General features: G+C 39.9%; 4 protein-coding genes and 1 long non-coding RNA gene across 6 annotated transcripts; 1 reads left to right on the top strand and 4 right to left on the bottom strand.

Annotated features, from left to right (window-relative positions):
* Positions 1 to 31,928: 31,928 nt before the first annotated feature.
* Positions 31,929 to 77,813, bottom strand: bcor (BCL6 corepressor). 2 transcript variants are annotated; one of them, XM_081385173.1, is made up of 14 exons: positions 77,009 to 77,813; positions 64,594 to 64,674; positions 60,446 to 63,457; positions 59,159 to 59,215; positions 58,566 to 58,761; positions 56,400 to 56,687; positions 54,948 to 55,337; positions 50,889 to 51,190; positions 47,891 to 48,169; positions 39,941 to 40,107; positions 38,985 to 39,130; positions 36,367 to 36,444; positions 35,322 to 35,472; positions 31,929 to 33,286 (listed from the first exon to the last, which is right to left on the bottom strand). In XM_081385173.1, exons 2-14 carry the CDS (start codon positions 64,594 to 64,596, stop codon positions 32,992 to 32,994), a joined length of 5,364 nt encoding a protein of 1,787 aa, XP_081241299.1. In that variant the 5' UTR covers positions 64,597 to 64,674; positions 77,009 to 77,813; the 3' UTR covers positions 31,929 to 32,991. The 2 variants fall into 2 exon arrangements, with proteins under 2 accessions (XP_081241299.1, XP_081241300.1); XM_081385174.1 differs by lacking the exon at positions 59,159 to 59,215.
* A 5,497-nt stretch (positions 77,814 to 83,310) lies between these two features.
* atp6ap2 (ATPase H+ transporting accessory protein 2) lies at positions 83,311 to 92,288 on the top strand. The gene is made up of 9 exons (XM_081385320.1): positions 83,311 to 83,467; positions 84,072 to 84,202; positions 84,286 to 84,414; positions 88,065 to 88,160; positions 88,785 to 88,922; positions 89,315 to 89,368; positions 89,545 to 89,694; positions 91,009 to 91,128; positions 91,523 to 92,288. The coding sequence occupies exons 1-9, from the start codon at positions 83,416 to 83,418 to the stop codon at positions 91,715 to 91,717; spliced, it is 1,065 nt and encodes a 354-aa protein (XP_081241446.1). The 5' UTR covers positions 83,311 to 83,415; the 3' UTR covers positions 91,718 to 92,288.
* Positions 92,284 to 95,027, bottom strand: LOC308702467 (uncharacterized protein). Its single transcript, XM_081385321.1, has 5 exons — positions 94,988 to 95,027; positions 94,559 to 94,888; positions 94,240 to 94,362; positions 93,967 to 94,061; positions 92,284 to 93,583 (listed from the first exon to the last, which is right to left on the bottom strand). Exons 1-5 carry the CDS (start codon positions 95,013 to 95,015, stop codon positions 93,455 to 93,457), a joined length of 705 nt encoding a protein of 234 aa, XP_081241447.1. The 5' UTR covers positions 95,016 to 95,027; the 3' UTR covers positions 92,284 to 93,454.
* Positions 95,028 to 111,766: 16,739 nt separating this feature from the next.
* LOC308701790 lies at positions 111,767 to 112,921 on the bottom strand. Its single transcript, XR_014031510.1, has 5 exons — positions 112,865 to 112,921; positions 112,551 to 112,673; positions 112,337 to 112,392; positions 112,137 to 112,214; positions 111,767 to 112,045 (listed from the first exon to the last, which is right to left on the bottom strand). It is a non-coding gene; the product is annotated as an uncharacterized lncRNA (long non-coding RNA).
* A 1,946-nt stretch (positions 112,922 to 114,867) lies between these two features.
* LOC308702153 (uncharacterized protein) lies at positions 114,868 to 119,305 on the bottom strand. The gene is made up of 8 exons (XM_081384820.1): positions 119,247 to 119,305; positions 118,821 to 119,150; positions 118,540 to 118,659; positions 118,194 to 118,405; positions 116,649 to 116,665; positions 115,514 to 115,881; positions 115,206 to 115,328; positions 114,868 to 115,043 (listed from the first exon to the last, which is right to left on the bottom strand). Exons 1-8 carry the CDS (start codon positions 119,272 to 119,274, stop codon positions 114,874 to 114,876), a joined length of 1,368 nt encoding a protein of 455 aa, XP_081240946.1. The 5' UTR covers positions 119,275 to 119,305; the 3' UTR covers positions 114,868 to 114,873.
* Positions 119,306 to 144,179: the final 24,874 nt, after the last annotated feature.

Here is a 144,179-nt window from a genome sequence, read left to right as displayed (position 1 = left end):
TTGGTCCGACGGCAACGTCGTGTCCCTGGCCAAAAATAGTCGCGGTAGGACGGCCTAAATCGGTAAATATATGTAACACAGGACAGATGGTCAAAGACGTCCAGTCCGTTCAACTTTCATTTTGGAACTATTTTTCAACCACGAAGGAACGTGTCGGAGGGACGTCTTTTTAATGGTCATTAAACGTCCAAATGTTTGCTGGGTATTGTCTGTTACTCTAGTCGAGTAAGAGCACCTAACAACCGATTTGGTGACCTCCAGTGATTTAATTGCTGTCAGTGTGTGAACACACTTTAACTAGAGCCTTTTGTTTGTCGCATTTCTTGCTTGCCGTGTAGGACGCGTTGTGAGAGTGCAAGCAAAAATTTTACCCAGCTGTGGCGCTGCTGTTGTTGGTGGGGTGGCGTCGACTTGTCGACACTATAGCACATTTAAAAAAAAGCAACGCTCAGCTATCAATCTCGGCACGCAGACCCTTGAAAACCAGAGCGGCAGTGGGGAATATCAGAACCACCGCCAACTCTCCAGAGGAATGTCTTTGAGAGAGCGAGAGAGAATCGCTCCTTCTATCTATCTTTATCAGTCTCGATCTCTCCGCAGCTGCTCTGAGACAGGGGCCCTCTAACTCATGAAGTCCCTGTCAGTCATCTCTCCCTGTCTCGCGTTTTTTCCAACAGAGGTCTGTCTTTAGCAGGTGGTAGTTTGCGAGCCAGCGGGTGGATCTCCCCCCCGGTTGGCGGCAAAGGTCAGAGAAAGGTGACAAAGACGAATGGAGGAGAGTGAACGTGTGCATGAGAGAGAGATCAAATGGCAATGTGTGCGTGCAAGTGTGTGGAACTTAACAGTGAACATAAAGGATGAAAGGGTGCAGTGGCATATCACTGTAAATAAAATATTGTGGTTCAGATAACATAATATTTTGAGTTTCTGTTGATTAAACCAGTCTCCTCCATTGTATTAACTCAATTTTTTAATTTCAATGAACTCAACCAGATTATTTACTTTTTTAAGTTAAACCAACTATATATTTTTTACAATGTAGGATTGATTTGAACATAGTTCAATGCGCATATTATGATTCACCTGCGACTCAGATTTTTACCGTAGGAGGCAACAAAAATTGTGGATATAAAAATGGGTACTTTTAAGCCAAAAATTACTTCAAAAGTGGAACGCAATATGCGTTGCTGCTTGAATGTAAAAAGTTATTGTTAGTTTAACTTAAAGTAAGTTGTGAATTAATTAATTCAATGAATTATTCGTTGAACAGACCCATTAAAACATACAGATTCATTCAGGAACAAAACAAGAGACATTATAAGCGAGTCATTGAATTATTAACTCAATTGTTTTGTTCAAAAACACTTTCATTACCATCTTTATGAGTTGAATCATTGAATCATTTACTCAAACAATTATGGGGGGGGGGGGGATAAGGAAATAAATTATTCTTGATTTGGCTTTGCTTGGAAATATTTTTTAGCAAAATCACTGCCAATATTAGTGTAAACTGCCTAGTATGGTCTGTTTTCACTTTCAGGTCAAAGGTCACAATGGAACAACAGTTCGATAACAAAAATCCTGCTGAACAAGTTTAAATTAGTAAACTGTTGATATATTTGTAGCGTCTGGTTTAAATGGTGCAGACACTCTATCGCTATATTGAGTGCTGAGGCTTGTTATCCACCAAAGCAACAGCGCTTGCGTAGAGTATGTGACCTATAACCTCTTGACCCCGAGCAAGGCCAACATCCCGCTAAAACACACGGCACTGCTGAAACTTGGTGAGCGCTAAACTACCGCTCTATCTTTCCGCATCTCTCTCTTTCTCTCCCGTGGGTTCATTCATTTTTCATTAGCTGCGCTAACGCAGGCAAAACACTGTCTGTCTCTGGCTGCTCTGACACACACACACACACACACTTTCCCCTCCCTCTCAATCTCACTTGCTTGCTTTGTCTCTCTAGCTTGCTTCCTTGCAATCTGTAGCAAGCACGCACACACATACACACACACACGCACTCAGACACGCTCCCTTTCCCTCTCTCGCAATCTCAGCCTCACACACGTCTCCCCGGCGCTCGTTTTCTCTTCCTCCCTCCTGCTCGCAATCTTTTTCACACACACACACACACACACACACACACACTCACATACTCCCTCCCTTTCCGCGCTCGTTGACACTCGGCTCTCTCTCCAATGCCATGCCGAGGGGAAACGCTTTCTTCTCCTCTAATTGAAGCTGTTCCGTTGCCATGACGCCGCCCAGAGAGAGAGACACGCGGAGGACTGCTGATTGTTCAGCGGCAGGGCTGTTTTTCTCTTGCACACACACACATAAGCACGCGGGCGCGGGGATGTTTTTTCCGCGCTATGATTGCGAGTGTGTGTGTACATGTCGGGGGAAAGAGCCGTGGTGTTAAAATATTACCCCTGGTCATCACGGGCTTTAATGCCACAGGAAAAAAACGGCACTGCCTGGTTGCATGTGACGTGATCAGGCTGCATGATTTTCTAGAGGCTTGACATCTAGAACAGGCCGTGTCTGCTTCTGAGGCTGAAACTAGATTTTTCTGCCTTTCTTTCATTAATATATGTAAAGTTCTAGATTTTTCTGCTTTAAAACAAACTGAGTTCTAGTTTATGGATTTTCTGAAGTTCTGGATCCTTCATCTGTTCTGATTCAACCCATCTCAAATTCTAACTTTCTTGCCTTTTTGCAGCAATGCATCTCAAGTTCTAGATTTTTCTGCCTTTGTATATCAACACATTTGTTGAAGGCCAAAAGATCCAGCGTGGGAAATATCAACTTCTGACAGATTGTTATGCACTCTTTCATCAACATATCTCAGGTTTTAGATCTTTCTCCTCATTATTTAGCTTTGCTCCATCACATCTCAAGTTCAAGTTCATTTTAATCAGATCTTTAGACCTGGATCATTAGGCCTTTCTGCTTCAGTAAATCTCAAATCAAAGATTTTGTGGCACTTAAATACATATCGCATTCTAGTTTTCTCCAATTTTCTATCTCAACTCCTCTGCAAGAACATTTCATCTGCTTGGACTTTTCTGCCATTCTGAATCCATACATCTTAAGATCCAGATTTTTCAGCCTTTCTGCTTCTATACAAAAAAATATATATATAATAATAATAATACTGTATCAACATCTCAAGTTTCTAGATTTCTCACCCTTTCTGCTTCAATGTATATTATGCTCTTCTGGATAAACACATTTCATGTTCAATCTAGACCATTCTGAATTAACCCTCCTCAAGCTGAGAACTAGATTAGTAGAACAAACTTATCATCAGTGTTTGTGCTTGGGTAGTCTGCATTTGTTTGGAAATGAATCTCTGTTTGCATTTAGACATAATTATTACCCCATATATCTCTTGCCTTGCAAACACCTGACACGTAGCACAGTTGCACCAACCAAAAAAACTACCAGTTTATTCAACATCATTGCAGCTTTCCCTTGACCCGTCTATCTGTCTGCCTTCTGTCTTGTTGTCTTGCTGCCGAGCGCTTGACTGCATTTCTAATCTGATCTGTTTGGCAGCGGCGGAGGGTTTGGCTTTCACTCTGCTAACTCTTGAGGTCGAGTTCGGCCTCACAGCACACACACACGGCAGCCTGTTTGTAATGAATGCTGCTCGCCGAGCGTAAATTTGTCTCTCCCTGCCTGGCGATCATTCTTTATTCCTGCCGTCTCAAGAGGGAGACTGTAATCAGGACCGCGTGTGTTTAAAAGCGGTGCAAGGGAAAAAAAAGATATTCCTGATTTCAAATGCAGTTTGAGTGGGCATACGGGTGCAAAATGCTCCACCATCATCTGCACTCTCTCTCTTTCTCTCTCATGCACGCAGATATACAAGCATGCAGGCGAGAACCAGAGGAAGCGCTATTGATCTGTTGTTTTCCACGAGTCATAGGGTTTTGTGATTGGGCCATTTAGTGGTTGAGCAGCCGCCAGTGTGTCTGACCAGACACTCATGGAGAAACATCACCTCCCCTCCAACGTGACGGACTCCTGTGCATCTACACCGCTCGTCTGCTTAATGGAGGAGATCAGACTCGGGTCATCATTTGGATGTGCTCGCTCGACTTCGACGCAAAGCTGCCGGACCTGTCCAGGGTGAAATGAATTCGAAAATGACTGTTATTTTGGAAATTACACATCACACACGCTCAGAGGTTAAAGGTGAAGTGCATAATTTCTGCACCAGTAGAAGCACCACAAATTGCAAAAAATAGTTTTCAGTCAACTGTTTTCCCAAACACTTCAACCATCCCACCCCAGTCTGCCATTATTCAGAATATCATTGGTGGTCCCACCCACAATTAACCTAACGTTAAGCCCCTCCCCTCGACCACAGATGAGCCAATGGCAGTTGAGTACCAGTTGCACGGGACCGGAATTCGGACATCTTTAGGTTTCAGTGACTTGAGAAACATTGGAAGATCTTAAGCTCTCATCAGTTTGATGGTGTTTATGCTACAAAATTACTACTTGTAACACTGATTCCAGGTATCCTGAGAGGATGCGCATGGGTATTCATGTTCACCACCACGTTTCAAAAGTGTGATAAGATTTGCGCGAACAGACCAATTATCTGTGCAATATGTCTGAAGCCCGGTTTATTTATAATATCAATGATGTGGGCGCAGTAACCTGGTTCCCTAAGGATTTAACCCCAATCCCAATAAAGACGAAAACGTTCATTTTCTGGTTGTCATACTCTCATTAAGTTACAATTAAAGTTAGTGAGCCCATGCTAACGTACAAACCTAAATAGCTGACTGTTCTCACATCATGAGAACTGGTTAAATGTAAATTCATTTCATTTTACACTGCTGTACATGAACAGTGTTGATCCTGGATGTTGTCATCTGCGATCGTGATGACCGTAAAATGAGGCTTGCACTGTGATCTGTAAACCCTCGCTTCCAAATTAATCTTGTAACCCACCATATTTATTTTAAAATCTTTTATCCATGGCATATTTAAGTCCCACTTGAATGCTCCTCGACGAGAGGTGGTCCTTCCAAAATGTATCAAAAACATTGTGGGACAAGGTTTTGACACTAGCCGCGTTTCCATTACCCTTCAAATTGCGCAAATTGAAATTGCGAATTGAAAATACGCTCAATGGAAATACGTCAATTTCGCAAAAACTCCCATTTATCGTAAAAAAGTTTTTACGCTCGCATGAGGTGGTTTTTCAGGCAATTCGAAAAAGGAATATTTCGCAAAACTGCAATGGAAACAGTTTTTGCACATTTACAGGTCACCTGACTTAGAAGGCGCAGTGTGTTTGGACAGAATACGAGACAGTTCTTGAGAAGAAAGAATGACACAAATACTGGATTCTAAACCTCAAACAAATGCCACAATCAAGAACTCAGAGCAGAAATGAGGGAGAAACACCCAGAAACAACTCATATGTGCCGCTCACAGTATAAGGGTCTTTCCTTGCCATTAATACTTGGATAACACGCCTACGTTTCCTTCCATTAATAATAATAACGTCTAGTGCGGTAGTGTGGTACAATGAGTTTTGGCTAATTTGGTTCACAGGTCTGGTCCATGATGGGTTAGAGTCCCATTCCCTTGTCCTCTCCAGTAGTTTTCTGTCAATAACGTGTTCATAGCCATTGTGCCTCGGTGCTCATTTAAGTTTGGTCTGCAATGAACATGGGCTTGCTCATTTTCTCCTGTAGTTTCTTGTCATTCTCAGATGTTTCTGACAAATGAACTGGAAAAACGCATTGCATTACGCATTGCAAAAAAATGCAGCGTATTGGTATTCCCATAAATGCAGAAACTTTACCGGAAGCTTTGAGCTTATCCTCCTTTTCCCTCCACATTAGTTTCCAGTCATTCTCCAATCTTTCTGTCTGGCATATTGTGACGTAGTCTAGATATTTCACAACTGGCATCTTTACCAGTCACAAGAAGATATAGACTCTAGAAAAACAGCAAAAACGATTTGACCATTATAGAGAAAACAAAACAAAAGTAGAGAGGATGTGGAGGAAATCTAGAAAACGAAGTCAGGCATGAGAGAGGACGTAATGAGATGTGTGGAGGAGGAGGAGGGGAAAGCAGCTCGCTCTGCTGTCCTTGTCAGGACCCGACGGGTTCTCTCAGCGGAGTCGAGGCCAAGAGCATGTCAGGGCAGCGCTGTAAGGGTCTTTTAAATGCCGCTGCCTGTGCCGAGAGAGAAAAGCGAGATACAGAAAGAGAGAAAGACTTAGTGGTAAGGCAAGTCGAGTGCTTCAAGAAAGAGACAACCACAGAGAAAAAAGAGAAATAGAAAGAGAGAATGTTTGTTTGTCGTCTCATTGTAAGGTGTTCCTTTCGGTTTGTGAGATTGTGTTAAAAAAACAAGAGCAGGTCTCCGTCTGAGACGTGTGTGCGCGTGTGTGTGTGTCTTGAACCATGGCAGCCTCTGGCTGTCGTCCGATCTTTTCGATCTCTTTTAGACCAAAGGCTGACTCACCGCAGCCTCTCGCTCTTGTTTTTCTTTCTTTCACTCTTGACTCATACTTGTGTCCCTCTTACCCAGTTAACGTTTGAACTTCTGTGCATCAGATGTTGCCTTTCCCCATGTGACCGTTAACACTAAACGCTACTCAGAAGAATAGTTTTGTCACTGCAGATATGACTGTCATCATTCATTTTTTTGATGTTCTCAGTTACGTTTCGTTTTGCATCAAAGAATCAACTCAGTTTTCTCAATTCCTCAGACGCAAATTAGACAATTGTTAAAATAAAGTAATAATATATAATGCTATAAAATTAAATGCACAGCATAGATCAAAAACATTTTGTCTTGGGAGAATTTAATGTTTAAAGTTTGAGTTTGGTATCTGAGCACAGTTTGAGACATTATCTCATGAAACTCTAGAAGAAATACATTGTGAGATTAACTGGAGATTTTCAGGAGAAAAATGATGACAGTCTCCATCTGATCTCCATTGGTGAAACAGCTGAGATATTAAAGGGATTGCATTTGTTATTTTCTTTCCTATGGGAAACAGTGTCTTCGTGGGGTTGCGTCTCAAGTAGGGAACAGAAATTCACGCCAGGGTTTCCCTTGTGGGAAAATCACGTGTGTGTGTTTTGGGTTTATTTTACAGATTGCTGGAGACGGGATGTTTGTGCAAGCAACCAGAGTTGTTTAGACATTCATTCTCCTTCGGGAAGTCTAATTTCTTGCGTTCTCTAATCATACTTAGTGTCTGGGCGGACAGGAGGAAGTGATGGAGGGAAAGAAACGAAGGGTCGAAGGAAACATTTTTTTTCATCGCATGTTTTCATTGCACACTCTTAGATAAGCCATGTTTATTCGCCTATGTTTGAACACCGTGATGCTGAAATGCATCCTTTGAGTGTTACTGGATTAACTACAGCGTAATTAATTTTTTTTTAGAAGTGACGACAGTCTTTTCTTCCCTATGTAGGGTATATATCTAATTGAAACAGCTTCTTGAACAAGAAAACATGTAGGGTGGGACTTGATTTTGTTCATTGGGAATTGATTGGATGATTGGATCGTTGTGGTTTGCTATTGGTCGATCTCATGTGAGTGACAAGTTGTCCCGCCCTCGCACCAGTATATCTGTCATCAGAGAAGAGACGTCGCTGCAACAGGGAGGCGAAGTTATTTTGATTAAAGATTAGAGGGCACATACATTTAAAAAAAAATTATGTGCACGGAAAAATGATTTAAAAATTGTTAATTTTGATTTCATGGTGACTTTGAAAACTACTGCTGCGAAGCGCGTCTCCTCGACGGGATGGCATGCCAGAAACACACGCACACATTTTACACACACCATCTCCTTCTCTCGCTCTCTCCAGCACGAACACACCCAAACGCCCACATGCTCGCTGCATGTTGCTGCAGTCTGCGGGATTAACTCTTTAAACGCCGAAAGCTGTGCTGCAAAACAACACGTGGTCGCAGTTTTAGACCGATATGGAGAGATGCCTCTGGGGCCTTAAATCAAATGAGACACGGCGAGAGTAGTTTCGCGAGCTGTATTCGGCATTAAACTGTTCCAGCCCTGAAGTCTGGCACACGGAGCGCAGCGCTGGGATAAAGACCTGGTAGCCAGACATGCTGTCTCTCTCTCTCTTTCTCTCTCTCTCTCTCTCTCTCTCTTTCTCTCTCTCTCTCCGCTGCAGTTTGAGGCCAAGCGTGCAGTGTCAACACACAAGAGGTGTGTGGGCTGCTCACCGCAGACGCACAAAACAAACACAACCAGGAAAACTGCCGTTCAAGAACAAACAAATCGACTGACGTGTGACGCTCTTGGGCGGAAGGAGAAAACGTGATTTTTAGACCAGTGGTTCTCAATCCTGGTCCTGGGGACCCACAGCTCTGCACATTTTATATGTCTCCTTTATCTGACACTCCCAGTTCAGTTCATAGAGCTCTTTCCTAACGAGATGATGATCTGAATCAGGTGTGTTAAATGAGGGAGACATACAAACTGTGCAGAGCTGTGGGTCCCCAGGACCAGGATTGAGAACCACTGTTTTAGACACGGGTAAAGAAACAGGTGACATCACAGACTGACATGACAGATGTGAAAATACATACACTTCTGTTCAAAAGATTTTTTTTAAAGAAATTAATACTTTTTTATCCAGGCCTTAAACTGATACAAAATATTTCTATTTCAAATAAATACTTGTCTTTTGAACTTTCTATTCATCGAAGAATTTTCTACAAAAATATTAGGACAACAGTTTTCAACATTGATAACAAGAGAAATATTTTTGAAGACTTAAAGGGATAATTCACCCCAAAATGAACATTTTGTCATCAATTCCTCATATCATGTCGTTCCAAACCTATCAGACCTTCGTTCATCTTCAGAACACAAATTAAGATATTTTTGATGAAATCTGAGAGCTTTCTGACCCCACATAGGCAGTGACGTCATTGCAACTTTCAAGGTCCAGAAAGGTAGTAAAGACATTGTTAAAATAGTCCATGTGACTACAGTGGTTCAACCTTAATGTTATGAAGCGACAAGAATACTTTTTGTGCGCAAAAAACAAACAAAAATAACGAATTTCAACCACTGGAGTCACATGGAATATTTTAATGATGTCTTTACTACCTTTCTGGGCCTTGAAAGTTGCAATGACGTCACTGCCTATGTGGGGTCAGAAAGCTCTCAGATTTCATCAAAAATATCTTAATTTGTGCTCTGAAGATGTACTAAAGTCTTACTGGTTTGGAACGACATGAGAGTGAGTAATTAATGACACAAATTTCATTTTTTGGTGAACTCTCCCTTCAAGTAACGATGCTGAAAATTCAGCTTTAACACCACAGTAAATAAATGGATAATTATTTATTTACATTGATAATTAAACTTAATTGTATACTTACTATAATTGCAACTGGATAAAGTGTGCCTTTTAGCGAGTTTCGTTAATAAAAAAAATATAAGAACGTATAATCATCTTCATTTCCAAACAAAAGGTGGAGTGTTTGCATAGGAAAAAAACAAACATGCAAAAGCAACAAAGAAAAAATCTCACTTTAAATTTAGGTGCAAAGCCAAATTAAAATTTGGTTGGTTTAATTGGTGTTAAAGTGTTTTCTGAACCTGAGTGTGCACCAGTGAACTGCACACGGGTAGCTGTTTCGAACGCAAGGTGATTGGAGGTGAGGATGATTAATTAGTATCTTTCCGCAGTCTTTGTCACTTTTTTTCCCTCGCATCTCCTGTAAAACATCCAGCCAGACTAGTGCAAAGATTTGAAGGTAAATTAAAGTGGGAAACAGCTGCTGTGAATACTCGCAGTGATTCTTGGGTATACGACGAAAAACATGCATGGTCTGACCCAAAAGTGCAGGAAGAGGAAATGAATTCGAGTTAGGACCAAGTGTGAAAACCACCTAAATTCTGTATGCAAGTGTGGTGCAACCGTTTAGTGCATTTGGGGGGTGTAAATTGTTTTGGAGGGATTACTAGCAGCGAGGATGTGGAATCAGATTATGTGGAATGAGCACGGAGAGAGAGAGAGAGACAGGTTCGGAGGGGGCAGCGGTATAATGCACGTCTCTGTCTGTAATCCTCATCATTTGTTCCTCTGTTACTAGAGTCCCCGTCGACTCTTCCCTCTGACGGCCTGAGTGTGTGTGCTGGTTGATCTCACTATGAAACGCTGCTATTGTTCAACTAACAGACTGACGAAAATCACGAGGGGCGGAAGATTGCAGCCGAGAACGAGAAACAACGAGGTTTATTCACAAGTGGCCACATCAGTGCGTGTCCTACAAACTGACCAGGCTTGTCCGCCACAAAAATGCACCGAAGAGACAAAGTTATGATTTCTCACTGTGGTTTGAGGATTGCACCACGTCCTAAACAGGCAAACATTTCTGTCCTCACAGAAAGTGAAATGCGTCGCAATGTTGCGCGTGTGTGGTTTTGTGAGCCTTCGCTTGCAGTGTAATTGTGGTCGCCATGTCGCTATACTGACTGCTAGTAGGAGTTCCTGCTTGACCGCTGTATCTAACTATATCATGCAAGGGATCATGTGATCTCCACTTCACATTTGCAAAAGATAGTTTGCGAAAATTTAATTTTGTCGCATCGCCAAAAATTGTTGTCACTAATGTTGCATGAAATAAATAAAAAAACGACCTTGAGTTGCTTTTCTACTGCTAAATACTGTTAGCGAGTGCATTTACACGTACAATGAAACACTGATAAAAACTGGCTCATTGTGAAAAATCCTAGAAAGCCATGTCAACGCGCAATTTTGAAATTGCCTATTTGTTTTACGGTTTTGAAATCAGAGCAGACACGCACACAAGAAAGAAGAATATACATACAACTCTTTAAATGCAGAGCAAAATAACATAAAAAAAATTATATGTATTTATAAAAAAATATATATACAGTTTTTCTTAACTGCCATAGACTGAATTTTCCATCATTTATGACACCTCACCACCATTGACAGAACTTTCCGGCAATCCATGTTTTCACTGTTATACGGTAAAGGGCGCTATTATGCATCTTCTAAAAGAGTAGGCTACAGAATCTCTAGATCCAAAAAACAAGCGAAGAAACAGAAACAAGTAATAGAAGCATTTACGCATATGTAAGTTAAAGGGGAACATGGCAACTCTAGCCATTTCTTCGCTGATTTTTCCTTTTGTTGTCGCGTGTTTTGTCAACGAGCTCCCCCTACAGCTGTGGGCCACAACACTGTCGTAAAAAAAACTCACTTGCGGCACCCTCCTCCCCCTTTCTACCGCTGCTCATGTGCATTTGTTATTATTGTTATACAACTTTATCATGTGGAGCTATGTCTACCGAGGTGGGTAATACATCATACACAGTATCATATGGCGTGTGTGTTTATGTTGAATTGCCGTAAAGCAGTTTGTGTTTCTCGTTCGTTCTCGCTTCTCACGAGACTTCCTATTTCCAACTTACGTTATGCTGCGTTCCAGGTATAGGTTTTTTAAGCACGTAAATCACGACTTCAAACCACGACTCACGACTTTGTAGCGTTCCAGACCAGTCACGCCAAAGTTCAGGTTTACATCACCTTAAAGGGTTAGTTCACCCAAAAATGAAAATTCTGTCAGTAATTACTCACCCTCATGTTGTTCCAGCCCCGTAAGACTTTCGTTCATCTTCGGAACACTAATTAAGATATTTTTGATGAAATCTGAGAGCTGGATCACTCCTCCCGCAGGCTTATTGACACTATAACTTGCTGGCCCAGAAAATGTATTAAAGACATTTTTAATATAGTCCAAGTGACTCCAGTGGCTCAATCTTAAGTTTATAAAGCGACGAGAATACTTTTTGTGCGCAAAAACAAACAAAAATAACAACTTTATTCCACTTTTCATTTCCTTCTCTCTGGACCTCGAGTTTTTTTTACGTAGTGTAATAGCGTAGCGCGTCTGTGTTTCCGAAGATGAACGAAAGTCTTACGGGGTTGGAACAACATGAGGGTGAGTAATTACTGACAGAATTTTCATTTTTGGGTGAACTAACCCTTTAACATTTCCATGCGACAATACACTTTCACGACATACTTATTGTTTCAGACACATAAAATTGTAATACATAATCGTGTGTATTATTATCATTATTATTATATTATTATTAATTTGACAGCAACGTTATATTGTCCTAAAGTGTATTCTCACCGTGTACCGCCTGCAGAAACACTGCATCCGTAGGGGCTGCCATTGTTGTTTTGTATGGTTTCGCCGGCTATGTGACGTCAGAGCTCGTAACTGGGAGTACATCGATCTAGTACGAGTTCACGGGTGGGAAGTCACGGGTTTGACTGCCGTTCCAGTGCACTTTCATGGGTATAAGGTTGGAAAAACACGGGTTACAGGTTGCCTGGAACGCACCATTAGTCCCCATGTTGCAAGGTTGGTTTTCCGCCGGGGAACGCTGGGGGGTGTGGGGAAAGTCACCATTCTCACCAGAACAGGTTATTTAACCATCCAAATGATTTCTAAACTGATTTATTAAGTTGAAATAGTTGCCAAGTTAATGCGATCATCAAACATTAAACAGCATATAAATCAAAACTGCCTATAACGCTACTGAATAAAATGTTGAACCAGGAAGAGCTATAGGACTGTGAATCTTTGACCCCCAAAGATTCACAGTCTTTGATGGACTCGATCTACTTGGTCTATGTTTTGATTAACATTCTGAATCCACTCTGGATGTTGTTTTTTTGTTGCTGTTGTGGTTTAAAATTAGAGGCTCTGCTCTGTCTTTTGATATATTTTATGTTCAAGTATTCATACAACAAAATATTCTAGGGCCATGAAAGTTGGGCAGGGAAAGAGTTAAAGTTTATTAAATTATTTGCTTCACAAAAAAAACAACGTTATGGTATTTACATGAGCTTGCACGTTGATGCGTTATAGTCATTATCTTCCCAATCATTGGTAGTTGCCACATTGCTGCTCGTTTGCAAAAAGTTCATTTCTGCCCAGCTGTCACATAGCTGACGGTTGTTGTCACTTGCCTCAAAATCACCAACTCTTAGTGAATATCAAATCATGTGAAACCACGCAAATTTGAACAATCTGATTTTGCTTAAAAAGTTTATTATCTTATTAGATTTACTAGAAAAAAAGGTGTCATTATCTTCACAACCATCTCTGCTCATTTGCATAAAGTTCAGTTTTACTCAACTTTGTCACATCGCTAACGGTTGTTGTCATTGAAGAGACTAACTTTCAAGTGCTTTGTCACTGCAACTATTGCCATTTTGTGAGTTTTGTCGTAACCAATAGAAATAGGACATTTATTTGATCATTTGTTTTTTATTTATGCTGCGTAACACTATGTAGTCCCGCCCACTGTGAAATCTGATTGGTTCAGAATCCTGATCCTCATAACTGTACAATAAACATCAAATATATATTCTAATTGCTTGTGATTGTGTCACGCCAGGTAGCATTTTCACATTGTGGACGTCGCTGGAAACCAGTTAAGACGGGTTAGAGGCAGCATGGTTGGCAACCCGTTAAACGCCCCGTTTCCTCTCTGACTGTAGACGCACAGTGAACGCACTATTACGGGCGCGAGGCAGGAAATTACCAGGAGTCGCGGCCTGTCTGCTGGTTCTCAGAGAGGGTGGGCGGAACGACAGGGAGGGAGACTGAGAGAGAGACAGGAAAGTGTGACCTTTCTTCCAAATGTCAGCAGTGTGAGCAACGATTAATGGCTGTTTATGTGCTGGGGACACATGCCAGGATTTTGTGTGTGCGTGCAAGTCGCAGCCGAGCTCAAAAGTGAGGACTTATTCGATCCCTTGATTACTAAAAATGGCTCATCTGTGTGAGTGTGTGAAAGACGGAGAGAACGTGTGTGTGTGTGTGTGTGTGCGTGTGTGTGTGTGTGTGTGTGTGTGTGATAAACAGGCTAGATTGTGCCTGCTGGCGATGTATCAGCCCACACACACACACACACACACACACACACACACACACACACACACACACACACACACACTTTCAGAGCACTACGGCAACAGACTTACAAAGATCTCTGTCTCGATGTTTTCTCTGTTTCTCTGACATACATCACAGTTTCCCCTCTCTGCAGTTCTCTGTAAATGAGTGTGTGTGACTCATTTCACGTTTACACTGGCTCGGCATCTTAAAGAACAGATGTGTATGCGTGTTCACGTGAACAGAATGACTCTTTTCTTAAATATTTGGCCTTCATCATCTTTAGGGGAATTGATATGAACTGATTACCTATGGCATTACAGATAATTAGAGATGCTTTTATATATATACAGTACAGGAGTTGAACGAATCTTGTGTGTGTGTGTGTGTGTGTGTGTGTGTGTCTGTGTGTGTGTGTGTGTGTGTGAGCTTGCAGGCTCAAGCATTTTTGAACTGAAGCTCTCAGGGTAATGACCGTGAGTGTAGAGGCGTCATGTGTAAATGTCATGCGTAAATTAAGAGTGCAATGAAGTGAGTGTGATGAGACCACATACTTAAATGCACGGCTAAGCTCACCTTGACAGTGTGTGAGTGTGTTTGTTGTGTACACTGAGACGTCTATTATGATATAAGTGCGCATATAACATAAAATTTATATGAAATAAAATTAGCATGGGCCATGTTAGAATAGCAACAAAAAAATGCTTTGACGCAGCGGACAGGTTTTTGAATATATAACGAATAAAATTTCAATATGATTGGGAAGAAATTCCCAAATTTTATTTTTATTTAATTTCATTTTGAATATATAGCGGAAATAATACAGCCCAGCAAACACATTTACGTTGTGGCAACGTCTGTAGCACGTTGCATTTCTGTTATGGCAACGTTGCTGTGTACGTGCTCGCAACGTTGTAACAACGTAGAATTGTAAGACGCGACAGGGCTGTAGCAACATTGTTGCGCGACATTCAGCAACTGTGAGACGACGTTCTGACAATATTTTTATATGCTGCTATATCCCCCATTTAGCATTTTGTTAGATAATTATATACTTTTTATTGCGCATTTTAAATGCGCATTTTAAAGCATTGCAGTGTTGAAAACGGCAAATTTTCTATAAAAAATCCCTCAATTCGCAAAAATGTTCTACGCTATAGCTTGAGGTGGTTTTTGACTTGCGAAAAAGAGTTAAAGGGTAACTCTCGCCAAAATGCAACCTATGGTCTTTTTGTTAATCTACCCGAGGCGATCTTTCGTTTAAATGCATAATTAGAATGGAAACGCCACTTTTAAGTTTGACCATATTTTCGTTTTCGGTCAAATTGCCTTTTGAATGGGAGTGCTTGGGGCACTTCCTTCCTGCGCGGTTCCTCACCGAGGAGCGTAAGCATAAAAGGAGGAGCGACGACAGTGAAGGATGAAAGAGGACAGGCCTGGATTTTACGTTTTGTTTATGTTTTATATGTGTGTATGTGCGCGTGCGGCGAGGGGCTACCGTCTTTACTTTCATTTCGTATTTGTTTATTTATTTATTAAAAGTCTTGGAACATTTGCCGGTTCCTGCCTCCTTCTTCCTTCTTCTACATGTTGTGATCTCGGTATTGACACCGGGGGCACTATAACGGACATTTGTGTAGATAAAGTTTTTGAAAATGTTTCTAACTAGCTACCCAAATAATAACAAATCTATCTGGCATGAATTTTAAAGTAACTTTATAGCTGCCTTTCCACCATCTCCAACATTCGCATGTGATTGTCGCATTTCGCCCCCCTAGTGGCAGTCGCACAGAACTTGAAATGTATTTTTATATCCACACAAAACAAACCCATATATGCCTGAATGAAAAACGTGGTTAACTTAGGCATTAACAATGTAATTAATTAAATAAAATAATTAATTTAAAGCATTTAAAGACTAAAATTGAAGTGGAAAAATACTGGTAATTCTCGCCTCATGCTCATAGTTTTGATTAGAATACACCACATCCGGTCGGGCGGACGCATTCAGTATAGTCGGAAAAGTACAAATATTTTACCGCTTTAAAGCTCTAATCGAATCCGAAATTTCCACATACGCATATGGTCGGAACTCCATGCAGCTCCAATAGTACTCTACATGGAAAATTAATGACTTAAGCCTGTTTTATACTTCTGCGTCGAACTCACGCCGTAGCTACGTCGTATTCTGTGTGTAGCGCGCGTACCCTTCGGCGTACCCTGACGTGCACCTCTCCAAAAATGTAACAACGCGTCAACTCTACGCGGACACAAGCGCTGTGATTGGTCTGCTAGAACCCCTCCCTCGGGTTTCACACCCCCCATCTGCAAGTGTAATTGCGCGTCAACGCGGACAACGACGCAGAAGTATAAATGAAAACCAATGCGTTGCCTACAGCGTAGAGGCTTCGGCGTAGGTCCGACGCAGAAGTATAAAACAGGATTTACTGTCTTCAGCTTGTCATTTGTCGGAGATATCGCCCCCTTCAGTACTGCCAGAGTAGCGCAAGCCCTCAACACACTTGGATGAAGTATGTCAGCTGTAACTGACACAAACTCCAGCAGAAGATTTCTGCACAGGCTAGTGTGCTACAGGTTTAAGGGCTTGCTGTCACACACACACACACACACACAAACACTCTCTCTCGTGCAGTCTCTAAGTGGCTGCCAGTCAGACGGCAGCTGTGAGGGCCGCCTGGTTGTCAAGGTGTCTGCTGCCACTGTGGCAACCACTACATCACATAAAAAAACAGCCGCGCATGTGTGTGCGAAACGGCGCAAGGGAACAAGGCAAGGTGAAGCGCCTGTGGCTCGCTCGTCTTTCCTCGTCTAACCTCGCTCTCTCTGGGTTTTTAATATTAGACATTAGAGTCTGAATAGATAATGGGAGTTGACAGCCCACCTCCACTGTCTGTTTGGCTGAACTCCCATCCCCAGCCCTTTAACCTTCTCCTTTCTTGCCTCCATCCTCGTCCAGGAGATCCGATGTCCTTGAGATTATCCCTCCATCTTTCTCCCCGCTCTCATTTGTCCAAAGCTGCTCCGCCGTTGTCACATCCGTGACGGATGACCTTGTGAACGCGTTTCCACCGCCTGCCTGCAGCGTGGTCTCAGTGCTTCATCTATTCTCAGTGAAGGAGAGCAGGCCGTGAGCAGAGCAGGTGCGATTCGGGTCCGTCGTTCAGATGTCTCGGCCAGATGACACGTCGGGTGACGGCGTCCTCTTCTTAACGTCAAGACCTCTACAAAGAGGGAAGATTGTCTGAGTGACTGAAGATTTTTGGGCATTTCTGTATTATATACCCGGTTATTTTTGGATATGCATTATAGTAATACCCTGTTTTTTTGCACATGTGCTATAGTAATCCAGTAGCTCTTTGGAATTCAATTGTACCATGCTACTACCATGTTAATACCAATTTTGGGGAAATGTACCATGGTAAAACCATGTTTTTGGATAATGACCACAGTATTACCGTGTGTTCTGTTTTATAAGCATTAAACCATGATATTTTGAGATATACCATGGTTCTGTATGATTACCGTGTTTGTATACCATGGTATTTACAAAATATTACAGATTTACCTCCAATAAAGCACCATGGTATAAAAAAAAACATGCACTTACTAAAAAGAGCCACTTTTTGTAAAATGTACAATGGTAGTGCTATAGTATTCTTGCAAGTACAGTACTTTTTTGTAATGGATATAATATGATGGTCTTTTGGTAAGGCACTGTGGTAATCCCAGGGGTTTTTTATGTACTGTATAAATACCATGTTTTTTGTCAATTCTACTATGGTATTTACATGGTACACTGATAAATACCATGGTACATGACTTTCAGTACCATGGTAAGTTTGAAAGTGTACATAGCGTTTACATACTAATTTCAATAACAATATAAACTATTTGTTTCTTAAAATTGATCCAAAAATGAATACTCATTTATTCACCCTCATATGGTTTCAACCCATATTACCTACTAGTGCTTCTGTAGGACACAAAAGATGTTTAGCAGAATGTCTGAGCTGCTCAAAAATGGCAAACTAAAACATCATAAAGGTGGTTCATATGACTTGTGCACTATATTCCAAGTCTCATGTAGTCATACGATCGCTTTGCATGAACAGGCCCAAATTTAAGTTGCTATTATGTAATTTGTGCTTGCGCATATTCATGAAGTCAGTGATGTCATCACGTATTTGTGACCGATGTGTTTGAATATATAATAATGTTGCAATGACACCCGAGTGCCATTCCATTAAAATTCCTCAACCCTGAGGCGTTTCAAAAACTTACACAGTTATTGGAAGCTCTAATTGTGTTGAAATAGGTGGAGGTCAGAGGTCGCCGACCTTTAGAGACACGTCTGACGTAGGCCGTCGTGTTTCAAAGCATCGGACCATAATGAGTTCTTCCTCCCTGTCAATCAACAGTGTAACACTAGTACACGGCACGCATCATTACACACACACACACACACACACACACACACACACACACACACACACGGGCTGCTTGTGTGTTTCAGCGTGAGCGTGCAGGGGACGTTTTTCACGCAGTTATAAGGAGCGTCTCTCGTGTGCGGAATAATCGAATCGCGCTGTCATACGGAAAGAATTATTCCCCTCGTATCGCCGTGCGGGCAGTAATTGGATACAATTTAACATTTGCAGCTGCTTGCCTGTCTGTTCCCCCTCACACACACACACACACAGTGTCGTGCGTGGAGCATCGCGCAGGGAAAAGGAGAGGAATATTTTTTCAGCTCTCACGAAGCACGCTCACCGTGACAAACGGATTAACGTGAGCGCTCTGTGTTTGTGTGTGTGAGTGTGGCTGACAGATAGAGAGCTATATAAATTATTACTTCTATAAATGTTGAAAAATGTCTCCAGAATTTTGCTAAATGTGAAAAGCTCATTTTGGGGACATCCTCAAAAGAAAAGAAAAAAAATGGTTTTAATTATATTTTTTATTAATATAATATATATGTATAATAATATGTATTTTAATAAAGTTATAACATTAATCAACTCACACACACACACACACACACATACTGTATATATATATATATATATATATATATATATATATATATATATATATATATATATATATATATATATATATATGGTTTGGGTTTGCAATAGTCTTATCAGGGTTTTCATTGTCACAATAACAATGTAAATATCAGGGGAATTTTAATATAAAATAATTTTTCGCAAATGTAAAATTCCTGGAAAAAAAATGTTGGTACTTTGATATACTATGGTAGCCTACTTTCATATCCCATAAAAATACTGTGGTGGTAAAATCAGGGTATACTAGTAGGCTACATGTCCAAAATACCAGGGTAGTATGGTAGCAGGGTAATACCATCATCATGAGACATAGATAACATTAGCATGATGGATTAGGCTACATTGAATTTCTTTTAAACTTCGTATATTTTCATTTCTTTCTTTGACGTAGTTTGAAATAAATGGTAGGCTACTATGAATTTTAAACCATTCTGAAACATCGTAGGTCTATATCAAAGTTTAAAAAATAGCACATTATCACCATGAATTAAAGACCATTTTTCATATTTTTGGACATTAGCACTTTTGTGCTACTCGATGAGTAGCGATAGATACACAGGTATCTGCAGTGTACGTGCTGTATTCTCACCATGTTTGAAAACATTTGGTCGCCAAAGGCAGCGGCGAGTTAAAGCGCTGAAGAAAGAAGAGAGAGAGAGAGAGCGAGCGTGAGGGGGAAATTGAAAGCAGCAGCTGGCGGTGGGAGTGAGATCAGCCCGGGCAGGAAGCATTAAATCTGAGTCTTTAGGGGTTCTGCAGTCTGTGTGCCGCTCGCGTATATGCGTGTGAGTGGGACGATAAAGGAGCCTCGTAAACCGGCGCTTTAACGACACGTTGCGCTCGTTAAACCCCACAGCAAACCAGAGCGACAAACTGCAATCAGCTCATGTGCGCTCTAGACTAGAATCAAACTAGAACCCGTTCTACAACTCTGTTTTTTTATATAGGTCTATATTTTTTTACTTTAAACCCATGATGGTCTGAGCTACTTTGTTTACCTGTTTTTGAACATGTACCACAGCATAACCATGTTTTGGGGCTGTGAGTGACCACAGTTTCCCTTACAAACATAATGGTATTTACATGGTACTCCAGGGCATGGGATGCCCCGTTAGCGGCTATTTCTATGGGTCGCTGTAGGTAAGCCATATTTGAACGGTCAACAACAACAACAAAAAACACTCGAGAGCAAATTGACTGCATCTACAATCGATAGCCTATAGACGCACGTATGAATATCTGCAATAGACTTCAGCAGATGAAAGACAAGACGAAGTCATTAGCTGACTCTACACTAAGTCACCATAGTAAAAAAAAAAATAATAAAAAAATATCGGCGGGTTTTTATAACCAGAGGCCCAAAACTCATTGATTTTATTTTGTGAGTTACGACAGCATCTGAAATGTTGACCGTTCCAAGATGGCGGACGAGTCGACGATTCTTGTGTAGGCCCATATCTAGCTCCAAGATAGGCTACTTTCTAGGAATACAACAACAAAACAAAAAAATACTACTACTAGCATACTAATACTTTTTGGTATGCGTTATAACCATGGTATTTATACATGTATTTATTACAATAGCTATAAAAACAACTTTTATTTACAAAATGTTTTTGAAAGAAGTCTCTTATGCTTTTCACATGATCCATAAGTGTCAAGATTCTTCAGAAAAACAGTTGTGCTGCTTAATAATTTTGATACATTTTTTCAAGATTCTCAGATGAATAGAAAGTTAAAAGGAACAGCATTTATTTGAAATATAAATAATTCCCTGTAAATGTATAGCCTACTGTCACTTTTGAACAAATGTATTGTGTCCTTTCCATGCGTAATAAAACTTTTTTTTTAAACTGACCTCAAACATTTGAACAGAAGTGTTTGTAAATAGACATATTTTACATATGTTTTTACATTTACTATGGTAATACTATGATATTCTTTAGCTTACTGTGGAGTACCATAGTATAAAAAGTACCATGGGTTTACTATCTGATACTATAACTGTATTTTTTTTTGTAAAAGGTAGACTTTAGAAAAGGTTAGATCTTAGGTCTCATTAGAGGTCAGAAAGACACAAGCGCAGTCAAGTAGACTCTCATTGTTTATGGGTTTTGAGAAACGTGCAGATTTTTAGAGGCGCAGAAGATGCATGTGTGTGTGTGTGTGTGCAATAACACAGAGAGGCCTCTAATGCTGTCACAGGGGAGTTTCCAGAGGGACCGGCCCCTCACAAAATTCATGTCAGTGCTCGAATTTACTGCCAAGCACGCGGTCCGCCCCTCCTCCTCCTCCTCCTCCTCTTCATCCCCCTGAGCGCTTTTCTTCTTCTCTTTGCTCTCGCCGCTCAAGTAGCCTGTAACGCAAACATGCTGTGGGCAAGAGGCGTCAGGGCTTTCGGAACGGTTGGGAAAAGCTCTGGTACCAGTTTTGTGCACACAATGTCAAGGCAATTAACAATTAATGGGCCTCGGTTATGAACCAGGTGTCGCTGGATACAGAACACTGGCTGCCCTGTGAAATATTGTGGTGACAGGTTCTAATGACATGCCATTAACAAACACTTTATCAATCTGAACCCATTAGTACTTGATATACATTCAAATATGAATATCTATGAATCATATTTGTATTGTGATATTTCGGACTATTTTAATAAAACAAATATTGAGCATAATATTGGCTTCTGATTGGTCAATACTGCATTTCAGCAGTGTGAAATTACAATTCATATTGTGTCCGAAATCACATGGATTCAGAGCAAAAACAGCATTATTGCAGAACTTAGGGCCATTTTGCATTTCATTGCGTGGCTTTAAAAAAAAAAAAGAAAGAATCTCTGAACGTTGCATCACGTTTTGCTTTTTTAGCATTTTATGCATGAACACTGCATTTTTGAAATGCTGTGTCAAGGTAAAAAGAGTTTTTTTTTTCTTCGAATGAGTTTCAAGTCTTCTAGTTTGCCCCACTGCATCTTGCATTCTGTGTGCTCTTAGTTTACATGCCAAGAGCATACTTTACGCAATGTATTCAATTGAATGTTTTTAAGAAGTATCAGTTTTAAAGCAGTAAAACTCAAATTCATGCAATATTGTGAATATAATCACAGCTAATGGGTGTTGTTACACTTTTAGGGTTTGTTCACACTTGTAGTTCACTTGGTTCATTTGGCCCGGACCAAAAAAAAAACAAAAACATTTAGCCCTGGCCCGCTTAGCGTTCACATTGGCATTTTTAACACCGAACCTAAAGATACCGAAACTTAAGGCATAGGGATATGTTCACGACCTGATTGGTCTGCTTTTTTTACGTATATTTCGCAACGGAACTTAACGAACATCCAAAACAATGCTGTGTTCTGGGCTAAATGCGTATGTTGTATGTGCGTAACCAACATATGATGTTATTTTGACCAACTGAGAACTTGTGAAGAGCTCATAAAATATGTGTCAAAACAGTGGTAGGAATCCCTCCATCACACACACACACACACACACACAAAGATCTGCTTTGAGGAGACAAGGTTCCGAACTGTGAGGAGTAACATTGCGACTATGATGAGAAAAAACAGGTATGCTTGAGCATTCTGTCCTTTATAGGGTATTATCTAGTGACATCATGTCCTATTTTTAGTTTGTTTACTGTCTTTGGTCCAGAGTCCATTTGGAAATGGACCAAAACCCATCTTTTCAGCGGTCTCGATCCGCTGGCTTGGTGCGCAACGGGGTTCGGGTGGCAGCATTCACACTTATTCAAATAAACAGCCCTAACCGAGCAATCGCACCAGGGTTCCTTTTAATCCAACTAAACATGCCAGGTGTGAACACACCCTCAACAATAAAGGTTTTGCCATACAGAAGAAACATATTTGTTTCCTCAAAGAAGCTTTTAGTGTAAAGTTCTTTAAAAGAACCATTTTTTTCTTAGTGTGAAGAACATTTTAATAATCCAAAGAACCTTTCTTCACTATGAAGAACCCTCAATGGAAAGGTGATATGGATGAAAAATATCCTTTATTTTTATTCATGACGTGCAGCCTATATTCATCATGTCATGTAGAGAAGTTTTTTATTAACGAAAGACATTTTAATGCGTTACCAATATTTTATCTCTTAATTCAAATCAAATCAGACCATGCACATTTGCTGCACATCTGCACACTTGCATGGTTTGAATACACACTTGGTAACCATCCCTCATTGAAAAACCTGAACTCCACATTGAAGCATACACACAGCAGGGAGAAACCTTGTGCTGTTGACTCTGCAGCCGCAGAACGGTGTGTTTGCTCGCTGGGGTAGGGGTGGAGTGATGAATGTGTGTGCGCACAGGGCCTCAGTCAGGCTGTGCTGCTCGGGCAAGACCAAGAAAAATAGTCTCCTGGGAGCAGAGTGAGAGAGAGAAACGCAGGAAAGCAGAAAAATGGTCTATGAATTGAGGGAATCTTTCTAACAGCTGGACCTATAACATCGGCCACGTGTTTTGAAGCTCCGGATGCCCCACAAACGCCCCGGGTTCTGTGTTTTTGAAGCTTCAAACGATAATGCATCAGGTCCGCCTATAATCCTACGTAAACCTCTGGAAAAGCACTGGAGGTCGATGAAACATCTTTCCAGAAATGGCCCTCTAAGGTTGATGATGCGGATAAAGAGTTTGGAACAATGGACCTGGGACTAAAAAGAGTTTAAATGTAAAGAAAAAGTGTTATTTCAAATGTCATTCAGGTTTTAAATCCCTCCTTAGAGTAAGGGAACACCCCGCGGAGAGCTAAACACGATGGAGCTTTCTGGAACCCGGAGGCCCTGACAGGTCAGAGTGTCAGCCTGTGTTCAGCATTTAAACAAAGAGAGCTTTTATTCATCTTTTTCTCGTGGATAGCAGCCCTGAGGCTGTTGGGTTAAAGCTGGGATTAGGGTGTTGGGGATGATAGTGTTCAGAATGTTTAAAAGCACTGCAATGACTATTAAGCTGTCCAGTGCTCTTGAAAATAAAGGTTCTTAAATGGCTCGTTGGAGCACTTGAACGTTTTTACTGTAAAGGCTAAGAGAACTTCTAGACCACCAGATCAAAGATCGGCCTTGCCCCCGTAATGCCATGAGCAATATCCCTCCTGGATCTCAGAATGCACACCGGCAAGTCAGCGCAGTGTGCGCAGCTGGACTCCAAGAAGACAGCCTCAGGGTGGGCCAGGTTGATGGGGCCCGCACAAATCCTGCAGAAATAGCCATTGGATGCGGTGAAGAAGTCAAAAAGTTTCTTCAAGTTTCTTCTTTGACGATGGCAGCGTGAAGGAAAAGATTCTGATGTCATTGTCGCCCCTCTGCATTTTATACTGCCCCCAGTATTTGCATAGTCGTGACAATTGGCCAGTTAATTCACTGGCGTTATCCTATAAGGTTACAGGATTTCTATGAAGGGGAAGAGTTCCCACAGCATAGCTGTGATACGCAATGTCAAAGTGACCACTCTCGAAAGGGTTCCCTTTAGATTTAGAATCTCAGTTGCTGAATAAATTTTGAGTGGTGTTTCTACAGAGTTAGTAGTGGTGGTTGTTATAAGATGTTCTGAATGGTTGCTAGGGCGTTGCTAGGTGGTTTATAGTGTGTTCTGGGTTGTTTTAACGGTCTTGCTAACCTGATTGTTAGGGTGTTTTGGGAGGTTTCTGTGTTGTTGCTAAGTGGTTGTTATGATGTTCTGAATGGTTTATAGGGTGTTGCTAGGTGGTTCCCTGTGTGTTTTGGGTGGTTTTTAGGGTGTTTCTAGGTGGTTGTTAGGGTGTTCTGAATGGTTTATAGGGTGTTGCTATGTGGCTCCTAGTGTGTTTTTGGTGGTTCATTTGGTTTTGTAGGTAGTTGTTAGGTTGTTCTGGGTGGATGTTGCGATTCTGAATGGTTTCTAGGGCATTGCTATGTTCTTCTGGTTGGTTTCCAGGGTGTTGCCAGGTGGTTGTTAGGGTGTTCTGGGATGTTGCTAGGTGATTGTTATGATGTTCTGAATGGGGCATTGAATGTGGTTCTGGTTTTTAACCTTTTCTTTAAAAAAAGGTTGCCCCCGTAATGCCACAAGCAAGGTTGTTGCAAGGTTGTTGTTTGGCTGGTCTAAATAGTTTCTAGGGCATTAGTAGGTGGTTTTGGTGTAAATATGGGTGGTTTCTAGAATGTTGCCAAGTGGATGTTATGATGTTCTGAATGGTTTATGGGGCATTGCTATGTGGTTCTTAATGTGTTTTGGGTGGTTTCTTTTGATAGGTGTATAAAAAAAGGAGTTCTTAGTAGTTTCTAGGGCATTGTATCTAGGGTGGTTTTTATGGTGTTTTGAATAGTTTCTAGGATGTTGCTAGGTGTTTGCTTACTGGTCCAAGTCAAAAGTGTCCACCTCCGAATCTATCTGATATTCTGGTCTCTATAGTGTTCATGAGATTTCTTCACTTATTTTCTCTTTTCTGTCAGGTGAAAGACTGTAAGTCTGAACACTTAACAATGTACAGCACACAAGTCTCACAATTAGTGCTATAATTTAAAATGAATACTCTGGGTTATGGAGGGGAAAAACAAGAAAAGTAAAAGTGATACCACCTTAGCAAACACCACTTAAGATATAATATGTATTCTGTAAAGCTTTATGTTGGATTTTGTGCATGGGCTGTTGATGCAGAGAAGCATGGTTTGAACACAACAACTTTGAGTTCAAAGTTCTCTTTACACTCTAACGTGGCAATACAAGGCGAGCAAGGCCGGAGAGATGAGAGGTTGTTGTGATAGCAAGAGGACGACAGAATACACATCTGCTACCTCTCCCCCTCCTTCTGGCTTGTATTCATCTGAGAGCAGCTGAGATTGCGCCAGTGGCTTCTTCAGGCGGCCCACATGACCGTGTTTATAGACGCGGTCTCAAGGTTGCTGCCCCTGACGCACATTCACACACATACTAATCGTAAACGCGTCTGTGCACACACAGACCGCTCGGGGAGCGAGAATAAAACTGCATGGGCAAAAACAGAAACGAGATTTTCTCTCCCTCGTGGGATGAATGTAAGGACGACACAAATCTTTTTAAACCGACGCGGCCTGGAAAGGTCGGGTAACATTCCAGTGGAGTAATTAGATGGCGTGTGCGTGCGCAAGAGCATGAAATTGGAGCGTGTGCTCAGATTTGTCGATAGCCAAATGTGCTTGGACTGCGGAGTTCAAAAAACATCTGACTGGAATCATTGGTTCAAGTTATTTAAAATAAAGTCTATACAGATTTATAATTTATAGTCTTTCACTTCCTGTAAAATTAGGAAAAAATATTGATGACATCATCCTGCACTACACAGATTTTCGTCCAATCAAGCGCTCTCTTGAATGAGAATGTCCCTCCCCATATTACATATTTATATATAATAAAATAATAACTCATGCTTCATGGCTGTGATGTAGCTTATGTCTACTGTTTATATTGAAAGGAAATAGTCATGAGCCTTTCAATGTGTCCTGCCCAAACTTCCTGTTTCAACAGGAAGTACATCAACACAGGACATAAATCTATGTTAATATCCAAGCGTCCTCCATTTAAGAGGTCATATTAACGCAGTGAATGTCTCTATCCACATGTGTAAGCAAATTGTTGTGAGTGATCTTTAATGACGTACAGGTGGATCTTGCAGAGTGTGCGTGTGTGTTTGTAGCTAGGCCTGATTTATAACTGCTGCTGGAGGCGTCGCAGCGCGCAGAGTTTCCTGCAACCTGAGACTCGAATAGCGTGTGTTCTCCTTCTCTCTGTCTGTCCCTCTCTCTCTCTCTCTCGCTTTGGCCGTGTGCCCGCGTCCTTGTTACAGCTCGCCACTGCTCACGCCTTCAAGCCACGGCTGCTGCCAGCGTCTGACTGCACAGACAGATGGCAAGATCACAGTAACCTACCGGAGAGCGCAACTCCTACACGATCGAAAATTTCATTGACATGCAACTGACCAGCCTGACACTGAACAACAGATGAACCAATGGTGTGAGTTTAGGCCAGGACTGTATTGTTTATCAGTCAATATTTTTGCTATTCGGCTGTTTTTTATAATATAATGGCACAAAAATTACACAATTCATCTATAACACAGGTTTGGTTTCGAGTTTGACAAGTAATGGGATTCGTGAATCCTAAAAGAAAATGGTTCATAAGAGTCGTTTGTTGGTAAATCGGGAATCACTGGTCGCGCAGCGAGTATAATGTAATAGTAAGGTGTATTGTCCATTTATTGTTTTTCTTTTTATCAAACTCTATTCAGACTGAGAGCTAAAACATTTTATTTGACTTTGCGCTGTGGATAACCGCTGGGGGGGAAGTAGGCGTTCAAGAGCCGTTAACAGAAACGAATGCCATGAAAATCATTCGTTTCCAGTATATTTTCTCCAATTCCGATTCCCAGCCCTTCTCGCACTACAAACCACATCCAAAAATGTCAACCGTATCTCATTCTTTCGCGTATTCTCTTATCCTCATACGCGTATCCTTTGTGCATTCCCTAAAAATATCGCCATACACACTCACCAGCCCCCACTTGCTGGCACGCACACACACTCGAGGGCAGCAATATCCTAGCAGAGATCGCGCTGAGCTATTAGAGCGCGCCGCCGAGGCCCCGAGAGACCGGCGCTCTCTGATTTCCTTTCGCAGCGCAGAATAATGCAATCCTTTCAGCCTGCCTCCCTCGCTCGCTCTCTCGCTCGCACGCTCCCTCTCTCTCCCTCTCTCTGAGAGCTGCATGCGGCGCTCTGAAAGGCCCTTCGCAGAATTAATTAGTGTAGAGGTTACCTAATCCGCCAGAGAGCGTTTTTCCTGCCTGCCCTCCAACCAGAAATGTGCGTGTCCACGCCAAACCCCTCTCAGAGATGGGCACAGCATTGACCCTTGGAACACACACACACAAAACCTTCCGACAGCTGCAATAAAGTGGATGCCCAGTCTGCCCCTGGATTTATACACACCCTTCCCGGCTCTCTGCTTGAGGCTGACAGACATCGTTTACATTGCACTGAATATGCCTACTTCTCTACGGTATAGTGTGCAAAAAAGCAAAGTCATAATAATGTGAACACCTATTAAACAACAGGTGAACATACAGATGACTTCATTTGAGATTCTGAAGTGTGCATCCCAGTGGACTCTTTACTATCTTATGAGGCCATGGGAGAGGAGCCATCATGTTCATAAAGTCAAAAAGGTTGAGATCCACTGCACTAGACTCATGCATGGATATATGGCCAAGAAGCAAGTATATGGAGTATGGGTGATTTTGGACACCTAAACAACATTTTTATTGAGTTTGCAATTTTCCGCCAAAACGACTATTGAAAATTTGACAAATTTGCTGAGCACATAACTGCAATTGAGAATATAATAAACATGTCAGCTTGAAGCTAGACTTCAGCAAAAGTGCAAAACAAAAAAAGTGCAATGTACTTCATTTTGATTAGAAATCCACTGGTGTCAAACTTTAGGAGATTTTAGGAAATGTAATAAAAAATGTCTTATATAATTGCTGTCTGAATTGTAAAAAAAATTCTCATGTTTTATAATTAAAACCCGATGGATCGCATGTTATGGTTGCGTCAAAACGTAAGTTCACGCTACGTTTCCACAAGAGGCGCTATAACCGGCAACAGCGTAAACTATACGGTCAGTTTTCTCTTTCAAGTTTACTAGTAGGCCTATCATGGCTGATCAACATTTTGAAGAATCTTGTTGAGCGATATAAATTAAAGTTAAATAGTCTACTAGCTGAGGTTTGTTGTCATAGGAACACACAATTCAAATTCAGACTAAATAAAATAAAATATATTAAAAACCTAATACAATTAAATGTATGCATAATTGCTATTAAACTCATAACAATTTAAACACAATATTTGTGAATAAAATAATTTTATATCAGAAAAGAAGAAATAAGCAAGTATCTCGTCAGTGTTGACGAGTTGTGTGAGTGAGGAGGACGCATCTGTTTCTCTCCGCGCGCTCTGATAGTCGAGTTCCGTCAATGTCACAGCTCTGACTAATAGATAAAGAGCGGATTAACCGTCGTAACACGGAACCCGGGGAAGGGGGAGGGTGTAATTACCAAGCCTAATGTAATTTAATTGTTTTTTAATTAGATGGCCACATTTCTTTCCTGCGGTCCAGGTTCCACAACGCTCGGCCGTATGTGGCTCAGTCCACAGTCCTCAAATGATGTTACACGCAACATTTGAGCTACATTTGACACCCCAGAGAGCTATAGAAATGGTCAATAAGTCACTGACATGTTCAGTCATTTCTATTTTCGGGTTTATTTACAAGCACAACTTTTATCAATTTTTTTTTTTTTTAGTCCAGCGTCACTTTTTTTTTTTTATAATGATCCTAATATTAGATTTTGCTGTTTTTAATACGTAAATATTACTGTTTGTCACTACCCCGTTAAAGTACTGCACATTGCATTGGCTTAGTGTGTTAAATAGCCTATCCAGCTCTTAACCACAACAAATAAACAGGTCCAGTGTAAACATGTTGACCATGTTATTAATCGCTTAATCAGATTGTTTAAAAAATGATCGTGACAACTTAGAAATGCGGAAAGTAAAAATAAAGTCCTCTGTGTGTAATTAACTGGAGTAATTAACACCTCTTCAGTTCAACCAGTTGAACAATCCCATCCGAAAATAGACCGACCATTCCATTACCGTCCTCTGCCTCACAACAATACTTCGTCCAAACAAGAAAAAAAGGGAAAAAAAATCACTAATGTTTTTTGGAAAACATTTTTTTTTTTATCTAGCGAGCTTTTCCATACAATGACAATGACAGTTCATAGTCACCAGTCTTATGAAGTTGATATAAAACCATATTACATTTGTCAAGATTCTTTAAAAAATATTTTGTGGCCCACAGAAGAAACAGCATTTAGGTTTGAGAGCTACACAAGGGAGTAAATGACAGCATTATTCATGTTGGCTAGCAAGGAGAACGAATATTGATCTAATAAGCAACCCAGCATGATTGATTTTTTTTATATTCGTCGATAATTATAACGATATCAGCGGATGGTAACGTTACCCCTGACATTTTAGAATAATCTTAATAATCTCTCAGGTCACCACCAACACACAATTCAAACCAATGGAACAAATTGCGCACATCATGTCCTATGACCATGTATAAACTTATACACTTAGAGCCCCATTCCACATAACATACCTTCCTCAGCTAAGATGATGCTTCATTAATTTGGAATTCATCGAACAATATATTGTCCACACTTATTTTTTCTTCACCTGCTGTCCACAAGCATACTTTATGACGTACTGAAAGCTGATTGGCTTGATTTGGTTTTACGCGGGAAAAGGTAAATTTCATGTAACCGTCTTCAGCCAAGTACCAAATGGCACACTTCAAATGCCCTAGTGGTCTGGTTGACTTGCAATGTCCACCGCTTTCACGTGTTCGGGAAGTCCACAGACCTGGGCTGCATTCCAGTCCAAAATTGTCATGCCCTTCACTTGCTAACTTCCCTTCGTCTCGTTCACTCGGATGTACGTCATTGCGAGTGCCCACTACTGGCGGAAACTGCAATGGGCTGAACTGGAACGTCCTAAGCCCTTGATCACTTGGAATCAGCTGTGGAGTTGATTTATTATTTACATTTTTTTCCCTTTAAGAATTTGTTTAATGCAGCATCCAAATGTTTATAGGTGTGTTTGGGTTGTTTTAAATTTAAAAAAAATTATAATTAATATATCATAGAGTTGTTTGTGTGGTGGTGATTAGACGAGATATGCGGTGACGTCACAATCGTGTTGCATTGTGGGACATATAGGTGCCTGAAGTGTACATTTGAAGCAGACTCGCTCCCTCGGTCAAAATCGAGGGAACGAGGGTCTGTCCATATAAACTTCCCTCGTCCACTTCACGAAGTGGAACGCACTTCAAAATGGCGGCAGGGATTCCCCCGAGGGGAAGTGCTTAGGGAAGTTCGCAAGTGCGTGTCTAAAAGTGGACTGGAACGCAGCACAGTAGAGTGTCATTTTAGGTTTCGGAAGGGTGCTCGCGAGATATGCGCATAGACATACGATCGCGAGGGCTTTTTAGGGTTCAAATGAAGTAATTTGAATATCCATTTTGATTGGTCAGTTTAGTAGGCTACTGAGAGGAGACTTGTGCTGTTATAAAAATGCTTGTGAATATACATGGAGGTTACTTATGTTTTAGCCTAGTCATTTGACTAGTTTGAGCCTCGCTTGTCTCCTCTTCTTTTGGCAAACCATTCCTTTAAAAACAAGCAGGAGATTCAAGTTTACAGGGGTTGATAAAAAAAAAAGAAAAAGTAAAAGTGTGAGAAGTGCATTAAAATTAAGGAACGTTAACCAAGCACATAATGTCTGTATTGCCATCAGACCAACAAAAGCCTCCCTCGCTCCTGCCTGAGGCCTCTAATTTCCGGCGACTCTTCATTTCCTGTTTTGTCCAGCAGCTCAGGATGTGGCCGTCTCTCTCCCAGTTGTAAGGGCTGATCTGATGGCAGAAACGTTGCTATGGAATGTAGGCCTTAATCCCTGATTATAGTGATAAACATGGAGGTTTAATAATCTGTTTGTGCATGAATTAATCGGAGCAGCCCTATAATCTCATGCATAATTCAGTCTAACAACATAAAACTGCATTCCCAACCCATGTTTACTTCTGTAATGTGACATTTTTTCAGAATAAAACTAAATTAACTTAAGTTTTATACATGATTTTTGAAGTAACGCGCACTAATAAATCAAGCACAATAAGACCAGAAAGTAAATATGGCCGATTTTTGTCATATTAACTAAAAATATAAGAAAACCACAAGATGTACACAATCTTTTATTGCCATTTATTTAAAGGAACTTTTTTTGGTAAAATATAAATACAAATGATAGCGTATGTAATTACAAAGTCCGATCACTTCTCCAAAAAAAAACAAAAAAAAACAACAACACTTCAGAAACAAGTTACTGAAATAGTCAACCCATTATTTACAAGTTCAAGCATGTCTCTGCCTACTAAAGCATCCGATTAGTATTTTACATTTACTTTAATATTTTACAAAGAAAAGCCACATTAAAATATCTTAATTTCTACTCATAAATAAGTGACTTAGTCAAAGCAACAGCTTGCGTACAGGGTACGAAACAGCTTTGTAGATTAGAGTTTAACACGGGAGACCAAAAAAATCCCACACTGGTTACTGGTCAACACTATAAAAACGTCTACTCCAGTCAAGAAAAATTGCTGACAAAGTGCGCTAATGAACTCTTGATGAACCGAAGGGGCTTCCGGCCTCTGTAAATCCTCTAACGTTGACATCACGATTAAAACCCCGATCCAAGCAGATTCGGTATTTACAACATCGTAACTCCAATTATAAAATAAAGACCTGACTAAACAAGACAAAAAAGGCAGCGCATATATATATATATTTATTTATATTTATATATATATTTATATCTATATATAATACACACAAATAAAATACAGTGACTGTATATATACTTATATTCCTATTTAGAAAACATCTCTTTTAAACGAAAGAGATCCTTGTTGCGAGAATGGCTTCATATCTCAGAGTTAGCCAGAGATAGTAGTCCAAATCTCAGGTCCGTTCTCTTTCGATTTCTGCAGAATGTACACTATGTACAGGTTTGCATCGTCACCAGGAGAATTAGTTTGCGAGCAGGACGTAAGAGATGTCGAAAAGTTCTGAAACCTTCTCGTAGCCAAACAGAAAGATCAGCTGCACAGGGACCGAATTTCGCCTTCGGCTATCAGTCCAGAAGTTCCTTGAAATGTCAAGAACCGCATCCAAATATCCTTTTCCTCTACTCCTAGTTCTCCATGGCTCTCTAAGGGTCTGTCCGAGAGTCGAGAGCATGTGCAGAGGCTCACGAGCGAAGTCTGGATGCTGGCTCCCAGCGGTCGTCCAGGCATTCCAGCGATGACCCCAGCAGCGCCACCAGCTCAGCGCTGATTTCCACCAGATCCAAGAGTTCCTTGCTGTCTGGCAAGAATCCCTCGAGCTCTTCGGGACAGGAGAACAGCTGACTCAGAGACGCCTGCTTGTAGAATTCCGCCTCGGCTATCGTCACTACCTCGATGTGTGTGAATGTGGCGCGAAACGTTCTGGCAGACATCTTTAGGCGCTTGAGGACGTCTGAAAGCAGCAACCAGTTTCTAGGTCTGAAAAAAGGAATGAGCGAAGGAGATTAATTAGCTGAAAAAAAAAAGCAATAATGGCTAGTTTGCACTACTTCAGAGAATGGATTCAGAGGAAATATTGTTTACACGACAACGATATGCTTTAAAACGAATAACCTTTTCCTATTAGTTTTCCATGTACAGACGACACCATAGTCAAAACGATCCCCATTCACACGGATCAGCGAAAATGAATAAAACGATCCCCATTCACACGGATCAGCGAAAACGAATAAAACGATCCCCATTCACACGGATCAGCGAAAACGAATAAACGCTGTATTCTGCTGTCAAGCCATTAGATGGCGATGAAACACTATAGATTGAACAAGTAATACGCATGTGCATGATGTCATCATCTTCAGAGATTCCATTTTTCGTTGTTTACATGAAGACCGTTTTCAAAACGTTAAGTTTTTAGGCACCCAATACGCCGTTGTCGTGTAAATGAACAGACAAAACGCATACAAAGTTTTATGTTTTTAGTTGAAAACGGTGTCGTCTAAACAGCCCCTAAAAAGAGGAGATTGAGTAATTATCATTTTCGCAGATCCGTGCGAATGGGGATCGTTTTGACAATGGTGTCATCTGTACGTGGAAAATTCAAAGGAAAAACTTATCCATTTTAAGCATATCGCTTTCCTTTAAATGTTCCCTAAATGATGCACAAAGTACGAACTTGCAGTGTCAAGGTTTTCATGCTAGCATTTTAGACTATCAAAAGCATACTAAAAAGAAGATTTTACATAATGTTCAAAGTAGGCGCGAACTTGCAGTGTCGACGTGAGCGCCAAGGCTGAATGTGTTAGAACACATGCACAAAGTTAGAAACACCAAACGGAAGACACAAAAAAGTGCGCGCACATACACCTTGTCAAGCACTCGCCCCAGCGTAGACACGCATTCAGATAATTAGACAAAATTACACAAAGATTCTCAAGGCCTTCGCTCGCCCAGAAACACAATGGGCTACACATACACACACACACACACACACACACACACACAAAGACCATAGACCGTGCCTGTCAGACGCGCACACACATACACAGCGGGGAAAGCAGTAACAGGCAGCGCTCAATCGATGGCACTTGAGGCGGTCTGTGGCTCTTGCGGAGCGCGGAACGCTGAATGGAGTGGGAGAGGGAAAAGAGAGAGAGGGAGAGAGGGCAAGCAAGAGGGGGGAGGAAATGTGAGGAGAGCAGAAAGCCATTAATACTGCATCAGCCAGCCGCACCGAGCGAAAGAGAGCGAGAGGGAGAGCGAGCGAACGAGGGCGAATGAGAATGGGGGAGGGGAAGGCCAGAGACAAGCGCAGACTGAAGATTATACACAACAGTGAGCGCGGCAGCTGAGCCTGGGAGCGAGACAGCGAGCGAGTGAGCGAGCGAGGGAGGAAGGGAGGGGTGGTGAGAGAGAGAGCGGAGCGCAGTAACGGCAGCGCGAGAGCCTGTGTGGGAGGTAATTAGCTGTGTCTGTTTAGCAGCGTGTCACTAGACTGTCTCTCTCTCGTGCGTGCTTTTGCTGTCCTCGCTCTGTTTAAGTGCGACGGGCCTCACGTCTCCACTAACGCTAAACTAATGCCGTCACTGGCTGTCAGTCTCCGTGCTCCGGCAGTAGTGCGCTTTTAAGGGAAAAACCTGTCATCTAGGTCAAAGCTAATTCAACTATTACGCAACCAATAATCGTCTAGTCACGATCAGATTTTGTCAAAACATCTCTATTGATGAATAGCAAGAATCCCAAGACAGCAACAGTGTCGGCCCAGATTAGGCTCAGATGCGGCCCGGATCTGGGCCGACACTATGTTGCTTTCTGGGATGGCTTTGCAAATTCAATAATCATCTAATGCAATGTTTCCCAACCTATTCCTGGAATAAAAATCTCTATGACAGAATTCCACATTTCCAATATTTGGCCATTCTCAGGATTCTCACCTGATCAGTGATGTACACTTTCCCACTATCTACCATTAAAGGAACAAATATCAGTCAAGACAGAAGTTTAAGGCTCTTACCCCTGCGAGAGAGACACCTGGATGTTGTAGCACGGCAACAGCGGTCGATCGGAGAACTCAAATTCGAAAACTTCTCTCTGTTCGTCCTCGTCTTCGCCGGGTCCAGGGGGGTTGGCCAGGATATCGTAACCAGACGAGTCGTCAGCAGCCTCTGCAAGTAAGAGAGACAAGGTGTGAATTATGGAACGACACACACTCTGTGAGTGTTTCCAATGGATTACACTCCCATGATTATCCCTTCAAAATTCCCTTCCCGCCCTCCCTCTCGGATTCACGCCGGGACATGCTTTTGTGGCGTCGCTCTCTGAACGCGCTCTCCTATTTGCACTCTCTTCCATTAAGCAGCACTGCGGGAAGAGCCGTGTGTGAAGCCACTTCACTCATTTGTGCGCGCTAGTGGCACAGCGTACGCCTCGGAGCGAAACAGGCGCCTCTACCTCTTTCTGTTACACTTTGGGTTTTTCCAAGCAGCGCGGAGCTCCCAAAAATAGCCACGCAGCTCCCTTCCACACCTCCCCTTCTCTCCCGGCTTTGTTATTCCAGGAATCCAAGGGAAAATGTGCAGTAGCAGTGGGTTTGTTTTCGGCCAGCTGGAGATGGGCCCGCTCACACACACACACACACACACACACACACACACACACACACACACAGAGCGATCTGCTGATATATGGCAGCCAGGGGAACTCTCGCTACGCAGCTAGAATTCATTTAAAAAAAGAGCAATAAAAAAATGCTGCCATCTATTTTTGCCCCCATGGTGCCGACCCCACCACCCAGCGCATGGGGATTTTTATATAAATTCTTTCAAGCGAACATCAGAGAGGGAGAAGCACACATGGCTGCTGTTTTTTCAATTTTAGATCAATGACTGTCTACAAACATTGATGATTCACACAGAGATTTACCTTCAGGTGTTTACCCGTCTCTGTCTGTCTATCTGTCTATCTGTCTGCATGATCCTTTTCTTTTTTCCATTGTTTCTTGCATCTGTTAGTGTGGGAGTGTGCGAATGTGTGTGTTCGAGTGTGAAAGTGGTACTCACCGCACACTGCGCTGCCGTAAAACTCCCAGTACACACTGGGGTCATCGTCCACTCTGCCCTGCAGGTCGGCAAAGTAATCTAGTGTGAGAAAGAGAGAGCGAGATGAGACCATTAGCGATGTAAACAGGAAGCAGCTAATACAGAAATCTTGGCAGATACTGACAGTTGATTTTTTTCCCCACCACATAATAGACAAAAACCATTATGGTTTCAGATATGCCAAGTAGTATAGATTTAGAATATTAGCGATCTAAAATTCAAGCTAATATTAGCATAAGCGGATGCCAGGGCTTGAGATTAACTTGCTCACCAGCCACTAGTGGTTTTCCAAAGTTACTCGCCACTCAGCATTTTCACTGGCCACAATTTTCACATTGATACCATAGGGAAAAACTGCCATACAGATCATTTTAATATGATATTGGCAATAATATTTGGCATCAGGTATTAGGACACACCTGACACACGGATCCATTATACTGTTACACATGTGTTCTCAACCGTTCACTTAAAATATAACTGACTGTGTTTACTTGAATCCTTGCCAAGATTGGCATTTTGGCATTATTTTGAGTATATTTGACTGTTTAAGCGCAATAAGCAGAGAAAAATAACTCAATTTAGTACTCAGAGGCGGCTTTATGTGATACTGCTTCAGATCTAGAATTCGTGCTAAACAGCCAACAAATAAGATATGAAATGAAAACAAATACAAATGAATGTGATTAAAATTATTTCAAAAAATACTAAATCAAATATCATTAGATAAACTACATTTACCAAACAACTAAACGAATACCCGTAGATAAAAGTACTACTATTCGGCAAATACGATATGATGACTGATAATACAGTGCAAATGCTAAACAGACTGCATTGACCCAGCAACTATATGACCATTTTCTCCTATAGAATGCAGAGACTTTGAGCGTGCAACCACATAACGCTTGCAAAATGTCAGATTCCACTTGGCACGGCTGAGCACAGCCAGCGTTCGCCAGCGCAGCCATTAACAATTCTACCCAGAGAAAGAGCGAGAAAGAGCGGTTGATTACAAGGCTCCCACAGAGGCAAAACAAATTTGGGGAGGGTCTTTAAATCAGTGCTGCAGACAGCAGAACGGGACAAGCCTGCTGATTTACACACATACGCAATATTCTGCCCTGCGCTTCCAGGCCGAGCTCTTTCCTGCCTCACGAACTCATGCATAATCAAACACACACGCAGCCAGTCAGTGTGAACCTCCACCATGTGACTGAGCTGCCCTTTAACTGGCAGCCCTGAAGCTAATCCACACACACAGACTCGTGCGTATTAAGACGGCTTTGGAGGTGAACTTGCGACTGCCGTCAAGAACAAATGGCGGCTGTGTACAAATTGCTTCGCAATGCCCTCTAGTTCAGCTAGAAACTTTCAGACCATTAATCAAGCCATGCCTCAAAAACCCCGACCACTGTCACTGAAAGAGAGAGAGACCGTCACGGTGCAGCTGTGCTCAGACGAGAGGGGTCAGTGTTAACACAAACACAGGAAAGGCCGTCTCGCTAAATGCCACGTCTCCTGCGATGCCATCTTCACATGCACCCGGAGCACAGCTTGTCTCTTTCCATGTGAACGTCTAACCTTGAGCATTAAAACTTTACCTCCGTGCACAACGGGCAACGGAAAGCGCAATGACAAGGTCAACGCTCCACTAACAATAAAATCTGATGGTATAAACAACTCTTAAAAGAATAGTTATTCTCAACTTTAAAATTTAAAGTCACATGTTTAGCCTTCGAAGCATTTAATATGGAATTTAATACGCCATTAGTGAAACCGAACAGAAATTTCTTTGATTGTTCGAGTGGTTTGACATAGGAACAATGTTCCAACCAATGGCAAGTTAGGGGCGGGATTTGTCCGACCAATGGCAGGAGTGTTTGCTATAATGAAAACAAGTTTCATTTCTGTTTGGTTCTGCTAGTAGTGCAGAAATGACACATTTTAGCTTTAAATATAATTTATGCAAGATCAAGTTTTCTAAAACGTTCATTTTTTTAAATCTTGAAAGCATTCACATACCACACTTTCCCCCAAAAGTCGCAGATACACAAATGAAGTCTCCCATCAGGCTTCCAGGTGTTTTCTTAAAACGAAGAATGTACTTTGATTGGATTTAGAAAGCTCTTAAACTTCCAGCAACCACCAGTGGGGAAAACACCACGTCAAGCCAGTTAAAATCAAGGGGTCAGAATGATGTCAAAAGCTTTTTTGTTCTAAAACCATAAAAATGATACTCCATTTTAATCTTAGATGGCTGTATGGATCCAGATTAGGCCCAGATTATGGTTCCAAATATTGTTGCGCGAGACAAGCCCCGTACACCCTTCAAAAGACACGCCACACAAGACCGAATAAAGACACGCACACAGACAAACACACACACACACACACACACACACACACACACACACATAATCTCCTTTCAGGGAAAGCTGATTTGCAGGAGCTAAAGGCTTCTCCTCCGCTCCAGCTGTTGCTTAGTAACCAGATAGCCAAGCGGAGCTGAACCCTCCGCTCCTACAAGAGGGAAATTCTGGGAATAGAGGTGGAAGAGAGGAACAACGCTCTCTTACCAGACAAAAAACACTCCATTATGTCGCTGTGGGTCATCTTTAGCAAACCGCGGCCCGAGTAGGTGGCTAAAGTCGGATCGGCGCCATACGACAGCAACAGTCGGACCACGTCTAGATGATCGTTTTCCACAGCATCATGGAGAGGCCTGTTGGAAGAGAGACCAGATCATTTACTTCACAAACAAACAACAACATTTATAATGCATCATTTATAAAATCTTAATTTAACCTTTGGAATTTGATTGGATCATGAAAAGTAGACTATGACATAACTTATTTTATAAAGTACACCTCTAACTTTTACAATGCAACAAAATTACCTTAACTTAGGAGAAAGCTAATGCAATTTTGACTAAAAAATAAAATAAATAAATAAATAAATAAATAATATATATATATATGTAATATATATATATATTATATATATTTTCCCCCAGATGAATGACATATGTATATATGTGAGTGTGTGTGTGTGTTATAGAAATTCCTCAAATTCAGAAAAATTAATTTTAAATACATATATAAATTAATATATATTATTGATTTGATTGAGAGTTTTTTTTTTTTTTTACACTCCATAATTACCTTAATTTTATCAGCTGGCATTGCCCAATAAAACAGTCATTAAAACCTGTCACTGTCATTCATCTTTCCAACAGGAATTGGAACGCTAAATGAAATTGGATTTTTAAGTGTATAGCGAAGACAGGGATCTCACACGCCTAATCTGCTCTTCTTGCGGTAATTATCCAAGCTAAGATTCTCGGCCTCTTCTGTTGTTGTAAAGCCATTATTACCAAACATATAATTACTGACATTGAGTGTGCGCGCGTCAGCACATGTGCGCATGTGTAATTACCAGCGCCGCAGCGGCACACACATGCTCAGGAAGTCATGGAAACCAGTCCTGCATTGTTTCGACTCATTTATTTAGGTGACATCATGCATGCGTTTACCTGGTGCCGTCCTGTGCGCTGCAGTTGATGTCGGCCCCGTGCTCCAGTAAGTGCTGTACGATGGAGAGCCAGCCACGGGAACAGGCCTCGTGGAGCGCGCAGTAACCCGCATTATCCCGATGATTCACGTCACACACTTTATTCTCCAGACAGTACAAAACCACCTCCTACAGCGCGAGAGAGAGAGACAGAGGACGAGTGGTTACTATGGTGCAGCGAGGATTGAAATTCATTAAACACCATTAAAGAGCGCAGAGAAAGAGAGAGAAACAGGCCGAGAGCAGACAGACAGTTCTTGCCCAGAGCTGATTATTGATGTGTGAGGTATCAGGGGTTTTACAGGCGAATCCTGCCCCAAGCCTGCTGTTCACTTTCTATACGAGACGCCTGAGACGGCACTATGTGTGTGTGTGTGTGTCTGAGTCTACAAGCAGCAGTGCAGGAGCGACTTGAAAGGTGGGGGGAAATGTGAGCGGTGCTTGCCCGTGCAAAACCGTCTGCTGGGATGTTTGTGTTGGCAACAATATTTTCACACCTCTAAGATATTTTGGTGCCTAAAAATGTCTGGGACTCTCGGGGTCCCACCGGAGAGGCCTCTGTACACCAACCCAAGCCAAAAGAACCCAACAACATGCTAAGGGTGTTGATATGCAGTTGCTAAGGTGTTTTGAGTTTTGTTTCGAATGTTGCCATGCAGTTCCTGAGCAGTCGTTAGCATGTTACTATGTGGTTGTTAGGGTGTTCTAGGCTGGCACAATTCAAAAGAACCTAGAATTGTATGATTTGGGATCCAATTGGTTGCTAAACTTAGTAACAGGCTACCATAGCTTTACAGACATTTACGCAATTTATTTCGGCATTACAGCTGATATCAATATGAGCTTCACATTTGTGATTCCCACCATTGGCATATACACTGATTAAAAACATTGTCTGGAAGAAGGCAGAATAACAGAGAGCCCTCATGGAATTAATTGGAGAGTTCTTCCGCAAGCTCGGATTTAAAGGAACTCCCTCATCCATCACTGCGAGCCTCATGCATGGTGGCAACAAAAACAAGCGCGCACACGCACACACACACACATACACAGATGGGCTGGAGAGGGGAGGGCCGGTGTCCGCTCGGCGCTCAGACGAATGAGGGCATTAGGATTCAGGAGGCGTAGCGCTCGCACTTCAACTCTGGCAGCTTCTCAGAGAGCGCATTCAACCCCTCCCTCGACAGAGTCGCACAGTGGTACGACCTGCCCCACGCTGCTGCCAGCAGCTCTGCCTCGCGCTTCCCGCCGGCTCCGTATCCAGGATACGGCATGCCGCCGGCATGACTGAAAAAAAGGCCAAGCCGTTAGCAGGGGCGCCGAGCCGTTAACGAGCCCAAACGGGAAGCTCTCGCTCCAGCGCGGATGTTCGCTTCCATCAGCCTGGAGAGGTGGACCAAAACACATGGAAGGTAAAACACACACACACCAACCACGCTCAATTTCTGAAAGCGAGCCGCGGTTCAAGAGAGAATTTCTCTATTTCCGTTTATGTTTCCATCGCCTCATTCCCTTTCCAGCGAAGTCTTTCTCTCTCTCCCGCCTCAGGGAGTTCCTCAGTGTTTGCAGGCAGGAGAGCTGAGTGTTACATTAAACAGACAATAAAGCTGTGTTACACACAGCCTAGCAAGAAAAAGATTTGTCGTGAGAACTGCTCTTTGCTGTGGCGTTTCCTCCCCCGCTGTCCCCTGCTAAAACGACTCCCAGCTAACAACTGCAATCAGTGCATCACTCAAGACACTTAACCCCTTCACAACAGCAATCCCACAAAACACGACGCCAGGACAGCTCAAGACTGAACCCAACGTGCAACCATTTCACCACAACCTCAAAGCCTAGTCAACCCAACCCACATCATAAAAAAAATAAAAGAGCAAGAACTACAGCTCGCTTTGGGAGAAAGAGAGACGCTCAGACAGGAAAGAGAAGGGGAAGCTTTACAAGGCAGACCTGAACTGAAACCAGTCTGGGTCACTGCTAGGCTCTAGTCAAATTCTGATCCTGGCCGCCCCCCGCTCTTAAAACCAGTCATTCAAGTTCAAACTCAAGTCTAGAATTTCAAGAGAAACTCTGCTCATAAAAACTTTAGAGATAAGGCAATTTACAGAGATTTCCAGAACTCTAAGACAACTGATAATGTGTTCTAGAATTTGCAGGCAGATGAGTTTTAGAATTCTCAAGTAGTTAGTTCTGGGACTCTAAAGCGGTTTAGAATAAAATTCTAAAAGTCTAAATGTAGTTGAAAATGACCTAGAATTCAATGTAGTCTGACAAATTCTTATTGAGAAACATTTCCAGAATGGGCATTTATAAAGAAATTCAGAATTCTTCTAAGACAGCTAACTAAGAGTTCTAAAATTCTCAAGCAGTTTCTCAATATTTCTGGAATTCAGAAATATATTTATAAAGAGTGAGAGAAGTCTAAGACAGCTGATAAAGAGTCCTAGAGTTCAGAGGCAGTTGAGTTGTAGAATTCTGAGGAAGTTCAGAAAGGTCTAGAACTTGAATTCCGATGCATCTAGAATGGGGGTTTATAAAGAGTTCCAAGAATCCTAAAACAACTAATGAAGTGTTCTAAAATTCCCAAGCAGTTCATAAAGAGTCACAGAATTGTAAGACAGCTGATAGAAGTTGGAGACAGTTTATAAAGAGTTTGAAACTCTGAGACAGTTGATAAACTGTTATAGAATTGAGGCAGCTTTGTGTGAATTGTTTTTCAGAGTCTAATGTGTAGCGGCTTCTTAATGATCCTCTGGCTACGCACAGTGCTGACGAATGTTCTAATTTTACACGCAACTCAGGAAAAAACAGCCTTCAGACTGAGCAGGCGTCACATTGCATTGGAAAGTGAGCGGCTAGGGAGAGAGACAGACAAAAAAAAAAGACGACAAGAAAGGGCAGGATATGCAGAGGGGGGAGATGGAGCGTCGAAACTCCCTCAGCGTGGTTTTAAATGAGAGACCCATGGCTGGAATGGGAGTTGTGATAACAGAGGGAAAAGGGTTGAGGTGGCCTCCACAGAAGAAGTACATCATTAACGGATCAGGAATTTCCCTGACAGCCGGCCAGGACGGTACTGAACGTGCGGACGAGTGTGAATGCGTACGTGCGCGAACATGCGATAACGTCTTGCTCTGCCAGACCTTTGACTAAACGTCAGATTGCAAACCACAGTTTGTTTTTACATGCCGTTTAAGGGTGGGTTTACCTGAGATAGATTATACCACAATAACAGGGCACACAACTCTCAAAGACAATTCGTCAAATCCAGTGATTAGTTCTTCCAGAGAAGCGATACTATAAACCCAGCAGGCAGACTGATTTGAAAAATCCCTGTGTGCCCTTAGTCCCGGAAGTTGTATAAAGTCAGCCAATCAGTTTAGCACTCGCCAAATGAAGAAAATGCTTTCCAGTTTTGTGTGAAATATGCATCAGACAGATTTTGTGCGGTCCGGAGGCGTCTGTGGCCGAGACTGCAAGATATAACTGCTGTCGCTCTGAGTTGAAGGTCTGTATCCTGCTATTTGCTCAGGCTTAGCAGACAGTGACAAAACAGGGTGCGACACACACATACGCCTCACTGACCCTATGAATAATACACACACACACATTTTCTGCTGGTTACTAAACTGCAAACATTCTTCACACATGAACACTGACACTTTTAAAGGGATAGTTTACCCAAAAATAATTTAAATTTTGTCATCATTTGCTGACCCTCATATATCACATATCATTACAAACTAGTGGAACACAAAAGTTCATTTCTATTTTTGTCCAGTCAATACGGGTCTAAAACAACATTGACTTTCATTGTATGGGGATTTTTTTTCACATTTAAATAAGTAAATAAATAATGAAAGGACTCGTTTTTTATGTGAGCTGTCCCTTTAAATAAACTAATTTTAGTGATGAAATAATACGCATTACTCAATCAGGAAACCATTCCCTGTTTTTTAATTCTAAAATATGTCAACTTAATCTGATCTAAATTCCATTTTAGATTATTTTAAATGGCAGAGAATGCATGCCACAGGGTTATTTCAGGTCACAGTCTAAATAACCTTAGCACGCGGGCTTGAACGGACACAGCCTGACCAGCGGACACGCTCACGCAATCAACTGTGGAAAACACGCAGGTTTTTCCACTCGCGCTTGGTTGATGTAAGCCAAAATGACTCAATCATACACACGCGCAGAAAACCGCTAGAAAGCGCCCAGGAGTTTCATCAAGCCAAGAATGGTTTGTTTTGAAGGTGCGTGCCCATGAGAAAATGGAAACGAGAGCGCGCGCAAAACTACGTGCCTTTCACATGTTTACTGCTGTTGCGCTGGGACTAAGATGGAGTGCCACGTTTAAGTGTGTGAACTCTCGTTCTCTCGCGCTCTGAGACACACACACACAAACGAGCAGCTGCCGCGGTCTGTGTTGAAAGGTTCGGCCGCGCAGTCATGTCATATTTCCGAGCTCTGGCAGCGCCGCGGAGCTGCTCGTGGCTTAACACACACACACACACACACACACACACAAACAGAGCGCGCTGGCAGCTCAGTGCGCTGCTCGCGGCTTATCTCTCTCACACACAAACACACACACACACACACACACACACACACACACAGCGAGAGAGCGGCTTCCTGTATGAGGCAGGAGAGCAGGAGGGGGAACGGAACGAACGAGGACTAGAAAAACAAGCCGCTGTCGACTGACAGAAAAAACACACACGCGGACGGAAGGTCTGTCCCCACCTGCTATATGGGCCGACGTGAGGGTAGGGGAGGAGGGAAGGGAAGAGAGAGAGAGGGGGGGGGGATATGAGGAATACGGGGTGGGAAAGATTACATTTTATCTCGCTTCCTCTGACACACACACACGCCTCGGCGCCGAGTGCCCTCCGCTGCGCGCTCTGCCGCTCCCCCACCGTATCTGTGGCGCACGCACAGCCCCGCGAGAACAGCCGCCTTTAACCGATGTCACCAGGCGCATTTATAAAGCCATTAGAGCAGAATTAGACCCCGAGCGCCAGCGGGGAAAATCACAAAGCCCTGAGACTCAGCGGTAACGAGAACCCACACTGTCGACAAGCGTACGAGAAAATCCACCGCTAGCGGAACACTGTAGCTCTCTGCAATCTGGGGGGGTGGGGGGTTGTTGTTGTTGTTGTTGTTTTTTTAACCAACGTTTAGCTGGTTAAAAACAAAACAAAAAAATCTAAAAATGGATGTTTTTAAAATAGTTGCGCTATTCGTATTAGTGAAAAAAATAGTTCAGATATTATGAAATGAAATGTTAGTCGGCATGAAATGGAAGCTGCGATAGCTTTTCCGACTAGAATAGATGTATATGACTTGCTTTTGCTGTGATGTCATGATTGACAGTTTTTCCCGCCCTCGCGCCGGTAAACACGTCATCAGAGAAGAGATGTGTTTGCAAGAGGGAGGGGAAGTTATTTTAAATAAAGCTTATGAGTGCACATTAACTAAATAATTAACTAAAAAAGAATGATGTGCACAAACAAATCATTAACAAATAGCCTACTGCAATATGTAAAAATTATTATATTTTGATTTCATGGTGTGTGGTGTAAATTGAACGTACAGACAGTTTTACTGAAAAATTATTTAGCTATACAAAAACAGTTTAGCTATTCGTATACATTTTAGCTATTTGTAAACAATAGATATTAGACTACAATTAGTTTATCTATTAGTAAAGAACATCTATTTAATTAACGTTTAGCTATTCATCAACAGTTTAGCTTTTTATAGGGCCTATATCAGGTTTGGTTTTTCACTAAAATAACAGTTTAGCTATTCGTTAACAGTTTAGCTATTAGCTAGGCTACTAGCAATAGTCAAAGGAAAAATCTAAAATTAGTCTTTAAAATCAACAACAAAACAAAATGCCAATTCTTCATTTTCTGTGAGAACCAACAACCTTTTTTGTGGTCAGAATTGCAGAAAAACCTCCCTCTCTTTCTGCGGGCCGCTAATGGCGGGCGTTGGTTTGGGCGACGAGAGATCGGGAGGTGTGTGGAACGGGCGGCTAATGGCTTAAAACAGCGCGTGTTTAGCACCTCCAGCCGAATGATTAATTAACGTGGAGATTACGGAGAGCACTTGTCAGATCGCTGATTGGACCTTAATGGCAAAGAGCCATTCTGCCTGAGAGCAGAATTACCGACAGAGTCTAGCAACCGCAGCAGAATCAGACAGAGAGAGAGAGAGAGGGCGAGAGCGAGAGAGAGATTGATAGGGCTCTTTCACACATACACACACACACATAACGATAGGTTTCAATCAGCACACAAAGGCCAGTTTTGTCTGAGTCATAAAAGAGGGAGGCAACAACCAAACACAAGTGTAAATAAGCAGCATCGTAACGCAAGCGAGACGTCAGCACTGGCGGAGTGTAATGAAAGAGTGTGTGTGTTGCAGTAAAACTCTTGGCGTGAGAGCTAAAGGGAGGTGAAGAAACGCAAACAAGAGATGTGAGGGGGAGGGGAACTGCAAACGTATGTGTGCGTGTGAGGATGTGTGTGTCAGTGCGCGGCCACTTCAAGCGCGAAAAAAAAATGGAAGGAATGGAACACAACGGAACGTGGCATCCCTAGTTGTGAGAAAACAAACCACAGACACATGTGGATGCGTGTTATAGGCAGAACGAGAGAAAAGATGAAAGCAGCAAATGGGAAAAACAGGAAAAAGACCAAGCGTAAAACTAGCTTGATGATTCCGACGCCACACAAGCGTGTTCTATCTGGAATAGCACCACTGTCTCGGTGATGAAAATGCTCCGTAAAATGCAATAAGAAACTTTCCCTTTCAGTGGAATTCAAGGCACCGCTGCGGAGCGAGAGAGGAAGGGGGGGAGGGCTGGGGAAGGAGAGAAATCATGCGCTCGCAGCAGTAATCGCTCATTTCCTGTTCTCCGTGCCAGTCCTTTCAGACGCACTGCCGGAACTAATCCAGCTCCCCATTAATCTGCACAAATTGGACACGGAACGCCGCGCCATTCCAGAACCCGCGGAACCACCGTATTCCAGAACTGTGGAATACGACTGAATTCCAGAACAGCAGGGAATCTACTAACGGATGAGACTAATGCTTGTTCGGTTGCATTAAAAAAAAATGCTGTTGCAGATATATAAAACTTTACTATATTTAAAGGCAAGAAATCTGAATTTTAATAAAAATTAAAAGTCGCTAGTCTTATTACCCATAATTCATCAGTGTACGTTATTTTAAAGAGTCTTTAATCTTCAATCAAAAATGTATTAATCAAAAAATAAATCAAATGAACCCCCAAAGAATGTTTTTAACTATTTCCTGTACAAAAAAAAAAGCAGTTTCAATTGTAAAAAAAAAAAGTTATTGCCAAAAGTAAAAGCATTTCAAATGCGGTTTCATGTTGTCTTTAAAAGAATTTCAAATGCGGTTTCATGTTGTCTTAAAAAAAATGCTGCAGTGTTACAAAAATATCAAACACTCTAACAACGTTTATTAAACTCAAAAAAGGCCGACTACAAGATCAGAGACGGAGTGCAAAGGGTTAAGGTTCTCCAGTTCGACAGAGAGAAAGAGCAAGGACAAGCGCGAGAAAGCGCGCCTGTGAAAGCACGGGAATGAATGTGAGCGAGAAAGGTTTGAGTGGGAGTGCAAAAGCCGAAAGGAGAACGGGATGAGACAGCGCGTATGTGTGTGTGTGTGTGGAAGCGAGAGGCTGCGTCGCAAGAAGGGAAAAAAAAAAACTGTGTGTGTGCGTACGCCAAGCGATCGCTCTGTGCCTGTCAGGGGCTCTCGCATGTCAGACTCAGTCTCACGCAGAAATAATGAGATGCGAAGAGAGCAGGAGAGGGCAGAGAGAGAGAGAGAGAGAGACAGTCGCACACACGCGCAAATGCACGCTTACCTCATATCCCAGCCGCGCTGCTCGCTGTAGTAGAGTCTCGCCTGCATTCTTGTTGACGATGAGTCGGCGTGCTTCGGGCGGCATGGGCCTGCTGACTGGCGGCTCCGCTGACACTGGAGGTGCGGGGACGACTGGAGGTACCGGTGCATCCGGAACGGCGCATGGAGGGGTCGGGGGTGCCGCGGGCTGGTAAGCAGGAGAAGGGGGGCAAGGTTTGACCGGAGAAGTCTCGTAATCGGAAAGAGATGCTGGCCGCTTCTGGGCGGAACGCTTCACCACCTGAAGGGGGGGAATAAAAATGCGTCACTTTAGCATTTATGATCGCAACACCATCACAAGGCCTCGGATTTCACACACAGGCTTTGAAAGTCACAGTATGTGGCGCCACAAACAGGGTAAGGCGGACGCTCTTTACAAAGACAGAGAGGACAAAAGAGTGACAGAGCTACAATCGCTTGGTGCCAAGAGACAGGCGGGATGGAGCGCTAATTAATCACAGCGACAAGTTCATAGTCGGCACTGCGGCAGTATCAGCGAGAGACTAAAATTTGAAAATCTTTTTAAAATTTTGCTGTGAAAATTGACATTATGTGAAGTAACTTTGGAAGCTTGTTTCCACCACGGAATAAAACAATTTAAAAGATAATTGCAATTTCTCACAATTAAGATTTTTTTCTCACAATTGCAAGATATAAACTTGCAATTCTTTATAACTTGCAATTCTGACTTTTTTTTTTCTCTGCCAATTCTTACTTTAGAACTCGCAATTCTGCTTTTTCTCGCAAGTCTGCTTTTTCTCGCAAGTCTGACATCTTTTCTCAAAATTCTGAGATATAAACTCACAATTCTGACTTTATAACTTGCAATTCTGACTTTTTTTTTCTCTGGCAATTCTTGCTTTAGAACTCGCAATTCTGCTTTTTCTCGCAATTCTGACATTTTTCTCGCAAGTCTGACATCTTTTCTCAAAATTCTGAGATATAAATTCGCAATTCTGACTTTATAACTTGCAATCCTGACTTTTTTCTCACAAGTCTGACTTTTCTCAGAATTGTGATATAAACTCGCAATTCTAACTTTTTTCTCGCAACTGAGATATAAACTCGCAATTGCGAGCTGTAAATTCCAATTCTGAGGGAAAAATACTTTATATATCACAATTGTGTCTTTATAACTCGCAATTCTGAGAAGAAAAGCAAGATGTAAATTTGCAATTGCAAGAAAAAAAGTCAGAATTGTGAGATAAAAAGTTGCAATTACTTTTTTTTTTATGCTCTTGCGGATGGAAACAAGCTTCCATAAGTAATTATTCCCACATAGTTGGATGATTTTTTTAGCAGTAGTGGAAAACTTAGCCCAGCGACAGTGCAGGAAACAGTGTTTCCCACCATAAACCAAGAACAAAAGTATGACTGTCAACAAAGGTTCCTCACTCACACACCCCACATGGTCAGCAAGGTTATTTTTGGCCTTCAGTTAAACGGGGCGAGACTATTTACACAACTACAAATGTCCCATAAACACATTTTTAACAGAACAACGTGCATCTTCTACTGTGAACATTTCTGTTTTCTCTTGCGAGCTGGATGGAAAGCTGCAGACACCGATCCGTCAACGCTCGTGTTCCCCGGCAGGGAAAGTTAAACAGGAAACAACGGAAGACTTTGGCTCTCTCCCACTCCCTTTATCTCTCCCACCTTCCGTGTACGAGTTCTCTATCTGTGGAGCGCAGTAGGGCGGCGGATGAGTGGCCTGTATGTGTGTGTGTGTGTGTAGGCCGCAAGTTCATGCGAGCAGACTGAAGGTCGGGAAAGGGGGGGGGTGATCGGGGCGGGAACTCCACCCACCCCAGAGGAGTTCCAGAGCGCAGCAGCTGTCAGAGTAAACACACACACACAGAGCTCTGCCAGGCCTGTAACAGCCCAGGGAAAATGAGCGTCTCAAAATATGACGACTGACATTTACTTGGTCGTCTGAATGAGAACATATAGATTAGACAGACCAAGATTAACTCAACCCCTAATCCGACCCCTGAAAAAACATTTTTAGAATAAAAAATAAATAAAAATTATATTTATATTTATATATATATATATATATATATATATATATATATATATATATATATATATATATATATATATATATATATATATATATATAGTATAACTATTATGATACATATTTACATAATAAATATTTATATAATAATTATTCTTATTATTATTATTTAGTGCTGCCAAATTGATTAATCGCGAATATAAGCAAATTATCAGACATAAAATATGCGTGGGTTTTTTTTTCCGATTGAGGACATACTGATGTCCCCAATGTCATGATTTGGAAAATGTCTCTCACTTCTCAAACTAAGTAAACCCACACACACACTGTATTGTGTAAACACCTACATAATATTTTCATACAAGTGTGTTTCTCTGCTGTAAACAGTGTGAACTCAAGGTGTGTGTGCGAGTGTGTGTTTTTGTGTTCGGCTGCAGAACACAGGCTACGAGTGTGTGCTCTACATCTGCATGCGAGATCGCAACAGGGAGAACGCAGGCTGTGTTATTTAAAGAATGCACAGCGTGTTCACTGGGGAATAATTTTCCTTGACGGAGAGAGAAAGAGACCAGAATTCCGACCCGGCCTTCACTCCTCCCCTCCCCCTCGGTTGCGTCTCTCCGCTGGGAGTCTGCCTTTCAGCACGAGAGGAGGTCAAAGCAACCGCACTCTAAACACACACGCTATGACCCCCTCCCGCGTCCGTTGTGCCGTCCCAGAGAGCCGCGGTGCTTCCCTAATTGGAATGATTAACATTGTTGTGATTGGAGACACGTTTTTAAATGGTTCCTCGCTGAGCCCGGGGAGAACGCTTGGGTTTCGAGCCAAAGCAAAGAGCATGGTTAACCTCGCACACACAGACAAAGAAAGGACATTCTTGTGCGGATAAACGAGCACCTCGACCTGTTATCACACCGACATGTGCAGCAGCTCTTACCTTGTGTTGGTGGGCGGGGCTGAGTTCAGGACACTCCTCATTGGTCGACTGCAACAGCATCCTGCGCTCCTGTTGGCCGAGGTGCTTGGTCTTGCACTGCCGCTTGCCCTTTGGCTTTTCAGGGTCGCCGTGCCGGCGCAAACGAGAAGGGAAGGTGCTGTCGGGGTCCGGAGAGGGCGAGGAGGATCCCACTGACTTCCGGTGGTCCTTGATTCGCCGTTTGTCAGAAAGGTGAGAAGGAATAGCGGAGGAGAACTTCCTTATGGAATCGCCACAAAATCCGTCAGAGAGAACAGGAATAGCTAGAAAGAAATAGAGAAATGAAAACAGTTAATCGCTCATGCTAAAATCTGAAGTACTGAACTTTTTTGGGCAAATTCTGCACTGATTGAAACGGAAAATCTACATAATTCTGCAAAATGTTAACATTTGGTAAAACGCATAAAATTTGCTGAGAATACTTAAGTACAATGAAAAGGGAAAAAAATAAGCTTAAGGAAAAATAAAATATTTATTGACCATTCAAAGGGTGGGAAAATAGACAATATATGACTATCTATACACACGCATATACATACATTATATATATATATATATATATATATATATATATATATATATATAACAGCGCAAGAGTGTTTAATAATAAAATACATAACTTGAAAAATGCAGAATTTTGTGGACTCAGATTCTATGAAAATATTAGCCAATTTTTCAGCGTAAATTCTGAAATAAATCTCACAACATATACCAAAACAAATATTACTGCACAAATTTGCGCTTTTATAAAATCAGCCTCTACTTGCAAACATATAACAGGAAAGAAACAACACAAAAAAATTGCAAGAACACAAATCTGGGATTTACAATTTCATCAAGGGCAAAACACACACAGATCAAACCGACAGAAGCTTCCTTAAGGTCTTGTTAGGTAAATCAGACTGACAGCGGTAGAAAGAAGGCAGCAGGCTGACCGCCTTACCAGGGACGGACAAAGCACGAAAAGATTTACAAAAATTGATGTATCCTTTCCTTCGTCTGCTTTCTATTTTGCATCACGTGACTAGAGCCCGCGCAAAAGAGCCACTTTTAAGCGATAACATCAACCGTCCGGCAGAGAAGGACAGAAGGGAAAAGAGAAGAAACATGAAAGGAAGAGCAAGATAAGAGAGGGAAATCAAATGAAAAGGGAAGCAACAGCGAACAGAAAAGGAGAAATGACGGACGGACGTAAAAGTGGAAGAATAGAGAGAGAGAGATGCAGCAGCGAGGGAAAGAGACGATGAAAGGGTGAGCACAAGGCCGAGAGAGGGAGAGAAACCGAGCACGCTCCACATCTGTTCCATTATTCATCATATTCCCCGTTCAGTCGCGCGCACACACACACACCGAGAGCCCCACCGCGCAGAGGAAATCTCTCTCACGTATGCAAGCAAGAACGCCAAAGACAGAAGACCACATAGCCAACAAAAACACACACTATCGACTAGCTAAACACCGATATATATCAGGCAAGCAAATTCATTGGATATTTTGCAACTTGATCTGAACTGAACTATAACCCAATTCTTGCCAGGTTCTTACAGCCTTATTAATAGTCATTTTATCTTAAAATAAGTATTTTTTGTTTTGTTTTTTAACATTCATTTCCAAAATTTACATTTGTTTGTTAAATTATAGCTAATTTTGGCTGAAGAGTGTTTTTAAAATAAGAGTTTCATTCACTAAGAATGAAATAATAGAATATATTTTTATGTATTTTTACAATTTTTGTGAATTGAGTAAATATTGTCTAAATTAAGCATTAGAAATTTTGCATACAAGCATAAAAACAGTCTAGATTATGTCTAACTGAAAAACACATAATTTGACCATAACCAATATTCACAAACGTGCAAATTTGCACAAGCAGTACATTTGTAAATCGTATCCTCACCGCAAAGTCAGAGCCACTTCACATCAACGGTCCCCTTAGAAATGCAATGATTTAGTTTGTTGGAGGCGAAACTGGCGGATTTAATAGATTGGGCCGAGACAAAAGCACCTTAGAGAACCTTCAACACGCAGACCACCAACTGTGCAACTGTTCGTATGTGCGTGTGTGTGTGCGTATGCGCATGAGAACCCATTCTCATGGGCAAACTTTTCCAGCCTGCGTAATGTGCTCCTCTCCTTCAACAGGCTAATTAAAGTCCTACCCCAAGAACCCTTGAGACCGGATTCACCGCACCTACCCCACACACACACACATACAAGCACAGAAGTGTGCGTGCTCTGCAACCTAAGTGAATCACTCAATTAGCAAAAGGGGAGCAAAGACCTTAATGCCTTTAAAAATCAACAGAACAAAAGCAGCGTGCTAAAAACGTGCGCGCACACACACACACCCTGGGGCTTACAGCGGAGAGTTGTGCATCACTGGCATGCGTGTCTTGTCCCTCACACCTCGTCATAGACAACACAAATTAGCTTGCATGTGCGTACGAATTCCCTCGGCTGAAGAGCGAGAGTATGTATGTGTGCGGTGGGAGACGGATTTTGACAGGGACATCTGGGGGATATTAGCCTCCCATTAGCACGCAACTGGGCACACACACACAAACGCACACACACGCAGACAATAAGGCATTAACTAGCAAACCATCTCTCAGCTTGAGTAAAACCAAGATACATATGTATAGTACATTTACTCACACACATGCACAGAGTGAGGGATAGAGCAAGATAAAGAGTCTCGTCTTGCTGCTCTCTAATCCTCCTGACAGAACGCCAGCACAATATCCAGCAGCCAAGATACTGACGGGCAGCCTCACACGCACACACACACACGTTGTTATTTGCACAGTTGTGGAATCTCAAGGCTCATTACTCTGCGGCATGCGTTTTTTTGCCGAAGCTTTTATACCAACAAGGACGCAAGCGTCTGAGAGAGTGCGTGTGAGCGTGTGCAAGTGCGGCTTGTCAATCAACAAGAATCATTATTGCTATCCCAAAGCCGCAGACACAGGGCGACGTGCTCCGCTTTCCTCTAATCTGCCTCTCTCTACTGCCGCGCTCTCGTCTTTCACCTCAGTTCTCCCCTCAGCGCTCAGTATCCTCTCTCTTTCACTCCTTTTCCACCCTTTCTCTCTGCTTTCTAACAGCTTTTCCCTCCCTCTCTCTTTGTGTTTCATTCATTCACACTGCTTGTGTCTCCCCGCTCAGTTCTCATCTTCTGGGTCCTTTTCTGACCTGCATAACTAAATGAGACTTAGTCTTTGCTTAGAGCACCATTTACAGATATGCTATTTGAAAGAAACAGGGTGTAGTATGTAGAACATTGTATGTAGCGTGAAAGGATGTAGTTTGTATAGTATATAAAGGTAAAGTATGCGTGGGGTAAAGATTGTAGTATTATGTAGTAAGTAGGGTGTAGCCTATGTCAGGTGCAATGTTTAGGCCGTAAACTACGTTGGATGTGAGAAGGATGTAGGCCAGGGGTGTCAAACTCCAAACAGCCCTGCAGGGTTTAGCTTCAACCTTAATTAAACACATATGGTCAAGCTAATCAAGTCCTTTAAGCTTATTTGAAAATGCAGTTTGGGGCAGGGTTGGAACTAAACTCTGTAGGACTGTGGCCCTCCAGGAATACCATGGGGTGTCTGGTGTAGGCCATTTTATTTAGGGTGTAGGACATAGTATGTGGAGTACAGGGTGTAAAAGGAGTGTAGTTTTTAGGGTGTAGGATGTTGTGTGTAGGGTAGTATGTATTTGTAGGAGGTAGGCTGTAGGTAGGGTGTAAGGTATAGTATGTAAGCCAAGGCATATGAAACCTGCATCAGCATCTCTACCTGAACAGTTGTGACTAAATAGTTAAACGAGGAAAGCGTTTAGTCATGCAAATAAAACAGGATAACAGATGACAAAACCAATTTACACCTCAGTCCCTTGCCATCTTAAGTCCAAGGTCCTGTTGAAACAGTGTCCTCTATTTTCACCGACAGGATTCTCTGTTTTACCCAGAATACTCTGCTCTCCGCTTACAACTATGCATTTAAATGACAGAATGGGAAGATGTACCTGTGTCGGATCCAGTGAACTCCAGCTGTTCCTTAGTCCAACCTCTCTCCACTTCTGCTTTCCTCTTCACCCCCTTGTCTTCAAATCCATTTGCTTTGACCTTTCGATCCACAGCAGGGACACCGTGGGTGACTCTCGGGATCTCTGGGGGGCAAGGGTCAAGCTTATCCCTCCTGGCGGTTTGAAGTGGTGGAAGAGAGGATTTGGATGTGGGAGACAAACCCAGGTTGGGAGCTCCGAATTGCGGCCTGTCATGGTTGAGCTGCCCCTGTCTATCCCACAATTCATGAAGATTATGGAGGTGGCGGGGCTTACTGAGCCGAAGACCCGTCAACTCGATACACACCTTTAGATTCTTCACCTCCTGCTCGGAGGGTTGCGGCCACACGTCTGTGGAGATAGATAGAGGGAATCCGTTAATACCTTGTATTAACATCTGGATAGGATGATCCAATTTTACGTGGTCAGCTGGGACGAATTGCTGTGTCCAACTGGATTTAACATGAATCTCAAATTCAGACAAGGGGTGATTCTGATTTTGAGACTACATATATTAGGTACTAAACTGTGCCCACATTTGTTCAGAAGACACCAGATATTGCATCCCAAGTGTTGTAAATGTTAAAAATTGGACTAGTTTAAAACCCCTTGTTCTGGCACAATAATTGTGTGGTAATATGAATCAGGTGATGTTGCATTTAGGATGCATTAGGCTGTACATTACAAATGCTATGTGCCATATACATCTCTAACCATTAGAAGTTATTAGTCGGATCACAATGTATCTCCAGAATTGGATAATAATGCATCTCCAGAATGCAATGCACCTGGTTTACAGCTGAATTTAGCACTGTCCACTTGTGTTAATGCATAAGATGTTCATGCAAAGTGTAAACAAAGGGTTGCACACTTAAAGCAGGAATCGCTTTCCGATTGTTAATTGAGTCGTTTCCTCCTAGAACACAAACACCCACAAGTTTGATAGCTTTTAAATGAAAGTACGGAGCTGAACAGAGACCCACATGCAGACACATTAGTTTTGCTGACAAAAACATGCTTTCTGGGACACGTTTAAACGATGCGAATTTAAACAAAGATTGTTTTGATGTCTGAAAACGCCCTTTAGACTGAGCACAAAGAAAGAGCAGGGCAGAGAACGTCTGGCAGTTGTGTTTATCTGGACCATGTGATGGCAATAAACACAAATCAAGATGAATTGAAAGGGCCAGCGAAAGGATCAAAGCGGGACTGAGCAGAGGAAAGGGGAAAAGAACAGCTGAACCCTGGAGAGAGAGAGTGAGACGTGTCAGAAAGCGAGACAGGAGATTGGCGATAAGATGAAAGACAGAGCGGACCATCCACTACTTGGCAAAGAAAGAACGGGATGAAAAGATGGAAAACAGGACATATATCGTTAAGGACATTGGAGAGACAGACAGCCGAGACGTCTACCTGAAATCAGCCTCACTCTCTTCGCCGCGATGCCATTATCGTCCTCTCCTCTCGTCCGTCTCTCTCCATCTCTTTCTTCTGCGGTGTGTGTGCAATCAGGGTGGCCTTGGCTCTGTTCCAAACCCAATGCACGTTTCCTGCTCGTCGCCGTGCCAACAGACCCCTCCTCCTCTCCTTTCACATCCCTCACTCTCTTCTCCTCTGCTCGCCGGGACTGCGGGATGTCGGATGGTGGGCCGCACCGCTGGAGCACGGGAACTCTGTTGTTTGCACATGTTGATGTCACACCTGCATAGCCGCAAAAACACAAATGTGTTAGTCACCTGCTTGCAAAGAAAGACCTTTTTCCAAGTTCAAAAGAACCACGACAGGCCAGTAGAGCACAAGGCCACAGATGGTGAGATATAGAGAGGAAAAGACTACAGAAACCTCCCCCTCATCCTGGACAGTTGTGTGTTTGTGCTAACTACACCACACCCATCCCACATGGGGAGCTAGACGGCAAACAGGGACGCGCTTGCTTGCGCTCTCTGCAAGCTTAAATTAGCCCGAAACATCCGTGCCAAGAGCGCAAGCGGCAACCCAGCTCAAGTCTCCTCTCTCTCCCCCTTCCTCTCTCTCCCCTCGCACTCTCCTCCCCCCTCTCCTGCTTTCTCCCGTTCTGTGTGTGGCAGTGAAAAGCGCTCCTTGAGAATGTCTCCCGGCAGCTAAGAGCAGCAGCATAGATCAAAGACAGGCGCTAGGGGCTCACACTCCATACCGCCCGCTCCTCTCTTTCACACACACACACACACACACACACACACACACACACACACACACACACACACTCCCACCGCATATTGAGGCACATGCACGCCCTAAAAAACATGCTCATTATTCATCTAGCCGAAATAAGTCACACAAACCAAATCTATCAACAATTATGCAATAGTGCATAATTGTACATCCAAAAACTTCATTATCACGCTCTCCATGCAGAACAGAGCAACCTTTATACTAGCCTGGGTAAGAATACAGCCCACCCTGCCCCGGGCTCACACAGACACGCACAAAGCATGTGACTAACACCACATGCATCCCATAATTCATGGCAATGTGTGCACCATAGCAACTCTGCACCAAAACAGATCACCATGGTAACATCGTTTGCGTCACCCAGAGAGAGTTAATGTGGCCATTCCCAGAGAGCGAGAGAGAGATGTTGAAGGACAGACTGGGCATAAAAATCAAGAGAGGAACGAAGGACATGAAACATCCAGAAAGGTCACGCAAAGTCAAATAATCAATTTGGTTTCTTAAATCAATTACTTGAACTGTATCAATTGGTGAATAGAATGGTATTCAGCAGATGTGATCAAATTAAAGCTCTGATCAAAACTACAGTAGAAGGTTTTTATGTAGCATTTTCACCCTTGGAGCTTCACAGGGACTGCCAGTCTGCTGAGCGCACTCTGTTTATGTAATCCAGAGCACTGTTAATTGTCTGTGTGGCTGACACACATGCAAGTGTTCACGCACACACACACACACTCTGACCCACATGCACAGGAAACGCCTCGCCTCTGTGAAAGCCACCAGGGAGAGCGAGGTCACATAGCAGCAAAGTGTTGATTTGGAAATCTGATGGCATTAGGCCATTACCAAAGCTCAAGTGGAAAAAACAAGAGCCAAAACAGCATAGAAAGAGGGACAAAGAGAAAGATGTAGAGTCAGAGCATGTGCCTGTTTATTTGTGTGCTTCCTGTTTGAGGGTGGCGGTGGCGGAAGCCATGTTTACCACGTCGTTTCCGCTGGTTTAACGCTGTTGCATGGAGCGCCACAGTGCAGGGACCGTCCCTAGTGACATGGGAAGGAAGTGTAAGGGGGTTGAGGGGGGTTAAGAAAGATGGAGCGCCTTTAAAACTGGGATGGTTAAGGAAGATTTCAGGAGATGGGACAAAAGAAGAGACGACGAGTGAAATGCATGAAAAAAGCAGCCTGCAAGCAAGACAAAAGTTAGAGACAGCGCATACGACAGACGTTACAAGAAAGACGGAAAGTGTGAGACAAAGATAGCCAGCAAAGAGAAAGAAAAAAGGGAGTGCTAGCGAGGGAGACAGTGCGAGAAGGATTGCGCGCGTGTGTGTGTGTGTGTGTGTGTGTGTGTGTGCGCGCATGTCTTACCGTTGTGCTGCTCGGTGTGATCAGAGAGGGCCGAAAGGGCTGCGGAGGGCCTAGAGCTTGGCTGGCTCAGTTCCCAGTCTCCCGCTCCGCACTGGCTCTCTGCCAGCTCCCTCTCTCTTCCCAGTCCGGGCGCTGCAGACGACACACACCCCTCCTTCTCCTTCAGCTCCAGCTCCGAGAAACGCATCATCGCACGCTACACAGACACACACACAGCACAATCGTGAAACCAGATCCAGTGTTACGAGCACCAGCTGTAAAGCCTGTCTCTCATGTGCTCCAGTACAACAAAAATAGAGGGGGAAAAAACAGAATAAGACTTGCATAAAATAAATCTGCAGTGAGAGTAGAACAGGAACTAAAGTGCATTAGAGTCAATTCAGAAAATGCATATCAATAACTTATAACAAAAGCTAAGTGATACAGGTGAAGTCAGGGGATTCATTTTACTCAAATTTGACCATGCAATTTTCAGGACCCCTAAAATAGGAGGAAAGGAAGAAAAAAAGTCTAACTTCACAACCGCCTGTGGGCGCAAAACTAAGTGTTACTCATTTCAACTGATTAGTAGTTTAAAAATAAAATGAACTGACCTCCCAAAACGCAGCTGGTTGACTTAAATTACTGTCCTCTTGTGATAATCCTTCCATCTAAGCAATCAGAATGGGGCTCAATATCTTTTTCAATGATTTGAATTGAATATTTACACAAATTTAACACATCTGCAAACAAACATTAACTTACCATTACACAAAAAATATGGGGGAATTCAGGAAAATATCTGAGAATGATATGGCTTTAAAAGCTGATGTTTAAATCATACAAACTTTAAAAGGATATGTGGAAATGCATAGAAAACACTGGGCTTATTTAAAAAAAAACTTTCCAAAATTGTGTGGGCTATCTGAAATTAGGGCATTGCCTTCCATCAGCCTCTCCCTTACTCTCCCTGGACTGCGCGACTATGTGTGTGTGCGCTAATGACTCTGCCAGTCGGCGAGCGCTCTGCTCGCTGCTGCTGGTAAGAACTCTAATCTTCCCCATCAGGAAAGAATGGGCCGGATTTCACTTAAGCTGGGAGGGCTGCCACCACTGACATGGCTATTGGGGGCCTGGGGGTGTGCATGTTTTTGTGTGCGTGTGTAAAGAGAGGAAAGGAGTGCAAGATGGAAGCCTGTAGGAAAGGGTGTGTGATTATGTTTGGGTATGCCCCACACACACACACACACACTGGTCTCCAGAGCTCACCTGCAGGTTAACAGTTGCCTGCAGCATTATGTGCTAGCAAGGCCATGGCATGCATGCACGCGTACGCACGAACACACACACACATTTGGCAGCTGAGCTTCCGCACGACTGGGCAAAGCAGCCACAGACGGCACTTTGTGTTAACCCTTTCGGCCGCTGACTGAACCGCACACTCAAGCGTGTGTGTTCTTGTATAAACACACAAGTTCTCTCACACTAATTGTAGAACTTCTGCCATTAAAGCCTGTTTGACAAATTCACAGCAGGGGCCCAAAAACTGCTAGAAAGAGAGAGCAGGAGAGGGAGAGTGGGTTACGGAGATCTGTAATTAGCAAGGCGTTCAATATAACCGAGTGTGGAAGTTAGATACAAGTGCTCGTTCAAAGCCGAATCTGAGGTGTATCTGTAAATCTCAGGATGGCTGGGAAACTTTATGCTACTTAAACTACCAGCTACTGGTCTTTGAGGAGTTGACCAGGGAACAGAAAATGTGAGGTGTTCTCAAATTATAACACTCTTACATGACCTGAATGATTCTCAAACAGAAAATGTGACAATGACATGTGACATGCTTCATAATTGCACAAACTTCCCTATTCATTCTAACCAACATACAAAATTGCATAACTGACCTGCAATGCTCGCTGTTCCCGGCTCAATTTGCTGGAGTCTGCATACAGCTCAGTGGTGACGCACTTGAAGCGGTCGCCAACATAGCCTGAGGAGTTGGCTATTCTCTTAGCCAAGCTGGATCTCTTGCTTTTAGACAATCCATGTCCATCCTCCTCCTCCTCATGAGATTCTGTGTCTTCTAGTCCATCCTTGCCCAAGTCCACATATTGTTGATGAGCGTGGTGCCGATCAACTTTGAATTCAGCACCATCACCTCGAGCCCTTTCGCCGGAGGTTCTGGCACAGCGTAGTGTCTGCTCTTCCAACATGTCAGGTAGTGGGCTATGCTCAGAGGAGCTTTCTTCAGTCTGGCTGTGCACAGGAGAGTCAGACTGCTTTTGTGGACGAGGTGGACTACATACCTCTGTCCGTCGCTCTGAATCAGTTGGCCAGGATACGGCAGGCTGGCTGGAGCGCAAGATCTGCATGAGCTCTGGCTCTTTCCCCTCAGAATTACTGCTACTTTCATTTGCCATCCCTGTCCCACTGCCGACTGGCTTAGCTGGCTCTTTGCATTTGACATCGATGGCACTGTATTTGTCTGGCTCTGGACTGCCATCTGTGTCATCTTGGACCAGGTCGATGCAGACAATCTCCTCTTTATTCACTGTGTGAGGCTTGCTCTGAGATTTTGAGCCCAAAATTTCTTGTCTCTCTGACTCCCTCTCAGATTTGTAACTTGGGTCTGTGTCAGTGATGCTCTGGCGCTTATACGGAGCCTCGTCGTGGTGCCAAGGCTTGTCCAGGGGTCTGTGCCTCAGTTCCAGACGCTCAGTGACTTTGTGGTCCAGGGGCAGGTGGGGAGACATTAGTGGATGGACCATCTCTTGTGAGTCGTGGTAGGTCAGATATTCTCCATGACTGGGTGGGATGCCATATGGGATGCCATGCTTGGGTGGCAAACGTGCTGAATACAGACTGTTAGTGCCCAGCATAACTGGATGAGGGTACACTGGCCCTTTTCCTGACAACTGCAAGTGGGAAAGGGAAAGACTCTCGGTTACTGGGTATGAGAGATATCTGCTAGAATATGCTAAGCTGGGAGGAAGATAAGTTTCACCCTGAGGCATGTAAAGGTGGCTTGGAGCATGTCCATTATCTAAATGTGATTGCTGGGGCTTGAAGCCAATTTCAGGGGATTCATTTTTTTTGTGCGTCTTTGAGGGCTTTGTAGCTGTGGGGTGGCTGCCACCATGGTTATTAGTTGGGGTCTTCTCTGGTGGGGTGGGAAGTGATTTTGGCCATTCACCATTAATCTTGGGAGAAGGTGAGACAGATGATGGCCGAGATGCTGTAGTCATGACAATAGGTGCAGAACTTGGGTTTGAGCCATTGTTTTGGTCATCAATTCTGGAACAAGAGGAACTTCTTGACTGTGGCACCACATGTTCAAGATTCTTATTCTTGATTATGCTGGAGCCTTTGTTTTGACTAGCCTCAGAGCTGATTGTCTGGGTAGGACTTGGCACTACCCAGGAAGAAGGTAAAGTGCTAATTATCTCAGGCCTTTCTGGAGTTTTAGAAGTAGTGCTAACAGCCGGAGAAAGAGTTTCTTTTAAAAGCTCCCTGTTTGGGGGAAGTCCATAACGGGCAGTGGGGGAATAGCCAAGCTTGGCTAAGGCCTCTAATTTTTGGGGGTACCCATTGGTAGGTCCTTCGAAATCAATGATTTTGGCAGACAGGTCTAAAGGCTTGTCTGCTGGGTCTTTGGTAATAGGTCCCTGTTGAGGTGGTTTCTCAGAAGAGGTCTTAACAGGTGAGCTGCTGCCCTTTCTTTCATTCCCCATACCTCTGGACTCCATGGTTGCCTCTTTGGCTTTAGGCTTCTGGCTAGTTGGCCGAATTGGAGAGCGAAGCTCTTGGGACATGCTGCTAATGTAGATAGGGTGAGCAACTGACGGTGATGATGACGAGGATGAGGAAGGACTCCTATACAGAGGCTTCTGGAACTCCATAGTGCTATCCACAAGAGGTGGAGGAGGGGGTGGGGGGGCTGCAGGTGGCTGAGTGGGGCGTGGTGTAGGGCGGGGTGGTTGCATTACATGGGAAGGACATGAGTCTACTGAGACTATGGAACTGGCGCTGCTGCTAATACCAACGCTGCTACTGCTGCTAACATTACTACTAGTGCTGCTTGTGTTTTTGCTGGTTGGGGTCCGGATGGACTTACTGTTGCTGGCACTGTTTCCACTGCTGCTGTGTTGCCTATCACTGGGTGACTGATGGTGGGGCTGGGTCTGCTGATGTAATGTCTGCTGCCCAAATGCTGAGGGCTCATGGTGAATCCTTTGACCCATACTTATAGTTTTGTCCTGGTGGTGCATCATAGGTGATAGTGCAGTAGGGGCAACAGTTGCAGTGGGGATCCTGAGAGGAGGAGGAAGGGGTGATGATATAGGTGCAGGGGGATACGGGGGCATGAAAAACAAGCGCTCTGTACCAGCTGCACTGCCTCCTGCACATAGAGACTGGTAGGCCAGATGCTGAGGAAGGTAATGTGGTGGTTGTGAAAGGATTGATGCTTTATACATGTTCAAAGCAGTGTATTTACTAGAGTCTAAGAAAGGGTACATTCCAGCTTCATGGTAAGGACTCATCCAAGGAACCCGCAGATAGCTACCACCATTGAGACTCAGTTCTGGGGGCTTATCTCCTGAAACAACCCGTCTGTCCAACCCTAAAGCGTCTGCTCCAGTCCCAGGCACCATAAGCGACTTCTGAATCCCAGGTGGGGAACTTTTATAGAGTCCAACATAACTGTTTGTGTTCTTTCTGCTGTCGTGAGACACATCTGGTTTGTAGAGCAAGTCGGGGATCCTGTCACCAACATAGCCCTTTTCTGTTGGCAGGGTCCGAATTCCTGGTGGATAAACCATCCCTCCATGAACGCGGAGGCTCTCCCGCATCAAGCTGGTCCGATCGATGCCAAGCGCACTGAGAGGGTTCATTCTGCAGGTTGTACTCGCATCCACCTGTGACAAAAGAACAAAAAGTGGTAAGGGTGGGGGAGAGGGAGAGACAACAAACAAAGTGCAATAAGACTCAAACAACGGACAGACAAGTGAACAAAAGCCCAATCCAGATTAAAAACAGGAATGATCCATCTTTATTTATAGATAACATTCACCTTTCACTAAATCAGATGGCTGATTTATCATGGAAATAAGAGACTGCATGTGGTAAGAGCCAAAAAAATGAATCACAGCACGACAGACATAACATGTGGTCATGTTATACAAAATCAGACTTTCTTTTTAAAATGTCAGAAAAAAAGGCATCTCACTCTCTTATCATAAACTGATTCATATGCATTAATCTCATGTTTTTCCCCACCATTATAAAAAATCTAGGAAATTACAAGGACGTCACAATATATTGCACTTTTCAAGGTCACAACAGCAGAATGCAGAAATCGTTCTAAAATGTCAGCTCCAGTGAGGTTATAGTGTGGGAAAAGCAGCAGCTTTGATGTATGTTTTCTGTGCAGTATGGTAGACAGCACAGATCGGTCTTCCCATCATACCTGAGAGCGACCTGAGAGTTTAAAATATGCCAGTCCTGGTTTGTACATTCTGACAGAAAGCATCTGTCAACAATGGAGAATTCTAATGCGTGAAAACAGGTGATTATGCACTTTACAAGCATGAAAGATTGATATATTTCAATGTGGGAGGGGACAGTTAAAAAAAGTTTGTTTATAATATATATATGTACATTACATACATATATGTACACACACATGTGCCATCTGAAATTTTCTTCTAGAATGATCATTTTTATCAAGCTTGTGTATTTAAGTTCAGTAAATTGGCTTTAATGACAATTAATAGGTAATTTTCATTGCCATTTAAGTGAAATAACTGAACATAAACATACAAGCTGGATAAATATGATCATTCTAGAAGAAAATTTCAGATGGCACTTAGAGGCTTTTGCATCTAAAGTCTTTATATACAGTATATACACACAACATACATTATATAAACGCAAAATTTTATGTTAGATGCAATTAATCGTGATTAATCGATTTGACTGCACAAGTTCCAACACATGACTAACTGAAAGGGTTTACATTCATGTGCACGTATTAAATGTATGAAATGCTTACCATGCTTTGAATGAGGACTCTGTCTTCTCTGTTAGTTCTCAACAGATTCTCTTGTCTTCACCATCCCATAAGGATAATTTTCTGTTGGAGGGAAGAAAAAAAAATGATATAGGCTACATCATACAGCTCAAAAGACTGAAAATTTACCACATTCTATTATTTATTCATATACCGTTTAAGTTCCAGGTAAACACAATGAACTGGAGTGAAAATGAACCTTGATCACTGAGCAGAGAAATTGGCGTACTGGAGAGAGGGAAAATGAGAAAGGACCTCTTCATGTTGAGGCCTTGGCCTGCTTCTCACCTCCACATGCCTTCATCTCGACGAATGGTCACCGGGCTACATGCTTTGTTATCTCAGAGCAAGTGCACTGATAAGGAATCCCTCTGCATTCTGTACTTGTTCCGTGCAACGCAAAGCGGGTAGTGTCTTTACAGCGGAGAAAGCAGCGATAAAAATCAAAATACCCCTCCCCAAATACTGCTGCCCAGCCCCTCAGCTTGGCAAGACATTACAGCGGTGCTTCGTTGAGTAGGCGAGCTGCGCCTCTGTTATTGATGGCTCTACAGACCCCAGATTTCAATAACGCAGACCCAGAGCTTATCTAGAGACATGGCCACAGTCGCTGCTATTGAAGGAGTGAGACAGTTTGCCCTCCGTCATCAATCAAACCAACCTACACACATACACAAACAGATGTGCACGCATCACTTCCGTAGCAACCAAAGTCAAACGCTTCAGTGCTTTTAAACAAAATTAATAAATACAATTACAAAAAGCAGTTGCATTTATGCAAAACTGTAAAGCATGCATTTTTATTCACATTAAGTACATGCACTCAACAGTAAACCTCTTGAATTTACTCATGAAGTTGAATTATTGTTCTAACTATACCAGCATTAAGCAGCCATTAAACTTAATAAACGTAAATTCTGCCCCTGTTCCCGGAGCGTGTGCCTCCCTTCCCCCATCCTCCCCTGCTCTCAAAACCTAATCCGACCCTGCCGTGGGGAGCGCAGCAGAAACCCACTCGCCTTGGCCATTCAGACACGTTCTCTGCGCTCTCATTTTCCGTCCCCTCTGTGACCCGCTCTTTCATTCCGCCAGCGGGGGCGAGGACATTATGCATTTGAGGGGCGCTTCGGTAAGAGGGGTACGCACCCCCCACGGAGGAAAGAAACCTCCGCTCTCATAGACATCAATCACAAGCCAAGCGCGCCGGGCGCTTTGTCTGCAGGTGAGCAAAAACTGAAGCGAGCTATACATAGGCTGTTTTAACTTTGTTTCTAATCACCTTGGCTTATAAACTAAACAAAAAACTACACAAAGGTTAAATTTGCTACGTATTTTACGTTTCTTTTTATATCCCCGCCATTATTAAATATAGCCTACTGTAAACGGCGCTGCGCTCGCGGCCTAAAGAAAACAAAAATGCTGTAATTTTGCAGCGCGTGATGTTCATCTCACTTCAAATCTAATAGACCGTGTAGGTAGGTTGATGCATATGTAGGCTATACGTTGAAAATATATATAGGCTATATATAGCTATACATATAATAAAAAAATTCGCATGCAACTTTTTACATATACACAAATATAAATACTAAATACGCTTATATATATATATAAAAAAGAGCGAATTAATTAAGTGGAAGAACATTTTTGTCTTTGTCAAGAGAGAAAGAACATTTTCTCTTTTGTATTTGCCATTTGGTATAATAATGCAAAAGGAGAACCAAAACAACATTAACGCTTAGTATATTTATATTTGGAAACTAAACTAATTATTTTGAATGCCAAAGACGTCTACCCAACTGTGTGGCACAGAGACAAGGCGCGAAAGCAGTTGCTTCAGGTTGGTGTTGACAGAAGAACACGAGATGATGTTATAAAGTGTGCGGAGCATGAAAGAGAGTGTTAAATGTTTATCTCCTGAGGTGTGAGTTTTTGCAGTAAGGGCTCAAGTGTAGAGAATGGAGGGCCGCTGAGATCTCCACCTGAAGCCCCAGAGGTCCCGCCAGCAGATCTCAAACTGTGGCACATCGCCAAATATCGTCCGCAGCGCAGACACTCCATACAACTCTTAAAGTGGCAGTAAAATGTTTTATAATATCTGTAAGCAGCAGATAAAACAAAGCCGAATGAAGGGGAAATACAACAAGGGTATGCAAAAGCTTTTCAAGACAAACGCATAGGCCTATACTAAAATGTAGCCTATCACATGCATGACTTATGAAAAGAAGGTATAGCCTATTCAACATATGTGACTAAGATATTTTCATTAAAGCGCCATATGTCAAAAAGAACTGCTCTGCGGTGAAAGAACTTATCTTTATTGCCTTCAGCCTAAAGCGTCCAATGTCTAACTTAAAGTGAACGTGTCATGAGCTGCAGGTGAAATAGCCTGTTAAAACATTAGTACATAAATTATTATAGATTAGGCTATCACATTATATATAAGCAAAAGGCATTTTTACACTTTGTTTTACACTTTCATGGTGATTTGTGGGTATTTATGCGTTGATTAGCCTATATTATTTTCCTTTTTAAATGACTAAACCCTTGATACATTTATAAATATTTCCACCACAGCGTCATTGACATTTTTTTTTAAACTGCTTTATCTTGATCATTTAATAGCATATTAAGCAACTTAGTGCATATAAGACTACATAGAAGTGTCCCAAATACACACAATAATATTTTCACGCATGACATAGCCTAATGGGGGAAATAATTGGCTACAGTTTAAATAAAAAAATAAAAAATCCAGGTCTGGGATAAAAAAAAAAAAACAATAAAAAGTAGGCTATAAAAATCATTAGAAAAACAAATAGGCTACTCAAGATAGTATTATTATCATGACCTTCATATCAAAAGAAAATATCAGGCCCTGAGACATATAAATTGTCTAAACCCCCCTTTTTCCTTAATAAATAAATAAATAAAATAGACCTATATATTTTAGTCAAAGGGTTCAGACAACATGCATTATTCGCATCCCACAACACAAGACAACTTTTTGTTTATGCGCTTGTCCATTGTCTAGCTCATTAGAAAATGACGAGTAAAACATTCTGGGCGCGGATATTTAAGACAACATGTACAAAAGTGATTATTTGCCTGCAGACATTCAGCTGCGAGAAGCGATACGAATTGCTCCAAGCCCCACGCGCTGGCAGCGCACACATTCCGCGTGCGGCCCCCGCAGCCATTCTTTCGCTCTCTCTTTCTTTCTCGCTCACCTCCCCGTCTGCCTCGTGCGCTCCGCGCTGCTTTGAAATGGTGGGTTGCGTGCGTGCTCTCTAGAGACTATACAGCGCAATTGTTCTCGCTAACCCTCTCTCTCTGTCTGTCTTTTCCCCTCTTGCTTGCGCATACAAATCGATAAGAATTGGGTTTGAGTCTTTCAGCGCAGGGGTCGCAGGAAGAACCGATGCTTATTCGGAACCGGTTCTGTTGCTGACCGAACACGACAATAAAATAGGCTACTTTCACGATGTTTTTTGCACCAATATTCAGTGGTACAGAAACATCGCTACTGAATTAACAGCGCGAAAAATGTAGTGCACGTGAAGTAGCCTATTCGCGATTGACTGACTCTTGAGTCTTTCACCTGTGCTCCGATTTCCGCACGAATTACTATTGAGTCGGCTCTTTTTAGTGAATCAAAAACACTTATTCAGTCGGATTAGTTGCTAAATTAATCTGAGTAAGTTTGTTCCACTCGAACCAAGAACTGTTAGGTTTGTCCATAAGGCTCGTTAGACTTAAATTAGTATAGGCTAGTTATTTACTGGTTGTTCAAATGACAACATGTAAATAAGAACTGCAATTCTTTTCACCCCAAATATTTCAAAAGTCCCAAAAGAAACGTCCGTGAAGAGTTAAAGGAGGCAGACCTGGTCAATTCCTTACAATTCCCGAGACACAATCAAGGCTGTTTTAGCTCCTGCACAAGATAAGGACCAAATTTAGTATTATTATATTAGCCTACCTCATCCCCGTTTTACTCATTAATAAATAAAACCTAAAATGGCAGTGGCATTTTCAAACCATATCTTTATAGTCAATTATATCAAATACAGTATTTAATCAAGAATTTTAGCTTTTAAGGTGTGAGAAGTGAGAAGTGAGAAATAAGAAACACAGAGCAAAGAAAAAGAAAACAATGTATTCAAGGGTAGGCGTCGCTCCGGGAGCGGGGCTCCTGCTGCGGCACAAAAGCTGCCGAAGCGAAGAGAAGAGCTCTCCTGTTTCAGCGCGGGCCGTCCCGCGGGATCGCTGGGACCAAGAAGAAACTTCAATCAAACCGTGACGTCTCCAGCGGGAGCCAAACTCCGAAATCCTATCCGAGTGCATCCCTCCACCCTCACACGAACTAAGCGCTGGGAATAAAACCCAAACGGTTTGCCAAGACAAAAGCAAACTTTGGCAATAGGCTACGATTTAGTAAAGAAAGGAACTCTATGAGGAGGTCTGCTCACTGATCAAGAGTTAAATAGCCAGTTTAAGATATAGCCCGATTGTTTTTCAAATTGTTTTCCATAACATGTGGAGGAATGGATTCGTTGTGACAGATGTGCAAAGAGGATCCATTGACTGCTCCAGGTTTATTTCTGGAACACAAACTAAAACTCTTAACTAGCAGAAACAGAATGATAGGCTACAGAATTTGTTATAAAATAAGATATTATAAACAGCCGAAATAGATAATACAAATTATAAGCCTGTCCCAAAGTAGCATATTTTAACATTTCTGTTAGGTTATACATTCGATAGGCCTAGGCAATAAACTTTGAGGTCCAGGAACAAACCAAAGTTTGAAGCAAACAGACTATTTAAACAGACTAAAATATTCCGTGTTAAAAAAAAAAAAAAAAAAGAAAAAGAACACTCTAAAAAATGCTGGGTTGTTTTTTTCAACCCAAACGCTGGGTTGAGACTGTTGGGTAAGGATGCTGGGTTGATGTAACCCAATTTGGGTTGAAAAACGTTTTTAATCTGTAACCCAGCGGTGCTGGGTTGGGAACGCGGACGTGAAAGAGAGCACGCACGTCACGCAACAACACGGACGACACCAGTCAGAGAAGCCGCCATTTTCTTAGCGCCTTCAGGTGGAAGCAAAGAAAAGACGTGTATGCAATTTATGGTAAGTAAATATACAAATTTCAATTAGTTATCAATTGGTTTTTATCCAAGAGTATTTTGAGATTTCGTGGGAAGGTGGAAAAGTCAGAAAATAGCTTATATGGAAATATTCGCGGTTTTTGCCTCGTCTTAACTGCCGCTTTTTATTGGTTTTCTTATGTCTTATTTCCAAAAATTCTGTTAATAGAGTCTGTTATCAACATTTATTACATGGCTTGGTTGAATTCCAATGTAGAATACGTCTGTTATTTCTTGATAACAGACCGCTGCGAAGTACCATGAAAAACAGCGTTGCTATGGACGCGGAACGGACTATTTTCTTTAGCGGAAGCAATATAATCGTTTTTAAATCAATAAACTCCTTTTTAAATCAATCTTTTGTCCCGTTCAGCCAGTCGGGGTTGTTATTCGCTATAACAACCACCTCGCTATACATTATCCTTTACATATTCAATATTTCTCTAACGATTTTACTGTATAACGCAGTTTTACGCTCTCAGCTCCTCACGGCCGAATGACAGCCGCGCTGCGCCTCATACGCTCTGCTCAGTGGACTACATTAAAGAAAGTGCGCCACACGACGCTGGCCTTAGGAAGGGAAAAGTTGTAAGTCCATTTTTAAAAGTTAATTGTTAGTTTTTGCTTCTGAATTTGTTAAATTTACTTTATTATATATGCTTTGCTGTATTAGCTACGGGTTTGATTCGGTGAAGTTTAACTTAATTACTTTGCTAACGTTAGCTTGGTCCTCTGTCAGAACATACTTCACAAATTTTCCGCTCTGCTTTCCTTTAACTGTACAATAGTAACAGTAGATATTATTAATTTAATATGAGCATACTATTCACTATACTTACATTTTTACCTTTTTAATTTTTAATTTTTTACTTTACCTCGACCACCATTTTGTCCGTGCCACTCCCGGGATAATTTGGAGATAAGAGCTTTTCTCAAGTTTTCTGTGATAATAAAATGCCTTTTGACTGACATTAATTTTTGTTTTAGAGAATGTAAAGGCAGCAAGCACTGTGATCTTTCTGAAATTACTGGAAAGTGCATCGAAGGACATTGAAAAATAAATGCAAAACAGTAGCCTAATACTTTTTTGTTACTGTTGTAAGTTACTTGTTAAATTATGTTGTTTATTTCATAAATATTTTTTTTGCCAAATGCTGCTTTGACGCAGAAGTGTTAAATCCAGCTAACTGTTCTGTCTCATTTTCCCACTTCTAATTTCAACTCTGTTAAGCCTTGTAAGTTATATTTGATATCATCAACCCTGATTTCACTATTATTAAAGAGCAATGAGACGTTTTACATGTTTTCAGTTCTATAAACCTGACTACAGTTGCCTAGTTCAATAATGTTAATGACTGCCAATTTTGCCTTGCCACTCTGTAATTGGGATGTACATAATTTAGTCATAAAATGTATTTTATCTGTTATTTTATCTTAGATGGACGAATATGTGAAAACTAAACTAAGAGAATGGAATCTTGAAGAGTTAATTCCCACATTTGAAGGTATGTAGTAATATTTCACAAGGTTCATTGTAATCGTAAGCCACTTGCACACTTTAAAACTGAAAAATTTGTGTAGAAATTACAAATTGACTTTTCTGTTGAATTTATCAAATCTGCTGTTAAAACAAGCGTATTTTTAGAAAAGGTTTGAATCTTCACTCAAATTTAACAAATAAAAACATTGGCTCAGTATTTTCTTTTTTGTTTTACAACTTTGTTTGCCATGTTGGCCTTTGTTTTGTATTTTTTAGATATCCCAGGATTTCTTAATTTTGAATCCAGACTCCGCTTCAAAACTCACCGAAAATTGGGTACCTGTGTTTAAGGATAAGATTCTGCAGTTTGCCAGCAGAGAGAAACAATGTCTTGATCTACTTTCCAGTGTAGAATTGATGTCAGCAGGTAATGGGTATTAAGAACACTGTTGCAAATGAATAATTCAGTCTAAAAATTAATTACTATCTCTCATGTCATTCTAAAAAAGGAGAGATTTTCCCTTTTTACAATTACTGTTAGTCAGGACCATTTTCATTTTGTTAACTATTTCGTTGTAACACAATTTAATAAATGAATGTCATACATCCAGATTTATTGCAGTCAAATTTTATTGCAGTTTTATGAAGACTTTTTTTTTAATTTTGAGTGATTTTTGTGAACATTTTTTCATTGTATTCTAAAGAGATGCAGAGTGATGTCGCCTTGCAAGTACTTCCCGTAGTCCTTTCAACATCAGTGTACAAGATTGGAAGGAAAACGTTTAAACCAACTTTCATTGAAACCCGGAAGGCCTTCATAGACATACAGCCGGTAAGTTAACAGCCATTGCTAAAACTACATGATTTAAGTATTTACAATATATTGTATGGACCCTTTTCACAGACTGACACATTTTAACAATTATCAACATCACAAATCTAGTAAAGTTTTTAATTTAATTTTTGAGTGAAAAAATGCAGTGTAGTGTCACCCAAAAATGAAAATTCTGTCATCAATTACAAACCTTCCTGTCGTTCCAAACCTTTAAAACTTTTGTTCATCTTCGGAATGGAATGACGATATTTCTAATGAAATATGAGAGCTTTCTGTCCCACTATTGACAGTCTATGCAATTACCACTTTGATGCTACAAAAAGTTAATAAAAAGATTGTAAAACTAATTCATATGAATCTAATGTATTCCAAATTGTCTGAAGAGACTTGATCGCTTTATATGATAAACAGATTTAATTTAATTTAAGTATTTATTTTTGGGTGAACTAATCCTTTAAGGCCATGACACAACAAGCCGACATAAAAAAAAAAAACTTGTGACATCAAACGTTAACTGTGTTGTTGCCATGAGTCATTTGCATCTGGGCCAAAAAGTTGGAACACTGCAAAGGCTATGGCCAACCCCTGCCAACTGGGGTCCGACTAGTGCTAACATTGGCCGATGGTTGGCTTGGTGTGTCATAGCCTTTACTGTTCCTAAAGGTATTTACATTAGTTTTAAGTTTTTGCATTCTAAATTGATGCCAGTTCTTGTTTTTCCCTCTTCTTTTTTTTTTTTTTTGTCAGATTGGGACCAATATGGCTGAGTACCTGCACTCAAAAGACTCTGAATTTCCACATGTTCTCATGCTTGGAGACAACCAGTGCTTTCAAGCCTTTGCCATTATAAACGGAGAGGCACTCGCGCAAAATACATTGCTTGCTGCAGTAAGGCGTTCTACGTGTTTGACACAGACTACCTGAAACAGTGTTCCACAGTGTGGCAGTTTTTACAGACTGTGGTGTATGGACTTTCTGGGGATGAAACACCAACAATGAGAGTTTTGCGAGCATTCATTTTTGCTGACAAACAGTAGTTTTTGTTATTACTGTCTGTGACCTTGCCTCTTTTATGCTGTTCTTTTTATATTTACTACTATTACTTCTAAACTGTTACTTCTAAATACTTGTACTTTTCTTCTACAGTACAATTACACTACAATTGATTATTACTGTGAGTATTTATCTCACATTATATGTTATGCTCAAGATGTTGATGTAAATGCTTTGAAATGTTTTAAGATTTCAAATTCATATTTTCTTCAAAAGGTTCATTTTTCTGACTCATTTATGCTGACAAACAGGTTATTACTGTCTGCGACCTTGCCTCTTTTATGCTGTTGTTCTTTTATATTTACTATTACTTCTAAATACAAGTACTTTTCTTCTACAGTACAATTACACTACAATTGATTCTTACTGAGTATTTCTCTCACATGATATCTTATGCTCAAGATCTTGATGTAAATGTTGTGAAATGTTTTTAGATTTCACTTCATATTTTCTTCAAGAAGTTATTTCAAGTCTTTCTGATATGGTTTCATGCATTTTCAATTTTCAGGGAAATAAAAAAAATGTATTCACAAATGGACAATTTTACTTGATAAAACAAAAATAAATGTTCATATTTTGATTACTGAATGAGCACTGTGCCAATGTTCGTCCGACTGTTTGTACTGTACTGTATTTTATTTTTCTAAACTTTTAATTATTCTTATTTCTTTTTATTATTTTAATTTCTTCTATGTAAAGCACTTTGAATTGCCATTGTGTATGAAATGTGCTATATAAATAAACTTGCCTTGCCTTACTGAAGTCTGTATTGCTGTAGATGTGTTATTTTAGTCATTTTGATTACTAAAATTTCTAGTTTAAATTTCCAACCCATTTTGGGTTACATTAACCCAGCACTGTAGTAATTTTTAACCCATAATTGGGTTAAATGTTCAACCCAGCATGCTGGGTCAAACATTTAACCCAATTAGTTGGGTTAAAACAACCCAGCGCTGGGTACGTCCCTTTTTGACCCAGCGCTGGGTTGCCAAAATAACCCAAATTGGGTTGTTTTTAACCCAGCATTTTTTAGAGTGAAAGAAAGAAAGAAAACAAGTAAAATGTTAACCGCTGGCCTCTAATGTAATATCATACGATATCCTCGTAACCTCTAATGCAGCCAAACTCTGTAATGTGGATCGTTTTGGTGGTCTGATTTCTGTCAGATTCATGGCCAACATTAATCACTTCAAACAATCCCTGAACTGTGGCACCGGTTTAACTCAGGCCATGACTTGTCGGTCTGAATTCCACCCGCGGGTATGTATAGAGCATTACAATACGGGGCAGACATGTCACACTTTCTCTCTTGCAAATCTGACGCTGACATCGGAATATAGGCTGGTGTGTCAGGACTGAGGCGTGAGCTCACACCGAGCTGACAAACCCGGAGAGCTGGGGGTCTCAGGGGGCGAGCCGGGGGGACTGGACCAAATAAACAGGGGAAAACAACCGATATACGTGCCGCTTCGTGTACAAACGCTGTACATTATTTAATGTCATTTACAAAAACAAATAAAATGTGAATGCATAGCACGTAGCCTAAAAAAAGTGTGGGCCATTTGAGACAAAAAACAGAACGCTATACACGTTTCGATTAGGTTGTATTGGACAGATTAGGACACGAGCAGATTGTTGGGTTTTATATTAAATGTCATCAGTTCCACACTATAAAGTTTGCAATGTGTGATTTGGGAAAAAGTAAAAAGTCTCATTCAATTGACCGTATCAATACACGAATAAAGGTTTCAAATGGAAGCAAAAAGTAACCTATATTGTTCCATATGATGATTTAAAAGCAACAAACAACTTTTCACTGCCTTCTTCAGAAAAATACCTAGGCCTGTATGGCTATGCCTAAAAGAACTCAAAAGTAACAGTCCACATTGATTTGAAGAACTTGACATCAAGCACTCTATTATTCTCCAAAGCAGCAATGGGACAACACAAAAATATACAGCCAAGAGGTTCTTATTAGGAATCCGTAACAAGAGATGTTGAGGAAGAACATTTTAAGAGTTCAGCAATACGTGTCACATTGAGATGCACTTTTATGATTGAGTCACGCTAAAAGGATGCCAAAAAAATCTGTAGTAGCCGTTTAGGCAAGCCTATGAAAATATGGATGGATCAGGGCTTTCTTTCCACCAGGATTTATAGGAATACGTTCTGACATGTTTGATTAATAGCGTCCACAGCGCTTTAATTATGCAGAATAGCACGTCGCAACCATTTAGAAACGAGACTTCTGTGAAAAATTAACCCACGGGTTTGACAAAAAATATTTGTAAAAAAAATAACAGGCCAGGAAAGAGAGGCCTAAGTTTACCTCAGCAAGAGTAACAACAATAGCCAGCAATGTAAAGTCTTCGCTTTAGCGAAACCATGTTTTGCCATTTTGTGTAAACTCCACACAAATAGTACTAATTAGTAATAGCTTAATAGCTTTTAAACTGCACTCATTATGTCAACCTGGATATGGTGTTAGGTGTCTTATTCATTGCACAGTGATAATGGTTAATTGATCAGCCCTTGTGGGATTTAACCCTATAACTTTCGGATGCCATCATTCTTTAACAACTTGGAAAGCCGACAGTGGGGTTTCCTACAAAGAAAGCTTCAAGGCGCGACAATATAGCACTGTTGTTAGAGAAGAATCACAAAACAGCGTGACATTATGGATGAAATATTCCAAGTCGAGAAAAATATCCTAAATATATGGATCTTAAAACGTTCAAACGGCCGCGCCTGCCGAGGACAAAGAGATTAATAAAAATCCAAACGTCTATGACTGATTATACACAGAACTGTCAATGTCTTCACTTAATAGGAACTGGTCAAGTAATTTCCTCCCGTCCCGGACACAACCAGACAGCGAATAACTTTGAGCGCAAGAAGGTCGCGAAGTGTCTCATCAACATTCGTTTCTAACAAAAGACAGACTTAGTGTCTCCACAAAGCGCCTTTACTGAAAAACATTTCGCTTCAATGCCTGGAACAAGATTCCATAGAAAATCTTTAATTCATTTTATAAAATTTCATAGGCTTCTTCTGTCCACAATGTGTCATTTCGGTCCCCTCACAAAGCTCACTGAAAAAAAAAAAGAAAGAAGTGGAGGTGACTTCCAAACGTATTTTTTTGGAGGCCATATCAACTTATCGTTTTCTACAGAATTGCAAGGAACCCCAAAGAACAATTTCTTAAAACTTTCATAAGGTTGGTAACCGTCATATAAAAGGGCGAGGCTCGTGAAATCAATAGCGCTCGCGGTGTGTATCCCGATCGGAAAAAGAAAGTCCACGCGCCATCGCGAGCGCGCACTAGCAAGATTTCTGGCGTCTCATTACTCAATACGAAAAAATGAACACACGTGAATTTCACAGAAACCAACAGTTCCACAAAATCTACGATTTGTTTTCGCTTTGAATAGATGCTCAGTGAAAAAAGGTCATCAACTAAAAAGGAAAGTCCCGTAACGTTGGGTTACAAAAATGGTTCGTTAGCTAGTGAAGAGAGTCCTAACAGAGCATCACACTATTTAGATTTAATTAAAATTAAAAGCAATTTCTTCTCAAACACCAACAAGAAATGTCAACAACATCGCGACACCATGCAGTCAGTCCAGAGACAATGTTTTGAAAACTTGTCAACAAGCACAAGTTTCAAGCAGAAATGTCAAATTATGTCAAAACAGAAGAGTATATGGGGATTCGTGGTTTAAAATAGTTATGTGTATCAAGAACGAACCCTCTTTAGCGTTGCCAAAGGTCCGCACGAAACGGATCGTATACGCATTTGCCTACTGGACAATGTAACGGAACAAACATACGCAGATAAGGCATGGAAAACATAATAAAGCTTAAAATGTTCTTACCTGAATGAAGTGATGCCAGTTGTTCATTGAGTCAAACGGAACGTGTGGGGTTTCCTCTTTAAATTCAAGTTTTCACGATTTTAGTTTTTTAAGATATGCAAAGATTCCCGTTAAAACAAAGAGGATCAGATGTTCCTATTAAAAGCTGCATTACTATGTAGCCTCTATAACTTAGGTCAATCTAGTAACCCTGGTTTTGTCTTTGTTTTCAAAGGAAGTCCTTCTGAAGTTCAAAGTATCTCCGGACTTGCCGAATATGAATATCCACTCCTGGAAAAACTGTTAACACGTATAGGGGATCCATATACATCCATGCAAGGAGCAGTCGAACGTAATTCCTTTGATTTAGAAGAGGATGATCGCTTCGACACGAACCGCGTGAACGCACAGGTGGCGAAAAATCCCCGGGGCTCCGGCTGAACTGAACTCAGTCTGCTATATGACGCCTCGCAGCGCCATGTTGGGCTCGCGAGACAACGAGCGATCGAGAGCCACGCCGAGAGAACGGCAGCAATGTGTTTGCTCTTGTGTGCACGGACCGGTCCTCACACGCACATTTACTGAGTATTGGCCAACAAAACTGCCACACGAATCCCCCTCTCTCTTTAATATAACGGACCGTTCGCGGAAAATGTCCCGTCTCTCTTTGTCCCGGTTCCGATACGCGATATCCCTGGCGCGCTGAACGCTCGCGCAACTGCTGCTTGTGTATGCGTGTCTCTCGGTAAGCGCGTGCAGCGGGGAATGAAAGCTGAGCGCAAGACGCCTGTCTCTCTCTCTCTCTCGCTCTCTCTCTCTCGCTCTCTTACCCAGAAGGCCAGTCGGGGGAACAACCGCAATTACCATAAACCCAGTAGGCTGCGCTCCCTCTGTACGACTCGATGCGCACGTGTAGAATACAGCGAGAGGGGGTGTTTCGCACAGCGCACGGGCTCCGTAAACAAAATTAATCGGCAGTGCCGCTGAGAGGCTTTTGGAAAACCACAAAACGGTATTTTTGGCTTATGTTATATAGAGGGAAGGAGGTGGTAGGATGATGTATGGGGTGTTTTAAATCTTATAGATAGTGGCTAATGGCTATATATAGATAATGATGTAACTTTTTGTAAGCAGAACATTTGTATTTTTCATTAAAATAGATGAAACAACTCAATCGTTAAAATCCCACGTTTTAAACACTTGATGGCGTTAATCACTAGCCCAATTTTTCCGCGTATATTATCTAAAAAAAATGTATACTAAATTAAAATAGTTGTAGTTTTGTTCAACAAGAATATTTGTGGTTGACCCTTTTCTTGTTCAAAAGTAATATATAAATAAATGAATAAAATAAAGATCACTGACCTTGTTGGGCCCTAGAAATATAAAGCTAAAGCCAAACTTCATGTCAAGACATAAAAATAAATGGGTTAATGTTATGGATAAACTTTCTTAAAATATGTTTGTTGAAAGTTGTCACAAAAAAACCTTTAAAATTAGATGTTTGTTTTTAGATGAAAAAGATATAGGCCTATTATCTCAAAAATACATAGGCTACTAAATTAAAATGGTTGCAGTTTTGTTCAACAAGAATATTTGTGGTTGACCTTTTATTGTACAAAAGTAAAAATAATAATACAAATAAATAAATAAATAAAAGATCACTGACCTTGTTGGGCCCTAGAAATATAAAGATAAAGCTGAACGTATATAAGCTACAATGTCTTGGTTTAAATGTCCTTCAAAATTAGATTTTTCAGATGTCAAATTCTCAAGATGTTTTAAGTGCTAATGACGTTTTTGTAAACCTGGGAAAAAATAGGCCTAATTGCTCTGAAGGTTGAAATAATATGAACTATTTATCTTACAGCAGGCCTACATATTGAACAACACGACTTGGCCTATTGAAATGATTAGGCTACAGCTACACATTAAGTTCCCACAACTAAACTTGAATATTCGGACATGTTTAATTTTTAGAACATTTAGAACATTTTTAGAACACTCATTTGTTAGATATTGTGACGTGTATTCCATTTAAATAAAAATTAGTTCAAATAAAATATTGGTAGCCTAAATATAATATGAGTGATGTGTCGTCTGTGCGCGAGAGGCCGAGAAGAGGAGCAGGATAATCGCGCGAGCTGCGTGTGTAACAGGATTGCTCGGGGCTTTGACGGAGGATGTATTTGCCACAGCCTGACGGGCAAACCCTTCCCCCACACAGGCATCATCCCCGGGGGAGAAGACCTGGAGGTCACATCGCTGGGGAACGTGCTTAAAGAGCTCAGGGACGTGCTCAGAGTCCTACATTCACAGGCGAACGGTTCGCGAAGGTATAGTGTAATGTAAACCCAGTATAAGGGTTGCAAGTGTCCCAAAACTGTCCCTCTGAGATTTTTTATTTATTTATGTCTCTTTTGTGATAGAGAGATCAAGAGAGATGATCCAAAAAACTACAGTCTGATGCCACATAAAACCAAATATATATATGTATATATACTAATTATTTTATACAGTATATAACCTAATTATGGCTGCTTTGGTCAAACTATTTGGTATCTTTGTCAAATAAAATTAATAAAAGTCTAATATAATGTGGTATGTTTTGGATATATTTTGAGTAGCATAGCCTATACTTTAGGAAAACTTACAAAATAAAATAAGTTTGCAATCTTATTGATTTGAAACTCTTAGGCAAGTTGTCTGAAATCCAGCCCGATCTCATGAAAGTGCGTATCTATAGCACGAATTTTATTTCTCGTGCCATACGACAAACATAGTTTTCGCGTGCATATGATACGCACTTTATGGCGTGTAATAGCCTACGCACGCACTTCACACCCCTAATCCGACATAAGGGGTTTACAGTACGTATCATATGCACGCAAAAACTACTTTTTGTCGTATAAATGGCACGGGAAATAAAGTGCGTGCTATCGATACGCACTTTCTTGAGATCGTGTTGAAAAATCTGTCGTGTTAACCAGTAGCAAATTAGGCCCAAATTCAATCAAAACAGACACTACTAGGCCTATCTGAAGACTATAAAATGTAGCTACAGTTCTGAAGAGACTGTAAAAGAAAATGATACTGTTATCTACTGATAAGAAACAATGAGACATTGCAACTTATAACAAGATATATAGCTGAAATATGCAAGGGTATGAATGTATGTTATAGATATGCGTTTATCCTGACATACATATTTGAACAACGACCATTATCCTAACACTCCCGAATCTCCTCGAATAAATCCCGAAATAAACAGGCCATTAGCCCTGATTTAACACGGTGAAGGCCTTATAGGATATTAGAATTCTTCAGCTGACACAAACGCTCCCCATTCATTAGAATGTAAATAAATAAGAGGCGAGTGTGGTGGGCTTTTGTATTGTTGTTTAATCTGATCTCGTCAAGGCCGCCCCTACCTTCCCCCCATACAGCCTTCATTTATACATGCATGGGGTCTCTCTCCCCCTCCGTCCCACCCTCTCCAGCTCTCCATTGTGTTCACTGCCCGAGGCGCTGTGCTTCGCGTTTACTCGCAGAATAAAGAGATTGAGGAAGGGGAAGAGACGAGTGTGTGTGTGTGTGTGTGTGTGTGTGTGTGTGTGTGTGTGTGTGTGTGTGTGTGTGTGGGTGAGTGAGTGAGTGTGAGTGGCCATCAGCGCCGGTGTTAATGTCCGCTCATCGAGACACTGTCACTTGCAGGCGTGATCTGTCATTCAAAGCCATCAGACTAGCTGAGAACGAGCCGAGTCTATCTATCCATCCGTCCGTCCGTCCGTCCGTCCGTCCGTAAAGAAATTATACAATAGTACAAATATGACTAGAAAAAATACTTATCATGAAGTGTTGGCATACATAGCTTGGTACAATGTCTTATTAATATACCAAATGAAAGAAAGAAAGAATTAATAAATAAATACATTTCTGCCAATAATGATAATTGCACTAATAATGACAATAATAATAATGATAATAATTAAAACAACAATTAAATTGACTAGAAAAACACTACACTTTAAAAAGTTTTGGCATACTTACAATGTTTTATTGTTAAATAAATAAATAATGATGATGATGTCAATAATAATATTTTAAACCAACAATTAAAAATTACAAAATGACTAGCTAAAAAGTTTTGGCATAGGCCTACTTAACTTGGCACAGTGTTTTATTAGGCTAAATAAATAAATAAATAATGCTAATAATAATATTTAAAACAACAAATAAAAATGATACAAAATGACTAGAAAAGAAACTTTAAACTAAAAACTTTTTTACAAAAATTTGTGGCATACTTAGCTTATTATTATAGCCTACCTATAATACATACATAAATAAATACATTTCTGCTTAATTTTTAAATTATTATAATAATAAATAAATAAATACAAATGTGTGTTCTTTTTAGTATCATATGATTACGAAAAATAGCATTTTGTTTAGATCACAGCTGAGTAAACCTAAAAAAAAAACTTTTATTGAAAATATATTTATGACTTTTTTTAAAAAACATGAATTTATCTAATAACTTGTGCTTCTCTGTAACTATAGCCTAATTAATAATTGACAGGCTCAGATGGATGACACAGAACTCCAGACTTCTGCAACGTTGCCCTATCAGGGTCATTGTGTCGGCAGTGTCCCGTTGGGTGGGCCAATGACTGGGTCAGTCTAATTGTCTGCTATTGAATTACCTAATGGAATGTGAAAATCAGAGGAGGCGTGTCACGGGGTCGCGCTCAGCAGTCAGATCGGCGGCGCGCTCCAGTCCCGCGCTCAGGGCGAGAACGGACCTCAAACAACACTGTATGCGGGACGGAATATACTAAACACACACACACTCCGCGGGCAAGAAAGGGGAACGGGTTGCTTTCGAAACGGTCATGTTAAATGGATTATACTGTGGATGGGTTTGGCAAAGCAAACGATGATTGTAGGCTATGTGTTTTGAGCATGTAGTCGGTTAATTGACGTGTTGCAGTGTAGATGTTAACCTACTCCTCCTTAAACTTTGTAAACAGCAGTTTGCTGGTTCTTTAAAAATTTAGCCTAGGCCTAAGGGTTTATTTATGCATAAAGCTCTTGATAAACTGAATGGAAAATTTGTTTAAAGAAATTTTGTTTAAAATGTTACAAAATGGTGTCCAGTCACACGAACACCTAAAATATACACGTTCTCGAAGTTCTTGATGTTAATTTAAAAAGTTGTGCATCATCTCGGCATATTTTACTGGTTACGTGGTTTTACTAGGCCTACATGAGTCATCTCTCTTTTTCTTTTTTTTTACATTTAATTGCATTATCCAACATTAGCAACGTCTGATTCATTATTATTAGTAGAATCTGATTAGAATCTGAAGTTCATTTAGACATGCATATATTATTTTTTACAGCTTTTTTTAGGCTAGGCCTACTTCACTTTCCACCCAGACTTTATTTTCAATTTATTATTAAATAATTATTTGTCACCTCTTCGAGATGTAGGCTAGGCTACATTTATTTTGAAGTATATCATGACTCATTTAAGGCTTCTCTGCCGAACATATGGTGACGGTCTGATTTGAATGCATGTGTAAGGTAGGTAATCTTAGCTGGTGAATGATCGCTGTTGCGCGGAGATCGACGCGAGCGATGCGAGCGGTGAGTGACGGAGCAAGAGCTCCTCCAAGCGGAGAGCGATGATATTACAACACAAGCAGCAAGGTTGAAGAGGGGGCTTGGAACTGCAAGATCGATTTGTTTGCTTGTTTCAAATAATAAAAGAAAATACAAATATACATACATTTTATGCAAATTAAACATTTCAAAAGATCTAAAAACTGCACGTTTAACGTCGGTATTGTTTTTATTCTGTGCACACTTTTAGAAAGGCTTTGATTTGTAGAAAAGATTCAATCGAATGTGTATTTATCAATAATTGCTCTAATTCCTACAGAATTTCTATACAATATGCTACTATTTAAATAATCAGAAAAATACTGTAAATTATGTTTTAAGTAGCCTGTGTAAGCTGAGACAGGCCTATGTATGTATGTATATAGCTCGTACGTAAGGTTATAGGACGTAAAAGGTTATTAAATCATATTTGTCACGTGTCCTGGTTTGAAGGTCATTCACCTATAGATAGATAGAAACAAAACTAATTTGTACAATACAGAATCATTAATAGCCCTACTTGTCCCTTGCTAAAAGCTAAATTTATGTTAATAATTTGACTTGATACTATTTTAAAAATATATTTAGAAAATGTACATTAGTGAACAAATTAATTAAAGTTTTAAGAGTCACACATTGAAAGATGAAGCGCTGAGGGACCCACCGTGACGTCATGACGCACGACGTCACGCGACACGGCTGGTCGGGGTCATGTGACCGGTGTTACGAGGAAGAGCAGTCCATCAGAAAATCCTCCCGAGATGAATCGATCAATTATGAACACAGTATTTGCGCTTTTAGGACTTTTATCAGGTAAATATGCGATATAATTCTTCTTTGACGTGTACGTGGTTTTATTTGGACGGGTCGGTGTGTTTTTAGCGTTTGTTTAATGAAATAATGGCGGCTGCAGTGAGATGCCATAATCCGCAGTCATATCAATGGATCAAATATCTCTCGTTTATACAATTGAATTCATTTAATATCATTAATTTATGTGAATTTCGTACCATATTGTGATTATATTGCTTTAGGCTGTTAAATAAAAAGGCTTTCAGTGTTAAATGTTGATAGTGAATGAGGAAGCACTAGCAGGTCATGTGACAGTCATGGCTCACTGTACAAATCCTACTTATTGATCAAAACTATATGTTAACGTTAGTTAACGCTAATTGTGTTAGGACACTGAATTTCCGTCTTTTAAATGCCACGGAGACCCAAATATTATTTGGGAAATATTTAGTTTCTGTTGCATTATTTTGCTCCCCCCCCCTTTTACTGTAATACTGTATATTTGTGTATTCATTTAAATCAAGTTTTATTCATTTATTTGAATGGAATTTAAATGTATTAAATGTTGAACCAAGTGTCATTTATTGCAAAGAAACTTATTGTTTTCTGTGTTATTTTCCCTCAGGTGTTTTGGGCGACAGTTTGACGGTTCTGCGCAGCCCGCAGTACGTGACCTTCCGGGATGGACAGTGGCCCATATCAGGAGAAAAGATCCCTGATTTAGTGGCCCTAACCATGGGCTTCTCCGTTCGTGAGGTATCATGTCTTCTTAATTGTGTAATGGCACGTAAGATGTCTTCATGAAAACACTGTGGTGAACTTGTGGTTTTGGTTTGCAGGATCTTGACTGGCCCGGTCTGGCCGCCGGCTCGCTGTTCCAACGCCCGCGTGCAAACGCTCTGATCGTCGTGCGCGGCATGGACAGCCTCGACTTTCCGAAAAACATTTCCTCTTACCCTCTCGAAAATGTGAGTGATGCATTCTCACAAGCTTGAGTTATTTTAATCTCTGCGGTGCGTGTTGTTCTCTCACTTCTTGCTTTTATGTAGGTTGTCAGTTCAACCTCAGTTGAATAAGTTAAATAAAATGACTCCCTTTAGACACAGAAAACGGGGGAAAAAATTGTAAGATTCAGAAAATCAGGATGTTTCAGGATTAAGTAGCAGCGTAGTTTCCCCACAAGACTTCCCTTATTTTCTATCATGAGACTAATGCCACTTATCTGTTTGTCTGTCTATGAATGCTAGGCTAAAGAGATGCGTCTTTAATCTACACTTAAACTGGGAGAGTGAGTCTGAGCCCCGGACATTATCAGGAAGGCTATTCCAGAGTTAAGGAGCCAAATGTGAAAACGCTCTCCCTCCTTTAGTGGACTTAGATATTCTAGGTACTATCAAAAGCCCAGAGTTTTATGACCTTAAAGAGCGTGATGGATTGTAAGGCGCTAGAAGATTAGTTAAATACCCAGGAGCTAAACCGTTTAGGGCCTTATAGGTCAGTAGCAATACTTTGTAATTGATACGGAACTTAATAGGTAACCAGTGTAGAGGTAATAAAATTGGTGTTATATGATCATATTTTCTTGACCTAGTAAGAACTCTAGCAGCGGCATTTTGGACTCATTGTAGCTTGTTTATCGAGGATGAAGAACAACCAGCTCGTAATGCATTACAGTAATCTAGTCTCGAGGTCATGAATGCATGAACTAACTTTTCTGCTTCTTACTGCTTACTTAGCAATGTTTCTGAGGTGGAAGAAGGCTGTTTTTGTAACAAATGAAATATGATTTTCAAAAGACAAGTTGCTGTCTAATATAACAATTTTTTCATTTTCATTTTTTAATATTCAGAAAATCAGGATGTTTCAGGATTAAGTAGCAGCGTAGTTTCCCCACAAGACTTCCCTTATTTTCTATCATGAGACTAATGCCACTTTATCTATCTATCTATCTATCTATCTATCTATCTATCTATCTATCTATCTATCTATCTATCTATCTATCTATCTATCTATCTATCTATCTATCTATCTATCTATCTATCTATCTATCTATCTATGTCTGTCTATCTATCTCTATGTCTATCTATCTATCTATCTATCTATCTATCTATCTATCTATCTATCTATCTGTCTGTCTCTATATCTCTATGTATGTCTGTCTATCTGTCTATCTATCTATCTATCTATATATGTCTGTCTGTCTGTCTATCTATCTATCTATCTATATATGTCTGTCTGTCTGTCTATCTATCTATCTATCTATATATCTATCTATCTATATAAGTCTGTCTATCTATCTATCTATCTCTATCTGTCTATCTATCTATCTATCTATCTATCTATCTATCTATCTATCTATCTATCTATCTATCTGTCTGTCTGTCTGTCTGTCTGTCTGTCTGTCTGTCTGTCTGTCTGTCTGTCTGTCTGTCTGTCTATCTGTCTGTCTGCCTATCTATCTATCTATCTATCTATCTATCTATCTGTCTATCTGTCTGTCTCTATATCTCTATGTATGTCTGTCTATCTATCTATCTGTATATCTATCTCTCTATCTCTCTATCTATCTATCTATCTATCTATATATCTATCTATCTATCTATCTATCTATCTATCTATCTATCTGTCTGTCTCTATATCTATCTCTATCTGTCTCTCTATCTATCTATCTATCTATCTATCTATCTATCTATCTATCTATCTATCTATCTATCTATCTGTCTGTCTGTCTGTCTCTATATCTATCTCTATCTGTCTCTCTATCTATCTATCTATCTATCTATCTATCTATCTATCTATCTATCTATGTCTGTCTATCTCTATCTATCTATCTATCTATCTATCTATCTCTATGTCTATCTATCTATCTATCTATCTATCTATATATGTCTGTCTATCTTTCTATCTCTATCTATCTATCTATCTCTATGTCTATCTATCTATCTATCTATCTATCTATCTATCTATCTATCTATCTATCTGTCTGTCTGTCTGTCTCTATATCTCTATCTATGTCTATCTATCTATCTATCTATCTATCTATCTATCTATCTATCTATCTATGTCTATCTATCTATGTATGTCTATCTATCTATCTATCTATCTATCTATCTATCTATCTATCTATCTATCTATCTATCTATCTATCTGTCTGTCTGTCTCTATATCTCTATCTATATCTATCTGTCTGTCTGTCTGTCTGTCTGTCTGTCTGTCTGTCTGTCTGTCTATCTATCTATCTATCTATGTCTGTCTATCTTTCTATCTCTATGTCTATCTATCTATCTATCTGTCTATCTATCTGTCTATCTATCTATCTGTCTATCTATCTATCTGTCTATCTATCTATCTATCTATCTATCTATCTATCTATCTATCTATCTATCTATCTATCTATCTATCTATCTATGTCTGTCTATCTTTCTATCTCTATGTCTATCTATCTATCTATCTATCTATCTATCTATCTATCTATCTATCTATCTATCTATCTATCTATCTATCTATCTATCTATCTGTCTATCTGTCTGTCTCTATATCTCTATGTCTGTCTGTCTATCTATCTATCTATCTATCTATCTATCTATCTATCTATCTATCTATCTATCTATCTATCTATCTATCTATCTATCTATCTATCTATCTGTCTGTCTCTATATCTATCTCTATCTCTCTGTCTATCTATCTATCTATCTATCTATCTATCTATCTATCTGTCTGTCTCTATATCTATCTCTATCTGTCTGTCTATCTATCTATCTATCTATCTATCTATCTATCTATCTATCTATCTATCTATCTATCTATCTATCTATCTATCTATATATGTCTGTCTATCTATCTCTATCTATCTATCTCTATCTGTCTATCTATCTATCTATCTATCTATCTATCTATCTATCTATCTATCTATCTATCTATCTATCTATCTATCTATCTATCTATCTATCTATGTCTGTCTATCTATCTATCTATCTATCTATCTATCTATCTATCTATCTATCTATCTATCTATCTATCTATCTATCTATCTATCTATCTATCTATCTATCTATCTATCTATCTATCTATCTATCTATCTATCTATCTATCTATCTATCTATCTATCTATCTATCTATCTATCTATCTATCTATCTATCTATCTATATATGTCTGTCTGTCTCTATCTATCTGTCTGTCTGTCTGTCTGTCTGTCTGTCTGTCTGTCTGTCTGTCTGTCTATCTATCTGTCTATCTATGTCTGTCTGTCTATGTCTGTCTATCTGTCTATCTATCTATCTATCTATCTATCTCTATCTGTCTATCTATCTATCTATCTATCTATCTATCTATCTATCTATCTATCTATCTATCTCTATCTATCTATCTATCTATCTATCTATCTATCTATCTATCTATCTATCTATCTATCTCTATCTATCTATCTATCTATCTATCTATCTATCTATCTATCTATCTGTCTATCTGTCTCTGTCAATCAATCAATCATCTGTCTTGTCTTGTCTTTCTTTGTCTGTCTATCTAACCTATCTATCTGTCTTATTCTCTCTCTGTCTATATATCTGTCCATCCATCCATCCATTCTAAATATCTATCTATCTGTCTATCTCGTTCCAGCCGGTTCCATTCACTCTGGACAGTGTGGCGAACACTGTGCACACTTTGTTTGCTGACAGCACCCCTGTGGTCCTGCAGCTCGCCCCCAGTGAGGAGGTATGACCACGCCGAATCTCTGCTTCATTATTAGTCAACACTAACCACACACAGATGACACACACTTCTCTTATTTGCTCTGCAAATAAAGATGCACGTGAGAAATGCTTCACCCATCTGATGTAATGAAATAAGACCTACTATAAAGAACATTTTATTGGACTTCCCAACATGCAACATTTATTTATTTATTGAAAGTATTAACAGATAAAAAAGTACAGTTAATAAATGTTAAATTGTTAAATTATATATTTTTTCTATTTTAAGAAAATAATTTTTATTAATAATTATTGTAATATTGTAAGAAACAAATTGTATACTTTTATCTTATTTCTCTTTTGTCTCTTTTTTAATTGTCTTATTTGCTGGTATGGCACTAAAAAAAAGTGCTAATTATGTTTAATAATTATATTTAAAACAAATGTAAATTATAATTATTATAAGATATTATTTATAATTATTAAATTAAATTAAATTAGTTTTTAAACTGATAGACGAGTCAAAATAATTTTTTCTGTTAATCACCAGAATGTTAGTTGTTGTTAATAGATCATGTATTGAACCCAGATCATTCATTTAATAAGCGTGTAATATCAGTAAATGTCTTGATTTTGTGTGTTTTAGAGGCTGTATATGATGGGAATGGCCAACACGGTTTTTGAGGATCTGCCCGTGACCCTGCAACAGATCCGTGGACGTCTGTCCCAGGACGGATCCGTCCTCACGTCCCTTCCTCTCAGCTCTCTCAGCCGTAATAACGAGGTGAAGATGTGGTCACGTGACCCTCACCATCATAATAGCCCAACCTCCAGCACGGAAACACAAATATACATAATTCAGTGAACCACAAAACTGAGGTTTACTTTGTCCATCAATACCCTGTATATAATAAATGTAACATTTATGTGTGTCTTTTATATGTTTATTTATGTATTATTGTATACAGTATATGCACACTTTATGCAGACATGGACTGGAACAGTTACTGAAGCAGTTTTTCAGCCAAAATAGGAAGTGGCTTCTGCCTAGCTGAAATTATCGACATGTGAAAGTAGTTGTTGCGTATCGAAACATCAGTAGATGGTTGTTGTTGTTTTTTTCCCACCACAAACAAGACGCTGGTCTAAAAATACCTGTTTTTGTGTGTGTTTCAGGCTGATCTTCTGTTCTTGTCTGAGGTTCAGGTGCTATATGACATCTCCACTCTGGTCAGTTTCGCTGATGCACTTTCAATTTTATGGGTTAATTTTTGTTTCTTAGTTTGAATAATTGTTGTTTTGTTTATCTAGCCAACTTTGAATCTGCTTGCTTGTCTCATGTAGCCAGTTTCTTCAGCAACTTTATTGATTCTGTGTTATTGAAGCATCTTTGTTGTTTGCTACAGCTGCAGAAACACAAGCATCTGGCTAAAGACCCGGCTCCTGACCTGTACTCCCTCGAGCTCGCGGGATTGGAGGAGATCGCCCGCCGCTACGGCACAGACTCCCCTCAGTTCACAGACGCTACCAGGATCCTGACGTCTGCTCTGCAGAAGGTACCGAGCTTGTGTCTGTCATCTCAGGTCCTCCATTTCACTGTGCTGCTTTTCTATATAAACGCGCTAGATGGACGTGTTTGGCCAGTGCGCTCGCGTCTCGCATCTCACAGTGTTCTAAAAACGCAGCGCTCAAGTTAAAAGAAGTTAAACTTTTAAATGCATCTCGACACTTTGCGTTTTTCACTGCCTGTGTTGACTGTGTGGTGTGTGTAAATGGTCCCGAATGGGAGAAAAAACTCAAGGTCCATCTATCGCTTGTTTACATAGAGAATAATGGAAAAGCAGCGCAGTGGAATGCAAAAACATGTTCTGTGGAAACGGCTCCATACGGTTTCTCCTGTTTTGTTGTTGCTGGAGTATCCAAGGCATGAGCTCTGAAGGCTCCGCCCTCTTCTGGAAAGTGGGAGGGGGAAACAGCTCATTTGCATTTAAAGATACACACATAAAAACTGTTTTTTTTTCTTCCACCCAAAAAGGGGCATTTTGGCACTTAATGATCTGTGGGGTATTTTGAGCTGACACTTCACATACACATTCTGGGGACACCTGAGACTTATGAAATCTTGTAAATATAGTGATTTACATATGTAAAGTACATTATTTCAATAAATATTACAATTACTATTAATTACAGAATTTATTTCAGAAACTTTATTGCAAGCATGTTTTATTCAACATTTTTAAATGGAAGATGCTGAAAGATGTTAGGATGACATTAAGATTTTTTTGACATGCATTAATTTGTAGTTTATCAGATGTTTTAATGATGCTAATTATATATATATATATATATATATATATATATATATATATACATACTGTATATACTATGTATATGTATATACTATAATATATATACTGTGTATATGTGTGTATGTATATGTATATACTATAATATATATACTGTGTATATGTGTGTATGTGTATATATATATATATATATATATATATATATATATATATATATAAAATGCTATATTTTCTTTACTCAGAATAATATTTTTTCCCCTTTGATTTTAGGCTGAAATATGACGCACTTTTACTGGGTAAAATTGTGTCACATTAAAATGATTTTAATTAACTTATTAATATTTAAGACCGTGATGTAATTACTAAAGAACTACTATGACAAATTAATTTAATTAGATTTAGATATTTGCACATTTATCGAATTTATATCTGTCGTGAACATACAATCATTATTTTTCATTTATTATATTAATTAAATTTCATGATTTGAAAAAAAATCTTTTTAATATAAAGATTTTAGTAGTCTTGTAGTACAATCTGTTTGTTTGTGTATGTCGGAAGTTTGCGGACGACGTCTCCAGTGTCTATGGAAACAACGCGGTTGTTGAAGTCGTCACTGTAAAGACGTTTGAAGCCCCTCTGACCAGGAAGTCACGCTCCATCCTCGAGTCCAAGCAGATCGTAAGTTTCTGTACAAACCCAAACATTCCTACATAGAAAAACAATGATATGAAGTGTACATGAAGTTGTGCTGATGTTGGATGAGGTCCACATTTCCAGCGTTATTTTTATTCGTCAGGGTTCGAGAAGAAAGAGTCGGTTGAGGACCACTGCTGTAAGACGTTTAAAGTTGATTGCGTAGGCAGCACTAGCGTGATTAGCTAGCACTAGCGTGTTTATTCCTTTTAGAAATAGTAGCAATTGTTTTTTAGCTTTAGTGAGCATCACCTTTCAACCCATAACCTGTTTATTTTGTTCCAAAACAAAAAGACAGTTGCGGTACTGTAGAAACCGCCACAGCTGACCTACTTTTGAACGCTGAGCCACATTGAATGCTAGCGTGTGGTTGTTTCAGAGTAACCCAGGAAGCCCCTACAACCTGGCCTACAAGTACAACTTTGAGTACGCTGTTATCTTCAACATCGTCCTGTGGCTGATGATCGTGCTAGCTTTAGCCGTCATCGCTGTTTCCTACAACCTCTGGAACATGGATCCAGGATACGACAGCATCATCTACAGGATGACCAATCAGAAGATCCGAATGGACTGATGAAGTCCGTCAAACCCCATTGCATTTTGTGTTGAGTATTGAAGTGCATTTGAATGTGTGTGTGTGTGTGTGTTTTATTTTTAATGTGTGTGTGCACCACTGAATTGCTTATTGTATAAATGCTTCGTCTTTTCTGACACCATCAAACACACAAATAAAGATTATTTATTGATGCCTGTTGATAGATAGATAGATAGAGAGAAATAAAATTGCTTGTGATGCTTCTTAATCATCGTATCTTGGGGATTTGCATAATGTGAATCTACCGAAGAGGAAAATCTGATGTTAGTATGTAAAAAATTGAAATTTAACTGTATTTATTGTTTGTTGTTCAATTGATTGTGCTCCTGAATACTGGATTTAGTGTAATTATACCATTCCTATGTACATTTGTTTGTTTAATTTGCTATAAATGTCATTTTCATTGAATATAACTATAAAGTGGAAAACTACATATTACGTATGACTGTTTTTTTGTGTATAGATGTTGTTAACACCTATGAAACATTGTGTTATCATACAAAATGTACAAATGTAAGTGTATCTTAAATAAAAACTCCATCCGTCACTTAAAACAAGTTTTAATGTCTTTGAGTCACAAGTTTGCATCACTTTACTGAGCCAAACAAGGTACAGAAAGAGTAAAACACTGAAATTGTACACGTCTGAAACAAGAGAATTGCATTGCAACTATCTTAAAATTCATTTTACTTAAATGCATGCTGACATTTTACTGCTGTTTGTTCAAAAACAGGAAGTGGTCACTTTCACCAGTGTTCTCACATGACATTAACGTGATAAAACTTGCATCAATGTTGTACAAACACCAGCGTCTAGACCTGCATGTGATTTTCTTGCCATCTTCTACTTTGTTTGACATTTTTCATTTTGGCACTTCAGTTTTTCTAATGGTTTTCTGGCCTATTTTGACAGTTTTGGTTTTTGGGGGGGATTTATCAGCTTATCAGGCTATGAGACCAGCTAAATACCAACTTGACCAGACTGGGGGAACAATTACATAATCTTAAACCAACACGGTTTTGTTCAAAACTCACAATAAACCACAGAAAATATACACAATTACAGTCATTTAAAAACTTTGCTTATAGAAAACTTAGTGGTAAACCTAATGTCAAGTTGTCACATGAATTAATACATTAAGTGTCATGAACTAACAAACAATTTTAACTATTTAAAGTTATTTTATATTGTTAGTAGTATTTAATATTTAAATGTACTATTGTTGATGTCAAGTCATACAATTTGAAATGTTAAAAACTGATTTATGCTAGCATTACACTGTAAAAAGCGATCAGTTGACTTAACTTAAAAAAGTAAGGAAACCTGTTGCCTTAAAATTAAGTAAATAAACCATGCGTAGTTGAAAAAATTAAGTTATGTGGAATTGTCAATCGTCAACTTAATAATTTTAAGGCAACGTGTTTTCTCACTTTTTTTAAGTTAAGTCAGCTGATTGCTTTTTACAGTGTACCCAGGATTAATACAAGCATCGTTCATTGTTTTTTTATGTTAACGCATCAAACCTTTTTGTAAACTGAAACCGCATCAGTCAAGATTCATCTGTTAACATGTCTAAGATTACTTGGTAGCACCATCCAACAAAATATGTATTTTATAAATAAGTAAATAATATGATTCAATGCAAACGGTGACGGAAACCCATTGTCCTTTACACACCCTACAAAAAAACCCAAATACCCAAGGTGCCAAACCACCTCAACAACTTTGTAGGTTCAAGTTGTGTTGAACTCTAGGATGTGGCTTTGGCTTCTGGAGAAGCGTGTAAGTGCTGTTGATCTGTTGATTTTGTTCTCTGGAATATGTTGGCAACTCGATTTCAGAATACTAGAGAACAATAAAGATGAGATTAGGCGCTTTCACCTCACATGTGAACACATTTGATTGATTTTGTAAGTTATTTTCGCTAAATGCATGTTTTCCTATTGCTTAAGATGTTTCGCAAATTGTCAAAGTCACTACATAAGTCACCATTTCACAAGAAGTTTCGAAACATCTTCGGCTTCTAGAGAAACACTGGAATAACTCTTGTGGAAATTTTTGACACTGGCAAAGGCAAAGAGCCGAAACGTTTGTTATCTTTATCTCCTGTTTACAATAAAACACTTTTAGAGTGCTGGCCTTTTTTGCATTTTTAGCTGGAAATGTTGGAAAAAATGTCTTCCATGAACTAAAATGTCAAGTGAATCATATAGCAATGTAAGTCTTACCTGTGCGGTGTTAAAGTCCTCGAGCTGCACTGGTTCGACATTCAGGCGATGTTGTCGACTTTTTGTGGGCTTCTTAAGTTTGAGTATCAACAGACCTAAAGCCATTCATTATAAAACAGTACTTGAGTACATTTCATAGAAACTCTTCATAAAGGAATAGACTAAACTTAATTTAAATGATTATAAATAAGTGGGCAGATTCATTTTGAACATGTTATCATGTTTTTTTTATAGTATATATAGTATATAGTAGTTTTTGTACAGAAATCTCACCTATTATTGCGATAATCAGCACAATGTTCAATATGAAGGACGCAAACGTCATAATATTGTTGATCTTAGATGCCTGTTGTGGCTGATTTTCATTTTCTGTTCGATTGTGATCTTTGGCAGATTCTGTTTGAATAGAAAAAATGTTTTAGTTTTGTGTTTTTAATGCCAAATCTGATTAAAAACTTGTGATAGAGTTACATTTAAGCACATACACTTCAGTTATTGCAATAACATAGATGATCATTCATTATGAGATATTTTAGAGTTACAAAATTCATACATTTGATGTAAATTGTAAGTGTGATTTAGAAATACTTACCAGAGATGTAAAGTCTGGTGCCATTGCTGAGCTGTAGAGTTGGGGCTGTTTTTACACAATAATATATTCCTAATTCATCAATAGTAATGTTTCTAATAAATAACCGGCTCAAAGTTAGTGATGAATATTTGTCTTTGAATCTTTCGTCATTGAATTGAGCTGATGTAGAATCTGATGTGAAAGTCCGCATTATCAACACTGGAGAATCTGTCAGTTTCTGGAAAACCCAATACATCTCTTTCACACCAATCTGACAGTCTAAAGTCACGTTTTCCCCTAAATTCACCCGTTTATCTATTAAACTCTCAGTAGTCTGACACACCAGCAGAACTGTGAAGATAAAACACACACAGTAAAACACACAATACCTTCATCCAAAACTATCCAGGGAAGATCACAGTGAAAGTACACTGAGTAACTCAAACTTACAGAAGAGTAAAAGCTGCGCCGTCCTCATTCTGTGGTTGTTGAGCTCATATGCTGTAAGAAAGTTAACTTAACTATGAATCTGAGCGGAAGTGCGACTGCACACAGAAAAAAAACTGAGAGGAAACCACCAGACACCCTTGAAAAGAGGATGTAGAACTTGCACTGACCAAACTGTTTATTGCTACTAAACAGGTCAAAGTCCATGAGATACATGTACAGATTTAGACTAATCAGTTTCAAGTTTCAATTAGTTTTACATTTCATAAATACGTAAGTGCTATATTATCACCTTAACTAAATCTAATTTTGAAGTTTATTTTTCAAACCAAAAATAAGGCCAAACTTGTAATGTGTGAGGGTGTTTAAAGAACACACTCTTCTCTGCTGTAACGTATTCAAGTAAAACGGCTTCTAGAACACACACAAAAATATATATACAAGGCGGGACTTGATATTGTTCATTGGATAGTTATAGTTTGCTATTGGTCGATTTCATGTGAGCGACAGGTTGCCCCGCCCTCGCGCCAGTGAACGCATCATCAGAGAGGAAAAGATGGTTGCGTCCAAAATCACATACTCTCTTGTACTTATTTTGAATATGCACCTACTTTGCCACTCTTAAAAAAAGTATGTTCTATATAGGATTAATGTGTGTAGTATGAATGTAATCCAGACGTACTACATTCTCCATGTTGTCATTATCATGTGGTCTACTTTTTCACCTATAGGCTACTATAGTATAGGGAAGTATGCGATTTCGGATACAGCCGAAATATAGGAGCGAGTGGAAGTTATTTTGATTAAAGATGAAGAGGGAACATGAATTAACGGATAAATCATTTATTATAAATACGCCAATGTTCCATAGTGAAAAATATATATATATATATAAATTGCCAATTTTGATAGCCTATCATGGTGACTTTGATTGTGCTAGCTAGTATTTATACAGCCTCTAAACATGGAAACAAGATAACAAGCTAAATTGTATCTCTTGGACCCTAAAGTGGCTCTGTTGACTGCAGGAATCCTGCAATAGTTGTTGTTATTATATTAGCCTGTTGTTATTATTATTAATTATACATTTTAATTAAGCCATTAATAATAATTACTCAAAGTAAGTGACAAATATTACATGATATCACATCTATCACAACTAAAAGGTCAAATTGAAAATCTAGTATCCTTTTTAGATAGTTTGCAAATTAAGTCAGAGACTCTAGACCAATCAGATGATTCGAATGAAATGATTGATGACGCCATCTCCGATTCCATTTAATTTCTACAACCCATATCAAGCCTTAACAGAGTTTACGAAATAAATTACATTTATTAAATTGTAAATACACACAAAAAGAAGTGTAGGCTAGCTAGCATGTAGCCTATGGGCACTAACGCCCAGGGATCGGCAACCCGACACGGATATGAAGCGATGGTTATTTATGTGATTCAAATCTCACACTTTAATAATATTTATAGCTCCTTACTTACTAAAAAGTAAGTTATGAATGAAGCAATGAATATCCCAAAATGTACGTCGGTATGCAAGTTTGAGGGACTTTGTTTAAATTAAATAGGTCTAACGTTACGTATATTGTCACGTATCAGATAAAGCTATATTTGATCCCAACACACCTTAAAACTTATTTATGTCCATAACTAAATAATAATATACATGTAGTATTGACTAAGCTAAGGTAGGCTATGTTTAACTATTTCAAGGGGTCAAGTCAGGTCCGAATCTTCAAGATTGTGTAACCCTGTAGGCATTTTTGAGGAAAAGTTGTTATACTACATTTTTAGAAAGTTCAATGTCTCCTGAATAAGGATCCACCGTATAACATTGAAATAAGGGTCCCATTTTCTTGTAATTGTTATCGAAACAATAGGTGCATTATTCACAGCCGAAACACTACAGGTGGATAGGGTAAAAAATTTATAAAAAAAAAAATTTATAAAAGAATTTATAAAAAGTTATAGATATCACCATAAAACCTTTCCAGTTTTTCACTTACATAGAGACAGACATTTTTTGTATTACAAGTTTTCTGAAATGTTGTGTTTACATATGCAAATGAGGCATACCAGTATATATATATATATATATATATATATATAATTCCAGGTGCAGGCATACCAGTATGCGGTTCTCCCTTTTGGGCTAGCCCTGTCTCCTCGCGTCTTCACGAAGGTTGTCGAGGCAGCCCTTGTTCCTCTTCGGGAACACGGGGTTCGCATCCTGCACTATCTCGACGACTGGCTGATCCTAGCTCACTCTCGAGACAAGGTTTGCGAACACAGGGACCTAGTGCTCCGGCACCTATCTCGTCTGGGCCTTCGGGTCAACTGGAAGAAGAGCAAACTCTGCCTCGTGCAGAGGATCTCTTTTCTCGGTATGGAAATCGACTCGGTCGCCATGTGCGCGCAGCTTACAAGCGAGCGCGCGCAGTCACTGCTGACTTGCCTTCGTCAGTTGGAGAGCAAGAGTGCGGTTCCACTGAAACTATTTCAGAGGCTCCTGGGGCATATGGCATCTGCAGCCGCAGTAACGCCGCTCAGTTTGCTTCATATGAGACCGCTTCAGCTTTGGCTTCGCGATCGAGTCCCGAGGTGGGCATGGTAACACGGCACGCTCCAAGTCCCAGTGACTTCGACCTGCCGTCAGACCTTCACCCCGTGGACGAACCTCAGTTTTCTAAGGGCTGGAGTGCCCATAGAACGAGTTTCCCGGCATGTTGTTGTATCAACAGATGCCTCCACAATGGGCTGGGGCGCCATGTGCAATGGACATGCTGCCGCGGGCTCCTGGACAGGACCCCAGCGCCTTTGGCATGTCAATTGCCTCGAGTTGCTGGCTGTACGTCTCGCCTTGAACTGCTTCTGTGCGTTGCTCAGGGGTCAGCACGTATTAGTCCGATCAGACAATACCATGACAGTAGCGTACATCAACCGACAAGGTGGTCTGCGCTCCCGCCGTATGTCGCCGTATGTTTGCCTCCCACGACTCATCCCACTGCGACCTCTGACCGAGGGCACGCTCGGCACGGATGCACTGACGCACAGCTGGCCGTGGGGCCTCCGCAAGTATGCGTTTCCCCCAGTGAGCCTATTTGCGCAGACTTTGCGCAAGATCAGGGAGGACGAGGAGCAGGTAATTTTGGTTGCCCCGTATTGGCACAACCGCACCTGGTTCCCAAAACTTGTACTCCTCGTGACAGCACCTCCCTGGCCAATTCCTCTGAGAAAGAACCTGCTTTCTCAGGGATGGGGCACCCTATGGCACCCTCGTCCCGATCTTTGGAACCTCCATGTGTGGTTCCTGGAAGGGACGAAGCAGGTTTGAGTACCCTATCACCAGCGGTGGTGGCTACCATCACTTCCACTAGAGCATCGTCCACGAGACATGCCTATGCGTTGAAGTGGAACCTCTTTATCAACTGGTGTTCTTCTAAACTTCAAGAACCCACGAAAGGCCCGATCAGTGTCGTGCTTTCCTTCCTGCAAAAAGTTGGAGCAAAGTTGGGTTGGAGTGAAGGCTGTCTCCCTCCACCCGGAAAGTGTATGTTGCCGCCATTGCCGCACATCACGACGCAGTTGAGGTTAAGTCCATTGGAAAGCATGACCTGATCATCAGGTTCCTGAGAAGAGCGAGGAGACTGAATCCTCCTCGCCCTCCTCTCGTTCCCTCTTGGGACCTCTCAGTGGTTTTAACTGCCCTGCAGAGTGCTCCCTTTGAGCCTCTGCAATCAGTGGAGCTTAAGTTCCTGTCAATGAAACAGCGCCCCTGGTTGCATTGGCCTCCATCAAGAGGGTAGGGGACCTGCAGGCATTTTCGGATGACGAAGCGTGCCTGGAATTCTGACCGGCTAACTCTCACGTGATCCTGAGACCCCGGCCTGGATATGTGCCCAAGGTTCCCACCACACCCTTTCGAGACCAGGTGGTGAACCTGCAAGCTCTGCCCTCGGAGGAGGCAGACCCAGCCTTGGCACTGCTCTGTCCAGTACGCGCCCTCCGTGGTTACATAGACAGAACTCAGTGTTTCAGGACCTCAGACCAGCTCTTTGTCTGTCATGGTGGGAAGCTGAAGGGAAAGGCTCTCTCCAAGCAAAGGTTGTCTCACTGGATAGTGGACGCCATTGCTTTGGCTTACCAGCAGTAAGGTCGACCGTGCCCCCTTGGTGTGACGGCCCACTCCACCCGGAGTGTGGCATCTTCTTGGGCTCTAGCGTATGGCGCCTCACTAACAGACATCTGTAGAGCTGTAGGCTGGGTGACACCTAACACGTTTGCGAGATTTTACAATCTCTGAGTGGAGCCAGTTTCTTCTCATGTGCTCGCTTCAACTAGCCGGTACTAGATTCTGCTCAGGTGTCTTCGCTTGCTTGCCATTCCTCTCCACGGACGGGATACGTGCGATATTCTCCTCAGGTGAACCTCTCCACAGGCCCTGAGTTCCTCCAGCACTGTTGACGTGAACGCCAGAGTTATGCCACTGGCAGCTTTCGCGCTCCATGTGCATGGTTCCCTCTCTGGGCGACCCCCACATGTGTATTCCACTGTAAGCCTCTCTGAGCATGTGTCTTTCCCTCGGCAAGCCACCTTGCCACCCCTGGGGTTGAAATATTCCACCTGCGGCTGGACACCCCAGTGATACTCCATATGCAGCCCCCTGGGGTCATGTGTATTCCAAGTCCCCCCCTTCGGGTTGGGCATAATTGCATATTTCCACTGAGATATGCTTCCCAGTGTACCTTTGTACCTTGGCATAATTCCCGTTGCCATTAAAAACTGTCCCTTTGATGTTAACGTTGTTTTTTCATTGTTTACATGTTTAAATTTTCTGAGAATGCATAGTGAAAGATTATGTGTATTTTCAGTTAACTTAAGTCAGATGCATTTACATGGTTACTGTGCATTAGACTTAATCTACTCTGTATGTGTCTGCAAAGGTGTGCGCCAAATGGCCCATACAGATGAATGGCCCATTCAGATGTATGGCCCATAGAAACTGATTGGTGTGAATGATTAAAAAGAATTAGCATTGCTCAGAGTGGATTAGCAAGTTAGATCGATCTCCTGTGGGAGGTCCTAACAGTTTTCCTTTGTTTGTAGCCCTTTTGTCTTCATGTATAAAGTTCAGTCACACAGACAGAACTTTGGGTTAAGATTGTTGAAGGGCGACATGATAACATCGCTGCTGAAGGACTGCTACACTACAAACCTTCAATAAATTCTTCTCCCCACAAGAACTCTGGTCAAGCTTACTTATTTTATGTATTGGAGAAATCCAATACATTGGCGAGCCACCCAAACGACTGCTCGGCCAAATACACCAAAATCTAACAATTTGGCGAGAGCCAGCCAGGAGACACTGACAAGAAGAGAACTCACCAACTGCAACAAGGAGTAAACCAAGAACTCACCAGCTGCAACAAGAAGTAAACGGAATAGTTTTCGAGTATCTGAAGTTCAAAAGATTGCATCTGTGGACACAATTTATTTGAATCAACTGGATCCGGTCTCAAATATCCTAATTTGGTGAGTGAAACTTATCAGCTGTCTAAAAGAACATCTTCTGAAAAGAATAATAGTAGACCAGTAAAGATTTGTAGTGTAGTCACACATTCTGTGTATTGTTGAGAATTTTAGGCTTGGTCCTTTTTCATGAGTCTGTAGGAACCTTTTAAATGATTTAGTTAATTCTCTTGAAACTGTAGGAGCTATAGAAATAAGTTGTATAGCTTGGCCCTGTTCTCTTGAGTCTCTAAGAATCATTTAAGAAAGAGGTTTGGTCCATTCTCATGGGATTGTAGGAGCTATTGAAATAAAGTATAAGTTTGGTCCTTTCTCTGGAGTCTGTAGGAATTGTTAAAGAAACAATTTAGTCCGTTCGTCCAGAGATTGCAGAAACTTTAAGCTTGGGCCTTTTTCATGAGTCTGTAGGAACCTTTTAAATGATTTAGTTAATTCTCTTGAAACTGTAGGAGCTATAGAAATAAGTTGTATAGCTTGGCCCTTTTCTCTTGAGTCTCTAAGAATCATTTAAGAAAGAGGTTTGGTCCGTTCTCATGGGATTGTAGGAGCTATTGAAATAAAGTATAAGTTTGGTCCTTTCTCTGGAGTCTGTAGGAATTGTTAAAAAAAACAATTTAATCAGTTCGTCCAGAGATTGTAGAAACTGTAGAAAAAGTTGCGACTGATGTTGCTGCAAGAATTGGATTGGGAATTCTTGACTGGGTGCTAATTCAGTAGCCAATATAAGATTAAAATGTTTTGGGACTGAAGTTGCTGCAAGAATGGGTAATTCTTGACTGGGTGCTAAATCAGTAACCAATATTTTAGTTTTGAATTAAACATTCTAATTGTGTTAGAAACTAGAAGTTTATTTGCCTTCTGATGAAAGATGCAGAAAGATTGAAAGTATATTGTCTAAGGGACAAATTTGAACCAAGTTAATTCAGCCTTCTGAGTTAGGACTCAGAAAGAACTGAACAAGTCTTATCAATCAGGAGTTTTCTTTTCTAGAAATGAAACAAAGAAACAGTCTGAAAGTGAATGTTTTGTCTTGAATGTAGGATTTAAAACTAAGCTGAGTTAGTAAATTAATGATTTGTCTAGGTAACTGAAATGGTCAGTTCTCAGACGGCTGAGAATTTAAATCCGAATAAGCACCTTTAACGGCTCTAACATCTTTTGTTTTGTTTCCACACCTCTGAGGGCACTTCTCCTGTACTTGCCATGGCTGAGTCTGCACTAAAAAATGGTAATGGCCCTGCACTGAGGCCAACAACAGAAAGATATGGAACAGAACCTCCAAATGTTACCATTGATCAGATGATGGACAATCTGAATGCATATTTGGGCAAAAGGCTGGGACTAAAGAAGTGCCATGATGACATGTGCCAGAAGTACGGCATCAAGCACTCAGAGAGTGGACTATGGGCCTTGCCGGACATTAAAAGGGCTTACGGAAAGATGCAGCGCTTAAGGACAAACACCAACAGAGATGGCTTGTCTGTGATTTTGGTAAAACAAATTCTACAGCATCGACAGAAGTATGAGATTGACAAATCACAGCGTGAGTACAATGCAGAGAAAGCAAAGGTTCGAGCACTGGCTGAACAATTGCAGAATGAGAAAAAGGACAAAGAAAGACTCTTAAATGATAAAGAAAAGCTGTTAAAGTTGCTATCCACGCAACTGGGATCAAAAGACGGTTCTGGACGAAAAAATCCCATGAAATCTAGCAGCAAGATAGAGAAAGAGTCACTCTACCCATTTAAAGACCTCAAGAAGATTGAGGATCAACAACGTCATTATCTGCTAGAAGAAAGTGACAGTAGCTCGACTGGGAGCCCTGATGACAGTGATGTTGAATCTGGGACATATGCTCATGTCACCAAGAAAAACAAAAAGGTTAGACTCGCTCCTGTAATTGTCAAGAACAGAAGGACTGAAATTGAAGTTGACAATGAGGAGGAGTATGAGGAGGAAGGCGAAAGACGAACCCGCATTGTAAAAAGAACAATTAAGAAATATGTTCCACATAGAACATACCAACCAGCTTCTCCAGAGAAAGTTGACAAATGGTCAAAAGAATTGCCAGACGTGTACAAGCAACCAAGGAAAGCTTGGCAATTTCTTCAACGCTTACAAAAAATCTACAATTTACATCCAGTAGATGGTGTGATGATTGTTAATGTGACCTTAAGGGACAATGATCAAAAGAGGCTAACTGAAAGTGTTGGAAACAGGGTAGGAGAGTCTCAAGAAAACATTGAGGCTGGATGGGAAGCTCTACGAACATTCTTGTTTGAACTGAAACCAGCAGAGGTTAATTGGGCTAGAATTACCTCATGCATGCAGAAGACTGGAGAAAGTGTTGCAGAGTTTGAAGAACGCTTCACACAAATTTGGTTGGAACATGCTGGTTTAAATGACAGCGAGGATCTTGACAAGAACACTAGCATGCCTCTGAAAACTGCTTTTGTAAATGGACTGAAACCTGAAGTTTCAAAAACCCTCAAAATCCAATATGACGACTGGGACAGTGTTGGAACATCTTTTAATCAGATTGTTGAGTGGTCAGCAAAGATTGAAAGAACACATGAAGTCAAACTCAGAGCATTGCAATCGAAGACAATGTCATACAACAACAGGACAACGTGGAATGTGCATAAAGAAAATGAAGATAATAGACAGTCACAGACTCAAGGAAGATGCAGGTATTGCAATGAAGAAGGACATTGGGTTCGTGATTGCAAGCTGAGTTTAAAACATCAAAGTGATGACAAGGACAACCTGTTGAGGAGGTTTCAGCAGTTGACAGCCAAACAAAAACAGATTCTGCTAAATGCTGTTGAGCCGCAGGGAAACTGAAGAGCCTCTCTCTGCAGCACCAACTAGTGACATCTCATCAGAACATTGATGGAATCCATGTGTATGCAAAAATGACAAATGAAGACACCACCCCAAAGGTAAAAGCATACACAGAAGTCTCAATAACTGAAGCCAAAGATGATATCCTAGTAGAAGGTGCTGTTATACAAGCCGTAAAGGAGAGAGGTGCACATACAGCGGCATTAAGACAACTTCAGCAAGTTGTGCCATGTAAACTGATTGAAAATGAAGCATCCAGAAAACAAATGCAATCAGTAATGGAAGCTAAAACAAAACTGCATAATGACAAGCAATGCAGTAAGGATGACCACAAGGAAATTGGACTATGCCCTTTTGAACATGTCACAGGCCGGCCCATGTCCAATGAAAACCTAACATCTGACAGCCTTGTCCAAACTGATGAAAGACTCAGCCTGGTAGGACACAAGGCCAAGAATCAATTTTCACCATTAGAATCCAGGAAGGAAAGCCTTCATGATCTCATGGTAACTGATGAAGCAGTTAAGGTGCAGAGAAAAGATGAGTGGACCGACGTGAGCCAATGGGATTTGAAACATCTGCCTAGAGATGAGGGATAGACGGCAGTAGTGTTTATCAGAGTCCAGATATGGCGGGACTAGGGTTTTTAGGCCCTAGCTTGTCGCCTGAGGACGAAGATATAAACCTACAGCCACTGATAAACACAGTAGTGTCCTGCCAATTAAATAGGGACAGTTTTTCAGGCAGTTATGTGTTTAACTATGTGTTTAAAATATTTTCCTTGGCAAGATACGTTCCCCTTTTCTCTTTTGTGTGATAGCAGGTGTTCCAGCGTTCCAGAGGATGAGCAAAGACATCCAACGTGTAGACTGCACTGCATTGGCCACTAAGATGAAAACTTCTGAACATTCACAGAACACAACACTATCCGCCACTTCCAAAAGATCACAACTCCAAAATAAAATCTTCCAGAGGACTCAAGCATTCAAGAGGATGCAAAGTTTCACCATGAACTCTTATCCTGTCATTTTAAGTAATGGAGCCTGTATGCAGCATGCTGTATATATGATTAATGAAGTTTGTTTTGTGATCAAAAATGATCAAGATGAGGGATTGAAAGATTATGTGTATTTTCAGTTAACTTAAGTCAGATGCATTTACATGGTTACTGTGCATTAGACTTAATCTACTCTGTATGTGTCTGCAAAGGTGTGCGCCAAATGGCCCATACAGATGAATGGCCCATTCAGATGTATGGCCCATAGAAACTGATTGGTGTGAATGATTAAAAAGAATTAGCATTGCTCAGAGTGGATTAGCAAGTTAGATCGATCTCCTGTGGGAGGTCCTAACAGTTTTCCTTTGTTTGTAGCCCTTTTGTCTTCATGTATAAAGTTCAGTCACACAGACAGAACTTTGGGTTACGATTGTTGAAGGGCGACATGATAACATCGCTGCTGAAGGACTGCTACACTACAAACCTTCAATAAATTCTTCTCCCCACAAGAACTCTGGTCAAGCTTACTTATTTTATGTATTGGAGAAATCCAATACATTGGCGAGCCACCCAAACGACTGCTCGGCCAAATACACCAAAATCTAGCATAGTTTAGTTCTAATGTTTTAACTGAAATAAATGCATTAAAACGTTTTTTTTTTTTTTGGCAGCCATTTTGTTTTTATTGTTTATGCCAAAACAGTGATGTTTACAACTTGTTATATGGCAGAAATGGATTCAGCACCTAAAATCATATAGAAACAACACTTGAAGTACTTTTCCTCAAAAACGCATACTGCATCTTATCCAGGGCTATTTATCTATTTTGGGACTCGACTATCAGCGCGTCAGACTGTGATACTTGTACCAGCAGGTAGATGGCGCCGTTCCTATTTAAAGACAATGCTAAACATGCAGAGATGGAGCAATTTGCTGTCTGTCTGTATTTATATTATAAACATAGAAGATATCAAGAAAGTCAAGAAAACTTCTAGAAGAATTAAAGGAGAACTTGGTAACTCTTTTAACTTAATAAAACTGTCTAGAAATCATTTGGATGGTTAAACAACCTGTTCTGGTGATATTGGTGACTTTCCCTAGCCTGGCAAGCCAGACCTACATCAAGATGTTAGGTCTGGAAACTCACCACAGACACGGCTTCCCTCGGCGCGCAATAGGACAGCGTAGTTGATAGATTCAACTTTTGCCATATCTGGCCGGCAAAACGACGAACACATCTTCCTTTTTTTAAGAATGACTTAAGTGCCGTTCTTTGCTCTTTTCTCAAAGAAAAACTTAACTCCAAGTCCTCCAAAGTCGCGGCCAAAGCTGATTCGAAAGACCGTTGTTCGACAGCTGCAGCCGCCATTCTTTGTTTTCAAGTGGCAGCCGTCGCAACTCTCTGTCGTCATATGTTAAGCCCGCCCCGCCTGCTCTATACACGACGTGATTGGCCTGACCCAATCTGGGTTTTTGCCGCTAGAAGGTGTATTGAGAGTTGCTAGACTGTACTCTAGGCTGCGAAATACATTTTGTTGCCGCTAGGGTGCGTCTAGATTTCAAGGCTAGACTTTCCCCGCTCCCCCCAGCGTTCCCAGGCGGAAAACCAACCTTGCAACTTGGGCACTACCGTCCCGGCAAGACAGAAATTGGAAGTCTCGTGAGAAGCGAGAACGAGAACGAGCGCGAGCGCGAAACACAAATTACTTTACGGCAATTCGACATAAACACACACGCATGTATGATGTATTACCAGATTTTACCCACCTCAGTAGACATAGCTCCACACGATACAGTTGGCTTGCTCCGATCATAACAAACGCACATGAGCAGCGGTAGAGAGGGAGAGGAGGCTGCCGCAAGTGAGTTTTTTACGACCGTGTTGTGAAATATACGCCCCCCCACAGCTGTAGGGGGAGCTCGTGGGGAAAACATGCGACAACAAAAGAGAAAATCAGCGAAGAAGTGACTAGAGTTCGCTAGAGTTGCCGAGTTCTCCTTTAAAGTCCCCGTGAACCGGAAGTTGCAAACGACTTTTCTCCAGTGTTGTGACGTATTTCCCAGTGAAACGGAATATTGAACAGAGGGCAGGGTTTTACTCTAGCGCTCCTCCTCTCCATCTCTGCTCATAACAGACTAACGGTTTGAGGGGAGTGGTTAAGCGTTGCCCAAACCAGAGCCATAGAGAGAAAGAGTTGCGACACTCCCATAGACCTCCATTGTAAACAATGGCGGCGCTTTTAACCGCCCACTTCCGGGATTTGAAGAGCGGAATAGTTCTAAACACTGTCATTTTGGCGTTAGACACCATTCACTTACATTGCTGCGCGTCGAGTTGTTCCAGAGTTAAGTTGTTGAAATATCGACCTCTTTTGAATTGTCAACTGTCTATTTTGTATCAGAGGCCCTTTGCGATGCTTATACTGGTCTTCATTTGTACATGCACAGCGTGATTATTTATATTTTATGTTAGTTGTTTCAACCAATTTTCAAGCACTGCCTGCTAACTTAGCTAGTTAGCTAGCGCGACTTCGTCAGTTAAGAGTTCGGTAATGAATCGCTGCCACCTTTATAGCAACTTTTATTTAATTTATTTTTTGGGGATATACTAACTTTTCATTATGTTTTATTGTCTTGAGTGAAGCGGCTTGTGAGAACAATGCTGGACCTCTAGGATTGTTATGGCCATCACCAGTGTGTCTGTTTCATGGATCACCTGCCCCTGATTTTTGCTTTTCTTGTTCACACAAGCACACATTTTTGTTGTCTGTCATTGTTTAATAAAAATAGTTTATTTGAAAACCTTCATTTGTATCAGCAATGCTTATAAATTCGTTTTTAATCTGTTATAGTTTTGATAATGTGTATGGCTTAATATTAAAATAATATTCTTAGTCTTAACATGATAATGTTTCACGTTGTGGTCCTGGGGTGGCCACTTTCATTAAAAGAAGTGAGCTAGCTTAAGCGAACTCTGAACGGACCGCCACGGCAGACCTCTTTGCGTGATCACGAAGGTAGGCTAATGGCTGAATCAAAATTTATAAGCAAAATCACGGGAATCAATAACCTAATACAGCCCAGTTGTGCTAAAATAAATATCATGAGACGTCCATCATCAGATGAATGATATGGAAAAGTTAAGTTAGAGCCGCTAAAGACATGCGAACATGAACACTAGGCTTTTCCCTCCAAAAATATAGCCTAAAACTTGTCTCCAAATGCAAAACTGACATTAACAAAATGCAATAACAGCTGAAAAAGTACTTGGGGTGTGTTTTATTTTATATTTACCGTTCAATAATGCAATCGCTGCTGTCTGTCCCATAGAAGAACATGACAGCCAGCGTATGTTTTAGAACTATTGGGGCTTACATGAACCACGTGACAGCCATAGCGGCGACATCAAAAGCTGTGTCCCAATGTGAAGGCTGCATCCTCCGAAGTCCGTATTTGAAGACCGATTGCGTCACAGCGGCGCGACGAAACGTCACTGCGACGCGACGAAGGATGTCCCAATTCAAAGGCTGCACACTTCGGAGGTCGCATTTGAAGGCCGATTGCGTCACCGCGGCATGATGAAGGCTGTCCCAATTCAGTTCTGCATCCTCCGAAGGCCGTATTCGAAGGCCGGTTGCGTCATCGCGGCGCGACGAAGGCTAAAGCGACGCCAAATGCACCCTTCGTTTCCCCGTGAAAGGAAGGATACATAAATGGACACTTAGCGGACTATCCTACCCCATAATTCATCGCGCGCCGGTGACGACAGCATTTTTATTTAAAAAAAATGACGGCCGAGAGTTCGCTGGTGGACGGCAAATTCACATTTAAATGTAAGTATTATGTTTTCATTTACTCAAATAGCTAGTGAAACCACAGTTAAAAGCCTCGAGTTTTTCTTTCTTATAAACTTAACTTCATTGTCAGGTGGCCTGAGGCAAAACTTGTGCTAATATTAGTTTAATAATTGTTTCAGGGAGCAAGGAGCATATAGCTCAATTTATTAAACTGCAATTAAAAAAAAAAACTAAAATTAAATTTTATTGTAATATTTGCACTAGTCTGTCTAACTTCTGTAAATAAGAAATATCAAAAGCCCACAACAATAAGAAAAGCAGTAGATAAAGCAATGGGGTTTCACTTTTATGTGTTTTTGTAGTGCTTTAATGCAAGCTATTGGCTATCTACAAAGGTTTAACCAAATTTGAGTATTCAGAAATATGATTTCTGAATATGAATATGATTTTAAAAATACAAAGTAAGAAAGTTGAGATCACATCTTTGTTGAAATGTATTGTGCTGTTGTTGTTAACAAGCCATGGTTAATTTGCTCTGCCTGGATTGCACGTGTCCTGGGACAGGTGAGGGGCCGAGTTCAGCAGTGTGTGACCAAGAAGAGGAGGAACCAGGGGCACCAGCACCAGCATCAGCACCACGATGAAGGCGAGACAGAGAGGACGAGGTTTTGGACTTGATTAGAGAAGACATGGGACTGCAGAGGCGAGGAGAGCACAAGAGAGAATGGACAGGCTGTTTTCTCTTCTTGAAAGAAGGATTGAGAAATATGTATGTATATATATATATATATATATATATATATATATATATATATATATCCTTGTTTAATTTTTTTTCACTTAGATTTTTTAAAAGGAAAAAAAAATTCTGCAACTTTAAATGTGTAAATAAAAGAGAATTCATTGCTCTGGACATTGTTTATTTTTGTAATGACAGTCATAATTTCTACATGAAACAAATTCTTCTATAACTCCCCCCCCCCCAACTATTTACAACATACGTTAAACATCTCAAAATCAACAAACATTTAAATTTACAGTAGCCTACATAAAATAAGAAAAAATGATGTAGACTTTTATTCAGCTGAGTGGGAGACCCTGGTGTTGCTGCTGGACTGGGATGGGCTCCACAATAGAGACCCTGGTAAGGCCTCCTGCTGGTCTGGGACGGTTTCCAGAGTGTTTGACATCATATTTTCACTATCCACGTCTACCAACAGGTTTGCAGGGCTGACTCATGGAATCAATATTGAGATACTTTATATATTTTTTTAACCACTAATAACGCATTGGGGAAAAACTACTAGTCATATATTTCAAACCTTATTAAGCAAAATTATCTTGCATACTGTAATGTACTTAAGGCATCAAGAGTAAAAGTAAAGGAATTCTGGAGGAAAAAAACTTTGTCAGGGTTTTTATGATGGTTCTGCTTTTATATTACTGCATATGTTGCATTTTACTTATGAATATTTTCAAGGTTGATACATTTAAACTATATACTTTTGTGTAGTTAAATTAAAACAATGCATCATATTGTAAAATAACATAATTTTGTAGTGTTGCTGTCCTGTGTGGGAAAATCACTTCGAGTATTAACGATTTCCTTACATACCACCACTGGTTATTTTGAAAATTAAAGTAACAAAATGTAGGCCTATTGTCACAATATTAGCAAGTTGTTGCTAACTACAGCTCCGTCCCATTTCAAAGGGCGCATCTGAAGCGCTCGGACCGATCTAGCCTACGGACTTGTTCTTGTTGTCGCCTAGCAACAGTGACTGACAGCTGCCGATGACGAGCGGGAGTAACATTCGCACTGGACTTTTTATATTCAACTGGGTTTTATATTCAAATAGGGTTGAAAACCTGTGTAAATATATTTACCATGGTCCATTTATGTGCATAATAAAAATGATAGCCTACTACACTAGCCTACAAAATCGCATCAAGGTAAGATATAAATGACCATTTGAATCTTCGGCTAAGCCGAAAGTACATGACCTGAAACATCCTTACATGTCCTCCAATAAAATTATAAAACATAAAAATGACAATAGCCAATTCTGGCTCCTAGCTGTTTACTCAATTATATCAAATGATTTATCAGGATGGCAGCATACTCTCGCACCGTTGCTTGGCGCCTGGAGCGGTGATCGGGAACACCTGGCTGCGCAATTAGGAAATCCTTCGAAGGCTACATGGTGTGTCGTTCGGAGGACGCATAGGCTGCATCGTTTGAAGTCCGCAGCCTTCGAAGGATGCAGTCTTCACATTGGGACACAGCTAAAGAGTGTCGCAACGCTTTCTCTCTATGGCTCTGGCCCAAACCAATTCCTCAAACCTACGTCATCAGAGAAGGTCCTCCAATGCAGAGGGGAGGGGCATTTTCTGATTTTGATTAAAGATTACCATGGTAAAAATTTTTTTTTTTTATATATATATTAATTGTTCACCACAAGACTAGTAATATGCGCTAACAAAGTAAATAGGGTCAATTTTGATTTCATGGGGACTTTAAAGTGACAGCGATAGAGGAGGACGAGAGCCTCGCACGGTTGACGCGTGAGTCTAGATTTCACTTTGAAACTCTTTGTCGCTAGCTTTTGTGATGGACGGAAGAAATGCATGTAACGTTACGGTTTGTAGTGTAGCTATGCATGCGAAATTATTTGTATTCAGTTTGTTCTTTTGATTAATGTCTTTTATTAATTATATTCTTTATAGATTATTAATCTTTTACATGTTATTCGTTCCTTAATCATTTATAGCCTATATTTTCTACTATATGGCATATGCTCTGATATGTTTGATTGTTTTGATGTGCTGTACGATCGATTGTGTGTATTTTCAATCAGAATTGATTAGGTGATGTATCTTTGTATCAGAATATGTCTGACTCCATCTCTGCAGACATGAGATAGGCCTAATGCAAGATTTTAAAGGTGTCAAAACAACACCTCGTATAGGCTATCTGTTTCATCTATCTTTGACATTTGACCAGTCATGCAGACCTAGCCGTTACACTATGTCATACTGGATCAGCCTGTTTGACCTTTTCTTATCAGACTAAAACATATGTTTAAGAGGATGTAAGTTTCCTGTATAGCCTATATACGTTGCTCTTATTTTGCTCTTCACTTATTATGCCTCTCTTTTTTTTCATTCTGCAAATGTCTTACTTCCTTTGTCCTTCCTACTCTGATCTTCACAATCTTTATGTGTTAGGTACAGTACTTTGGAATTTATTATAAACTATTATGTAGCCTAGTTGATTCATTTGTTTGTCTCTAAAATTTTACATTTTTACTTAATAAATGTGGTATTCCTTATTCAGATTTGATCTTTGACATAATCATAGCTTGTCTGCCTGGATTTCATTGCATCTGTTTGTATCAACACGGGGGAAATGTGAATTATGATTTTTTATTTTTATTTTAGGTGAACTAATCCATTAAGGTAAGTAAAAATGTAACCAATACTTTTGTGTGCAGCCTATAATACATTATGATCTTAGGCCACTAGCTACATACTTATTTGGGTTTGCTTTTTGCCATTTTCCATCATTGTGATTTTACATAAAATAATCAAAAACCAGACATTAGACAGACATTTATTTTATTCATCAAGGCAAGAACAAAGAGAAGCAGTGAAAATATAGACCTATTTAAACATTTGCATTACATTCATGTTTAAGTAAACAATCTATAACATCAGTCAACCTAAAACACACAATCAAGATAATAATATTTTATTCATTATTTGTCAGAATATATTTCTGTTAGACTGTATGAGAGGATTCACTCTTGATCATGTTTGTCTTGGCTTTTTTCCAAAAGTGTTGTTGGTCGAATGGGACAGACGAAACTCCACTTCAGAAAACTACAGAATAATAGTAATAATTAGCTGCTAATGTCCACGTAGAATTGAGTTTTTCTGTGATAAAGAAAGCTGAATTATAGATGTGTTTTACCTCTTCATCATTTGTGCTGTAAAGCTGCTCCAGTTCCTCATCTTGATATTGTTGGTGTGTTTTCATGTTTTTTATCTCCTGTTTACAATAAAACACTTTTACAGTGCAGAACTTTTTAGCATTTTTAGCTGGAAATTTTGGAAAAAATGTCTTCCATGAACTAAAATGTCAAGTGAATCATGTAGCAATGTAAGTCTTACCTGTGCGACATGTTGTCGACTTTTTGTGGGCTTCTTAAGTTTGAGTATCAACAGACCTAAAGCCATTCATTATAAAACAGTACTTGAGTACATTTCATAGTAACTCTTCATAAAGGAATAGACTAAACTTAATTTAAATGACTATAAATAAGTGGGCAGATTCATTTTGAACACGTTATCATGTTTATTTGTACTATTTGTACAGAAATCTCACCTATTATTGCGATAATCAGCACAATGTTCAATATGAAGGACGCAACCCTCATAATATTGTTGATCTTAGATGTTGGTTGTGGCTGATTTTCGTTTTCTGTTCGATTGTGATCTTGGGCAGATTCTGTTTGAATAGAAACATTTTTATCAGTTTTGTGTTTTTAATGCCAAATATGATTAAAAACCTCTGACAGAGTGATATTTAAGCGCATACATTTAGGCTATTGCAGTAACATAATTAGTTTTTAGATATTTTATAGTTACAAATATATACATGTTATATGTCAGTTGTAAATGTGATTTAGAAACACTTACCAGAGATGTAAAGTCTGGTGCCATTGCTGAGCTGTAGAGTTGGGGCTGTTTTTACACAATAATATATTCCTAATTCATCAATAGTAATGTTTCTAATAAATAACCGGCTCAAAGTTAGTGATGAATATTTGTCTTTGAATCTTTCGTCATTGAATTGAGCTGATGTAGAATCTGATGTGAAAGTCCGCATTATCAACACTGGAGAATCTGTCAGTTTCTGGAAAACCCAAAAATTCTCTTTTACACCAATCTGACAGTCTAAAGTCACGTTTCCCCCTAAATTCACCTGTTTATCTATTAAACTCTGTGTAGTTTGACACACCAGCAGAACTGTGAAGATAAAACACACACAGTAAAACACACAATACCTTCAACCAAAACTATCCAGTCATGTGAAGATCACAGTGAAAGTACATTGAGTAACTTAAACTTACAGAAGAGTAAAAGCTGCGCCGTCCTCATTCTGTGTTTAATTTATATGCAGTAAAATATTTGACTATGAATCTGAGCAGAAGTGTTAATGCAGAATAAAAAGAGGACACCAGCAAACACACTTAATAGCGATGAAGTAGATCAGAGACGAAGACAAAGATAGAAAAGGCACAGGCGTTGATGTTTCTACACACAGACTTAACATATAAACCAGACCAGAGCTGAAGCCGACTAACCCACAGCTGTGAGAAAACACACTCAGAGCGGATGAATGCAGTGAGAAAATAAAGACACGAAAAACACACCTAAAAACCAGAAGACTCACTGCAGCGCTCAGCATTACACACGTCCAGTTTTATTTACAGCAGAAGGCCTATTTACTGACACTGAAATATGTTAATAAATCCAAAAGTCACGTACGGAAGGGGATTTTTTATGGCCCTTGAACAGTGACAATATGATATATGAGAACATTTTATATTTTTAAAATATTTTTAATATGAGGGAAGAACAAAACACTAAACTTGGTTAAGGTATTTAATTATTTGGCAAAAAAAAGGCAAGCTACAGGTTTTATTTAAAGATTCAAGATAAAATGCATAGATAAACAAAAAGCTTACAAGAAAAAACACTGACTACATCATAATCAGTTATTAATATATCGTTAGTTCTCTCATGTTTGCATGTGTTCAAAAGCTATATATAGAACTTGTATTTATATTTCATTTATAAGAAATTATCAAGACAAAGGCAAAGAAAGGCTGTGCTGAAAAAATATAGAGAATTATGCATTTTATACATGTTTAGGAAACAAACACCAGTCGATCTTAAACAAACAACAACATTATTTTACTTTCATTATTTAGAAGATTACATGAACTAATACTTTAATGTATACTCATGTATTTATTATAGGATTATATTACTGAAAATAAAAAATGTATCCAACACTTTTCTGTGTACTAATACATTTTAATCTGAGGCCAATAACACGTCAATGAAGCAAAGGCTCAAGCCCTGTATATACTCTGGGCCTACATATTTGGCTTTGCTTTTTGCCATTTTCCATCATTGTGAGTTCACATAAAAACACTCAAAATATCAAAAACAACTTATTACAGAAATTGAATTCCTAAGAATTTACTTATCAAGAAAAAACAACAAAGAGAAACAATGCTGAAATGTGCATTACATTCATGTTTAAGAAAACAATCTATAACATCAGCCAACCTAAAACACACAATCAAGCTAATAATATTTTTATTCATTATTTGCCAGAATATATTTCTGTTAGACTGTATGAGAGGATTCACTCTTGATCATGTTTGTCTAGGCTTTTTTCCAAAAGTGTTGTTGGTCGAATGGGACAGACGAAACTCCACTTCAGAAAACTACAGGATAATAATAAAAATAATAATAATAATAATTAGCTGCTAATGTCCATGTAGAATTGAGTTTTTCTGTGATAAAGAAATCATTTGTGCTGTAAAGCTGCTCCAGTTCCTCATCTTAATATTTTGTTTTTATGTTTTTTTATCTCCTGTTTACAATAAATCACTTTTAGAGTGCAGACCTTTTTAGCTGGAAATTTTGGAAAAATGTCTTCCATGAACTAAAATGTCAAGTGAATCATATAGCAATGTAAGTCTTACCTGTGCGGCGTTAAAGTCCTCGAGCTGCACTGGTTCGATATTCTGGCGATGTTGGCGACTTTTTGTGGGCTTCTTAAGTTTGAGTATTAACAGACCTAAAGCCATACATTATAAAACAGTACTTGAGTACATTTCATAGAAACTCTTCATAAAGGAATAGACTAAACTTCATTTAAATGATTATGATTGGCAGATTCATTTTGAACGTTATCATGTATTTTATACTACTTTTTGCACTTTTTGTACAGAAATCTCACCTATTATTGCAATAATCAGCACAATGTTCAATATGAAGGACGCAACCCTCATAATATTGTTGATCTTAAATGTTGGTTGTGGCTGATTTTTGTTTTCTGTTCGATTGTGATCTTGGGCAGATTCTGTTTGAATAGAAAACATTTATCAGTTTTGTGTTTTTAATGCCAAATATGATTAAAAACCTCTGACAGAGTGATATTTAAGCGCATACATTTAGGCTATTGCAGTATTTTTAGATATTTTATAGTTACAAATATATACATGTTATATCATATGTCATTTGTAAATGTGATTTAGAAACACTTACCAGTGATGTAAAGTCTGGTGCCATTGCTGAGCTGTAGAATTGGGGCTGTTTTTGCACAATAATATATTCCTAATTCATTCATAGTGATGTTATTAATAAATAAACGGCTCAAAGTTAGTGATGAATATTTGTCTTTGAATCTTTCGTCATTGAATTGAGCTGATGTAGAATCTGATGTGAAAGTCCGCATTATCAACACTGGAGAATCTGTCAGTTTCTGGAAAACCCAAAAATTCTCTTTTACACCAATCTGACAGTCTAAAGTCACGTTTCCCCCTAAATTCACCTGTTTATCTCTTAAACTTTGTGTAGTTTGACACACCAGCAGAACTGTGAAGATAAAACACACACAGTAAAACACACAATACCTTCAACCAAAACTATCCAGTCATGTGAAGATCACAGTGAAAGTACATTGAGTAACTTAAACTTACAGAAGAGTAAAAGCTGCGCCGTCCTCATTCTGTGTTTAATTTATATGCAGTAAAATATTTGACTATGAATCTGAGCAGAAGTGTTAATGCAGAATAAAAAGAGGACACCAGCAAACACTCTTAATAGCGATGAAGTAGATCAGAGACGAAGACAAAGATAGAAAAGGCACAGGCGTTGATGTTTCTACACACAGACTTAACATATAAACCAGACCAGAGCTGAAGCCGACTAACCCACAGCTGTGAGAAAACACACTCAGAGCGGATGAATGCAGTGAGAAAATAAAGACACGAAAAACACACCTAAAAACCAGAAGACTCACTGCAGCGCTCAGCATTACACACGTCCAGTTTTATTTACAGCAGAAGGCCTATTTACTGACACTGAAATATGTTAATAAATCCAAAAGTCACGTACGGAAGGGGATTTTTTATGGCCCTTGAACAGTGACAATATGATATATGAGAACATTTTATATTTTTTAAATATTTTTTAATATGAGGGAAGAACAAATAAAACCAAAACCAAACATGAAACAAAAACATGGCTTGGCATGAAAACTCAAAACAAGACATGAACATGAAAATGACTCACAAACGGTGGTTACAGAGAACAATAGTTGACAAAGACACATGGCAAACATGAGGGCTTAAATACACAGACTAATGACAAGACAAGGGACACCTGTGAACAATAATACAATGAACCAATGACAACCTGACAATCAGACAAGGGAACACATGGCAGGATCACATGACTTACAAGGGATCACATGACAGACAAGGAAACATGACGTGAATAAACCCAAAAACAAAACCGTGACAATACAACTTGTATTTATATTTCATTTATAAGAAATTATCAAGAAAAGCAAAGAAAGGCTGTGCTGAATTTTTTTAGAATTTTGCATTATATACATGGAAACAAACACCAGTCGATCTTAAACAAACAACAAGCTAACAATATTTTACTTTCATTATTTAGAAGATTATATGAACTAATATTTCAATGTATACTCATGTATTTATAATAGTATTATATTACTGAAAATAATTTATGTGTACTAATACATTTTAATCTGAGGCCAATAACACGTCAATGAAGCAAAGGCTCCAGCCCTGTATTTACTCTGGGCCTACATATTTGGCTTTGCTTTTTGCCATTTTCCATCATTGTGAGTTCACATAAAAACACTCAAAAAATCAAAAACAACGTATTACAGAAATTGAATTCCTAACAATTTACTTATCAAGAAAAAACAGCAAAGAGAAACAATGCTGAAATGTGCATTACATTCATGCTTAAAGGACAAGTTCGGTATTTTACACTTAAAGCCCTGTTTACAGAGCGTTTCTGATGAAATAGAACGGTTAAGATTAAAATTTGGACACATGCTGCTGTCCCGAGAATTTTAGGTTTCTTTCACCCCCCACCCCCCACCTACACAATGGCATCCTATGGGCACTGGAACAATCCTTCCTAAAACACATTAAACTTTCGTTTACAAAGACCTGAAACTCACCGAGTGGTCAGGGGTCTTCACTTATATGCTCACACAAAAATCGCTGCAAAAGTTGCTTTCCAACAGGTGTTTTACCATTCGTTGTAAAACTGTGGAACTATATTTCCAAACGTCTCACACCCGTAGATTCTTCCGTTGAGAGCTTGACTAATAGACACTCCAGCCCAGTTTCCGGCGGCGGAGTAATACCGTACCTCACAGCACATCCAAAACAAGTCCATGGAGTTGGACAAAAACTACGATAAAACCTGTTGGAAAGCATCTTTTGCAGCGAATTTTGTGTGAGCATATCAGTGAACACCCCTGACCACTCGGTGAGTTTCACGTCTTTGTAAACGAAAGTTTAATGCATTTTAGGAAGGATTGTTCCAGTGCCCATAGGCAGCCATTCTGTAGGTGGGGAGGAAACCGAAAGAAACCTAAAATTCTCGGGACAGCAGCATGTGTCCAAATTTTAATCTTAACCGTTCTATTTCATCAGAAACGCTCTGTAAACAGGGCTTTAAGTGTAAAATACCAAACTTGTCCTTTAATTAAACAAGCAATAACATCAGTCAACCTAAAACACACAATCAAGCTAATAATATTTTACTAATTATTTGCCAGAATATATTTCTGTTAGACTGTATGAGAGGATTCACTCTTGATCATGTTTGTCTAGGCTTTTTTCCAAAAGTGTTGTTGGTCGAATGGGACAGACAAAACTCCACTTCAGAAAACTACAGAATAATAATAAAAAATATAATAATAATAATAATAATAATAATAATTAGCTGCTAATGTCCATGTAGAATTTAGTTTTTCAATGATAAAGAAAGCTGAATTATAGATGTGTGTTACCTCTTCATCATTTGTGCTGTAAAGCTGCTCCAGTTCCTCATCTTGATATTGTTGGTGTGTTTTCTTACACACTTGAAGTGTGATCTGCAATAGACCTAAAATACCAGCAACATTTCTGATTAAACATTATACAATTCATTACTAAAGGAATGTAACATGAAGCTTTTAAAAGAAAGATATTTTATATTCTAGATAATTTTATTTGATACATATAACCCAGAAATCTCACCTATTATTGCCAAAAACATTACAATGTTCAGTATGACATATAAAAACATCAGAGTTTGCTGTGTATTCGGACTTTGTGAGTTATTGTTCACTTCTGTCTGATTCTGATCTTGAGCAGCTTCTGTTAAGAACAGAAAATGCAAGAGTTTTGTGTTTTTAAACTTCAAACATGCATCAATACTACACAGACCTGGGTTGAAATACAAATTTGATACATAATGTGCATGATTTTAGATCATTTATTGATATAATAACAGATCAAAGACAATTTTATACACTTACCAGTGATGTAAAGTCTGGTGCCATTGCTGAGCTGTAGAATTGGGGCTGTTTTTACACAATAATATATTCCTAATTCATCAATAGTAATGTTACTAATAAATAAACGGCTCAAAGTTAGTGATGAATATTTGTCTTTGAATCTTTCATCATAGAATTGAGCTGATGTATATTCTGATGTGAAAGTCCGCAGTATCAACACTGGAGAATCTGTCAGTTTCTGGAAAACCCAATAAATCTCTTTTACATCAATCTGACAGTCTAAAGTCACGTTTTCCCCTAAATTCACCCGTTTATCTATTAAACTCTGTGTAGTTTGACACACCAGCAGAACTGTGAAGAAACACACATCATTGAGATTAGACAACAATAAAACACTATCCGCTCATGAGAAGATCACAATAAAATCATGCATGAACTTAAACTTACAGAAGAGTAAAAGCTGCGCCGTTCTCATTCTGTGTTTTTTTTTTTTTACTTGTATGCAGTAAGATTGTTAACTACGAATCTGAGCAGAAGTGCTGATGCAGAAATTAAAGACAAAGGAAACCCCTCCCTTGAAAAGGAGATGTAGTTTAACTGGAACTGAACTGAAGTATTTGCAGAAGTATCTAAGGGGCCTTTAAGTATTTAAGATCTGTGCCGGTGAAACTGCATTTGGAAAGTTGTGTTGACAAATGCATTATAAAACTTATTTTGATGTTTTAATTACAGACAGGTTGATTTTTTATATGGATATGTGAGCAAATTATGTCTTTGAGAGTCATTATTTAATTCCATTTTCAATCAGCACACAATTGTGATCATTAGAATCAAACAGCATTCAGTCTGTCAGTATGTTGATATTTCATATTCAGAGTATGGCAGCACTTCTAGATATTCATGATCGGTCAGTGGATTCTGAGGAACAACAGTACCGTTGGTCTGAATGGATGTTATTCTTCTGTCACGCTCATGAAACTTCAAGTCTGACCTTTTAACAAAAGATAAAAGATTAGCTGCTAATTCCTAGTCTGGCTAGTGGATAAGCCAGTTTGTGATTGGTTCCCACAAATTTGTAAAGGAAGGAGCAGAGATAAATGTACAGGTTTCCAGCCTGAGCTGCAGGGCGAAATCAAATTGCCGGCATATCAGGCTGGGTTTACCCAGTCTAGCTAATTCCCACTTTTACAAAAATAAATAAAAATATTAAACAGCTTTATATAAACAATTGTGCAACCATCACATGAGCTTGATTTGAAATTTAGATCCTATTTTCACTTCCTGTTTTTTTTTTTTTTTTTTTTTTTTTGGCCCAGACCATATTTCATCCTTCTTCTTTTTTTCTTCTTTTTTTTTTTCTTTTTTTTTTGATGTGCATAGTCATCCCTAAAATCAACAAATTGTGCTTTTTTTCAGTTTGGATGAAAATGGTAAAATCGAAATTAACGGGTTTTATTTAAATCCAAAAATATTTTTTTAACCTCACTGAATTATATTAATTTATAACAAGAAAAACAAATACTTGTGGGTTAAATAAAAATAATTACTCTTTAAAAAAATGCCATTACCACTTTTTACAGTGTAAAGGTTCTCGTTTGTTTGGGTTTTTCTTTTGACAAAATGATGGAAAACGACTGAAATTACTAAAAATTTTGAATACTTACATTTGTGGTATCTATCAGTGTTATGTCATGTTTGGTTTTGTTTGAGTCTTGAGTTTGCCTGTCCGCCTGCCTGTCTGGGTTTTTTAGTTTGTTTCCATGGTTTTTCATTGTTTGATTAAGTTGAACACCTGTTACTCGTTGCTTTGACTTGTTTGGTTTGTATATTATGAGTTTGCTTTCTGTCAGTCTTTGTTTGGTATTCATCATTAAATGTTGGTTGTTCCATTCGTGTTTTAATCCAGAGAATCCTGAGTGTTATGTTAAGTTTTGAGTTTGAAAATAAAGGACTGCTAGATCCAGCTTTATTTTCTTCCCTGCTCTTCAACCAGCCGTGACAGAAATACTAAACCGGCAGTACAGATCCTCCTCCTCTCGTCAGTCGCCACGAAGGAATCCCAGACTACACCTATGCCCCTCTTCTCCCCGGTATCCCGATAGAGCCCACCCAGAACCAGGCCTGTGTCGTCACCCTGCACCAAGTTATAGTGTTGTCTGTGGTGTCTCCTCCCTGCCTCCCAGTCCAACTTCCTTTACCTGTTCCGTGTCGGTGAAGGAGGTCATTCCTGAAGTATATGTCTGTTCCATGTCGGCCATGGAGGCCACTTCTACACTTTCTGCCTGCCCTGTATTGGCCAAAGAAGCCATTTTGAACTCTCTGCCTGCCTTCGCTGGCTCCATTCAGCCCTTCGGCTCCTCCTAAGCTGCCTGCACCTAGCATCCCGGATCCGACTTGGGCTTCCGGTTCGCCAGCTCCGCCCTGCAGTGTCGACCCTCTAGCTCTACTAGAACCTCCAAGTCCTTCACTCCACCTCGGCCTGTCGACCAGACGCTCCACCTTGGCTCCTCGCTTCCTCTGCTCCACCTGGGACCGTTGTCCCTATGTCTTCACCAGGCTTTCTCATCCCTTCGGCTCAGCCTTAGTCAGTCGTCACTCTGCCGTTGCCATGGACTTCTGGGCCTTCATCTGTGACTTATCCCTCCACCCAGGCCCAGACTGGCCATCGGGAGCACCGGGAGAATTCCCGGTGGCCTGGCGACTAATTTGTCCTGCTGCCAGCCAGCGTGTTTTTTTATTGTTTTTTTTTTATATACACTACTACCTTTACCAGTGATCATTTTCGAATTCGTCATTCAATAAAATTATTATTATAAAATAAAATCATGAATCTGTTAGTCTTAACTGGCAAGGCTATGATTCGACTTTAAGCCTCAGCCAAACGGTTAAACAGAAAATGCGAGCAGCACCCGATGATGGAGAGAAAACGGCAAGGTGTAGCAGAGAGGGAAAGGACAACGAAAAAGAAAGCACTCAGAGCATCAAAATGTTGCAAAATGAATGACCTGTTAAGGGCTTCAAGTGCAGGTCAGTTTCATCTGTAAATATTGTACTTTTTTCTTCATTAACTTAGTATTGAAATGCTAGCAAATGTAAGCGGTATAGCGCCCCTATTACTATCGTCACTCAAAATACTGTATGCTAAAGGAGATTAATATTATTTAGTAGTGTAAAGTTACATTAGTAATTTATTAGACAAATATTAACATTTATTAACAAAAAATAATGCATTACCATTTTATTACACAATTTAGAAAATTATGTCTGCCCATTTGTGAGGTTTAAACCTTTTTTCCTTTCCTTTCCTTTTTTCCTTTTTTTTTTTTAGGGGGGGTGAAATGCTATTTCATGCATACTGAGATTTTTACACTGTTAAAGAGTTGGATTCCCATGCTAAACATGGACAAAGTTTCAAAAATTAAATTGTACGTTTGAAGGAGTATTTCTGTGCCAAAAATTGTCCTTCCGGTTTGTCACAAGTTTCGGAAAGTTTTTTTCGAGTATGGGTATGTGTGACGTCAGATGTAACGGAATTTCCTTATATGGGTCCTAAGGGCACCTCTCCGGTAAGATCGCGGGCGCGCGCGCAACCGTAGACCAGAGAAAGAGAGTGAAAGCAGTTCGCCATCAAAGCGCCCTGCCCGGCTTTTGGGAAGCCAATGTCACCAAAGAAGTGTGTTTTTAGTTGCCAGGGCAAGACATCCCTGCACAGATTCCCAAAGAACCCGGCGTTAAGGCACCAGTGGATGGAGTTTGTTTTTCCTGAGCATAAACGGAGGTGTGTAGACTGTTTGTTCCCTGCATTTCGACGATGATTGTTTTATAAACAAAGCCCAGATCGACGGATTTGCAGATCGTCTAATGCTTAAGGATCGAGCAGTCACAATGATAAAGGTTCGGTGAGTAAAACTGCTTCTATTGTCTCTGTGTGTTGTTACTAGCTCGGCGCGTTAGCACAGCTTTAGCTTCGCCCACACGGCCCACCTCCAGCCGCTCGTTTTTTTCCGGAAAGACTCGGTACAGCCTATCTTTTTTTGTTTTATAAATATAAAAAAACTAAAGACTTTTTGGAGATATGAAGGATGCAATACTACTCTATAGGTACTCAAGATTAACAGGAGATTGAGTGAAAATGAGCATTTCACCCCCCCTTTAATCAAATGAAGGTGGAGACAGTCAACCTAGCACTAGCTGTGGTGCAATGATCACACATTCAGCTAGGGACAGGGAGTGAGATGACATGTAGAAGCAAAATAAGATTTAAAAAAAAAAAATTAACATTTTTTATTTAACATATTGTTTGAAGTATAGTGTTGCTAAATGTTGGATATTTAAGTAATTTTAAGATAAAAACAACAACATTTTGTCATAAATATAATACTTTGATTTTTTACTAAAATAAATGTAGATTCTGGGCAAACAAATTACAATAAGGTGGTTGTTTTACACCAAGGTGGAGACAGTTCTGTTTGTAACATGAGGCCAGAACAAGTGACAGGTGAAGAGACAGGTACAAGAAAAATATGCACATTTTATAAATACATACATACATACATACATATGTATATATGTATGTATGTATGTATATATGAAGTGTGCGTATTTTTCTAGTACCTGTCTCTTCTTCAGGTACTGGTGGAAGGGAGAGACAGAGAGATATAGGGAAAATGAAGAGAGGGAAAAGGGAAGTGAGGATACTGTTCAAGAGAAAGCCTTTAATTATTTTACACAGCCCCAGCCTAAGGATTTAGACCAATAAATGTAATTTAGGAAAAAATAGGGTTGTCCGTGTTTCTAAATTTTACTTGGGTGCATAGGATGGCCTGGGTGGGTATAGGATTTCCCGGCCTGAAATTGTGTGCCAGTCCTTGGTCTTCTGGACCTTCAGTGTCACCTGGTCTCTTTGGCTCTAGTCTCAGCCTCAGACGTCACGCCCACGGAACGTTGGCTAAACGTCTGATGCATATGGTACACTTAACTGGAAACACTTCAGGAATGTCGAAGTCGTCATCTGATTGGTTGAATTTTATCGGATTTCCGGGGGGCACGAGTGTCGCGTTTATTTTCGGTCTGCCGGGAAACAAAGCGCAGACGTTTTGAAGCTGCTATGAATTCCAGACCTTCAGCCGTCAGTCTAAGATCTGGCTACGCGAGACTACTTTGGCTCCATCTGGGTCTCCACCCCCACCAGCTCAGTCTTTGTCAGTCATCCCCCTGGATCTGCCTGGTACTTCCTTCAAGGCTCCACCATAGCTCCTCCCTCCCTCGACTTCACCGTGGGTTGTAACCTGGTTCTCCTGCAGGGAGCTACTCCCTGGCTCCCCCCGCCTTCATCTCCGCCCTGGCTCCTCCCTCCTCTGGGAGGCCCTGTTCTGTTTGCCCCACGTCCTCCGCCTAAGCCCCCTCCCGCCCTCCTAGTCCTCTGTTGATGGGCGGAGATGTCAGTGTTATGTTTTTTGTGTGTGTGTGTGTTTTAGGATACGTTTACACGACAACAATATGCTTTAAACAGAGAAAATTTTCCTTTGAGTTTTCCGCTTACAGATGACACCACTGTCAAAATGATTCCCATTCACACGGATCCGCGAAAACGACTAAAAACATTGTGTTCTGCAGTCAGGTCATTAGATGGTGATGAAAAACTATCACATGTGCATGACGTCATCGTCTTCAGAGATTTGCGTTTTTGTTGTTTACACGGAGACCGTTTTCAAAACCTTGCACTTTGAAACCGGTTTTCAAACTGTTCGTGTTTTCAGGCACCCAAAACACCATTGTTGTGTAAACGAACGGCCAAAACGCATAAAATGTTTTACGTTTTTAACTGAAAATGGTGTAAACTAGGGCTGAACGATATATCGTTATCGTATCTATATCGAGATATGAACTTTCAAGATATTACTATCGAAAAAAGCAACGATATAGACGATATAGATTTCCCCTCTCCGCGCTCGCCCTGCATACAACTCTGGCAGTCATAACAAACATCAGTTTTACGAGTGCCCTTGAATGCACCGCTAAAGCAAAGAGTATAGAAGCCCTTCTATTCACCTTATTTTTAACGGAAATACGGACGCAGCCAGTTGACGGTATTTTGTGCGAGACTTCCGGTCAGGCACTTCCGGTCACTGGCGCGCTGATCACTTTTCACCATATCGGTTAATTAAACAAGTGTTCCTGGGCCATTCCACCGAATGGGTGACATTTGCTTGTTGTAACTCTTAAAAATTAAACTTAATTTTTTTATTTTTTTCAACACTGAATCTAATACTCAAATATTTACCTATTCAAAATGTGTATTGGTCAATCTCAGGCTACTTTATTTAATTTTTTACAAGGTTTCTAAGCAGAAGATGGATGCATGTTTTCACAGTCCTGTTACCGAAACTCATGCGACATTTAAAAAGCATGTTTAAAAGCATGTCAATTATTCCTTTGTTTTCCCCACAAGAAAGTGTTTATTTTAAAGATATTGTTGGTTATATGTTCAAATAACTGATATTTGTGACAAAAAAATCACTATATTAAGGCAAAGTGTATTTTAATAAAAAACACAAAGCCATTTTTTCATTTTAAAGAAGACCGAAGCCTCAAGTTTATAATTTTTTTTTATAATTTAATTTATTAAACAATTGTATAAATGATGGACCAAACAAAACTGATAAAAAAAGTGGTTTAACTTTATTTTTTTAGAAAATAAATAAATAATAGTAACAGGAATGAACACTTGGTAACAGGAATGAACTATTTCATAACAGGAATGAGGAACAGGTAACAGGAATGAGTGTCCATATGTGTGTGCACGAGAGAGAGTGTACATGACTGTGTGTGCATTAGATTTCTATGTTGAAGTGATGTACTATATGCTAGTAGTACTTCACAGCAAATGAGGTGGAAAGAGAAATAATATTTACAGTATTAAATCATCAAAACAGAGGACTCTACTCACTCCTGTTACGTTAACTCACTCCTGTTATTTTTTCATATAAGTAACAGGACTGAAAGTAACAGGATTGAGTTTTTAAGCAAAAAGTTCTCAAATACATGACATATGGCCACATAGCATACATGCTAATAGCATGAGGACACTGAGCAAATTCTAGTGACTTAACAAAAGTTAATATCTTTAAAATAAACAAATACATTCTAAGAAATTATTTAGGTAACAGGAAAGTATGTTGAGATTGACCTTCTCAGTCATAGTTACAATTTCATCAAATATACAGAAATTAAAATAAGAGGACTAACTTATGATCTTCCCATTGCCTTTAGAAGATCAAGATGATGCAACTTCCTGTTGAAAATGTGTCTTGTGGAATATTCCAAGTTTTTCAGAGGGGGGGATGTGTTAGGGTAACAGGACTGAGTGAAAATCCGGGGACATGACTAAAATGTGTATTTTATCTAAAATATTAGATAAAATATTTTTTTCTCATAAAAATAAACAAACATTTTAAATACATTGGATATTAAGTCATACAACAATCCCCAAAACTTAAGATTTCTGAAGGATTTTAATCATTATATTTCATGGCAAAGTTTAGAGACAGAGAGTGGGGACATGCAGAAAATGCTATTTTTTTGTGTTCTATGTAGTTTTTATTAATGTTTTTAATTATAAATTTTATAATTTGTAGTTAGCTTAATATGCAGGACATTTTGCTTAATAATAAAATGTATTTTAGAGTTAATTTTCATGCAATTTTTTACATATGATGTTCTGGGGACATAAATGTCACCCATTCGGTGGAATGGCTCTCCTAACAACTAACTCATCGTCATGGCTTCGGGGAAGACCGGGATTGTTTGTGCAGTTAGAGATTGTCATAAACTGATACAAAAGAAAGGTTTACTTGGAGCAGGAGTGTTTTAATCATCGAAATCATTGACATTTTAATCAGGCGCCCTACGACCAGAGACACACTGGCTGCGTGGCGTTTCTGTTGCGTGGCGTTTTACATGTCTTTGCACACCAGAAACGTGTCTGACGCGCACTGCTAGGTGACATTATGATCCTCATTCATTGGTGATTATATTCGACATAATGGGGAGAGAGTTGTGGAAGGCCTTTAATGTTAAACATATATATAGCAGCAAAGACAACGTCGGCAGTATTGACGGCAAAACAGGCTACAGAATATTTCGTTCTGTATTGACAGGTGCAATATTAGAAAATCGATTTTTTTTTCATTGCATTTATATCTGCATTTGTCAAAACCTAAAATTTCAAACATCAAAATGTAATTTATTAATATGTATTCATGTAAAATTAAATACAAAGATCTTTTCCTATTCTATTTTGTCTGGAAACGCTTCCAAAACGCTTGCGTGTCGCGTGAAAAATAGGCGTCGATTCTATTTATAGCATGCACGCGTTTTCCGCGCCTGTGAGACGCGCATGTCACGCAGGCAGTGTGCACGTTCTAACCTGTTAACATGGGAGCCGAAATAAAAACGGACACACGCAGCCAGTGTGTCGCCGGCCTGAGGAATCCCTTCGCCTGTGGTTAAAAGCTTGAAGAAACCATCGAAACGACCGTATGTTTGTTCTTTTCATTTCGTGAGCACCTATAGAAGACCACCCGATACCAGAAAAGTGGCTGGGCTATGAAGTCTCAATAAAAACCATGATAAAAACTCCAAGGAGAAACAAAATCATTATAGTAACCCCTGTATAAAATCTAGTGATCATGGCATAATGGCATGATCATGGCATTTATTTTGTATGATTTACAACTATTTATAGCCATCTACTTATTGCTATCCATCCTATGCTTTGGTTGCATTCTTATGGCATTATTAATACATTTGACATGACAAAATACCTCCATATTAGTCCAGCGTTGGCTCGACTATGTTTAGGGCGGGGCTGAAGGCGCCGGTGAAGTTTTGGCACTCTGCCAGCTAGATGCATGAGTGTATTCAACCAGGTCCGGTACCCTAACTGAGTGAGGCGGGGCTTTAGTTCTTTGTAGTATTCATCTGCTACGGCATGTGTAACATTTTTCTATCAACTCTGCATAATCCTTCGCGATCGATAGCCTATGTTATTTAGCCCAGGGAAGCGAGGAAACGGAAGTGCCGCACAAAAACCGGATATTGGACCCATGTTTACTTCCGCGTTCGAAAATAAGGTGGATACTCTTTAGCCGTTTCTCAATGTCAAGGAAGGATCCTCGGAAGCCAGAATTTCGAGGATGCTACGTCATCGACATCCGTCGAAGGACTGTTCCAATGTCGAGGATCCTCGGAATTTCCACCAAGGACTGAGTCCTCCGTTCGAAAAATATCCCATATACAGGAAAGGATGCATATGTGTAGCCTTCGCGCTCTTCACGCTCTCAAATCACCCACAATCCTATGCGCACAGCTTTGCTATCTTGTTCAAAAAATTCAAAATTTCGGACGTTAAGGGAGTCGGATCGTTAACGGCGCAATATGCTTTCAAATATAAGTATATTTACGTTACCAAACATTTGTTTAAAAAAATAATTACATCCATTATGTTATGAGTCAAATTGACCCGCACTGTTTATAAACACACTTGACAGTCAAAGAATCAATATGATTAAAAAGGAGTTTATTGATTTAAAAACGATTATATTGCCCGAGTGAACAGAACTGCGTCCATAGCAACGCTCTGTTTTTCATTTTCACTGACGTAATGACGCACTGACGTGCACTTGCTAGCCTGTTCCAGAGCCGTTGAAAAACCATAGACAGTAGAATGCTAAAGAGGAGCCTCGTCTTGCCTTTGAAGGAAGTGACTTGGAAGGACCAGTCCTGCCAAGGAAGTATCCTTGACATTGAGAAACACCTTTTGGCTAAAGCCAGCGCGCACACACTACCAGGGACGTGGAGGGGGGCGGCGTTTCCATGGTGACGCGTCATTGCTTGTCACGTGACACACAGCGGCAGCAACAGCGCTGAATGAATGATGATCTGCTTTTATGTCATTTTCCTTTTTTATTCAGAATATTCACAAATGTGTTAGCTATGGCATGAAATATCTGATATTCCGATTGTCAAATACATGCAAGTGGAAGTATATTGTTGTTTAAACACCTTTATAACGATCGCGTTAGTTGAGCTGTATGCGCGATGGGCGCCGCCGTGTTAGTTTGTGCCGCAGACGCAGTTCAGAGAATCGGATCTGTTGGATTTACAACCTCTATGTTTACAACACGTGAATTCATCCACTTCTCCCGAAATACTTAAAAGTAAGTGGCTGGTGAACTGGGAATAGAATAGAGTAAACACTGAAGTTACACAATGCGTATCTGATATGAATAAAACGTGTCGAATTATAATGGAAAGGATTATTAGTACGTTACCTCTTCCATAGACATCAGTGTGTATTTTACAAACTCTAAATGTATTGTTTTTTTAGTTCTTACGTAGTCATATCGTATTGTATCGATATCGAGATATCAGGCATGAAAATCGAGATATGAAATTTTGTCCATATCGTTCAGCCCTAGTGTAAACAGCCCCTTAGTCTTGAGTTTGGCTGTCTGTGTTCTTTGTTTTTTTTTTTATTGTTTGATTAAGTTGAACTGTTACTCATTGCTTTGATTGCTTTGATATTATGAGCTTGCATTCTGTCAGTCTTTGTTTGGTATTCGCCGTGTAAAGTTGGTTGTTCCATTCGTGTTTGTTTTAATCCAGAGAATCCTGTTCTATCCTGTTTTAAGTTTGGAAATAAAGGGCTACTGCATTTAGATCCAGCTTTATTTTCTTCCCTGCTCTTCAACCAGCCGTATACAATATCATCCTGTAGAAATAAAGATGGATCATGTACAATTTAAAAGCACAATTTGTTTTTGTTTTTTACGGATTAACAGTTTTAAAGGAAATAAACTAAATGTGCTGAAATGTTCAGTACATCAAAAATTTTCAATAGTTAAAAAAGAGGTTTGATGAAATATAGTCTGCAAAAAAAAAGTGAAAATTGGATTGAGTTCAAATCAAGCTCATCTGACCTATGGTTGTAAGTTCTATTATTAACAACATATTTCAATTGAAATTGTGACCGTAGTTGGCTAACAATGCTTTTGGGAAACGCACCCCAAGTGGTTACACAATTGTTTAGGGTAAATGAATCACCCAAATCCTTTATTTCCAGACACTATGGAAATGAATTGCATCACTTTCCCTAAAAGGATGGGAAATTTGGCTTAGACTGAACTGAACACATCATCATCAACCAAAATGCATAAAAAGTTTTCAGTTTTTTTGTTGAAAACAGTGTTAACAGTCCCTTAGTACTGACAAATATAATACAGTGTGTCACATGGGGCAAAATATGTTAACATTTTAAGACGAACACTATGCAAACATCCTAGTTTCACACCTTTTTCCAGCATCTTTTGCATATTTGGACCCGTTGCAGCAGTGACTGTATGATTTAGAGATCCATATTTTCACACTGAGGATAATTAAGGGAGAAACTATTACAGAAGGTGAAAACATTCACTGATGCTCCAGAAGGAAACACTGCATTAAGAGCCAGGGTGAAAACTTTTTGAATTTGAAGATTAGAGGAAACATGTTAGAAACATGCAAGAATCTTCTGTCGCTTCTGAAGGGCAGTAATGAAAAAAATATGACCCGACTCTTAATGCATTGTGTGTTTTTCCATCTGGAGCATCAGTAAAAGTTTTCACCTTTTGTATAGTTGTGTATGAGTCCTTTTATAGATCTCAAAATTACAGTCACTGCTGGGAAGGGTTCAAAAGTCTTCAAAAATGTCTTCATCTTGTTACAAAGTAGAACGAAAGTTTGGAACGAATTGAATTTAGCTACATTTAAACAAATGCATTAAGTTGAACTAATCAATTTTAGTTCAACTTAATCATTTGTTTAAATGTAGCTATCAATTGCGTGCAACCACAGAATGTGACTTTAGCTTGTGAGTTTTAAATGTAAAGCCGCTATTTGGTTTGTGATAAAACCATCAGTTCATGTAGATTCTGCATGGTTTTCTTTCAGTTAGCCTAATAGCTGGTTTGATTTGCATTGAGAGACGATCTTATGGAAAGTACCCCATGCCAGTCTCTAGGTATGGTGAAGGCTATGTGATGATGTGGGGCTATTTTAATTCAAAAGGCCAAGGGAACTTTATCAGGATGCATAGTATCCTAAAAAACAAAACAAAAAAAACAAACAAAAAAAAAAACTTAAAAATAAAAATCTGCCTGCCTCTATGGTAATTTAACATAGGGGTGTCCAAACTTATGCACCCTGTATTTTAAGGAAGAACATTTATTTATTCACGATACATTATTCATTCACAAAGAAAATTGGTGTCCTTAAAGGTTGGATTTTTCCTATTGTTTTAAATTAAAGGAGAACTCGGCAACTCTAGCGAACTCTAGTCACTTCTTCGCTGATTTTCCCTTTTGTTGTCGCATGTTTTCCCCACGAGCTCCCCCTACAGCTGTGGGGGGGGCGTATATTTCACAACACAGTCGTAAAAAACTCACTTGCGGCGGCCTCCTCCCCCTCTCTACCGCTGCTCATGTGCGTTTGTTATGATCGGAGCAAGCCAACTGTATCGTGTGGAGCTTTGTCTACCGAGGTGGGTAATCTGGTAATACATCATACATGCGTGTGTGTTTATGTCGAATTGCCATAAAGCAATTTGTGTTTCGCGCTCGTTCTCGTTCTAGTTCTCGCTTCTCACGAGACTTCCAATTTCTATCTTGCCGGGACGGTAGTGAACAAGTTGCAAGGTTGGTTTTCCGCCTGGGAACGCTGGGGGGAGCGGGGAAAGTCACCAATATCACCAGAACAGGTTGTTTAACCATCCAAATGATTTCTAGACAGTTTTATTAAGTTAAAAAAGCTACCAAGTTCTCCTTTAAGGCATTAAGTTCAGTTTCCAAAAGATGATTTTTTATTCTTCTTTTTAGTCAACTTTAGCATGGGTGTCTAAACTTATGCATAGCACTGTATATGCACATATATGTGTACATATATACGTGCATACATGTACCTATATAGGTACATATGCACGTATTATATGTGTGCATATATGCATATATGCACCTATATGTTCACCTATATAATGCACCTATATGTTTACCTATATATTAAAATTATTCAAATCCATAGCTATAGGCAACATAAATAAAAGCCCAAAATGTAGTAATTTACATTATTTATTTACTTAAGAACAATCAAATAGTACAAGAACAAAAATAAGACAAAAAACTGAACAGAAAAAAAAAAATATATATCTTTTTGATCTTCTCAGCTCCGTGAGCTTCGAATTGATAGATATGCCTATCTGAGCTAGGCATCATGTATGACAGTTGCCAAAGTGAGATATGATCTACAAAATGACCAGATCCTGCCATGAGCTATATAGGAGACATATCTTACATATAGGGCTTATATGTGGATATAAAGAAGCAATACAGGAGACCTATGGCCTGTATATGCACATATATGCACCTCAATTTTGCCTATATGTGGCATACGCATATATGCAGCATCATATATGTGCATATATGCTGTATATATGCAGGGTATATGTGCATATAAACTGCATATAGGTTTCATATATGCGCATATATCCTCATATAGGTTCTTTCCATGTGGGTATCTAGAAGTGTTGCCAAACTCTGAATATGAAATATCAACATACTGACAGATTGATTGCTGTTTGATTCTAATGATCAGAATCGTGTGCTGATTTTAACATTAAATGTAATCATTGAACTCTCAATGACTTTAAAACATAATTTGCTCTGGTCTGTTCATGACAAAAAACGACTAAAATCTGTTGTTTTTTTTATTTTGAATGTATCTTTCAAAATAAATCATCTTTGTAATGTCTCTGACTGTTTGTTTGTCTCTCTCTGAGTTGCTAAAATCATGGGATGTAGTGACAGAAATTATTGGTCATTTGAAAATATCTGGATGTAACAAACAAGAATGATAAAAACTTTTTGTCAGTTTGCAGTGTAAATCGCTCAACCGGCCGATGTGAGTCACTTGATGTTTACTCTTTCCAAATACAGTTTCACCAACACAGATCTTAAATACTAATAGACAATATTAGCAGTGGCGTGGCGTGGGGAAAATTTCTGAGGAAGCCAATTAAGACACAACCTCTAAGCTGTGTGTTTTAAGGGGTGGGGGCAGAAAATCATACGTTACCATTTATATGTTGCTATTTGGATTAACTATTAGAGCGCCCAGCATCATCTTACCGGGACTTACGCTTGTTACAATCCAACACTTTGAGCACGGACGCTCTCTCTCTCTCTCTCTCTCTCTCTCTCTCTCTCTCTCTCTCTCTCTCTCTCTCTCTCTCTCTCTCTCTCTTCTCTCTCTCACACACACACACACACACACACACACACACACAGTCAGTCCTCTTAAACATCTTTCATGGTGTCTTTTATTAAAACATTCGCAGATAGGAAACGCCAACGGTAAGCAACAAGAAGATAACCTTTTTCATTTAATACACCCTTAAATCGGTGTGACGCTCATTAAGGATATACAATAGCGGTTATTCACAAACAATAAACAACAAAGTGCACTCACATGCTGCTTAATCAAAGCACGCAAGAAACAGTAAGAAGAACTATAATCACATTAAAAAAAAATAACACATCGCTAAATGGGCAGTTCAGACCAGACGAGCTCTTTCTCTTTCTCTCTCGCTCTCTCTCTCTCTCTCTCTCTCTCACACACACACACACACACACACACACACACACACACACACACACACACACACACACACACACACACACACACACACACACACACACACACACACACACAGACAGTCAGTCCTCTTAAACATCTTATGGTCTTTTCTCTATGGAAGCAAATAAGAGACAGAACTATTTGAAATTTAACAGCTACTGAATACTTAGTTTTGAAATATTTTATTTTGAAAAACATTTATCTGAATTTATTTGCTCTGAATTCACCCCTTTGAAATTATTTTACATTTGGAAACCATGTAATGAATTTATTTGTTTCGAATTTACCTCTCAAAACCTGAATTTCGATGAATATTTTTCAATGCTCACAAATTCAGATAAAAAAAAAAAAATCAACGTACAGAATTTCAGATAAAATAGATTCAAGTTGATCAAATTTGATTGCTCAAATTCAGATCTCAAATTTCAAGTTAATATTTTTCAAAGAAAACATCAGTCTAATTCGACTGCTCAAATTCAGATCAAAAAATTCAAGTTAAATATTCGCATGGTAACATCCGGGCTACCCAGGATAGGAAAAACAGTTGAGCGCCGATCAGAGCACGACGATCATGCGCGCAAGGTATAGGCCTACAGTAAGTGGCGGTAATACTCCTAAGGAGTGAACGGCCATGAAACGGAAAGAAGAAGAAGAGCACGACCACCTGTCTGTCGTGAACTCTATGGTCGTGAATGATCCAAGCAGTCGATCGGCACGGAGGATGTTGTAAAGATGACTTCCAGAAGTTCCAGGGAAAACGAAGGCGCCCCGGTAAGTTTGCCGTTTATGTACAATCGGACTCAGGGCTCGACAGAACATAAGTATGTTGTTGCTAATTATGTTTGGAACACATAGCTATGGTTTGTGTGACTCGTCTCTCTATGTAGGTAAGTCAGCTAGGCAACGGTACTGCTACATGTATTCGTATTGAACCGAAACGGTACGGGCGTCACGGTTCGGTGCATGAATTTACATGGAGAATACACGGTATAAAAATAAATAAAACTCGCGTGCAAATTAATTAATGTAGTGCGAAACTACTGTTAGATACGCGGGTTCTTTAGGGACGCCTAAGCTGTCTTATCTCTGCCTTATCTCTGAAGCTCTGTGGCTATAATGAACAGACTGTGATGTCAAGATTGCAATGCTGGAATTTGTTATGTGTGTGTGTGTGTGTGTGTGTGTGTGAGAGAGAGAGAGAGAGAGGGAGAGGGAGGGAGAGAGAGGGAGGGAGAGAGAGGGAGGGAGAGAGAGGGAGGGAGAGGCAGGGAGAGGCGCGGGCGCGATCGAACAGTGGAAACATAAAAACATACTGCGTCATTTTTATTCATACAGGACATCATTCAAACTGCAAAGTGTTTACTTATAATTGTGTACACTCGCGATAAAATACAACATTGTGCTTTTGTCAAAATATAAACTCTTGTCAAACTGTAACCTACAACTGTCACCAAACCAAAATCACTCACTCACTCACTCACTCACTCACTCACTCACTCACTCACTCACTCACACACACACACACACACGTCTGGTTCACTATCTTTGTGGGGACTCTCCATAGACTTAATGGTTTTTATACTGTACAAACTGTATATTCTATCTCCTTACACTAAACCTACCCATCACACACAACTTTCTGCATTTTTACATTTCCCCAAAAAACTCATTCTGTATGATTTATAAGCTTTTGTACCCATGGGGACCTCAATTTAGGTCCCCACGGTGACACGAGTCCCCATGAGTCTGTGTGCATTCAGGTTTAAGTCCCCACTGGTGTAGAAAAACATGTCCACACACACGCGCACACACATACTGTTTAAAAGCAAAAAATATTTATCCAACCCCATTTAAAAACAGTCTGTTGGTGCCATCTTTTAGACATTCATCATATTGCATTGGTTTTCATTTCTTGTCCTCAAACAGAGCACAAATCTGTTTATTTTTAAGTTACTCATTCTACATTGAAAGAAAATCAAATGTGTTTTTAATGGTAGTATTATTTTATACAGAAATAAATGATTTATGATTAAGATGAGAATAAAGTTAGTGTTAATTAAAATTTTAAGGAAAACAAATATATTGATCTGAAATGTAGCAAATTAATTTTAAATTCATTCAGGTACAATTACCAAACATATCTCAAGGTCTTTTTGTCTTTTTATTAATTTAATGAATAAACTAATTATATAAAACAATTGTCAATGCACTACAAATAAACTGGGTCTATGCCTTTACTTTATTAATAAAACCTATTTAAAAAATACAAGGCTTAAGACATTTATTTTCCTTTGGTGGTACAGCCTGAGACATGCACAATAAAAAAAAAATGTGCCTTCTGCATTTTTGTTTAGCTTTTTCCTCCATTGTACCGAACTCGTACCGAACCGTGATGTCTGAACCAAACCGTGACTTCTGTGTACCGTTCCACCCCTACAACACGTTATAGCTAGCAAGATAACCTTAGAGCTCAACGGTGGCCGCCCACTTTTTGGCTGAAAGCTACATTAACGTTTATAAAAAGGTTTAAGCCTGGAACCAAGCCAACAGCTCTGAGATGAATCTTGACAATAAAACATTTGATTTGGCGCCGATTTTATTTTTAAACGGCAAAAAAAAAAAAAGATTTCAATGGTAGAAGCTCACAGACAGACTGGGAGCCATTAATGTAGATGGATACGGTTAAAAGAGTCAACACATACAGTATAACGTAACGTTACAGCGGGGTATTTGTGTGATATAAACAGCTGTCTATGCAGATTACACTTTAGCTTTAACATCAGTCGTATGGTCAGTGTGTTTAAAACTTTTTTCTCTCTTGTGATTGTTATTTTGTATTTTCTGTATGATATTTGTGTTGACAGGGTACTAGTCATGCTGAGCTGTTACGATCAGCCAGGCACTTAATGTCCTTATTGACCGAATCTGAAAGGGGAGGAGGTGCAGCCAGTAGTGATGTTCCTTGCAGCAGTCAGGATATAAGGTTGTGTTTAAAATACATTTTTAAATCTGTTCACATGGATATTTTTCTAATCTGTGATTAATGATTATTTTTGGTTACTATACTGCAGGGAACAGAGGCAAATAGGCCAAAATGAGAGGTCAGGCAATCAGCCACCAAGACCTTCTATTCAGATGGAATTGACAAGGTTCAGCATTATATTCTCTGGATTAATTCAATCTTATAAAAACTCATGGTTTGATAGTATTAAGTTTTAACAGACTGTGCTATCTCCTACAGGTCGTTTCCAGGTATGTTCACTAAGGGAAAAGGGAAGAGGCGTTTTCCGGCAGTGAATCTTGTTCCTGCTAAAAGGCCTAAACCAGTAGAAGTTGCTTTCCACCTTTTGCCAAAACAATATGAAAAAACCCCAAAAGAACAAGACCAACTAGTCCACTTGCAGGCAGGACTGGGCCGCAGGACTGTTTATTTAGATGAGAGCACAACACATGATGAGGTAAGCAGATTCCATAGATGTATATTTGTGCTAGTTATACTATGACCATGAAGAATTCTGTTAATTAGTCCTACCCGATTCCTTTTTGAGATGTGGCAACCAGGACTGGCAACCATTTTTTTAGGGGTTCAAGCACGAAGTGCTGAAACCCTATTGTAATTGTGCTGATTTTTATTAGGGGTTCAAGCACGAAGTGCTGAAACCCTATTGTAATTGTGCTGATTTTTATTATTATTATTATTATTATTATTCTGCCGTAAAACGCATCGTGCAGCCCAAACCGTAAGGGCTAGAGCTTTGAAACTTTGCCATATGGTAGTACAAAAATCGAGGAGAGGTTATCAAATTATGACCCCGATTGGCCCATAGGTGGCGCTATAGCAACCAAAAGCGCGAAACTGCTCATAACTCCTAGACCGTAAGTCATAGACTCAAGTGTCTTATATCATTGGAAAGCTGGACGCCTGACGAACAAAACGTATATCTCCGATTTTATTTCCGCCATGATAGATTTTCCGCCATTTTGAATTTTGTCGAAAATCTACTTTTGCGAACTAGTCCCTGGTTTTTTGCCCGATCGGAACCAAACCAGTGCAGAATTGTTCTCTGGAGTCTGAATATCAATAATTATCAAAAAAAAGTTGAAATTTCGATTCACGGTCGCTAGGGGGTGCAAAATTAACGTTGTGGGAGGAGCCTATTTTACTAAAATGGCTATAACTCCAGAAGTAAAAGAGGTATTTTAACCAAACCTGGTACACATGTGTAAGACGTCAATATGAGGTCACGGTAAAAAAATCGCGGCGATTGGTCACATGGTGGCGCTATAACATGAAAAAAACATAAAACAGGCTATAACCACCTGACCGTTAGTCCGATTGACTTGAAAATTGGTATGCAGTGTCTTGGTCCAAGGTGCCATGTATGTCTATGAGGACATTGGTGTATCTCAAAAAACATGGCCGCCATCGGCCAATGAAGTTTGAGCACCTATTAGACAAGGTTAACGGAGGCCTATCGGAACGAAACTCGGTGGGCATGTTCGACTCATGGCCCTAGAGGTCTGTAAGAATTTTAAAAGAAATCGGCCACTAGTTGGCGCTAACGAGTTTTATGGCTCTGTAATCACGTGGTGTTACACTTATTGTCACAAAATGCATACCATTTGATAGATCTCCTCTTGTTGAACAACTTTGCCTCAAGAACCATTGCTGTCAATCAAACCGTTCATTAAATATTCGTAATTATGTTAAAAACCTACTTTTGCGAACTAGTCCTAGGTTTTTCGCCCGATCAGAACCAAACGAGTCTAGGACAATTCTATGGACTCTCAAGATCAATAATTATCAAAAAAAAGTTGAACTTTTGCATTTTTCGCATGGGTATATTGGGTCATAAAGAAAATGGGCGTGGCAAAATGCACTCAAAAGCCTATAAATCCTAAACAAAAACTCAGAACTTCACGAAAATTGGTGAGCTTATGTGCCATAACATCATTAACAAGCATGCAAAATTTCATGGAGATCGGACTATAGATGGTGCTTTAACTGTTAAAAAGCTTTAAAAAACACATATTTCCTATGGTAAATTGCCTGTATTGGCTGTAAATGGACTTTTCCATCTATTATTTCAGTGGTTAAAAGCTTTCTAAATAAATCTTAATGTCTTAAATGCTTATGTGCCTAAAGGCCTTAAATGCTTGAACCCCGATAAATGCTGCTTGCAGCTTTAATTATTATTATTATTATTATTATTCTGCCGTAAAACGCATCGTGCAGCCCAAACCGTAAGAGCTGGAACTTTGAAACTTTGACAGATGGTAGTACAAAAATCGAGGAAAGGTTCAGAGATTATGACCCCGATTGGCCCATAGGTGGCGCTATAACAACCAAAAGCGCGAAACTGCTCATAACTCCTAGACCGTATGGCGTAGACTCAAGTGTCTTATATCATTGGAAAGCTGGATGCCTGACGAACAAAACGTATATCTCCGATTTTATTTCCGCCATGATAGATTTTCCGCCATTTTGAATTTTGTCAAAAATCTACTTTTGCGAACTAGTCCCTGGTTTTTTGCCCGATTGGAACCAAACTAGTGCAGAAATGTTCTCTGGAGACTGAATATCAATAATTATCGAAAAAAAGTGGAAATTTCGATTCACGGTCGCTAAGGGGCGCCAAAACGTACGTTGTGGGAGGGGCCTATTTTACTAAAATGGCTATAACTCCCGATGTAAATGAGGTATCTTCACCAAACTTGGTACACATGTGTATGAGCTTACTCTGGGGTCACAGTAAAAAAATCGCGACGATTGGCCTCATGGTGGCGCTATAAAATGAAAAAAACATAAAACAGGCTATAACCACCTGACCGTTAGTCCGATTGACTTGAAAATTGGTATGCAGTGTCTTGGTCCAAGGTGCCATGTATGTGTATGAGGACATTGGCGTATCTCAAAAAACATGGCCGCCATCGGCCAACGAAGTTTGAGCACCTATTAGACAAGGTTAACGGAGGCCGATCGGAACGAAACTCAATGGGCATGTTCGGCTCATGGCCCTAAAGGTCTGTAAGAATTTTGAAAGAAATCGGCCACTAGTTGGCGCTAACGAGTTTTACGGCTCTGTAATCACGTGGTGTTACAAATATCCACACAATATGCATATCATTTGATAGATCTCCTCATCCTGAACAACTTTGCCTCAAGAACCATTGCTGTCAATCAAACTGTTCATTAATTATTCATTAATATGTTAAAAACCTACTTTTGCGAACTAGTCCTAGGTTTTTTGCCCGATCGGAACCAGACCAGTGTAGGACAATTCTCTGGACTCTCTAGATCAATAATTATCAAAAAAAAGTTGAACTTTTGCATTTGGATGGCTGTAATAGGGTCATTTATAAAACGGGCGTGTCAAAATACATTAAAAAGCCTATAAATCCTAAATAAAAACTCAGAACTTCACAAAAATTGGTCAGCATATGTGACATAACATCATTAACAAGCATGAAAAATTCTATGGAGATCGGACGATAGTTGGTGCTATAACTGTTAAAACGCTTTAAAACCATATATTTCCTATGGTAAATTGCCTGTATTTGCTGTAAATGATGTCTTCTATCTTTTATCATATAATGTTCATATCATAATGTTCAAAACCAGTGCAGCACAATTCTCTGAACTCTCTAGATCAATAATTATCAGAAAAAAAGTTTAACTTCTTCAAAAGGTGATTTTATATGAATATAATGACATATTAAGCCAATAAGTGGTATTTTACTGCCCCCTGCTGTCATTTCATCATACTACTCCCTAATATTGTTATAAAATTCATATTTAGACTTTTTAAAATCATTATTTTAACATTTACAATCACATTTTGTCAAAACTCATCTATTGAGTATTACTATTGACAATTGTGTTACACTGAGATATGGAAATGGACGAAAGTAAATGAATGAAATGAAACGAAAGTATAACGGCATTTAAGCCACGCCCCCGAATACAAATCCATTCATAACTCGAAAACGGAAAGTCGTTGCGCGCTCAAATTTTGATGGTGAGGACCTCTCCGGGCTCTTGATCGAAACGTGTCGTCGCGGGCCTCGGGAGCGCGCCCCCCGCGCATCGCGAATCCGCGGGACCCCCGATTTTGAACGGCCATTACTCCCGACCCAGACCACCCCGAACATTGTGTGAGAGCTCGTTGGAAAGGGCGCGTCCTTGGCTAGCTTCGATTCAAATGTGGTGTTATTTGCCCTGGGCATTCCAGAGATAATAGCCCGAACAGATATGCCTTATAACAGTCATAACTCCCAGCCCCAATCGCCCAAAAACACATTGATGGTCTCATTCAACAGGGCTCCTCAAGCACTATCTATGCTCTGAGTTTCAGAATTTTTCGCCTTTTGGTTCCTGAGATATAAGTAAAAAAACAAATTCCCATTCATTCAAACACTTCAACTGTAAAATGTAAGCTATAATACCACTGTTGTCCACTAGAGGGAGCAGCAGGATTACGCATGATCTTTTAATTCGCTTCAGTATTGGAAATAAACAAATGCTTTAAGAAGCAATCTTTTTTATTATGATGTTTTTTTTATTATTATGATATTTGTATATATTTTATTTTTTTTTATTATGATTATGAACGGTTTGATTGACATTAGTGATTCTTGAGGCAAAGTTGTTCAAGATGAGGAGATGAAGATATTTTCACAATATCACATCCTAAAAACATTGAAAACATATTTGTCTTTGTGTGTGTGTGTGTGTGTGTGTGTGTGTGTGTGTGTGTGTGTGTGTGTGTGTGTGTGTGTGTGTGTGTGGTTTGTGTGTGTGTCTGTGTGTGTGTAAGCATGCTTAATGGAAAGAACATGAAGAAACTGCTTTGTTTTACTGGTGGATAAAAAAGTATTTCAAATGAAAGTGAGTCAATTAGTGGTCTTCTACTGCCCTCTGCAGGACATTCTACTTAATAAAATATTTTCATCTGTGCTTTTGCATTAGTTTTTGGACTATATCAAATTACTTGCATGAAAATCACCTATTATAACACAGTCATGTTTTGTCAAAGTTTATCACTTCATTTTTACTGAGCTCTCAGTTTGAACAATTCTGCCTCTCAGTGATTAATTTGAAATCTGAAAATGGTGTTATACAGAGGAGATTTGCAATTATCATTTTGTTACCTATCTTTTATTTTAAATATCTCCATCTACAACAAAATGTGTGTGCATGTGTGTGTTCAAGCATGGTTAGTGTATTAAGTATTATTGTTTAAGTATTATTGTTTTCATTTACATTTTAACCACCAGAAGAAGAACACTCATTGGTTCATTCTGCTCACTAAAATATTATTTTTAATTTTTTTTTCCATTTGAAATATTGTTTAAACTTAATAAAATCATTAAAATAACATTTCAAATCATATTTTGTCTGTTTATAAATCCCACAGACTCACATTGGCTGCAATACTAATGTTTTTGTAAAACACAGACCTGATAGTCTAATCTGTGTGTATTGTGCATATATTATTGATATTATTACTATTGCAAATCATGTTATTGTAACTCATATCTTAATAGAATATTATTTGTAATTTTAATTCTTTATTTCTTAAGTGTTTTTTTTTATGATTACTACAGATATTATCACCAAAGATATCAACTACACCTTCACTTTTAGTATTGACACGCTGCACACACAGCACAATCACACACTCACTAATGCATTCAAATAAATGTAATCTTACTGTGCTACTTTATTTGTACATGATTAGAATGAACAGAAATCTAAGACTATTTTTCTTCTTTTGTTAAAGCCATTTCAGACTCCAAGTAAGCATTATATTACTAATCATCTATTTTACAGGTGCCATACAATTGAAAACTGTATTTATCTTGGCATAGTTGAATGATAAGAGTTCTGGACATGGAACTGACATACCGTGAGCCTCAAACACCATTGTTTCCTCCTTCTTGTGTAAATCTCCTGTTTGCAAAAGACCGCTGAAAAATGAGTGAATCCCACCATAACACCGACTGTGACGTTGGAGTCAGGATCATTAATATTTATACCCCCCAAATTTGCATTTTCCAGTCCATGTTCTAGGCCAGGCAGTGTTAATGTGGACCTGCACAGCCGAATCATCAGAAGATCTGCAGGTATTGTGAAGAAGCAAGCAAGGACAATAGTGAAAATGGCAGATCATGGATATAAATGTTATGTCTGAGGCTGTGCTGTGGATTTGAGAACTTTTCATTCCCTTCCCACAAAACTGTCAACAGGCATGGTTGATGTTTACAACAGGATACCTCACCATTTTAATTCAAAGCTGTTAGTTTGCTCTTAACGGAGGCCGATCAGAACGAAACTCGATGGGCATGTTCGACTCGTGGCCCTAGAGGTCTGTAAGAATTTTGAAAAATCAGCCACTAGTTGACGCTAACAGGTTTTACGGCTATGTAATCACGTGATGCATATCATTTGATAGATCTCCTCATACTGAACAACTTTGCCTCAAGAACTACTGCTGTCAATCAATTTGTTCATTAAATACTTGCTATTATGTTAAAAACCTACTTTTGCGAACTAGTCCTAGGTTTTTCGCCCGATCGGAAATATACCAGTGCAGTACAATTCTCTGGAAGCTCTAGATTATTAATTATATAAAAAACTTTAACTTTACCCATTGGGTAGCCATAACAGGATCATTTAGAAAATGGGTATGGCAAAAAACACTCAAAAGCCTGTAAATCCTAAACAAAAACTCAGACAACTCACTAGACTGCCTTATGTGCTTAAAGACCCTAAATGCTTGAACCCCGCTAAATGCTGCTTGTTATTATTATTATTATTATTATTCCGCCCTAAAACGCATCGTGCAGCCCAAACCGTAAGAGCTGGAACCTTGAAACTTGGCCAAATGGTAGTCCTCAATTTGGGGAGAACCTATCAAAATATGACCCCGATTGGCCCATAGGTGGCGCTATAATGACCAAATTTACTACATTGCTCATAACTCCTAGACAGTTTGTCCTAGAGTCTCAATTTTAGCATCACTGTGATCCCTGGATCCAGACGGACAAAATGGCTATCTCCAAATTGCTCTACGAGCAAAAAAAAAATTCTATGGGCAATTTAGTGAAAAACCTACTTTTGCGAACTAGTCCTAGGTTTTTGGCCCAATCGGAACCAGACCAGTCTAGCACAGTTCTCTGGAGTCTCTAGATCAATAATTATCGGAAAAAAGTTGAACTTTTGCATTGGCCTGGCTGTAACAGGGTCATTTAGGAAAGGGGTGGGACAAAAAAACACTCAAAAGCCTATACAACCTAAGGGAAAACCCCAAACTTCACAAAAATCGATGAGCAGATGTGTCAGAACATGGTGAAGAAGCATGCCAAGTTTCGTGAAGATCGGACAATAGGTGGCGCTATAACTGTCCAAAACGTCTCTTCTTATTAGGGGTTCAAGCATGAAATGCTGAAACCCTATTGTAATTGTGCTGATTTTTATTATTATTATTATTATTATTCCGCCCTAAAACGCATCGTGCAGCCCAAACCGTAAGAGCTGGAACCTTGAAACTTGGCCAAATGGTAGTCCTCAATTTGGGGAGAACCTATCAAAATATGACCCCGATTGGCCCATAGGTGGCGCTATAATGACCAAATTTACTACATTGCTCA

This window comes from Scardinius erythrophthalmus, assembly GCF_964197995.2.
Source record: "Scardinius erythrophthalmus genome assembly, chromosome: 14".
NCBI lineage: Eukaryota > Metazoa > Chordata > Actinopteri > Cypriniformes > Leuciscidae > Scardinius > Scardinius erythrophthalmus.
The sequence above is the reverse complement of the archived record's forward strand: the minus strand, read 5'-3'. Positions and strand labels throughout refer to the sequence as shown.

Coding starts and splice junctions, on each gene's coding strand:
- bcor (XM_081385173.1), bottom strand. Junction 56,688..58,565: donor TCACACCGAGCAGCACAACG/GTAAGACATGCG, acceptor GCGGCTATGCAG/GTGTGACATCAACATGTGCA. Junction 51,191..54,947: donor GTTCACTGGATCCGACACAG/GTACATCTTCCC, acceptor ATTTCTTTCTAG/CTATTCCTGTTCTCTCTGAC.
- atp6ap2 (XM_081385320.1), top strand. CDS start 83,416: ATGAATCGATCAATTATGAACACAGTATTTGCGCTTTTAGGACTTTTA. Junction 83,468..84,071: donor GCTTTTAGGACTTTTATCAG/GTAAATATGCGA, acceptor ATTTTCCCTCAG/GTGTTTTGGGCGACAGTTTG. Junction 84,203..84,285: donor TGGGCTTCTCCGTTCGTGAG/GTATCATGTCTT, acceptor TTTGGTTTGCAG/GATCTTGACTGGCCCGGTCT.
- LOC308702467 (XM_081385321.1), bottom strand. CDS start 95,015: ATGAGGACGGCGCAGCTTTTACTCTTCT. Junction 94,889..94,987: donor GGCGCAGCTTTTACTCTTCT/GTAAGTTTGAGT, acceptor TTATCTTCACAG/TTCTGCTGGTGTGTCAGACT. Junction 94,363..94,558: donor CACCAGACTTTACATCTCTG/GTAAGTATTTCT, acceptor CTATTCAAACAG/AATCTGCCAAAGATCACAAT.
- LOC308702153 (XM_081384820.1), bottom strand. CDS start 119,274: ATGAGAACGGCGCAGCTTTTACTCTTCT. Junction 118,406..118,539: donor AATGTTTTTGGCAATAATAG/GTGAGATTTCTG, acceptor CTGGTATTTTAG/GTCTATTGCAGATCACACTT. Junction 115,329..115,513: donor CACCAGACTTTACATCACTG/GTAAGTGTTTCT, acceptor CTATTCAAACAG/AATCTGCCCAAGATCACAAT.